At 41.2% G+C, this 144,179-nt stretch overlaps 1 long non-coding RNA gene across 2 annotated transcripts; it reads left to right on the top strand.

Annotated features, from left to right (window-relative positions):
• The first annotated feature begins 36,118 nt into the window (after positions 1–36,118).
• LOC140198876 (uncharacterized) lies at positions 36,119–142,199 on the top strand. Of its 2 annotated transcripts, none has more exons than XR_011886279.1 (3): positions 36,119–36,271; positions 39,920–40,136; positions 142,084–142,199. It is a non-coding gene; the product is annotated as an uncharacterized lncRNA (long non-coding RNA). The 2 variants fall into 2 exon arrangements; XR_011886280.1 differs by lacking the exon at positions 142,084–142,199 and adding an exon at positions 42,423–42,866.
• Positions 142,200–144,179: the final 1,980 nt, after the last annotated feature.

Below are 144,179 nucleotides of genomic sequence, written 5' to 3'. Positions count from 1 at the left end.
AACCTGAATCTGAATCAGTGCAATTTTCTAATTCCTTTTTCACCATGTGTTTGTCCTTGAGTATTGTCACACTTAATTATGAAATCTTTTCTAAAAAGTATGCAAATGCAATGATGTAGGCTGCATAAAAAAGGAATGTCTGAAAGTTGGTGAGTTTATGGTAATGTCATTTCATTTTCTTTGTGATACGTAGATCTTTATTCATAGTGAATTATGCTTTCTGAAAATAATTGAGTCATGGCTGACTGATAGCAGTTCTTCCAAACCAATGTTCACCAGTTCTGATAGAAAGTTATTGACCTGAGACACCAATCCTGACTCTCTCCCCACTGACCATCCTCGAATATTTCTTATGTTTCCAGGCTTAACTCTTGGTAAGCTACTTTGGGCAATGTGTTGGAAATGGAGTAACCGCTGAGATTTAAAGATCAATTAGGCTAGTAACATTGATTGATGGCATAGCTGGGTAGAAAAATATATTTATATGTGTTGATTGATGATGTTATAATTCCTGGTCATGATTTGTAATGAGGTTCAGTCTCAAGGAAATAGCAATTTCAAGCAATTAAAACTTTTTCTTTCAAAGCCGAAATTAAAAAAAACTCTTAATGTTTTGATTGCTTGAATATTGAATGTATTTTCGACCATTGAGAGAAAATAGCATTATAACTCAGAGATCACTGCCCACTAAACCCCCCCAACCAAAAACTCCCATAATAATACATTGCCTGACCATTTTGGAGTTTTCAACCAACTTTCCACTGGCTACAATTCTGTCTGTGCAGTCAAAACAGAAGGATTTGGAGAGGAAGTTGAAAGTGAGTTGGAAGCTATAATCATGACAATTTTGTGGAAGTTAGCTTTGATGAAAAAGAAGAACATTTCCAGGGATATGACTTATTCACACCTGGACTTATTAAGGTTTGACTACATGGCCTGAAGTTTGATAAGGAGAAAGTAAAGTCTGACAATAAAGTCTAGCAGTATTTCAGTGGAGTAAAGGAAATTACAGTGGTATGAGACAGGAATTGGCCAAAGTAAATTGGAAGGAGATGCTGGCAGGGATAACAGCAGATCAGCAGTGGCATGAGTTTCTGGAAAAAATGAGGAAGGTGCAGGATAGATGTATTCCAAAAACAAAGAAATACTCAAATGACAGAATAGTACAACTGTGGCTGACAAGCCAAGTCAAAGCTAATGTAAAAGCAAATGAGAGGGCATACCACAAAGAAAAATTAGTGGCAAGACAGGATTAGGAATCTTTTAAATCCTACAGAGAGCAACTAAAAGAATCATTAGGTGGGAAAAGATGAAATATAAAAGCAAGCTTGCAAACTGGATAGTAAAGGCTTTTTCAAGTATGTAAAAGGTAAGAGAGATGAGAGTGGATATAGGACCATTAGAAAATGAGGCCAGAGAAATAATAACAGGGGGCAAGGAAATGGCTGATGAACTAAATGAGTATTTTGCATCAGTCTTCACTGTGGAAGATACTAGCAGACTGCCAGATGCTGAAGGGTGTGAGGGAAAAGAAGTAAGTGCAGTTACTATGACAAGAGAGAAGGTGCTTAAAAAGCTGAATGACCTACCGGTACATTTGGACTTTCAGAAGGCCTTTGGCAAGATGCCACACATGAGGCTGCTTACCAAGTTAAGAGCCCATGGTATTACAGAAAAGTTACTGGCATGATCAGAGCACTGGCTGATTGGTAGGAGACAATGAATGGGAATAAAAGGATCCTTTTCTGGCTGGCTGCTAGTGACTAGTGGTGTTCTGCAGGGTCTGGTGTTGGGACTGCTTTTTATGCAGTATATCAATGATTTAGATGATGAAATAGACGGCTTTGTTGCCAAGTTTGCAGATGATATGAAGATTGGTGAAGGGGCAGGTAGTGTTGAAGAAATAGGTAGGTTGCAAAAGGACTTAGACAGATTAGGAGGATGGGCAAGAGAGGCAAATGAAATACAGTGGTGGAAAATGCATGGTCATGCACTTTGGTAATAGAAATAAATGTACAGACTATTTTCTAAATGGGGAGAAAATCTAAAAATCTGAGATTTAAAGAGGACTTAAAGAGTCCTTGTGTAGAACACCCTAAAGGTTAACTTGCAGGTAGTGAGAAAGGCAAATGTAATGTGAACATTCATTTCGAGAGCAGGGATGTGATGCCGAGGCTTTATAAGGCACTGGTGAGGCCTCAACTTCAGTATTAGGAACAGTTTTGGGCTCTTCATCTGAGAAAAGATGTGCTGGCATTGGAGAGGGTCCAGAGGAGGTTCACAATGATGATTCCGGGAATGAAAGAGTTATCATAGGAGGAACATTTGATAGCTTTGGGTCTGTACTCACTGGAATTTAGAAGGATTAGAAGGATGAAGGTGGACCTCAGTGAAACCTTTTGAATGTTGAAAGTCCTAGCCAGAGTAAGTATGGAAAGGATGTTTCCCAAGATGGGCGAGTCTAGGACAAGAGGACACCGCCTCAGGAGAGAGGGGCATCCACTTAAAACAGTTGTGGAGAAATTTCTTTAGCCGGAGGGTGGTGAATTTGTGGAATTTATTCCTACAGGCCACTGTGGAGGCCTGGATGTTGGGTGTATTTAAGGCAGAAATTGATAGGCTCTTGATTGGACATGGCATCAAAGATTACGGGGCAAAGGCAGGGGAGCGAGACTAAGGAGGGGTAAAAAAAAATCAGCTATGATTGAATCAGAATCTGGTTTATTATCACCGGCAAGTGTCGTGAAATCTGTTAACTTAGCAGCAGCAGTTCAATATAATATATAATTTAGAAGTAGAAGAAAAATAATAAAATAATAAATAAGTAAATCAATTACAGTATATGTATATTGAATAGTTTAAAATCCCACAAAAAACAGAAATAATATATATTAAAAAAGAGAGGTAGTGTTCATGGGTTCAATGTCCATTTAGGAATCAGATTTTGGGAAGGAAGAAGCTGTGCCTCCTACCTGATGGTATCAGTGAGAAAAGGGCATGCTCTGGGTGCTGGAGATCCTTAATAGTGGACGCTGCCTTTCTGAGACATGCTCCCTGAAGATGTCCTGGGTACTTTGTAGGCTAGTACCCAAGATGGAGCTGACTAAATTTACAACCTTCTGCAGCTTCTTTTGGTCCTGCTCAGTAGCCCGCTCTTCCCCCACCACCACCCCCCATACCAGGCAGTGATGCAGCCTGTCAGAATGCTCTCCATGATGCTCTCCAGAATGCTCAAAACTTCTACGGAAGTTTTTGAGTGTATTTGTTGACGTACCAAATCTCTTCAAACCCCTAATAAATTATAGCCGCTGTCTTGCCTTCTTTATAACTGCATCGACATGTTGGGACCAGGTTAGGTCCTCAGAGATCTTAACACCCAGGAAGTTGAAACTGCTCACTCTCTCCACTTCTGATCCATCTGTGAGAATTGGTATATGTTCCTTCGTCTTACCCTTCCTGAAGTCCACAATCAGCCCTTTCGTCTTACTGATGTTGGGTGCAAGGCTGTTGCTGTGACACCACTCCATTAGTTGGCATATCTTGTTCCTGTACACCCTCTCGTCTCCATCTGAGATTCTACCAACAATGGTTGTATCATCAGCAAATTTATAGATGGTATTTGAACTATGCCTAGCCACACAGTCATGGATATAGAGAGAGTAGAGCAGTGGGCTAAGCACACACCCCTGAGGTGCACTAGTGTTGATTGTCAGCGAGGAGGAGATGTTATCACCAATCCGCACAGATTGTGGTCTTCCAGTTAGGAAGTCAAGGATCCAATTGCAGAGGGAGGTACAGAGGCCCAGATTCTGCAACTTCTCAATCAGGATTGTGGGAATGGTGGTCGATGAACAGCAGCCTGACACAGGTGCTTGTATTGTCTAGGTGGTCTAACACCGCGTGAAGAGCCATTGAGATTGCATCTGCCGTTGACCTATTGTGGCAATAGGCAAACTGCAATGGGTCCAAGTCCTTGCTGACGCAGAAGTTCAGTCTAGTCATGACCAACCTCTCAAAGCATTTCATCACTGTAGTTGTGAGTGCTATTGGGTGATAGTCATAAAGACAGCTCACATTATTCTTCTTAGGCACTGGTATAATTGTTGCCTATTTGAAGCAAGTGGGAACTTCCACCTGTAGCAGTGAGAGGTTGAAAATGTCCTTGAATACTCCCGCTAGTTGGTTGGCACAGGTTTTCAGAGCCTTACCAAGTACTCCATCGGGACCTTTCGCCCTGCAAGGATTCACTCCCTTTAAAGACAGCTTAACATTGGCCTCTGAGACAGAGGTCACAGGGTTATCAGGTACAGCAGGGATCTTCACAGCTGTAGTTATATTCTCCCTTTCAAAACGGGCATAGAAGGCATTGAGTTCATCTGGTAGTGAAGCATCACTGCAATTCCTGCTATTGGGTTTCACTTTGTAAGAAGTAATATCTTGCACCCCTGCCTGCGTTGTCATACATCCGATGTCGCCTCCAGCCTCATTCGAAATTGTCTCTTTGCCCTTGAAATAGCCCTCCGCAAATCATACCTGGTAGAGCAGACTCGTTGGGCCAATTGGCCTAATTCTGCTCCTATGTTTTATGGTCTTTTTACAATCTTACAAACAGGGAAGGTTAAATCGTACAAACTTAGCTGTGTTTTTTGTGGTGACAAGGATGATTGATGATTGTGGATATTGTCCATGTGGACTTCAGCAAAGTATCCAACAAAGTCCCTCATGTTCAGTAGATCCAGAAGATTAAGGCGCATGAGATCCAAGCTGACTTGGTAGAATGGATTTAAAATTGGCTTGGAGAGATCTGTGACCGAGGGGTGTTCTGTGTAGTTCAGTGCTTTGTTGTATCTATTGTAGAGATTATTTAGATGGAAACGTAGATGGGCTGATTGGTAAGTTTGCAGATGACACAACAATCGGCAGAGTTGTGGACAGTGAGGAAGATTGGTAAAGGATACAACAAGATGTGGATAAGTTGGAAATATGGATGGGGAAATGGCATGTGGAGTTTAATCCAGACATGTGCAAGGTACTGCCCTTTGGGAGGTCCAATACAAGAGGCAAGTGTAGGGTCCTTGGTGTACAGCACTGGTGTACAGAGGGATCTTGAATGGAAGTGCTTACATCTGCAAAACATGTGGATAGGGTGGTGGACAAGGCGTATCATATCCTTGTCTTTATTAGTTGGGGCTCTGAGTATATAAGTTCGCAAAACATGCTGCAACATTATAAAATATTGATTAGGCCAAATTTGGAATACTATGTGCTGTTTTGGAGTGGGTGTCATAGAGTCATAGGAAAATACACCACAGAAACAGGTTCTTCGGCTCATCTAGTCCACGCTGAACCACTTAAACTGCCTGCGCCCAGACCGCAGTCCCTCATATCCATGCACTAATCCAAACTTTTAAACTTTGAAATTGAACTTGCATGCGCCACTTGTGCTGGCAGTTCATTCCACACTCTCACGACTCTCTGAGTGAAGAAGATCTCCCTCATGTTCCCCTTAAACTTTTCACCTTTCTCCCTTTCAGGGTGTCGAAAAGATTCACCAGGATTTTGTCTGGATTGGAAAGTATTAGCTAATTTAATAGCTGGACAAACTTGGTTTGCTTTCTCTGGAGTGCTGGAGGCTGAGGAGAGATCTGAAGTAGGATATACATGAAATTATGAGATACATAGGGTAGATAGTAAGAGATTTTTCCCTGGGCAGGAATGTCATATACTAAAAGGCAATGATTTAAGGTGAGGGGGTAAAGTTTAAAGGAGACTTGCGAGACAGTTTTTGTTGTAGCGAGTGGTGGGTATCAGGGAAGTGTTGTCAGGGATAGTAACATTTAAAATGCATTTAGATAGGCAAATGAGCAGGCAGGGAATGGAAGAATGTTGAACCTGAACAGGCAGATGGGATTAGTTTGAATGCATTGTGATCAGTGCTGGCAGTGTGGGCTGAAGAAACTTTTCCTGTTCTGTGTTAGTATCCTATTGCATGTAACTAAAGATCCTGAAAGTGAAGGAAGAGTAAACTCTGGCTGACTTATATTTCAACTTTCTAATTGCAGTAGTGTCAGAATCAGGTTTATTGTCACTGACAGAATTTGTTGTTTTGAGGCAGCAGCACAGAGCAAAGACATAAAAATCTATAAAGTACAAAAATTGGATAAAAATGGATTAATGAGAACATGTTCATAGACAATTCAGAAACCTGGTGGCAGAGGGGAAGATGCTGTTTCTGAATTGTTGAGTATGAGTCTTCAGGCTTCGTTGCCCCTGCCCAATGGTAGTAACAAGAAGATGGCATGTCCTGGAAGGTGAAGGTTCTTAATAATGGATGCCTCCCTCCTGAGTCACTGACTTGTCCTTGGCGGTAGGGAGGTTCGTGGTCCTGACAGAGTTAGCTGAGACTATAACCCTCTGAAATCTCTTGGCATCCCGTGCATTGGAGCCTCCATACCAGGTGGTGATGCAAAAAAGTCAGAACACTCTTCACCGTAGACAGAAATTTCTAAGTCTTCGGTGACGTATCAAATCTCCTCACTCCTAATGAAATATAGCCGGTGTCATGCCTTCTCCATAATCCTATCAATATGTTGGGCCCAGCATAGATCCTCTGAGATGTTGATGGCCAGGAACTTGGAGCTGCTTACCCTTTCTGTGCTGGCCCCTCGCTGAAGATGGGCGCGTGTTCTCCTGACTTCCTTGTACAGCAGGTGTAAATGTGGTCCTAATGTATGTACACTAAGAATCATTGGAAATGTTGAAAACATTTTGGAATAATATTATTCTTCCTAAAATAATTTCTTAACCTTCCCTCATTATTTATAACCAATTTCCTTTCCAAGTGTCTGGATACATGCAGAAGAGATCGACTCCAAGCCTTTTTATATATGACATGTTTGGAAAAAACTCCTGAAATGCACTGCTTGCCTGAATCCCCCACTTTACTATTTCTTCCTGTCTCTCCTTCAGTAAAATGGAAGCAGGGAATGGGATTAGCAAGTCAGAGTCATAGAATCTGCATGAAAAATAGGCCTTTCAGCCCAACTCATTCATGCTAACCAAACTGCTTGCATTTAGCCCTTATCCCAACCTTTCTTATCTATGTACCTGTCAAATGTCTTTCAAATTTTGTAATTGCACCCACCTCTATCAGTTCCTCTAGCAGTTTGTTTCATATAGTGGCATGGCCTGTAGATTGATGGTGCACGGGCCTGGAGCCATGTTTCTGCAAGAACAAGCATGCAGCAGTTCCTGATCATGCACTAGTGCAGATGCAGATGAAGGCAATCCAGCTTGTCTTCCACTGAGCGAACACCGGAGTACAGCACTGATGGAAAGGGGCAGCCCCCAACCCAGCACAGGCTCCAGCGCATCCACAGAACCTCCAACATCTCCCACACCACCTCCAACATCTCCCCTGGGCAGCTGCAAAAGGAGACGCCATGGCATGAGGGCCTGGTCCATGCAGCAATTAATGCTATGCATCTCCCCTGCTGTTGGTATCACCAAGAGCCAATAAACCAGACTTTTCAGTATCCTTCTTACCAATGTTCAACAGGGGCTTGCGATCATAACAAAAATGTACAAGCTAATCATTCGCGCCATTTATTGGACCTGGCATCACCTCCACTTACTGCCTCTGATACCTTCTTCCCTGGATGGCTGTACCAGGCAATGACAAGATATCCCACAAGTCTCAGCTCCACCGCTACCCTGCAACTCACTAGTGGGGTAGTTTTGCGACAACACACTACATGCAAAGGCCAACAAACAACGTTGGTGCAAAAGAAGACAAACTGCAAATACAAAAAAACCCAAATAATAATACAAAATTAATTAATAAGTAAATAAATAATACTGAGAACATGAATTGTAGGGTCTTTGAAAGTGAGTTTATAGATTGTGGAATCAGTACAATTTTTAAAAAAAGCTGCTTTTATTCAGAATCAGATTTATGTGTCGTGAAATTTGTTAAATTAGCAGCAGCAGTTCAATGCAATACATAATACAGAAAAAAGAAAAAATTTAGTATATGTATAATGAATAGATTAAAAATCATGCAAAGACAGAAATAATATATATTAAAAACGAGAGGTAGTGTTCACAGGGTCAATGTCCATTTAGCAATCAGATGGCCGAGGGGAAGAAGCTGTTCCTGAATCGCTGAGTGTGTGCCCTCAGGCTTCTGTACCTCCTACTTGATGGTAACAGTGAGAAAAGGGCATACTCTGCGTGCTGGGGGTCCTTGATAATGGGTGCAGCCTTTCTGAGACACCGCTCTTTGAAGATGTCCTGGGTACTTTGTAGGCTAGTACCAAAGATGGAGCCGACTAAATTTACAACCCTTTGCAGACTCTTTCAGTCTGTGTGGTAGACCGCCCCCTCCCACCATACCAGGCAGTGATGCAGCCTGTCAGAATGCTCTCCACAGTACATCTATAGAAGTTGATGTTTTGTTGACATACCAAATCTCTTCAAACGCCTAATGAAGATTTTGACACCCAGAAACTTGAAACTGCTCACTCTCTCCACTTCTGATCCCTCTATGAGGATTGGGTAAATCTACAGATTATGTAAGATATTTAATTTTTAATCCTTCCACCAATTTTACAAAGCAGTGGGATTAAATTCAGTTTCTTTGTCTTTAAAAAGAAGTATTCTGAGTTTGTTGTTAAATGACAATGCATGGAACACTTCTCACCCAATCAGTGACGCTGGAAGAAATTCCCCTGAATAATATTCTTCCTTTTACCCTGATCTTATTTTCTATGGGTATTCTTTATACGCCCAATAGACCAAATTTTGCTTCAGAAAATATTATCCAGTTTATAATTGGATCACTGTAATCAAATAGGCTTAATAAGGAAGAAAATAGACATTGATGATAAGGTTAGATCTCTTTGAAAAGGTTAGCTACATGCTATGACTGTTTGATAGCCTGAAACTGTAGCCTCTGTTGGCTGAGTTAAAAGACATATTACGTCTTTGAAACAAAACCCCATTATTTTTATTCTTTGCTACCGTCACCTGTGTCAACGTGGCTGGTAAAACAGCTAACTCCCAGAGGCAACAACAAGGTTAGATTTGTAAAATGACGAAAAGGTAGCAGATATGCATCTTAGATTACATGATATATAATAATTTGCATTCATTTGCAAATTCTTTGAAGCAGTTTAGTGCTGACTGAATAACCTTACAATATACAAATCAAGGGTGTCAGGCCATATAAATCTGTCTGGCTGCCTCATTCTTGGCATGTTGAAGAACAGCCTGGAGGAGAACCTATACTATCCATTACAGGTGCCCAGTGCCAAAGTGAATGAATGAATCTTGCCTGTCATCTTTTGAGTACTTCTGATCTTTAAGATCAAAGCAAATGAGCTAAGTTAGCACTAGATGAGAGTGAAATTAAAGTAAATGATGAAAGTGACATTAGCTTTGAGCAGTTCTATTAACTTGAAAACAGGAAAATAAGATTTACATGTGAACTCTGATGCTCAGTGAGTGGAAGCATGTGGTAATGAATAGGGGAAAGAATCTGGTTTAAGATAATTCCACCTTATATTATCAGACCATTTTTCTTCTAAATCACTGAGTTTAATGTTCCATAATGTTCCATACAATTTGGTAATAAAAATGACGAAAAGAAAAGTTTTGTTTAAAATGTCCTTTGACAAAAGCATTGAGGATGACTAGGGTGCCATCCCACACCCACACTTTGTCAAGTCTGTTCACTCGGCTGTACTTCTACTCCCTGCACACGGGCAGAGATTGAGGATCACAGCATCCACGGTGAGTGTGGACTGCAAAGGCATGGTCAAAGGAGGCGAGAAGCACTTCACATGACTGCTTGAATGGGTGGACTGGACTACAGAGATCAGATAGAATATGGCAAAGCCATCATCAACTTCATCAAAACCTGTGTGGATGAGTGTGTGCTTTAGAGAACATACCAAAACCAGAAGCCATGGATGTACTAGGAAATTAGCAATCTGCTGAGGGCCAGAACTGTGGTGTTTAAGATCAGTGATCCAAAACTCTAGAAAATGTCCAGTTATGAGATACAGACGTCTATCACGAGCAAAAAGGCAATTCTGAGTGAAGTTAGAGACACAATCAGATGCACATCAGCTGTGGCAGGGTTTGGATGCCATTACTTCATATAAAACAAATCTAGTACTCCCTAATGAGCTCAACACCTTCAATGCACACTTTAAAAGGAAAAATTAAACTGGCGACCCTGTGATATCTGTCTCAGAGTCCGACAACAACTTGCAAGGCGCCAGGCCTTGGCAGGGCACTGAAAACCTTTGGCAACTGGCTGGAGTGTTCGAAGACCTCTTCAACAACTCACTTCTGCAGTTGGAGGTTCCCACCTGCTTCAAAACGGTATCAGTCGTACCAGTGACCAAGAAGAGCAGGACGAGCTGCCTCAGTGACTATTGGCCAGTTGTACTTACATCTTCTGTGATGAAGTGCTTTGAGAGGTTGGTCATGGCTGGAATTAGTTCCTGTTTGAGCAAGAAGCTGCACCCACTGCAAGGGCTTACCACCACAAATGGTCGAAAGCAGATTCAATCTCATTGGCTCTCTACTTGGCCTTGGGCCACCTGGACAACAGCAATACCCGTGTCCGGCTGCTCTTTATTGATTACAGCTCAGGGTTCATTACCATCATCCTCACAGTACTAATCAACAAGCTTCAAAACCTGGGCCACTGTATTTCCCTTTGCCACCTGATTCTTGATTTCCTCATCAGGAGACCACTGTGAGTGCAGATCAGAGATAAAAAATCTCCTCCTCGCTGGCAGTCAGCTCTGGAACACCTCAAGAATATGCACTTATCCCATTGGTCTACCCTCTCTACATGCATGACTGCGTGGCTAGTGTATTGAGCTCTTTGGGCTTGTGAGGGAGCCGGAGAACAATGGTCTCTGCGTTTTTTAGAGCACCTGAATTGGTTAATTGTTGTTTAATGAGAGTCATTTATCGTTTGGAGTTGCCTATGTCTTTTCTGTGGAGACTTGTTCTTGTTCTGCGGTCTCGTGGTGCTTACTGTATAAACTCGTTAGGTTTATTTTGATAGGCTTGGAGATTCCATATTACTTGTATTATTTAAGCAGACACCTGATTAGCGCTAATCGCAGGGTCCTAGTTTTGAGAATGTGAAGTTTTGCAGTGTCACTCACCGAGCCACCAATGTTCTCTTGGAATTCTTATGAATAATCTTTGTTCACCCTCTCTACTTCGGAGTCTGTGTTTCCTCTGCATTTGTGTTTCGACATCGCCAGCGCACATCGTGATGGCTGGGCACCCCTCAAGTGCCACCTATGAATTTGTGACTGGCAGAATCTCAGATAGTGACAAAGAGGAGTATAGCAGTGAGATCGATTGTCTGGTTGAGTGGTGTTGCAACAATAACCTTGCACTCAACATCAGTGAGATGAAGGAATTGATTATGGGTTTCTGGAGGGGGAAGTTGGGCGGACACATACCAGTCCTGATTAGGGAGTCGGCAATAGAAAGGGTGAGCAGCTTCAAGTATCTGGGCATCTACATCTCCACATATTGAAGCAATCATGAAGAAGGCACACCAGCAGAGAAATTTCAGTAGGAGTTTGAGGGGATTGATATGTCACCAAAGACTCCAGCAAAATCTCTGCAGATGTATTGTGGAGAACATTCTAAGTGGTTGCGCCGCTGCCTGATGTAGAGACTCCAATGCAAAGGATCAAAAAAAGCTGCAGAGGCTTGTAGACTCAGCCATCTCCAACATGGGCAACAGCCTCTCCACCATCGAGGGCACCTTTCAAAGGTGTGCCTCAAGAAGAGGTATCTATCATTCAATGGTGCTCACCATCCAGATTTAGATTCTTCAGGTTCGGGGAAAATCCATTGTTCTTCTCTGTTCTGCACGCAACGTTACCTCATTCCTTTTCCAATGTGGTTGACTCTTGACCTTTTTGAATGACCTGGTCCACAGCTAGCTGTATCAACACCCTCTCAAAGTAACGAAGGATGGACTTTAAATATCAATGCTGATTATGATGTCCACATCCTGAAAAAATATTGAAAACAATTGTCAACTAAACAGTCTTAGGGTGGCACAGTAGTCATAGATCTCCAAAAGAAAAACACTTATAACACGCCTGAATTATTGTTCTTTTAATAAGATCTAACAACAGTTTTCTTCTGGTGTAAAACCAATTATTTACATTGGATTTCACAGGGTGTGTGGTGGAAAGGAGATTTGAGAATTCAGTGAAGGGATAGATGAAGAGTTACTGCGCATCTCCAGAGAGCATCCTGACTGGTTTCGTCATAACTTGGTGTGGAAATACCAATGCCCATGAATGGAAACCCCTCCAAAAAGTAGTGGATACAGCTGAGTCCATCACAGGAAAGGCCTCCCCATCACTGAGCACATCTATAAGCAGTGCTCCCACAAGAAGACAGACCAATATCAAGGGCCCGATCATCCAGGTCATGCTGTCTTTTTGTGCTGCCATCGGGGAGGAGGTACAGGAGTCTTAGATTCCACATCACCAGGTTCAGCAAAGAAACCAGAGGGCATCCTGGTAAATAACTAATTTATTCATTACTAGGACTCCTTGTGGGAGGGAAGAGAATAAATATTCACGACAGCTCTTCAAGTACCTTTCCTGCCCTAATCTTCTCTTTTTTTTTCTCATAATGATATCTGTTTAGCACAGCATAGATCTCTGATGAAGACGAATCCCCCACTCATCAAATTAGCATTCCTGGTCATTGGCTTTCTGCCTTTCCCACTTGTACTGGCAGGAAAACTAATAATAAAATAACACCAAGCCTCTTCCAGGTTCTCCAGTTTTCTGTAGCTTTGTAACAAGGTTCTTCAATTGAGTTAAAATCTCCTTTAAGGTGTGAAAAAGTAGTCTGTAACATATACATGGTATCTGAGCCAATCTACAGCACAAACACAAATATCAATTAACATTCTCAGAACTGTGTTTTGCTAAGGAAGCTCATTTCCTACCCCAGGGTCTATCATTTTGATGATAAGATCTTGAATGCAATACCATATAGCATGTTCCCAGACTCTGCTACATTGATGCTTAACAGGATATTGTGGCAGGAACTTCGGTTTGTGACCTAGAATACATGTTGTTACTTCGTGATGCAATAAGTTTAATGAGATTAAAAAATCTGTAAAAAGTTTATGACTTAACTAGATTTTATAAAGACAAATGCAGTTACGTTCGAATAACTTGGCACTTGGAAGGCCTATTCTACCAATTGTATTGCTGTATGTGGGCACATTGTTTAGGAATTCTTCTCCTTAGAGAGTAAGGCTTATATTGTTTCATAGCAGAGTAACATGGATCACTCACTCCAGTTTGAGCTATCTACAAATTCCTTGGGTGTGCTCACAACAAAGAAGAAACGCCTCATAAACAACTGACACTTCAATAAAAAGTCTTGTTGTGCCTCTTCTTTCTTTATTAATATAACAACCTGAAGCACCTTCAATAACTCCAAAAGACTGAGGTTTGGTAAAATAGTGAAAAGCTTTTATTCGCTGTACACAACCATATAACATATAACCATATAACAGTTACAGCACGGAAACAGACCATCTCGGCCCTTCTAGTCCATACCGAACTTTTAATTTTTATTGATTTAAAAGGAACATAAATACAAACAAGAGGAGAATTATCTCAAATATATATATCAATAACGATCCAAACAGAAATTGAAATAAGCATTATCAAAATCATACATATATTTAAGCTATTATACAATAAAAAAGAAAACAGCAATTCTCCTCTTATCAGTTCATGAAGAGGAAAGAAAAAACTTTGAACTTTAAATGAAGGGAAAAAACCCACTACACTATACAAAAAAAAAGGACCAGGCAGTCCATTCTGAGGATACGACCAAAAAAAAAGACTTTCTGATCAAATCTAAAACTTTGAAAAAAAAATTGGAAGAGTAACAAATCAAATTAAATGAAAGTATTGAATAGAAGGTTTGCTCAAATTTAAAGGATGTATCAAATGTCTGACTTATTTTCTCTAAACTTAAACAGGACATAATGGAGGAAAGCCAATGGAAGTCAGTATGTTTCTTCCACTTCAGTAAAATGGCTCTCCTAGCCAATAAAGTTGAAAAGGCTATCATACGTTGAGCAGAAATAGGAATATTTCCTGGTTTCGATGGGGTAATTCCAAATATTGCCGTAAGTAAATTAGGTTATAGGTCCAGATCCAGGACTTTTGATGATGTTTTAAAAACTTCTCTCCAAAAATTGCCTAGCTTTATACAAGGCCAAAACATATGAGTTAAAGTTGTTGTGCCTCTTGCGTGTTGGAGCTGCACTTAACCAGGCAGTGGAGTACTCTTATATACTCCTTGCCTGGATGATGGTGTAAATAGTTTTGGGGTGTCAGAATGTGAGTCTGTCAATGCAGAATATTTAGCCTTTGATTTGCTTTATGTGATAATTTATTTGACAGCACCTCTAAAACCTGCAACCTCTACTTTGTTGGAAGGACATGAATAATTGTAAATGAACACCACAATGAGCAATTCATATGAAGTCACATAGCAGCTTGATATGGGAATATGAATATAGATATATTGAAATATATCACGTCCTCTAGCCTTGATTCCAAGACTAAATGCCAGGTAGAGGTCAGGTACTGAATTTTAATAAGAAAATCAAATAACTTTGCCTATAATTGGACTCAATTACACGCTTTTCCATGAGCTATTTTGTGCAAAAAATTACTCTGTGAGCAACAATGATCATTTTTAGCAGGTACTCCTGATGTGTTTCCACATAGCCTGGCTGACATTTACTAACGTCAGTCACACAATTATAATGACATCATTATGTGTTCTGCACCCACTTCCTCGACTACCAAATCCAATTCATGCATTAAGGTGCAACCTATGAACTTTGTTTATTGAAGACAAAAAGTGATCAAACCCTGCAGCAGTCTGAGCCTTTAAATTTCCCTCCACTGTCCTTCCCCACCCCCCATTCTCGTATTTTCTCCCACTTATCCTCCTTAACTATGAAAAGTAATGAGAGAAAAAAACACATTAAAATGAAAGGGATTCATCCTTGGGGAAAAAGTTTTAAAAAAAAATTCTCTCCAGGCGGATGATTCTAAAACATGCTAGTAAGAGAGTGTGTGCTCATTAGCCAAGACAGGTACAGTGAATTAAAGCAATAGGCAATAAAATAGATCAATATTTTGTCAGTTATAAGAGGCAGTTCTTGGTTAATGGAGGTGTTTATGAATTATACATGAATAGAAATGTAGCAAAACATAGAAAGCCAGACTGATGAGCAATATAATACACAATGAAGATGTAAAACCAATCGGATTGATAAGTGGGGAAATATTGAAAGTTATGAAAAAAATCAAGATAATTTCTGTTTAAAAACTTGAAAGGGATGTATTGTTATGGATCCCAATCTCTTTGTGAAACAGTCCAACTTAACTAGATAACAGCATTCCTCATGTAGATATGTCTTGTATTCTTCCAATAGCAGACAAGGAAGAGGTTTATGGAATAAGGTAAATAAACTTGTAGCGCAGTTAGAGATTGGCATGTATCATGTTGTGGGCATCATTGAATCCTGGCTGAAAGAAGATTATAACTGGGAGCTTAGTCCAAGGATACACATTGTATCAAAGGGGCAGGCAGGTAGGCAGAGGGGGAGGCATGGCTCTGTTGGTAAAAAATGAAATCAAATCATTAAAAAGAGGTGACATAGTGTTGGAAGGTGTTGAATCGTTGTGGGTAGAGGTAAGGAAGTGAAAGGGTAAAAAGACCGTGATGGGAGTTACTTACGGACCCCCAAACAGTAGTAAAGATGTGGTCTTCAAATTACAACTGGAGACAGGAAATGCATGCCAAAAGGACAATGATACAATAGTCATGGTGGATTTCAATATGCCGGTGGATAGGGAAAATCAGATTGTTGCTGGATCCCAAGAGGAAAATTTCTAGATTGCCTGTGAGATGGCTTTTTAGAGTAGATCATTGCTGAGCCGACTAGGGGATCAGCTATTCTGGACTGGATGTTGTGCAATGAACCAAAATTGATTAGAGAACTTAAGGTGAAAGAATCCTTCGGGGAAAGTGATCATAATATGATAGAATTCACACTGAAATTTGGTAAGGAGAAGCTAAAGTCAGATGTAACAGTATTACAATGCAGTAAAGGGAATTACAGAAGCATGAGAAAGGAGTTGGCTAAAATTGATTGGGAAAGAACACTAGCAAGGATGATGACAGAGCAGCAATGGCTGGAATCTCCAGAAGCAATTCAGAATACACAGGATGTATACATCCCAAAGAGGAAGAATTATTCGAAAGGCAAGATGATACAACCGTGGTTGACAAGAGAAGACAAAGCCAACACAAAAGCCAAAGAGGGGGCATATAATAGAGCAAAAACTAGTGGGGAGTTTGAAGATTGGGAAGCTTTTTTTAAAAAAAAAACAACAGAGGGCAACTAGCAAGTCATTAAGAAGGAAAAGATGGAATATGAAATTAAGCTAGCTAATAATATTAACCAGGATACCAAAAAATTCTTCAGATACATAAAGTATAAGAGAGGCAAAGGTGGATATTGGACCACTGGAAAATGATGCTGGAGAGGTTTGAATGGGGACAAGGATCTGCCAGATGAACTGGTTAAGTATTTTGCATCATTCTTTACTGTCGAAGACTCTAGCAGTATGCTGGAAGTTCAAGAGTGTCACCAGTCATGAAGTTGGTGAAGTTACCATTACACGGGAGAAGGTTCTTGGGAAACTGAAAGCTCTGAAGATAGATAAGTCACCTGGACTAGATGGTGTACATCCCAGGGTTCTGAAAGAGGAGGCAGAAGGGATTGTGGAGGCATTAGTAATGATCTTTCAAGAATCATTAGATTCTGGAATGGTCCTGGAGGATTGAAAATTGTAAATGTCACTCCACTCTTCAAGAAAGGGGAGAGGCAGAAGAAAGGAAATTATAGGCCAATTAGTCTGACCTCAGTGGTTGGGAAGATGTGGGAGTTGATTATTAAGAATGAGGTCTCAGGGTATGTGGAGAAACAGGATAAAATAGGCCATGGTCAGCATAGTTTCCTCAAGGGAAAATTTTGTCTGATGAATATATTGGAATTCTTTCAAGAAACTCTGGTTAGGCCACACTTGGAGTACTGTGTCCAGTTCTGGTCGCCTCACTATAGGAAAGATGTGGAAGCATTGGAAAGGGTACAGAGGAGATTTACCAGGATGCTGCCTGGTTTAAAGAGTATGGATTATGATCAGAGATTAAGGGAGCTAGGGCTTTACTCTTTGGAGAGAAGGAGGATGAGAAGGAGACATGATAGAGGTATGCAAGATATTAAGAGGAATAGTTAGAGTGGATAGCCAGTGCCTCTTCCTTCCCCAGGGCACCACTGCTCAATACAAGAGGACATGGCTTTAAGGTAAGGGGTGGGAAGTTCAAGGGGGATATTAGAGGAAGGTTTTTTACTTAGAGAGTGGTTGGTGTGTGGAATACACTGCCTGAGTCAGTGGTGGAGGCAGATACACTTGTGAAATTTAAGAGACTACTAGACAGGTATATGGAGGAATTTAAGGTGGGGGGGTTATATGGGAGGCAGGGTTTGAGGGTTGGCACAACATTGTGAGCCAAAGGGCCTGTACTGTGCTGTACTATTCTATGTTCTATTAAATAACAAGCAGGATAGACAAGGGAGAATTGGTGGATTTTGTGTACTTGGATTTTCAGAAGGCCTTTGACAAGATGCCACACCTGATGCTGCTTAACAAGTTAAGAGCCCATGGTATTACAGGAAAGATACTAGCATGGATAAAACAGTGGCTGATTGGCAGGAGGCAAAGAGTGGGAGGAAAGGGATCCCTTTCTGGTTGGTTGCCGGTGACAAGTGGTGTTCCACAGGGGTCTGTGTTAGGACTGCTTTTTACGTTATATGTTAATGACTTGGTTGACAGAATTGATGGCTTTGTTGCAAAGTTTGCAGACAATATGAAGATAGTTGGAGGGGTGGGTAGTTTTGAGGAAGTAGAGAGGCTACAGAAGGACTTAGACAGATTAGGAGAATGGGCAAAGAAGTGGTAGATGGAATACAGTTTTGGGAAGTGTATGGTCATGGACTTTGGTCTATTTTCTAAATAGAGAAGACTATTTTCTAAATTTTGAGAGAATTCAAAAATCTGGGGTGTCAAAGGACTCGAAGGTCCTTGTGCAGGATTCCATGAATGTTAATTAGCAGGTCTGTGGTGAGGGAATCAAATACGATATTTGCATTCATTTCAAGAGGACTAGAGTATTAAAGCAAGGATATAATGTTGAGTCTTTATAAAGCCCTGGTGAGGCCTCACTTGGAGTATTGTGAGCAGTTTTATCTTATCTTATCTTAGAAAGGATGAGCTGAAACCGGACAGGGTTCAAAGGAGGTTCATGGAAATGATTCCAGGATTGAACAGTTGTCACATGAAGAGTGTTTGATGGCTCTGGGCCTGTATACACTGTAATTCAGAAGAATGAGGGGTGACCTAATTGAAATCTATTGAATATTAAAGGTCCTCGATAGAGTGGATGTGAAGAGGATGTTTACTATGGTGAGAGGATCTAGGACCAGAGGACACAACCACAGAATACAGGGGCATTCTTTTAGAATGGAGATGAGGGGGAATTTCTTTAGCCAGTGAATGGTGAACCTGAGGAATTCATTGCCATATGTGGCTGTGCAGGCCAAGTTTTTGCATACATTTAAGGCAGAGGTTGATAGATTCTTGTTTGGTTAGGGCATGAGGTAATATGGGGAGAAGGCAGAAGATTGGGGCTGAGAGGGAAATTGGATCAGCGATGATGAAATGGTGGAGCAAACTTGATGGGCCAAATGTCCTAACTCTACCCCTATATCTTATGGTCTTGTATTCCTAGAACTCTCAAACTAATCACGCTTTGATACCTTGCTAGCATCCATCATCATGGAGGGCATTTTCTAAGTCCTAAAACTCCTCTCATTGGATGTCACTACCGGTTTTGTATAATTCCAATGCTAGCTCTAAGAAACTGTGTCCATTTAGAGGGTGGTCTCATGTCTCATTAGGAAGGTAAATTGGGATTATTAGGCATGTGATGAAGGCAGAAATCTGTAGTAGCTTGATCTCAGAGGGCACTAAGGACTAGGCACAGATTTCACTGTGTTTCTGGATTTACAGATTCTTGCTTTTTCAATGCTGTCTTCCAATACCTTTATGAAGCTCCACAAGACATAGATCTTGCAACTATTTCTGGTATAATCTGTCTTGTCTCCCTTTCTCTTCACCATTTACACCTCGGACTTCAACTACTGCACAGAGCCTTGGCATCCTCAGAAGTTTTCTGATGACTCTGCCATAGTCAGATGCATCAGCAAGGGAGATGAGGTTGACTACAGGGCTACGGTAGGAAACTTGGTCATGTGGTGTGAGCAGAATTATCTGCAGCTTAATGTGAAAAAGACTAGGGAGCTGGTGGTAGACCTGAGGAGAGCTAAGGCACCGGTGACCCCTGTTTCCATCCAGGGGGTCAGTGTGGACATGGTGGAGGATTACAAATACCTGGGGATACGAATTGACAATAAACTGGACTGGTCAAAGAACACTGAGGCGGTCTACAAGAAGGGTCAGAGCCGTCTCTATTTCCTGAGGAGACTGAGGTCCTTTAACATCTGCCGGACAATGCTGAGGATGTTCTACGAGTCTGTGGTGGCCAGTGCTATCATGTTTGCTGTTGTGTGCTGGGGCAGCAGGCTGAGGGTAGCAGACACCGACAGAATCAATAAACTCATTTGTAAGGCCAGTGATGTTGTGGGGATGGAACTGGACTCTCTGATGGTGGTGTCTGAAAAGAGGTTGCTGTCCAAGTTGCATGCCGTCTTGGACAATGTCTCCCATCCACTACATAATGTACTGGTTGGGCACAGGAGTACATTCAGCCAGAGACTCATTCCACCGAGATGCAACACAGAGCCTCATAGGAAGTCATTCCTGCCTGTGGCCATCAAACTTTACAATTCCTCCCTTGGAGGGTCAGACGCCCTGAGCCAATAGGCTGGTCCTGGACTTATTTCATAATTTACTGGCATAATTTATATATTACTATTTAACTATTTATGGTTTTATTACTATTTATTATTTATGGTGCAACTCTAACGAAAACCAATTTCCCCCGGGATCAATAAAGTATGACTATGACTATAATATGTGTAACACCTTAATCCCACAAACTCTTTTATTGGTGTATCTAGTGCTTTAGGGCAATCATCTCAGGTATCTAGTATAATGGCCCACAGGCAGCATTGAACTTCGAGGAAGTTGTGAAGATTCCAAATGGTTTTAGAAAGGGGAAATATATTTTCCTGGCAATTATATGAATGCTGTTGCTTTAAGTAAGAAAATCTGCAGAGTTACAGTGTCAATCAGTCTCTCTGATCCAACAGGTCCACGCTAGTCAAGATTCCCATCTACGTTAGTCCCATTTGCCTGTATTGGGCTCATATCCCTCTAAACATTTCCTTTCCATGTACCCGTCTAAGTAACTTATATTTGTTAATGTACCTGCCTGAACTACTTCTGCTGGCAGCTTACTCCATATACTGACCACTTTCTGGGTGAAAAAGTTGGCCCTCCGTTTCCTTTGAAATATCTCTCCCTTTGCCTAAGCGCCCTCTTGTTCTCGATTCTCCAATTTTGGGAAAAAAAAAACTATGTTCATCTATGCCTCTTATGGCTTGTGAGCTTATTTCTGGATCTGCAGCAGAAAGGATCACAGATTTGTATCCTTTATTTTATATTTCACTAAAATATCTGATCTGAAATGAAATTAATCAGAGGGCGGAGCTTAGGATGATGCCTAATGACAACTCCTTTGCTTGCATCTTTGGAAACAGCGCTATTTATATCTTTAATATCTCTTTTTCCCCCTTTTTCAGAGTTCTTTTGAAGACCCTGACCTGGAGTTACACATTGACTTCAGTTCTTTGTGGAAATGGAACCTGTTCTCAGGGCTTCACAACTGGCTGCTTTTCAATATTCCAAGGATGTGGCCTGGAAGACTAGCGTGCATTCAGGGTGCCGGATTTTTGTGGCTCTGGAGGCAGGCAGATTGGAGGTCAGTGCTGCTGCGTGATGTGTTGAGGGAGTACACGGAAGATCGAAAGCAATGAGTTGGCTGCCAGCTGTGTGCCTAGAAACCCAAGTTCTTTGGGCACAGAGCTCGGAAAAAGTGATGCAACAGACTTTTAACATCATAAAGCGGTGAGTTGTTTTGTTATATCTCTGCTCTCGCTGTGAAACGGGGACACCTCCTTTTCTCTTATTAGGGGGAGAGAGAGCCTGTGGTATGTCGAACTACCAGGTCAACGAGTAGTCTTTGGGGTACTGCAAGTCTGTGTTGTTATTGATGCTTTGCTGCATGCTTGAGTGCTCGGTGGAGGGTGCAGATGTTTTTTTTGCTGGTGGGGGAGGGGGTCATTGCTTTGTGGCTGCTTATATGCTGGAGGGGAGAGCTAGGGGAGTTTTGGGATTCTAACATTTAACTGTCATTCGTTCTTTGGGAAACTCCTCTGTTCTTGTGGATGTTTGTGAAGCAAAAAATCTCAGGATGTATATTGTGTACATTTCTCTGACAGCAAATGTACCTACGGAAACCTATTGAATTTAAATTTTTCAAATGTTTTGATATTTTCCCACCTACAAATTAGATTGGGCTTGTTCTTAGTCATGTAACACTCTGGTGTCATCAGTCTGGATTCCATAAATGCAAGAGATTCTGCGGATGCTGGAAATCCAGAGCAACATATATGGAAAATGTTGAAGGAACTCAGCAGGCTGAAGAGTAAACAGTCCTGCTGAACAGTCTTGCCTGAAGCCTCAGCTCTGTTCCTTTCCATAGATGCTGCCTGACCAGCTGAGTTCCTCCAGCATTTTGTTCAAAGTTCAAAGTAAATTCACTAACAAAGTACATATATATCGCTATATACAATCCTGAAATTTATTTTCTTGCCGGCAATCACAGTAAATGCAAGAAACACAATGGAATCAATGAAAAAGCACATTCAGCAGGGTGGAAAACAACCAGTCTGCCAAAATAACTCTGTAAATGCAAACAGTGGAGGAAAAATAAATAACAAACAAACAAACAAACAAATAAATAAATAAGTGATATATAAGGAGAACATGAGAATATGGGATGAATCCTCGAAAGTGAATCCAGTTCATTCGGAACAGTTCAGTGATGAGATGAGTGAAGTTATCCTTTCTGGTTCAAGAACTTTGTAGTTGAGGGATAATGACTATTCCTAAAGCTGGTGGTGCAGGTCCTGAGTCTCCTGTACCACCTTCCTGATGGCAGCCATGAGAAGAGTGCATGGCCTGGATAGTCTGGGACCTTGATGATGAATACTGTTTTCCTGCGTCAGCGCTCCAAGTAGATGTGCTCAATGGTGGGGAGGGCTTTGTGTGTGTTACTCATCTGGATGTTTTATTACTATTCATGTACAATTCATAATTCGTCTATTAATCAAGAAAAAGCTCTCATTACTGACAAAATATTGATCTTCCATGATCGAAACTCTGAATTCATCACCAAAATCTCAGCAATAGAATCTCTGGATTTATGACCCGAACTGCAGTGATTCCAAACCCATGGCTAAAATTACAACTAATGACTATACTGCGCCAAAATAAAAGTTTCCAAGTTTACAACTGAAATCACTGAACAGTGGTGATTAGATTTTAATAAAGGGGATAGAATTTGGAAGGAAAATTCAGCCCAAAGTTGTTTCTCTATTCCTTTCTTTTTGCTCTTTCAAAGCATGTGATAATTCAAAGGGAAAATGATGAACATTCATGTCTATCTGATTATTGCAGCACATTCTCTAGCTATGATTGACGGGAAAACTACCCAATTTCTTCATCCTTCTCAAACTTGTGATTTCACCATTTGCAGACTTTACTGTATCTGTAACGAGGGTTTTAACTCTTGTAACGTAAATATACAATTGTGATGAAGTATTAGAAGTGACCTTGAAGGTTGTCAATTTTACTGTGATTGGATAAGTTCTCAAAAGTGCAAGTAAAATCTTACTTTTACCATAAGGCAATAAACCTTTTTCTGACTCATTTCTGGGATCAGTTGTCACTGACCATAACTGATAAAAATCTGCAGCATCTACTCAGTCAGAATCAGGTTTATTATCACCGACATATGTCATGAAAATCGTTGTCTTGCTGCAGCAGTACAGAGCAATACTTTAAAGATTAGATTTATTTGTGACATATACATCAAAATTTAGAATGAAATGAGTCGTTTGCGTCAAATTAAATCAGTGGAGACTGTATTGTGTATCCCCGCAAGTGTCACCACGCTTCTGCTGTCAACATGCCATGCCCAAAACTCACTAACCCCAACTATATGTCTTTGGAATGTGGGAGGAAACCAGAGCACCCAGAGGAAACCCACATGGTCACTGAGAGAATATACTGTACAAACTCCTTACAGACAGCGGTGGGAAGTAAATCCTGATTTTACAGCCAGCACTGTAGAGCTTTGTGCTAAATGCATTACCCAATAATAAATATAAGTAGATAGACAGAGAAAAAAGTGAGTAAAATAGTGAGGTAGTGTCATGGGTTTGCAGACCATTCAAAAATCTGAAAATGGAGAGGAAGAAGCTGTTCGTAAAATATTGAAAGTGCTTCTTCAGTCTCTTGAACCTCCTCTCTGATGGTGGTAATAAAATGAGTGCATGTCCTGGGTGGTTAGATACCTTGATGATGGCTGCCGCCGCCTTGATGCACTGCCTGTTGAAGATGTTCTCAATATTGAGGAGGCTAGTGCCCATGCTGGAGCTGGCTAAGTTTACGACCCTCTTCAGCTTTATTGATTCTATGCATTGGCAGCTCCCTACCAGATGGTGATGCAACTAGTCCAAATGCTCTACAGGGTACATTTGTGGAGATTTGTAACTATAAGACCATAGGACATAGGAGCAGAACTAGGCTATTTGACCCATTGAATCTACTCCACCATTTCATTATGGCTGATTCATTACCCCCTCATCTGCATTCTCTTGCCTCTTCTCCCTAACCTTTGACATCCTTACTAATCAAGAACTCTATCAACCTCTGTTTTAATTATAGCCAGTGCATTGGCCACCATGGCCATCTGGCAATGAAGTCCACAGATTCACTACACCTTACCTAAAGAAATTCCTCCTCATCTTTGTCCTAAAGGGATGTCCTTCTATTCTGAGCTTGTGCCCTCTGGTCCTAGACTCCCCCACTGTAGGAAACATTTTCTCCACATCCACTCCATCTAGGCCTTTCAATATTCGATTGGTTTGAATTAGATCCCCCTGCTCTTTCTTCAGTGAGTATATGCCCAAAGCCTTGAAATGCTCCTCATATGTTAACCCTTCCATTCTCAGGATCATTCTTGTGAACCTCCTCTGGATCCTCTTCAATGGCAGCACTTCCTTTCTTAGATCAGGGGCCCAAAACCACTCACAGTACTCTGGGCACAATCTGACCAATGACTAGTAAAGCCTTAGCATTACATTCTTGCTTTCATATTCCAGTCCTCTCAAAATGTATGTTAAAATTGCATGATTAAACTCTTCTCAGGCTTCCAGTCAGGTACAAGTATCAATTATATCCAACATTTTGATGACAAACTCTGCCATCTTCATCGGGGATGATGCCTGGGCACTTCTAGTCCAGTGGTATTTATACCCCTGTAATCTGTCCCTCCTGATTGGTTAGTCCTCATCCAATCAGGTTTCTGCTCTCCTACCTTGTTTACAGTCAAATTTAGAGCGAGACCTTTTTTTTTGTTAAAATTCTTTTCCTTGAGTTTTATTTCAATGGTTTCCTTCACCAGGTGGTCACAAAAGCCATTGGTGTGGCACAGTAATTTAGTGCCAATGAAGTCAATCCTACGGCCATTGCGAGGCCCATTTTAAAGACCAGGAAACTATATTCTATCTGCCATTTCTTTGCTCATTCTTCTAATCTGTCTAAGTCCTTGTGCAGAATCCCTGCTTTCTCAATACTAGCTGCTCCTCCACCTATCTTCATATCGTCTGCAAAACTGGTTACAAGGCCATTGATTCTACCATCTTATCATTGTCATATATTGTGAGAAAAAATTATCCTAATATCAACCCCTGTGGAACACAACTAGTTACTGGCACCAACTGTACAAGGTCCCCTTTATTCTAATTCTTTGCCTCCTGCCAGTCACCCACTCTTCTGTCTATGCCAGTACCTATGCTGTTAGTTGCTTGAAGAATTCCAACAGGTTGGACAGGCAAGATTTCCTCTTAAGGAAACCATGCTGACTTTGGTCTATTTTATCATATGCCTCCAAGTACCCTGAAACCTCACCCTTAATAATGGACTCCAACATCTTCCCAACCACTATAGTTCAGGCCAACTGGTCCATAATTTCCTTCCTTCTGCTTCCCTCGCTTCTTAAAGAGTGGAGTGACATTTGCAAATTTTCATTCCTCCAGGACCATTCAAGAATCTGGTGATTCTTGAAAGATTATTACTAATGCCTTAATACAATCTCTTCTAACACCTCTTTCAGAACCCTGGGGTGTAGTCCATCTGGTCTAGTTAATTTATCTACCCTCAGGCCTTTCAGTTTTCTGAGCATTTTCTCCTTAATAATAGCAACTACAGCCTCAAAACCCTAACCCTGACACTCCTGAATTTCTGGCATACTGTTGATATCTTCCATAGAGAAGACTGATGCAAAATACCTATTGAGTTTGTCCACCATTTCTTTGTCCATCATTAATACATTTACAGAACCATTTTCTAGCAGTTCAACATCCACTCTGGCCTCTCTTTTACCCTTTATATATCTGAAAATACTTTTGGTATTCTCTTTTACTTTGGCTAGCTTAACTTCATATTTCGCTATTTCTCTCATTGCTTTTTCTGGTTGCTTTATGTTGGCTTTTAAAAGCTTCGCAATCCTCCAGCTTCTCACTAACTTTAGTGACGTTATATCCCCTCTCTTTCTTTAAAGCTGTCTTTGATTTCACTTGTCAGCTACAGTTGCCTAATTCTTTCTTAAGAATACTTATGGGTTGTGTCTATCCTGTACCTTCTGAATTGTTCCCAGAAGCTCCAGCCACTGTTGTTCTGTTGTCATCCCTACTAATGTTCCCTTCTAGACAAATTTAGCCACTCTCAAACTGCAGGGTGAATTCTATCATATTATGATCAGCACCTCCTAAATGTTCCTTTACCTTAAGCCGCCTAATCAATTCTGGTTCAATCCGCAGCACCCAATCCAGAATCGCCTCTTCCATAGTGGGCTCAATCACAAGCTGCTCTGAAAAAACATGTATGCTACATTTACATTCATTTGCTAGAATCTTTAGTAACATACCAAATTTCCTCAAACTCTTAATGAAATATAACCACTGGCATGCCTTCTTCATGATTGCATCAATATGTGCAACATGACAAGTATTGTCATGATCTGGTCCGTGAAGTCTGCATTCCGATTCGCGGTCTGGTCCATGGACTCCGGACTCCAGGACTTCCGGCTGTCCCTTGTTTCAGTTGGGCTTAATCATAGGCACCTGATGCTCGTCTTGGGGCTGGGAATATAAGTGGCCCTGGGTTTGAGTGTGGGTGCTGGTTTGTCTTGTTAGTATCCTGTCCTTGCCTCTGTGGGGTAAGTCGGTAAATCAGGCTGTCTTTGCTGTTACCCTGCGGTTGGATCTGTCCCTTCCTGTCCTTGCCTCTGTTGGGTAAGCCAGGCGGTCTTTGCTGTTACCCTGAGGCTGGACTGTCCCCTCCCCCTCCGCCTCCCCCTCCGCCTCCCCCTCCGCCTCCCCCTCCGCCTCCCCCTCCGCCTCCCCCTCCCCCTCCCGTCTCCCCCTCCCCCTCCCGTCTCCCCCTCCTGTCTCCCAAGACTACGTCATGTCTTCGCCTAGTTCCGAAGTCCCAGCCCGACTCAAGACCCAGGTTCTGGGTCCTTGTCCAGTCTCTGGCTCAGAGTCCAATCCCAGCTTCCTAGTTCCCAGTTCCTAGTCCTGGTCCTGCTTGCCTAGCCAATGTCCTAGCCCAAGTCTGTGTTCTTGTCCCAGCTCCTAGTCTGCATCCAGTCATGTCCCTAACTCTAGTCTCTAGTCCTGTCCTGTTCCTAGTACTTCAGTGTCTGTGTCTTGCCTTTGGGTCTGCTCCCAGCACCCCACCTTATGACAAGTATAATGTGAAAAAAGAAATAGTTTCTACAATCCATGAAAATGTAAGAATTTAAGAACTGAATGAGCAATAAGGCAGATTTGCTAATCTTTTATCAATTTGGTGCAGTTATAGAGTAATGCAATTCTTCATCCTCCAAGAGGACCACAACCTTGTTGTTGGGTTTGGAGGATTACATGCCTCAATGACCCAGAGAGCTATGTTGGCTGCAGTCAGGGTTTTATGCTATGACTCTAGGTAGGGTCACTCATGCCACACAGGTCAAAGGGTGGAGGCCAGGCTAAGAGGGGTCCACTGGTCCTCCAGTTTTGGGGGTTCAGCTCAGGGCCTGAATAGTAAAACAAAACAAAATTGTTGCTGAAACAGCAATGGAGAATCCTTCTACTTCAGAGTGTGACAATGTTCTGAAGTCTCCACCTTGAGCTTCCATGACTGACAGCATTGAAAACTGAGCGGAAGCTACTGATATGATGAAGGAAGCCCTGAACTCCGCCATCGAGGGAGGACCTTTATTGCTGCCCTAAACACCTGTGGCATAATGGGCAGTTTAAAAAAAAAAGCAATTTAAAGTTTTTATTGACTCAGACTATCATACCTTGCAGTTTTTAAATGTTAGCTCATTGGCATATGGCTAGATACCATAGTGTAGCATGGATGTCATTATCTTAATATAATATTTATATAAATCAGATATTCTATGTGACCAAGGACATGTCCCTGATTATTACTGGTTTCCTCTATTACTATCTGAAGACAAAGCAAGGATTATTGCTTACTGCTTGCATAACTCCTCCAATCAATATTTATTTTTCCATAATTGAAACTCAAAATTTATGTGCAGAATGGTGAGTTTGAAACAGAAGACCATTCACTCTGCGTTCATCTTGATTAAATTAAAATCTGTGGATGTTTTACAAAATGGGAAAAAAAACTCTCTAAAGTTAAGACATGAAAGCTTTTCAAGGATGAACATCAGAACAGTTATAGGATTTCTTTGATGTGAGAACTTGAAGGCCAGAAATAATCAAACCCAACTAAAAGAAAGAAGTGATTGCACTTTGAGGTTTGATAAAATGACAAAATGAGTCTCTGACTCCATAATAGAAACTGTGGTCATTTTAGAACCAAGATGTAACAATGTTAAATTATATTTCTAAGATGGATTTGAGACCATAAGACCATAAGATATAGGAGCAGAATTAGGCCATTTGTCCCATTGAGTCTGCTCTACCATTTCATCATGGCTAATCCATTTTCCCTCTTAGCTCCAGTCTCCTGCCTTCTCTCCATATCCCTTCACTCTCTGTCAATAAAATATCAACCTCTGCCTTAAATATACTTAATGTCTTGGTCTTCACAGCCTCCCATGGCAATGAATCCTACAGATTCATCACAATTTGGCTAAAGAAATTCCTCCTCATCTTGGTTCTAAATGGACGGCTCTCTATTCTGAGGCTGTCCTCTGGTCTTAGACTCCCCCACCATAGGAAACATCCTCTCCACATCCACTTTATTGAGGCCTTTGAAAATTTGATAGTTTTCAATGAGATGCCCCTGTCATTCTTCTGAATTCCAGTGAGTAGAGGCCCAGGACCATCAAATGCTCCTCAAGCAGCTGAGAAGGAGTGAAGAAATTGGGTAGAAAAAAGTCTGTTTTTTTTTTTTTTTTAAACACTGCTTGGGGAGAAGGGTCTGCACTGCACAGGCGCGTGACGTAGCGCGCCAAGGTTTAAAAAGAGAAATTTTCAATGGTTCTTGTTTCAGTCGAAGCAAGCAGCTGAGAAGGAGTGAAGAAATAGGGTAGAAAAAAGTCTTTTTTTTTTAAACACTGCTCGGGGAGAAGGGTCTGCACTGCGCAGGCGCGTGACGTAACGCACCAAGGTTTAAAAAGAGAAATTTTCAATGGTTCTTGTTTCAGTCGAAGCAAGCAGCTGAGAAGGAGTGAAGAAATAGGGTAGAAAAAAGTCTTTTTTTTTAAACACTGCTCGGGGAGAAGGGTCTGCACTGAGCAGGCGCGTGACGTAACGCACCAAGGTTTAAAAAGCAGACCACCATATACAATGGCCATTGTTGGAGTGGACTGAGTCAGAGTGGGACGGCTTTGGCGAGAACAGGCAGAGGCCAGGGTAGGTTCCGGTAAGTTTTTTGTTCAGATTGTTTAGTGCAGTGAGAATGCCAGGCAGGATGTTGGAATGCTCCTCTTGCAGGATGTGGGAAGTCAGGGAGCCCTCCGGTGTCCCTGACAATGACACCTGCAGGAAGTGCATCCAGCTGCAGCTCCTGACAAACCGCGTTAGGGAACTGGAGCAGGAGCTGGATGACCTGCGGATCATTTGGGAGAATGAGGAGATTATAGATCGTAGCTACAGGGATGTAGTTACGCCAAAGGATCAGAGGACAGGAAATTGGGTCACTGTCAGGCGAGGGAAGAGGAAAGGGCAGGCAGAGTAGGGTTCCCCTGTGACCATTCCCCTCAACAACAAGTATACCGCATTGGATACTGTTGAGGGGGATGACTTACCTGGGACTAGCTGCAGTAGCCAGATCTCTGGCACTGAGTCTGGCTCTGCAGTGCAGAAGGGAGGGGGGAAAAAGAGGAGAGCGGTAGTGATAGGGGACTCGATAGTTAGAGGTGCAAATAGAAGGTTCTGTGGTCGTGACAGAGAATCCAGGATGGTTTGTTGCCTCCCAGGTGCCAGGGTCAAGGATGTCTCTGATCGATTGCATGACATTCTGAAGTGGGAGGGTGACCAGCCAGATGTCGTGGTGCACATCGGTACCAATGACATAGCAAGGAAGAGTGAAGAGTTCCTGAACAGTGAGTATAGAGAGCTTGGTAGGAAGTTGAAAAGCAGGACCTTGAGGGTGGTAATCTCAGGATTGCTACCTGTGCTAGGTGCCAGTGAGGGTAGGAATAGGATGCTCTGGAGGAGGAACAAGTGACTGAGGAACTGGGGTAGGGGGCAGGGTTTCAGATTTCAGGATCATTGGGACCTCTTCTGGGGCAGGTGGGACCTGTACAAGAGAGACGGGTTACACTTGAACCACAGGAGGACCAATATCCTTTCAGGGAGGTTTGTTAGTGCTATTGGGGAGGCTTTAAACTAGATTTGCAGGGGGATGGGAACCAGAGTGCCGGAGCTGACAGTGTGGCTGGGGTGAAAATAAATGATGTTGAAAGTTCAAGCAAATCCGCTGATAGAAAGGTTGTGAGTGGTGGTAAAAATCTTCTGAGGTGTATATATTTCAATGTTAGGAGTATTGCCCGGAAGGCGGATGAGTTGAGGGCGTGGATTGACACATGGAATTATGATGTTGTAGCAATTAGTGGAACTTGGCTACAGGAGGGGCAGGACTGGCAGCTTAATATTCCAGGGTTCCGATGTTTCAGATGTGATCGAGGCAGAGGAATGAAAGGTGGGGGAGTAGCATTGCTTGTTAGGGAAAATATTACAGCAGTGCTCAGGCAGGACAGATTAGAGGGCTTGTCTACTGAGTCCTTATGGGTGGAGCTGAGAAACAGGAAAGGTATGGCCACATTAGTGGGATTGTATTACAGACCACCCAATAGTCAACGAGACTTGGAAGAGCAAATCTGCAGAGAGATAGCAGGCAACTGCAGGAAACATAAAGTTGTGGTGGTAGGGGATTTTAATTTTCCATACATTGATTGGGACTCCCATACTGTTAGGGGTCTAGATAGTTTAGAGTTTGTAAAATATGTTCAGGAAAGTTTTCTAAATCAATATATAGAGGGACCAACTAGAGTGGATGCAATATTGGATCTCCTGTTAGGAAACGCATTAGGGCAAGTGACAGAAGTCTGTGTAGGGGAGCACTTTGGTTCCAGTGATCATAACACCATTAGTTTCAATTTGATCATGGACAAGGATAGATCTGGTCCTAGGGTTGAGGTTCTGAACTGGAAGAAGGCCAAATTTGAAGAAATGAGAAAGGATCTAAAAAGCGTGGATTGGGACAGGTTGTTCTCTGGCAAAGATGTGATTGGTAGGTGGGAAGCCTTCAAAGGGGAAATTTTGAGAGTGCAGAGTTTGTATGTTCCTGTCAGGATTAAAGGCAAATTGAATAGGAATAAGGAACCTTGGTTCTCAAGGGATATTGCAGCTCTGATAAAGAAGAAGAGGGAGTTGTATGAAATGTATAGGAAACAGGGAGTAAATAAGGTGCTTGAGGAGTATAAGAAGTGCAAGAAAATATTTAAGAAAGAAATCAGGAGGGCTAAAAGAAGACATGAGGTTGCCTTGGCAGTCAAAGTGAAGGATAATCCAAAGAGCTTTTACAAGTATATTAAGAGCAGAAGGATTGTAAGGGATAAAATTGGTCCTCTTGAAGATCAGAGTGGTCGGCTTTGTGCGAAACCAAAGGAAATGGGGGAGATCTTAAATAGGTTTTTTGCGTCTGTATTTACTAAGGAAGCTGGCATGAAATCTATGGAATTGAGGGAATCAAGTAGTGAGACCATGGAAACTGTACAGATTGAAAAGAAGGAGGTGCTTGCTGTCTTGAGGAAAATTAAAGTGGATAAATCCCCGGGACCTGACAGAGTGTTCCCTCGGACCTTGAAGGAGACTAGTGTTGAAATTGCGGGGGCCCTGGCAGAAATATTTAAAATGTCGCTGTCTACGGGTGAAGTGCCGGAGGATTGGAGAGTGGCTCATGTTGTTCCGATGTTTAAAAAAGGATCGAAAAGTAATCCGGGAAATTATAGGCCGGTGAGTTTAACGTCAGTAGTAGGTAAGTTATTGGAGGGAGTACTAAGAGACAGAATCTACAAGCATTTGGATAGACAGGGGCTTATTAGGGAGAGTCAACATGGCTTTGTGCGTGGTAGGTCATGTTTGACCAATCTGTTGGAGTTTTTCGAGGAGGTTACCAGGAAAGTGGATGAAGGGAAGGCAGTGGATATTGTCTACATGGACTTCAGTAAGGCCTTTGACAAGGTCCCGCATGGGAGGTTAGTTAGGAAAATTCAGTCGCTAGGTATACACGGAGAGGTGGTAAATTGGATTAGACATTGGCTCGATGGAAGAAGCCAGAGAGTGGTGGTAGAGAATTGCTTCTCTGAGTGGAGGCCTGTGACTAGTGGTGTGCCACAGGGATCAGTGCTGGGTCCATTGTTATTTGTCATCTATATCAATGATCTGGATGATAATGTGGTAAATTGGATCAGCAAGTTTGCTGATGATACAAAGATTGGAGGTGTAGTAGACAGTGAGGAAGGTTTTCAGAGCCTGCAGAGGGACTTGGACCAGCTGGAAAAATGGGCTGAAAAATGGCAGATGGAGTTTAATACTGACAAGTGTGAGGTATTGCACGTTGGAAGGACAAACCAACGTAGAACATACAGGGTTAATGGTAAGGCACTGAGGAGTGCAGTGGAACAGAGGGATCTGGGAATACAGATACAAAATTCCCTAAAAGTGGCGTCACAGGTAGATAGGGTCGTAAAGAGAGCTTTTGGTACATTGGCCTTTATTAATCGAAGTATTGAGTATAAGAGCTGGAATGTTATGATGAGGTTGTATAAAGCATTGGTGAGGCTGAATCTGGAGTATTGTGTTCAGTTTTGGTCACCAAATTACAGGAAGGATATGAATAAGGTTGAAAGAGTGCAGAGAAGGTTTCCAAGGATGTTGCCGGGACTTGAGAAACTCAGTTACAGAGAAAGGTTGAATAGGTTAGGACTTTATTCCCTGGAGTGTAGAAGAATGAGGGGAGATTTGATAGAGGTATATAAAATTATGATGGGTATAGATAGAGTGAATGCAAGCAGGCTTTTTCCACTGAGGCAAGGGGAGAAAAAAAACCAGAGGACATGGGTTAAGGGTGGGGGGCGGGGTGTTTAAAGGGAACATTAGGGGGGGCTTCTTCACACAGAGAGTGGTGGGAGTATGGAATGAGCTGCCAGACGAGGTGGTAAATGCGGGTTCTTTTGTAACATTTAAGAATAAATTGGACAGATACATGGATAGGAGGTGTATGGAGGGATATGGTCCGTGTGCAGGTCAGTGGGACTAGGCAGAAAATGGTTCGGCACAGCCAAGAAGGGCCAAAGGGCCTGTTTCTGTGCTGTAGTTTCTATGGTTTCTATGACAAACATTTCAATCTGGGAACCATTTCCAGAATTTGAGATGGCAGATTTGATACAATGCCATCATATTTTGCAACTCGAAGCATGTCGCTTGTTTGTTTGTTATATTTGTTATGTACCATGACGTATGACATGGGCAATCATGATCTTGCCATGACCATGATTGTTCTTGGCAAATTTTTCTACAGAAGTAGTTTGTCATTGCCGCCTTCTGGACAGTGTCTTTACAAGACAGGTGACCCCAGCCATTATCAATACTCTTCAGAGATTGGCATCAGTGGTTGCATATCCAGGATTTGAGAATTGCACCGGTTGCTCATATGAACACCACCACCACCTGCTCCCATGGCTTCACACGACCCCAATCAGGGATCTAAGCAGGTCTACACCTTGTCCAAGGGATGGAAGGAGCACCTTTTACCTCCTTTGGTAGAGACAGATCTCCATCCTACCACCCATAAACATATCGTAGTTTATAATAAGAATGATTGTGGTTTGTGAAGACATCAACATGTATATAGGTGCTGTCCTGAAAGATTTGACCTACTTATCCTATGATTCATTTAGTTAATTGACCTTCAGAGTGGATAATTAGCAAACTAGTTACATATAGGGAAAGTAACTTCTGTAATTTGTCATATTCATGATTTAAATGGCTAATAAATAGTACAATTATTAAATACCTGAAAAATCTACAATGATTAGTGTTTAACACCATTTCTTCAGTCCTGATTGATAAGCTACGGAACCTGGGCCTCTGTACCTCTCTCTGCAATTGGATCCTTGACTTCCTAGCCAGAAGACAACAATCTGTGCGGATTGGTATTAATATCTACTCCTTGCTGATGATCAACATTGGCACACCTCACAGATGTGTTTTTAACCCACTCCTCTACTCTCACTACACCCATGAATGTGTGGCTAGGAATAGATCAAACGACATCTCTAAATTTGCTGATGATACAACCATTCTTGGCAGAATCTCAGATAGAGGCATGAGGCTATACTGCAGTGAGGTATACCAGCTAGTTGAGTGCTGTCACAGCAACAACCTTGCACTCAACATCAGTAAGATCAAAGAGCTGATATGGACTTCAGAAAGGGAAAGAATGAAGGAACACATACCCATCCTCATAGAAGGATCAGAAGTGGAGAAAGTGAGCAATTTCAAGTTCCTGGGTGTCAAGATCTCTGAGGATCTAACCTGGTCCCAATATATCTCTGCATCTATAAAGAAGGGAAGACAGTAGCTATATTTCATTGGGAATTTGAGATTTGGTTTGTCACCTAAGACACTCAGAAACTTTCATAGATGTACAGTGGAGAGCATTCTGACAGGCTGCATTACTATCTAATATGGGGGGGGGCAGATGCTACTGCACAAGATGAAAAGAAGCTACAGAAAGTTGTAAAATTAGTCCTCCCTATCATGAGTACTAGCCTCCATAGTATCCAAGACATCTTGAAGGAGTGGTGCCTGAGAAAGGAGTCGTCTATCATTAAAGACCCCCATCACCCAGGATATGCCTTCTTCTCATTGTTACTGTCAGGAAGGAGGTACAGAAGTCTGAAGGCACACACTCAGTGATTCAAGAGCAGTTTCTTCCCATCTGGCACACGATTCTTAAATGGACATTGAACCCATGAACACTACCTCACTTTTATTTTTTCTGTTTTTGCACTATTTTTAATTTATTTAATATATATACTTACTGTAATTGATTGGTTGATTTATTTATTTTCTATATTATCATGTATTGCATTGTACTGCTGCCACTAAATTAACAGATTTCATGACGTATGCCGATGATATTAAACCCGATTCTGATTTCAGACTAGCAGTAAAGAATATCTACATTCATAAAACTTTTATCTTATCCCCTAATGCTATATTAAATTTCATAAATAGTGTTCAGTTCCCACATAAATAACTTTTACCACATAAACCATGCCCCCATTTCATTAGTAATGGTCATATTGTTGGAAAATAGTACATCTTCCAATCTATTGTTTAAAATATCTTGCAAGAGCTGTTGGGTCTTTGAGTTGAAACATGGAGAGAATGAAAGAGAATCTGTTGAATTCGATCCACAGCATGGGGCCTAATGTTTAGATCTGAGCCTTGTGATAGGATAGACAAAAATAAGCCCCACCCACCAATCTGGTCAACAGACCTTTGACAGATGGCAAACTGCCCACCGAAGGTGTGTAAGCTTGTCAGTTCCTCTTGTGCATTCTTGACACTCAAAGAAGAACTTACAAAAAATCATTACATTTCAAAGTATTAAAATTTAAAAAATACTCAGAATACACTTTCAATAATTCAGGTTTACCTTAAGCAGGATTCTACTGCAGTTTACTCAGCATATATCTTGGGAATTCTGCTAAATTCCTGATTGACTTTTGGATTTTTTTTGCAAAATCTACTGGTATAGTGCAGCTGGAAAATCATTAGAAAATCCTATCAGCAGAATCAGAATCAGGTTTAATATCACCTGCATTTGTCCTGAAATTTGTTAATGTAGTAGCAGCAGTACAATGCAATGTGTGTTAATATATAAAAAAAAAGTAAATTAATTACAGTAAGTATATATGTATATTAAATAGTTAAATTAAATATAGTGCATAAACAGAGATAATAAAAACAAAGTGAAGCAATGTTCATGGGTTCAATGTCCGATTAGGAATTGGGTGGCAGAAGGGAAGAAGCTTAAACAGGAGGAATTCTGCAGATGCTGGAAATTCAAGCAACACACATCCAATTTGCCGGTGAACGCAGCAGGCCAGGCAGCATCCCTAGGAAGAGGTACAGTCGACTTTTCGGGCCGAGACCCTTCGACAGGACTAACTGAAGGAAGAGCAAGTAAGAGATTTGAGAGGGGGAGGGAGGAGATCCGAAATGGAGCCAAAAGAAGCTGTTCCTTTTCTGAGTTTGGCTTTTCAGAGTTAGCAGGAAAATCCTGAAATTAATACAGTTATTGAGAGGAAGTATGGACTTGTAGCCAGTAATTTAGAAATGTCTTGGAAAGACACCACTGGGACACATTGTATGAACAAGAGGACCCAGCAAGATGGATGTTTATCGGAATGTGAGGATCAGGGTGATATAGGATTATGATCCATGCTGCTGGAAAACTTTCAACACAAAATAGGGAACTGAGTTCATTACTTGGTGCTGAAAATGTTTTATATTACTTAATGACTTTTGGTCAAAAAACTGTTATAAAAATGACCATATTTCTTTCTAGTTTGTATTACTTTACAGAATATATAGAATTATAGAAATGTCATTGCAGATGGAGTTTATTCTGCCTATTGAATGTATGCCAGTTCTTTGTAACAAGTTCTGACATTTTCTCCCACTCTTTTCCCGTGACCCTTCAAATTATTTTTCCTCAAGTCCTTACTCAATTCCCATGTGAAAGATCAACTTACTGTTTACTTTACACTACCCAGTCGGCTCCAGCGCATACTATTCTTCACATTCCCTCTGTATCTTTTGCCCATTAACTCCTGTCCTTGAACAATATTCCACTGGGAACATCTTCTATTTCCCCTGGATGAACTCATTCAAATCTTGCAAACTTTATCAAAGCTCCTCAGACAAGACAACCCCAGTTTAACCATTCAGCTGAAATCCCTTTACACTGCAAACATCCTGCCCATATGCCATGAAGCTTAGAGGCAGTGAATATGCAGAGCTTATTAGCCTTACAAAGTTTTTCTTCCTGATGGCTTACTATTCCAAACTTCTGTTGTTCATGAGTTCCAAAACTTTGTGCACAGTGAACTTTTCTCGCAGAGGCCTTTTCTTTCATAGTGGAAGAGGACAGGTGATCTCTGAGTCTAGGACACTGAACAAGGGTGGGTATCAGAAAGAGAGGCGTAGGGTTAGATAGCATGAGGGGATCAGTTGAAGGGACAGGGGCTAGCGCTTGTGGCTTGAGCATTAGTTTGAAGCATCGGTGGATTGCGATGAGCTGCTAGTAATTAAGGGCATCCATGAAATTGTGTCCAGTTGAGAATGGTGGATGGTGTGTGTTTTGGGATGGTGAGAAACTACCTCAGCAAGTGATAACTTTTCTTCCTCAAAAGCAACTGCTGACAAAACTTTCCTTGGCACCAAATTCCATGGGAGTTGAGGGAAGTCCCCTTTACAGATTCATAGAGCCAGACAGTACAGAAACAGATTCTTGGCCTATTATTTCCATTAGTTACCCATCACCAAAGTAGCTCTCACATTCGCTGGAAAGTCTTGCTTCTCCTTGTTGTGTGGGGTGTTGGCTTAATTGTCGATCGAAAGCCGCTTCCATGCTTAAAAGTTGCAGCCTATCTTTCCATTTGGTAGGCTTGTGCACCATGGCATGTATTTCTGGTTTTGGGTGCCTTGGAGGTATAGGGATAGCACCTGTAGAAGGTTCACCCTCTTTCTTGCCATCCCCCGGGACCTGCTTAGGGCTGAAGCCACAACCAGTGTTGAAGGACCATTGAGAAAGAGCGTTGTAGACATAGATGGCCCCCAACCTGCATTTGTTTAGTTAAGTATCCATTCATAGCATGTCTACTTCATTGGTTTTATAACTTGGGGAGATTTAACTGAGTACCAATTCAATTAAAGGGTAACTGAATGTCCAGTATTGTGGTTTTGGGTAGTTTAGATGAACACTTGTTTAGCTAAATGCTTGGTTTTCTGTTTTGCTGTTCACCTTTAAATAAACGGTTAATGTACCCATTTTGTTTCACTCATTAGATCCTTAGAACCTGACCCTCCTCTCCCCCTCCTCCACATTACACTCCTTGAGTGAGCGATAGCACCCCCAACAATGGCAATGCACACAATGCACATAAACAATGAAACTTTAGGTCCATCTCTTCCAACTTACTCTTATTCTACTTTTTACTTTTTGCTTCCTCCAAACTTTATTCCATTTTTACTCTATACCATCAGCCATTTAGAGATACAGGATGATGTTGAGCATACTTTGTCCCAAAGCGTCTTTTTAAAAAAAAACAAACTAGATGGGATAGGAAACACGAGAAAATTTGCAGACGCTGGAAATCAAAGCAACACACACACAATGCTGGAGGAACTCAGCAGGCCAGGCAGCATCTATCGACATTTCTGGCTGAAACCTTTCATCAGGACTGGAGGAAAAAGATGAGAAGTCATAGTTAGAAGGTTGGGGGGAGTGGAGGAAGTAGTACAGGTAGATGGTGATAGGTGAAGCTGGGAGAGGGGAAGGGGTGAAGTAAGGAGCTGGGATGTTGACTGGTGAAAAAGATAAAGGGCTGGAGATGGTGGAATGTACTAAGAGAGGACAGAAGAGCATGGAAGAAAGGGAAAGGGAAGGAGCAACAGAGGGAGGTGGACAGATAAGGAGATAAGGTGAGAGTGGTGAATGGGGAATGGTGAAGGGGGGGTAGTTACCAGAAGTTGGAGAAATCGATTTTCCCCCCTCATTGTCTTCCATGGCCTTCTGTCCTCTCACACTAGACTCCCCCTTCTCCAGGCCTTTAACTCTTTCACCAATCGACTTCCCAGCTCTTTACTCACACTTCCGCCTCTCCCGGTTTCACCTACCACCTACAACCTTGTACTTCTTCCTCCCCTCTCCCCACCTTCATCTCCTGCTTGATTTCTCATCTTTTTTCACCAGTCCTGATGAAGGGTTTTGGCCTGAAATGTTGACAGTTTACTCTTCTCCTTGGGAGATACTTGGCTTGCTGAGTTCCTCCAGCAGTTTGCATGTGTTAAATGGAATAGGAAATGGGTAGATGATTGAGCAGTTGCATTTTTTCTGGGTATAATGGAAATCCACCGTTTTTCATTATTAATGGCTCCATCTATAAGGCAGAAGAGGCATCACCCACTCAATGAGTGGGCTGGTTTCCTTCACTAGTTATCTGACATGGATAAATGTATTTTAAAAACACTGAGCTTTGGAACAGTTAGCACTTTCAGGATATCTGGAGAACAGATCTTTCTTGATGCTCTAATTATTTCTATTTCTATCTCATTGTTTCACTGTGCACTTGTGGTTTTGAGCCACATGCAGGAAAATATCCATGAGATTGATGTGCCAAAGGGGCTTGGTGATAGGGCTGACTTTGAAGACAAAGCCTTGGGTTGGTGTAGTATGATTATAGTATGCACCACAGATCAAAAAATGCAAAAAAAAAAAAGAGGAAGGCTAATTTTGACCTCACATAGAATTCATGTCGTAGGGTTACCTAATTGGGGAATTATGAATCATCTGAAAAACAATCAATTTTTTCTTACATTATAATGTTTTCAATCTAGTGCTCGCATACTCTGATTATGAACCATGGAAGCTACTAAACATGGATGTTTTCAGGACTTTAACAGATGAGCAGTACCAGTTTCTTTAAAGAAAGTCATCAGAATCAGATCAGAGGGTGGTTTATCATCGCTGACACAAGTCAAGAAATCTTTGTTTTGAGGCATAGAAATACATAAAAAAATTACTATCAATTACATTTTATGATTTAGTGAACAGAGCGGCGGACACCCCGACTGAAATCTGGAGGAAAACACACAGAGGATGCAGAGGGGGATCGAAAAGACGAGGAAAGAGGACCGAGTTGAGACAACAGACTTATGGAGAAGAGGAGTTCTCCACTTGGACTGCATGTGGACATACCTGACCAAAACTTTTCCATGGAGGGCTTCCAGACCGTTTGGGCTGACTGGAAGTGCACTGAGAGTGGTAAGTGTAAAGGAATTGGGGGCTTGCTGTTCTGGTTAACAACGGATAGTGCAATCCTGGTCATATTACGATCGAGGAACGTGTTTGTAGACCGGATATTGAACTTTTTGCTGTTGGACTCCAGCCATATTCCACTGAGATATAACACTGGGTATCATGGGAGGTTGTTCCTGCCTGTGGCCATCGAACTTTGCAGCTCCTACTGTGGAGGGCCAGACACCCTGAGCCAATTGGCTGGTGCTGGACTTATTTCCGTCTGGCATAGTTTGCATATTGTTGTTTGTTTGTGGTTTTTTGCATTTCTATATTTATGCTCTATTCTTGATTGGTACAGCTGTACGAAACTCAATTTCCCTCGGGATCAATAAAGTATGTCTATGTCTATTAAGAAATATTATAATAAATAGTGCAAAAAAAGAGCAAAAATAGTGAGATAGCATTCATAGGTTCATGGACTGTTCAGAAATCTGAAGGCTGGGGAGAAGAAGCTATTCCTAAATCACTGGGAGTGTGTCTTCAGGCTCCTGTACAGTACTTCCTTCCTGATGATAGTAATGAGGAGATGTGTCCCGAGTGGTGGGGTCTTTAATGATGGATGCTGCCCTCCTGTGGCATCACCTTTTGAAGATGTCTTGGACAGTGGGTAGGCTAGTGCCCATGATGGAGCTGGCTGAGCTTACATTCCTCTGCATCATTGCTGCTTCCTCTGGCGGACAGAGCATAGGTGTTCAGCGAAGCGGTCTCCCAGCCTGCGTCGGGTCTCACCAATATATAGAAGGCCACACCAGGAGCACTGGACGCAGTATATCAGACCAGCAGACCCATAGGTGAAGTGTTGCCCCACTTGGAAGGACTGTCTGGGGCCCTGAATGGTGGTGAGGGAGGAAGTGTAAGGGCAGGTATAGCACTTGTTCCACTTACAAGGAGAAGTGCCAGGAGGAAGTTTGGTGGGAAGAGATTGGGGGGACGAATGGACAAGGGAGTCACTTCGCTGAACACCTACGCTCTGTTCACCAGAGGAAGCAGGATCTCCCAGTGGCCACACCTTATAATTCCACATCCCATTCCCATTCCAATATGTCAATCCATGGCCTCCTCTACTGTCGAGATGAAGCCACACTCAGGTTGGAGGAACAACACCTTATATTCTGTCTGGGTAGCCTCCAACCTGATGGCATGAACATTGATTTCTCTAAGTTACGTTAATGCCCCTCCTCCACTTCTTACCCCATCCTTTATTTATTTATTCCCCCCCCCCACCCTTCCCTCTCATAATAACTCTTTGCCTGTTCTCCACCTTCCTCTGGTGCTCCCCTCCCCCTTTCTTTCTTCCAAGGCCTTCCGTCCCATGATACTCCTCCTTCTTCAGCCTTGTATCCCTTTTGCCAATCAACCTTCCAGCTCTTAGCTTCATCCCTCCCCCTCCTGTCTTCTCCTAACATTTCAGGTCTCCCCCCCCCCCCCCGCCCTTTCAAATCTCTTACTATCTCTTCTTTCAGTTAGTCCTAATGAAGGGTCTCGACCTGAAACGTCGACTGTCATTCTTCCTATAGATGATGCCTGTCCTGCTGCATTCACCAGCATTTTGTGTGTGTTGCTTTAATTTCCAGCATCTGCAGATTTCCTCGTGTTTGCATATCTAATAGCGACAGTCAGTTGGAAATACTGTAGCAGGCTTAAGAGCCTGTATGGCCTGGCCCTGTCTATTCAAAAAGTAATAATAATCACCCTGATTATTTTAGTTGAATGACAATTATGAGACCCAGCCTTTAAAGAAAAGATTGCTTGTACAAATACTGCAATTTATGGAGGTGAATGCTGCACTATGATGCAACTCAATATTTGTGTAATTGATATTTTGTCAATTATTTGCAAGGAATCCAAGCTGTTCCACATGAAGGTGATAGTCATTATTTTAGAGGGTAGGGGATTAGTTTCAGAGGTTTAGTTTCAAATTTTAGTGTCTTTTATAAGCATTACTAGAAGAATTTGAAACCATTGCTCATTGAGTCATAGAGCACTACAGTACAGAAACAGGACCTTCAGCCATCTTTTCTGTGCAAGCTGTCATCATGGCTGTACAGCTATTTTTCCTCTAGTGATACAACTAAAACATAAATGTAGACTGTATCTAAATACTCATAGCCTTTAGTCAGTCCAGCACTTGCTCTTTTGTCCAGGTGCAAGATATCTCACTGTGTTGTATTGATTATTTCTTTGAGATTCAGCGCGTAAAAGGCCTTTCTAGCTCAAAGACCCACCTATTTAACCCTATATTAATCACAGGAAAATTTACAATGACCAATGAAGCTACTAACCGGTACATCACAGGGAAATTTACAATGACCAACGAAGCTACTAACCAGTACATCGCTGGAATTTGTGAGGACACTGGAGCAACCAGAGGAAGCCCACGCACTCACAGGGAGGATGTACAAACTTCTTACAGACAGCATCAGAACTGAATTCCAACATTTAATGCCCTGAGATGCGATAATGTCGTGCTAACAGTTACACTGTCGTGGTGTCCTAGAATCAAGGGCCTTTCCATTGCCAAATGCTAGTTAAAAGTAGACCTCAAAAGGGCTTGTTAGGAATTCACTCATATTGCCCAGGGCATGCCCTCATCACCCCCATCACCCAGGACACGCCCTATTTACTATTTATTGTTATGTTATGATTGCACTGCCCCTGAGAAACGCTGTCTCATTCTGCCCTGCAGAGCTGATGTATGGTTAGAATGACAATAAAGTTTTCAGAATCTTGAATCTTCTCATTGTAATCATTAGGAAGGAGGTACAGAAGACTGAAGACATACACTCAACAATTCAGGAACAGCTGCTTCCCCTCTATCATCTGATTTCTAAATAAACATTGAACCCATAAACGCTATCTCACTACTTTTTATATATACCATTTCTGTTTTTGCACTATTTTTAATTATACAAAATACACACACACATATACTGTAATTTATTTATGTATCTTTCTATATTATCAGGTATTGCATTGACCTGCTGCTGCTAAGTTAACAAATTTCACGACACATGCCTGCGATAATAAACCTGATTCTGATTCTGAAATGGGAAGCAACATTACATTTGAAATATCTGAATCCTTTTCAATAATTATTTGGTTGTTTTGCTCTATCATGTTGGACAAGGCACTGTTATCCAAACAACAACAATAGCGTTTTCCAGGAAATGTCCCAAAAAAATATTCAAATGAGCTTCCACTCAAAATAATCATATTGGTGTCATCACTCAGAATTCATTCCCCTCCCGTTGGAGGGAGTTTTAGGTTTCAGTCAGATGGAACTCATTGTGTAAGTGGAGAGCTATTACAGAGAGGGTGGAAGCTTTTAGGCTCAGATTTAATCTTTTGAAAATCTCGACGAACATTGCATGCTTGCCCATTTTATCTTGTTCTTGAAACTGGCAACAAAGAAATTTTAATGAAGCAATGGTCATCAATTTACTTGCGACAACGGCATTCATCTGACACTTTTGCAGCCATTTCATAGGTTTGAAAACAGTTCTTTATCAATAACTTTATGTACCATAGTTTTACCATTGTGGAGTAGAACCATCAGGAAACAATATAGAAACATAATAAAATCTTAAGAACTTTTATATTAAAAAAGTTATGGATGAAGTAATTAAATTTATTATCACCAAGACAATATACTTGATTAGTTGCAGATTGTCTTTTAAAAGAACTACATACCAATGAAATCTGATATGTTTACTTGCGTTTTTAAAGTTTTAGAATCTCCTTTCAATCTAATGAAACTCAGGCAGAAGACAACTATAAAAAGTTGGGCTTTTGTTTTGGAATGAAAGCCGGGTTTAAATGCTTCATAAAAGAATGCTCACATACAAAGAAGGCACCACAGATACAAACACAATGGATCTCTCTTAACCTTTTCACTATCTTAAAATGGAGGAATTGGCAAGTGATGCTCAGCTTGTTCAGGCAGGTCTGCTGTTTAAATTCTCCATCAAAGAGTGATGCGACAACAAAAGCAATGTCATTGATAGACTGTTTTAATGTGTGGAATGTCCTGAAGACACTCCCAAGAAGAGGGTAACGTACACAAGATGCTGGATGATCTCACAAAGTCAGGCATCACCTACGGCGAGGAATATACAGCAGTTGCTTTTTGGCCAAGACTATTCATCAGGTCCTGATGAAGGGTTTCAGCCAGAAAGGTCAACTCTTATCCCTCTCCATAGTTGCTGCCTGACCTGCTGAGTTCCCCTGGATTTCCAGCATCTGCAGAATCTGTTGAGTTCTCAAGAGTGTGAGACCAGGAGCGGAGAGTGTGGTAGAGTGAATGAAATGAATAAGGACAAAAAAAACCCATAGATATTGAAATATAGGGGCAGATCTTCTGGAGACTGATGAGCAGCATCAGGTTCCTGGTTGTGCATGGTTGGCAGCATGCCATTTTCTCCAGTCGTCTTGTCCAGTTGGAGAAATCTCTTTCTAATTTTGCACCTTCCAACTTGTAAGTGACTGGCCACTGAATGGTTTTGACAGTCAGTGTGTTCTTGTCCCAGGGATCACTAGCCAAATGAGGTTTTCATGTTCTATGCCACAGGATACCCATTTCTCAGTGATGCTGTGATTCCCTGAAATGCCAAGGTCACTTCCTAGTTCCCTATAAATATCAACACTCTAACTGCAATCAGTTTCATTTGTGGATGCCTGGAAGGTCAGTCTTGTATAAATATTAAATAAATCTTGCAATTTATAACTTTGTATTGGGTATTAGTATGGTGTTAGGTTTTAAGAAAGCCCTTGGCATTGCCTGGGCAATCTCCCCCTCCTGGGTCATAGCAGCAATATTACATGCAAACCTATGTATTAGCAACAGGAAGAGACAACCTGTTCATTTAATAACATCATGACTGATTTGATTGTGACCTCAATTCCACATTCCTGTCTGCTCCTGGTAGCCTTTCATGAGGGTGTCATAGACTCACAACCCATTAAAAGAAATCCCTGTCTTAGATGGACAATCATTTTTAGGTATTTACACCTAGGTTTAGATCCTTGCATGAGGAAAAATCTTAGCAGCATCCATCCGCCGAAGACGTTAGGAATCTTCAGCCTCTGCTCACTTTTGTGGACTGCAGTGGATACTTGCCTAACCAGACCAATGTTTTCTTACAAGATAACCTGCTCATTCCAGATATCAGTGCCAAATGCTAATACAGGAAGAAAGATAGAACTAAATATTGGAAAACAATAAGACTGTTTGCTGCATCTGAGGAAGAGTTTTGGGTTCTGGGAAGGGAGTGTGGAGTAGTAGGAATTACCTGCTGGATAGTTTCAATAGTTCTGTTGCACTGATAGAACAATGAACTGTCTGGATTGCCTATTTTGGGGCCATCCATTGAGGTAAAACCCAGAGTGTAGTGATTCATTCAATTTAAATTGTAACAGTGGCACCGCCCCCTTTGAAAACTGAACTTAATCTTGAATATTTTATCTTAAGTAAAATATCTTGGATATTTTACTTAATATAAAATATCCTCTTATACTTATATCTTCTAAGTCTTCATAATAAAATTCCAAATTTATAATCTCTCAAATTTCTGACAGTTATTTTACTCACAGGGAGACCACGGTCTGTGTGGATTGGAAATAACATCTCCTCCTCGCTGACAATCAACACTGGCACACCTCAAGGATGCGTGTTTAGCCCACTGCTCTACTCTTTCTACATCCATGATTGTGTGGCTAGGCGCAGCTCAAATGCCAACTATAAGTTTGCTGACAGCACAACTATTGTTGGCAGAATTTTAGATGGTGATGAGGAGGTGTACAGGAGTGAGACAGATCAGCTGGTTGAGTGGTGTTGCTGCATTCAGTGTCAGTAAGACCAGGGAGTTGATTGTGGACTTTAGAAGGGGAGGTCAAGGGAACACATGCTAGTCCTCGATGAGGGATCAGAAATGGAAAGAGTGAGCAGTTTCAAGTTCCTAGGTGTCAACATCTCTAAAGGTCTATCCCAGGCCTAACATATTGATGCAATTACAGAGAAGGCCCAACAGTGGGTATATTTCTTTAGGAGGTTGAGGAGAATTTTTATGTCATCAAATGCACTCACAAATTTCTACTGATGTACTGTGGAGAGCGTTATAACTGGTTTTATCATCGTCTGGGGGGGGGGGTGCTGAAGAAAGTTGCAAACTCAGCCAGTTCCATCATGGTCTCTAGCCTCCCCAGCATGAAGAAAACCCTCAAAAAGCAATGGCTCAAAAAGGAGCGTCCGTCATTAAAGACCCCCATCATCCAGGCATGCCCTCATTTCACTGCTACCATCAAGGAGGAGGTACAGAAGCCTTAAACCACACACTCAGTGTTTCAGGAGCAGCTTCTTTTAGATTAGATTAAATTATGAGGACATTCAGTCCTCATTTATTACATTTAGAAATGCATGCATTAAAAAATGATACAATGTTTCTCCAGAATGATATCACAAGCTTCCTTCCCTCCACTGTGAGATTTCTGAGTAAACAATTAATCTATGAACACTACTTAAGTATTTTTTCTTTGGCTTTTGGACTACTTATTCAATTTATTTTTCTTTTTGTATGCCATATACACTTACTGTAATTTACAGTTTTTGGTATTATATATTGTGATGTCCTGTTGCCGCAAAACAACAAATTTCACGACATGTACCACTGATACTAAAACCGATTCAGATTTTGATTCTGATTACATCCAGCTCAATCCTTACTAGAGCATAAGACCATAAGATATAGGAGCAGAATTAGGCTGTTTAGCCCATTGACTTTGCTCCACTATTTCTTCATGGCTGATCCATTTTCCCTCTCAGTCCCAATCTCCTGCCTTCTCCCTGCATTCTTTCATGCCCTGACCAATCAACAATCTATCAGCCTCTGCCTTAAATATACATAAAGACCTGGCCTCCACAGTCATCTGCCATGATTGTCCATCTGCTGCCGATCCACGTGACCCATCTTTATTCCTAAACTTACTGCAAATAAGTGGATCTAATAAAGAATGAAGGTATAAACATATTTGCATGAGGCAAGTCTTACTTTGGCCTTTCGTATTTTTAAATAGTTTTGTTTTCAAATTTTTACTGCACTCACTGGCCATCAGTCGGTGATTATTATTGATAACTAACAGTAGAATAATGCTGCATGCAAAATTGGAGCTAATGTGTGATCATTCGGATAGAAATAAGAACAAGGTCATTATAAACAAATCTTTAAACTAAGAAAAGATATATTACAGTTCCTCATTTGCGAAGATTTTTGCCCTTTGCTGGAGGAAAAATTAGATGTAGGGATTGACAGGAAAGTTTTGAGGGAGGGGTGCATGAAATCAGAACAAATTATAGGACTGTCTCAGCCTTCAGGGTCTCATTCACAGCAATTTCAGCCTTGCTGCTCTGTGGAAAGCTGAATGGCTGTGTGGAAATCTTTCCAGGAGGAAGTACACTTAGTGGCTGCTTTATTAGGTGCAGGAGAGTGGCCACTGAGTATATTTCTGTATGTTCGTGGACTTCTGCTGCTATAGCTCATCTACTTCAAGGTTCAACTGTTGTGCATTTGGAGGTGCTCTTCTGCACACCATCATTGTAATGCATGGTTATTTGAGTGACAGTCACCTCCCTGTCAGCTTGAACTAGTCTCACCATTCTCCCCGATTCTTTCATTAACACGGTGTTTTTGCCCCCGAACAGCTGCTCACTGGATCTTTCTGTTCTTCACTCCATTCTCTGTAAATCCTAGAGACTGTTGTGCAGGAAAATCCCAGGAGATCAGCAGTTTCTGAGATACTCAAACCTCCCCATCTCGCACCAACAATCATTCCATGGTCAAAGTCAATCAGAACACATTTCTTCCCCATTCTGATTTTTGGTCCGAACAACAACTGAACCTCTTGACCATGTCTGCAAGCTTTTATGCATTGTGTTGCTGCCATACGACTGGCTGATTTGATATTTGCATTAACAAGCAGGTGTACAGCATAAAGCGTCCACTGAGTGTAGTTTCATGGTCAGACAAGGGGAGTTGGATAGATGGTTTCAGGATTGTGAGTTAGAGATGTCAGGAAGTGATAAAGAAGACAGAGGTAGTAAATAGGAAGTGGTGTTGTGTGATAGGAGTTGTATGGATGAAGGTGAATGACAGGTTTCTGGGGAATGGGAATATAAGCAGTGACTGAGGGTTGTAGTGGCCTATCGTCTTGTGATGAAAGCAGTAGGCGGGATTTAAATAAAAAAAAAAGGAAGGAGAAGTTTAAGGTATTGCTGAGTTTTGAGTGTGGACCAATTTCTCATATCAATCCAGTTAGATTAACAAATGTCTTGAAATTATGAGATATTGTGGGCACAAGACCTTTAAGAGATGGGGTGTTCTTGGTGTTTTGTAAAGATTGAGATTTACAATGTTGGAAAGTTTGGGGTTAAAAGCCATGAAAGGAAGGAAAGAAACACCAAGGAATTATATTGAATGACTGTGGCTTTGGGGAGTAATCACAGGAGGGCCCTACGTGTATTTATGCATGAAGTTAAAAATAATTTAGTTGGAGGAGAAGTTTGAGACACTAAACATTTAAAAGGGTTTCCTGGTGGTGTAGCTTATCAGTGTTGATTAAATTTGATGGAAAAATGTTGCTGGATAGTGTTAATTTAGGCTATATGAGTTACATGATTCGAGTCTATGTGCCACACCTTCCGAGATATTTTCAGAGCCAGAAGTTTGGTCATGTAGCAGTTGTGTGTAAGGGTAAAAAGTGATGTTGTAGATGTGGTGGGGAACATGATTGTGGTTATTGTGGAGAAGGCATTTGGCCAAAATGTAGTAATTGTGGAGAGCAACGTAGCTCTTTTTAAGCGGGGTGTCCTGTGTCCTGTATATAAGAAAACAGGAGAAGTGCAGCATGTTCAGCAGAACTAGGCACTTCATATGCAGAGGCTGCACAGAAAGCACGTGATAGTGCCAATGGGACCTATTAATATCCAGAATGCAGATTGATAGAAGTTAGTGTGTAAAATGCATGATTTTATAATAAAGGATTTGTTGACTGTTGATAAACTTAGTGTTGTTACTTTCATGGCAGATGTGGTAATAGTACAGTGCAAACTAAAAGTAAGACAGAAAAAAATATTGTATTAAAAGCTGCAGAGATACACCTAGAGATTTAAGACTTGACTCTAGAAGTTTTTAATGGTACTTTACATGGAGGGATAAATAATATTCAGATTTCAAAGAAGGGTTGTTAATGCTTTTTTTCTTCTTTTCTTTTTCATCCTTATCTTTTCTTTAATCCTTCAATAAAATGCTTGAAGTTTGTTAGCTAATGGTCAGGAGATTTCAATGCTCATAGCGCTGTGTGAGGTTGTGGTGATACAAATGTGAAAGGGATGGTGGAGGAAGACTTTCTGAAAGAAAGGTATTTGATGAGCTTGAATGATGCTCAGTAGCTGGTAGTAGTGCACCCTACATTGGTCTGCCAACTGCCGTTAAACATTATTTGAAGAAGAAGTGCAGATTCACTGCACCAGGCATGCCATGCCAATTTCAACTCAACTACTCGACTTGGTGATTTCAGCCACAGACAAGTGTTACTCGGGACATGTTGAAGGAGACTAGTGTTGAAATTGCGGGGGCCCTGGCAGAAATATTTAAAATGTCGCTCTCTATGGGTGAGGTGCCGGAGGATTGGAGAGTGGCTCATGTTGTTCCGTTGTTTAAAAAAAGGATCGAAAAGTAATCCGGGAAATTATAGGCCGGTGAGTTTAACGTCGGTAGTGGGTAAGTTATTGGAGGGAGTACTAAGAGACAGAATCTACAAGCATTTGGATAGACAGGGACTTATTAGGGAGAGTCAACACGGCTTTGTGCGTGGTAGGTCATGTTTGACCAATCTATTGGAGTTTTTCGAGGAGGTCACCAGGAAAGTGGATGAAGGGGAAGGCAGTGGATATTGTCTACATGGACTTCAGTAAGGCCTTTGACAAGGTCCCGCATGGGAGGTTAGTTAGGAAAATTCAGTCGCTAGGTACACATGGAGAGGTGGTAAATTGGATTAGACATTGGCTCAATGGAAGAAGCCAAAGAGTGGTAGTAGAGAATTGCTTCTCTGAGTGGAGGCCTGTGACTAGTGGTGTGCCACAGGGATCAGTGCTGGGTCCATTGTTATTTGTCATCTATATCAATGATCTGGATGATAATGTGGTAAATTGGATCAGCAAATTTGCTGATGATACAAAGATTGGAGGTGTAGTAGACAGTGAGGAAGGTTTTCAGAGCCTGCAGAGAGACTTGGACCAGCTGGAAAAATGGACTGAAAAATGGCAGATGGAGTTTAATAGTGACAAGTGTGAGGTATTGCACGTTGGAAGGACAAACCAAGGTAGAACATACAGGGTTAATGCTAAGGCACTGAGGAGTGCAGTAGAACAGAGGGATCTGGGAATACAGATACAAAATTCCCTAAAAGTGGCGTCATAAGTAGATAGGGTCGTAAAGAGAGTTTTTGGTACATTGGCCTTTATTAATCAAAGTATTGAGTATAAGAGCTGGAATGTTATGATGAGGTTGTATAAGGCATTGGTGAGGCCGAATCTGGAGTATTGTGTTCAGTTTTGGTCACCAAATTACAGGAAGGATATAAATAAGGTTGAAAGAGTGCAGAGAAGGTTTACAAGGATGTTGCCGGGACTTGAGAAACTCAGTTACAGAGAAAGGTTGAGTAGATTAGGACTTTATTCCCTGGAGCGTAGAAGAATGAGGGGAGATTTGACAGAGGTATATAAAATTATGATGGGTATAGATAGAATGAATGCAAGCAGGCTTTTTCCACTGAGGCAAGGGGAGAAAAAAACCAGAGGACATGGGTTAAGGGTGAGGGGGGAAAAGTTTAAAGAGAACATTAGTGGGGGCTTCTTCACACAGAGAGTGGTGGGAGTATGGAATGAGCTGCTAGATGCGGTGGTAAATGTGGGTTCTTTTGTAACATTTAAGAATAAATTGGACAGATACATAGATGGGAGGTGTATGGAGGGATATGGCCCGTGTGCAGGTCAGTGGGACTAGGCAGAAAATGGTTCGGCACAGCCAAGAAGGGCCAAAAGGCCTGTTTCTGTGCTGTAGTTTCTATGGTTTCTATGGTTTATGTTAGTTTACTTGGTCCTGATTGAGGTTCAGAAACCTTTGCTGGTAACATAAGGAAAAGTGAAGGGAAATAAATCTTCGAGATAACATATTCACAGAAAATCAGGCAAGATCAAACACACTAGCTTTGGAAAAATCTTAGGAGATACAGATCAGCTGTGTTAGCTCCTGGGTACTCAGAGGCTCTATCTTGCTCTCACCCCAACCATCCCCTCTCCACTGACACCCCCAGCCTCCCCCCTCCGCCCCCTGATCCGAGCTCTCAAGATTCCAGCCTTGAACTCCAGGCCGGGTCTTTCTTTATGTGCTGCTATTGTGACTCCCGTCTCCCCTTCCCCGACCAATACTGTGCAATCCCATCTCCTTCAGATCCCATCGTCAGCTCCTGGGTCCTCAGAGGCTCCATCTTCCTCTCACCCCAACCCTCCCCTCTCCATTGACACCCCCAGCCTCCCTTCTCCCCCCTCTGATCCCAGCTCTTATCTGTGCCAGGTCTTTACCATTCCCTCCGACCTTCAACTGTCGGAGGCAGAACGCTCTGTCCTCAGTAAGGGCCTCACCTTTGTCCCCCTTCGCCCACACCTCAGCGACTTCCACATTCGCCATGATGCGGAACTCTTCTTCCGCCGTCTCTGTCTCCGAGCCTACTTCTTCGGCAAGGACTCTTCCGCCCCCACCGATGACCCCTTCTCCTGTCTTCAACCCTCCTCTTCTTCATGGATACCCCGCTCTGGTCTTCTGCCTGCTCTGGATCTCTTTATCACTAACTCAACCGTCTCGACTTCACTGCACCTTGTCCCCATTCCGACCTCACTCCTTCGGAACCCTCTGCTCTTCACTCCTTCCGCACTAATCCTAATCTTATTATTAAACCCGCCGATAAGGGGGGTGCTGTTGTAGTCTGGCGTACTGACCTCTACCTTGCCGAGGCACAGCGACAACTCGCGGATACCTCCTCTTATTTATCCCTCGATCGTGACCCCACTAAGGAGCACCAGGCCATTGTCTCCCACACCATCACCGACTTTATCCGTTCAGGGGATCTCCCATCCACTGCTACCAACCTTATAGTTCCCACACCTCGCACTTCCCGTTTCTACCTCCTACCCAAGATCCACAAACCTTCCTGTCCTGGCAGACCTATTGTCTCAGCTTGCTCCTGCCCCACCGAACTCGCTTCTGCATACCTCGACACGGTTTTATCCCCCCTTGTTCAATCCCTTCCTACCTATGTTTGTGACACTTCTCACACTCTTAAACTTTTCGAAGATTTTGAGTTCCCTGGCCCCCACCGCTTTATTTTCACCATGGATGTCCAGTCCTTATATAGTTCCATCCCCCATCAGGAAGGTCTCAAAGCTCTACGCTTCTTTTTGGATTCCAGACCTAATCAGTTCCCCTCTACCACCACTCTGCTCCGTCTAGCGGGATTAGTCCTTACTCCTAATAATTTCTCCTTTGGCTCCTCCCACTTCCTCCAAACTAAAGATGTAGTTATGGGCACTCGTATGGGTCCTAGCTATGCCTGCCTTTTTGTTGGCTTTGTGGAACAGTCTATGTTCCGTGCCTATTCTGGTATCTGTCCCCCACTTTTCCTTTGCTACATCGACGACTGCATTGGCGCTGCTTCCTGCACGCATGCAGAGCTCGTTGACTTTATTAACTTTGCCTCCAGCTTTCACCCTGCCCTCAAGTTTACCTGGTCTATTTCCGACACCTCCCTCCCCTTTCTAGATCTTTCTGTCTCTGTCTCTGGAGACAGCTTATCCACTGATGTCTACTATAAGCCTACTGACTCTCACAGCTATCTGGACTATTCCTCTTCTCACCCTGTCTCTTGCAAAAACGCCATCCCCTTCTCGCAATTCCTCCGTCTCCGCCCCATCTGCTCTCAGGATGAGGCTTTTCATTCTAGGACGAGGGAGATGTCCTCCTTTTTTAAAGAAAGGGGCTTCCCTTCCTCCACTATCAACTCTGCTCTTAAACACACCTCCCCCATTTCACAAACATCTGCTCTCACTCCATCCTCCCACCACCCCACTAGGAATAGGGTTCCCCTGGTCCTCACCTACCACTCCACCAGCCTCCGGGTCCAACATATTATTCTCCGTAACTTCCGCCACCTCCAACGGGATTCCACCACTAAGCCCATCTTTCCCTCCACCCCCCCCTGCATTCCGCAGGGATCGCTCCCTACGCAACTCCCTTGTCCATTCGTCCCCCCCATCCCTCCCCACTGATCTCCCTCCTGGCACTTATCCGTGTAAGCGGAACAAGTGCTACACATGCCCTTACACTTCCTCCCTTACCACCATTCAAGGCCCCAAACAGTCCTTCCAGGTGAGGCAACAGTTCACCTGTGAGTCGGCTGGGGTGATATACTGCGTCCGGTGCTCCCGATGTGGCCTTTTATATATTGGCGAGACCCGACGCAGACTGGGAGACTGCTTTGCTGAACACCTACGCTCTGTCCGCCAGAGAAAGCAGGATCTCCCAGTGGCCACACATTTTAATTCCACATCCCACTCCCATTCTGACATGTCTATCCATGGCCTCCTCTACTGTAAAGATGAAGCCACACTCAGGTTGGAGGAACGACACCTTATATTCCGTCTGGGTAGCCTCCAACCTGATGGCGTGAACATCGACTTCTCTAACTTCCGCTAATGCCCCACCTCCCCCTCGTACCCCATCTGTTACTTATTTTTATACACACATTCTTTCTCTCACTCTCCTTTTTCTTCCTCTGTCCCTCTCCCTCTGAATATACCCCTTGCCCATCCTCTGGGTCTCCCCCCCCCCCGCCTTGTCTTTCTTCCCGGACCTCCTGTCCCATGATCCTCTCGTATCCCCTTTTGCCAATCACCTGTCCAGCTCTTGGCTCCATCCCTCCCCCTCCTGTCTTCTCCTATCATTTTGGATCTCCCCCTCCCCCTCCAACTTTCAAATCCCTTACTCACTCTTCCTTCAGTTAGTCCTGACGAAGGGTCTTGGCCTGAAACGTCGACTGTACCTCTTCCTACAGATGCTGCCTGGCCTGCTGCGTTCACCAGCAACTTTGATGTGTGTTGCTCAGCTATGTTAAAGTTGGATTCACATTTGATCAACTCAAGTTCAGCAAATCCCTTTTTTTGTTTTATTTCAATTTCCTCATTTGCAGGTTTTCAGCCTGAAAAATCATACTCAAAGTCATACAAAAATTTAAAAATAAATGTTATGTTCTTTTCAGTTTATCAGCAGAAAGGGTGAACTTGGATTGATCTGCGTTTCTGTTTAATTTCAGATTTAGAAACATAGAAAACCTGCAGAAAATACAGGCCCTTCAGCCCACAAAGTTGTGCTGAACATGGTCCTACCTCAGAAATTTCTAGGGTTACCCATAGCCCTCTATTTTTCTAAGCTCCATGTACCTATCCAAAATTCTCTTAAAAGACCCTATCGTATCTGTCTTCATCACCGTTGCCGGCAGCCCATTCCACGCACTCACCACTGCATAAAAAAACTTAGCCCTGACGTCTCCTCTGTATCTACTCCCAAGCACCTTAAACCTGTGCCCTCTGGTGTTAGCCATTTCAGCCCTGGGGAAAAGCCTCTGACTATCCACACGATCAATGCCTCTCATCATCTTATACACCTCTGTCAGGTCACCTCTCATCCCCTGTTGCTCCGAGGAGAAAAGGCCAAGTTCACTCAACCTGTCTCCATAAGACATGCTCCCCAATCCAGGCAACATCCTTGTAGATCTCCTCTGCACCCTTTCTATGGTTTCCACATTCTTCCTGTAGTGTGGTGACCAGAACTGAGCACAGTACTCCAAGTGGGGTCTGACCAGGGTCCTATATAGCTGCAACATTACCTCTCAGCTCCTAAATTCAATTCCACGATTGATGAAGGCGAATACACCGTATGCCTTATTAACCACAGAGTCAACCTGCGCAGCTGCTTTTAGCGTCCTATGGACTCGGACCCCAAGATCCCTCTGATCCTCTACACTGCCAAGAGTCTTACCATTAATGCTATATTCTGCAATCATTTTTGACCTACCAAAATGAACCACCTCACACTTATCTGGGTTGAATGCCATCTGCCACTTCTCAGCCCAGTTTTGCATCCTATCAATGTCCCGCTGTAACTTTACTACAACCAAAACACCCCCAACCTTTCTGTCATCAGCAATCTTACTAACCCATCCCTCCACTTCCTCATCTAGGTCATTTATAAAAATCACGAACAGTAAGGATCCCAGAACAGATCCCTGAGGCACACCACTGGTCACTGACCTCCATGCAGAATATGACCTGTCTACAACTACACTTTGCCTTCTTTGGGCAAGCCAGTTCTGGATCCACAAACCAATGTCCCCTTGGATCCCAAGCCTTCTTACCATCTCAATAAACCTTGTGTGGGGTACCTTATCAAACGCCTTGCTGAAATCCATATACACCACATCTACTGGTCTACCTTCATCAATGTGTTTAGTCACATCCTCAAAAAATTCAATCAGGCTTGTAAGGCATGACCTGCCCTTGACAAAGCCGTGCTGACTATTCCTAATCATATTATACCTCACTAAATGTTCATAAATCCTGCCACTCAGGATCTTCTCCATCAACTTACCAACCACTGAAGTAAGACTCACTGGTCTATAATTTCCTGGGCTATCTCTACTCCCTTTCTTGAATAAGGGAACAACATCTGCAATCCTCCAGAACCTCTCCCGTCCCCATTGATGATGCAAAGATCATTGCCAGAGGCTCAGCAATCTCCTCCCTTGCCTCCCACAGTAGCCTGGAGAACATCTCATCCAGTCCTGGTGACTTATCCAACTTGATGCTTTCCAATGCTCCAGCACATCCTTTTTCTTAATATCTACATGCTCAAGATTTTCAGTCTGCTGCAAGTCATCACTACGATCACCAAGATCCTTTTCCATAGTGAATGCTGAAGTAAAGTATTCATTAAGTATCTCTGCTATTAGACTATAAGATCATAAGACACAGGAGCAGAAGTTGGCCATTCAGCCCATCGAGTCTGCTCCGCCATTTTATCATGAGCTGATCCATTTTCCCATTTAGTCCCACTCCCCTGCCTTCTCACCATGACCTTTGATGCCCTGGATACTCAGATACCTATCCATCTCTGCCTTAAATACAACCAATGACTTGGCCTCCATTGCCGCCCGTGGCAACAAATTCCATAGATTCACCACCCTCTGGCTAAAAAATTTCTTCGCATCTCTGTTCTGAATGGGTGCCTTTCAATCCTTAAGTCATGCCCTCTCGTACTAGAATCCCCCATCATGGGAAACAACTTTGCCACATCCACTCTGTCCATGCCTTTCAACATTTGAAATGTTTCTATGAGTTCCCTCCTCATTCTTCTAAACTCCAAGGAATACAGTCCAAGAGCAGACAAACGTTCTTCATATGTTAACCTTCTCATTCCCGGAATCATTCTAGTGAATCTTCTCTGTACCCTCTCCAACATCAGTACATCCTTTCTTAAATAAGGAGCCCAAAACTGCCCACAGTACTCCAAGTGAGGTCTCACCAGCGCCTTATAGAGCTTCAACATCACATCCCTGCTCCTATACTCTATTCCTCTAGGAATGAATGCCAACATTGCATTCGCTTGCTTCACCACCGACTCAACCTGGAGGTTAACCTTAAGGGAATCCTGTATGAGGACTCCCAAGTCCCGTTGCATCTCAGAACTTTGAATTCTCTCCCAATTTAAATAATAATCTGCCCATTTATTTCTTCTGCCAAAGTGCATAACCATACACTTTCCAACATTGTATTTCATTTGCCACTTCTTTGCCCATTCTTCCAATCTATCCAAGTCTCTCTGCTGACTCTCTGTTTCCTCAGCACTACCGGCCCCTCCACCTATCTTCGTATCATCAGCAAACTTAGCCACAAAGCCATCTATTCCATAATCCAAATCGTTGATATACAACGTAAAAAGAAGCAGCCCCAACATGGACCCCTGTGGAACACCACTGGTAACCGGCAGCCAACCAGAATAGGATCCCTTTATTCCCACTCTCTGTTTCCTGCCAATCAGCCAACACTCTATCCACGTATGTAACTTTCCCGTAATTCCATGGGCTCTTATCTTGTTAAGTAGCCTCATGTGTGGCACCTTGTCAAAGGCCTTCTGAAAATCCAAATATACAACTTCCACTGCATCTCCCTTGTCTAGCCTACTGGTAATTTCCTCAAAAATTGTAATAGGTTTGTCAGGCAGGATTTTCCTTTAAGGAATCCATGCTGAGTTCTGCCTATCTTGTCATATGCCTCCAGGTACTCCATAACCTCATCCTTGACAATCGACTCCAACAACTTCCCAACCACCGATGTCAAGCTAACAGGTCTATAATTTCCTTTTTGCTTCCTTGCCCCCTTCTTAAATAGCTGAGTGACATTTGCAATCTTCCAGTCCTCCGGAACCATGCCAGAATCTATCGACTTTTGAAAGATCATCACTAATGCCTCTGCAATCTCCACAGTTACTTCCTTCAGAACATGAGGGTACATTCCATCTGATCCGGGAGATTTATCTACCTTTAGACTATTCAGCTTCCTGAGTACTTTCTCTGTCATAATTGTGACTGCGCACACTTCTCTTCCCTGCCACCCTTGAGTGTCCGGTATACTGCTGATGTCTTCCTCAGTGAAGACTGATGGAAAGTACTCGTTCAGGTCCTCCGCCATCTCCTTATCTCCCATTACAATTTCTCCAGCATCATTTTCTATCAGTCCTATATCTAATCTCACCTGTCTTTTACTCTTATATACTTGAAAAAGCTTTTAGTATCCTATTTGATATTATTTGCTAGCTTCCTTTCATAGTTCATCTTTTCCCTCTTAATGATCTTCTTAGTTTCCTTTTGTAAGCTTTTAAAAACTTCCCAATCCTCTGTCTTCCCACTAATTTTTTCTTCCTTGTATGCCCTCTCCTTTGCTTTAACTTTGGCTTTGACTTCTCTTGTCAGCCACGGTTGCATCCTTTTTCCATTCAAAAATTTCTTCTTTTTTGGAATATACCTGTCTTACACCTTCCTCACTTCTCGCATAAACTCCAGCCACTGCTGCTCTGCCATCCTTCCCGCCAGTGTCCCTTTCCAGTCAACTTTGGCCAGTTCCTCCCTCGTGCCACTGTACTTTCCTTTACTCCACTGAAATACTGACACACTGGATTTCGGCTTCTCTTTTTCAAATTTCACAGTGAACTCAATCATGTTATGATCACAGCCTCCTAAGGGTTCCTTCACCTCAATCTCTCTAATCACCTCCGGTTCATTACACAATACCCAATCTAGTACAGCCGATCCCCTAGTGAGCTCAACAACAAGCCGTTCTAAAAAGCCATCTCGCAGACGTTCTTCAAATTCTCTCTCTTGGGATCCAGTGCCGACCTGATTTTCCCAATCCACTCGCATGTTAAAATCCCCCACAATTATCATAACACTGCCCTTCTGACAAGCCTTTTCTATTTCCTCTTGTAATTTGTAGTCCACATCACTGCAGCTGTTTGGAGGCCTGTATATAACTGCCATCAGGGTCCTTTTACCCCGCGATTTCTTAGCTCAACCCATAAAGATTCTGCACCTTTCGATCCTATGTCACCTCTTTCTAATGATTTAATATCATTTCTTACCAATAAAGCCACGCCACCCCCTGATAAAGCCAAGCAACCCCCTCCGGTTCCAAACACACTTTCCCACTGTCACACTTGATAGGTCCTATTCTTTCCCGTCTTATCCTCTTGCTCTTCACTTTCTTGTAGAATGCCTTGGGGTTTTCCTTAATCCTGTCCGCCAAGACCTTCTCATGGGCCCTTCTGGCTCTCCTAATTTCCTCCTTAAGCTCCTTCCTGTTAGCCTTATAATCTTCTAGATCTCTAACATTACCTAACTCTCTGAACCTTTCGTAAGCTTTTCTTTCTTCTTGACTAGGTTTACTACAGCCTTTGTACACCACGGTTCCTGTACCCTACCATAAATTCTTTGTCTCCTTGGAACGTACCTATGCAGAACTCCACACAAATAGTCCCTAATTAGGATAAAGAAGCATCTTGCTACACAGCTGTTTGGAAACTTTTTTATTAATACTTCATATTTTGTTGCATCTCATTATTTTTTACCCCAGCAATTACATTTGATAGGGTGATCTGTGGATTTGTTCTTGTTTCTTCAAGATGAATGGATTGAGTAGCTGCAAATTGTGAGTTGTTCACAAAATTGTAAATCAGGCTGGCCTAGATCCAGTGTAAACATTAACCAGCAGCCAATGAGTTGATGTCTGAACAGTTTTCAGGAAGCTGCTTCACCTGCAAAGACCCTCATATGCTGATAACAATCACGGGGAGTGCAATTAATTGGAGGCTGCACTCCAAGTGGAAGCTTATAGGCAGAGTAGTGATGGACTGTAACACCAGAATATTTTTTTTATTTGTGGTTTGGCAGATCCCTGAGGAATGGAGTGCTTTTGTGCCATGTTCTAAAAATAATTCAAGCTTGAGGTTTCCTTTTTATTTTGTCAAACTAAACTATAAATGGATACAGGCCTCATTTATTAGAAAGAACATAGAAAACATAGAAAAACCTACAGCACAATACAGGCCCTTCGGCCCACAAAGCTGTGCTGAACATGTCCTTATCTTAGAAATTACCTAGGGTTACCATAGCCCTCTATTTTTCTAAGCTCCATGTACCTATCCAGGAGTCTCTTAAAAGACCCTATCATATACGCCTGCACCACTGTCGCCGGCAGCCTATTCTACGCACTCACCACTCTCTGCGTAAAAAGACTTACCCCGGCACCTCCTCTGTACCTACTTCCAAGCACCTTAAAACTGTGCCCTCTCGTGCCCATTTCAGCCCTGGGGAAAAAGCCTCTGACTAGCCACACGATCAATACCTCTCATCATCTTATACACCTCTATCAGGTCACCTCTTATCCTCCGTCGCTCCAAGGAAAAAAGGCTCAGTTCACTCAACCTATTCTCATAAGGCATGCTCCCCAATCCAGGCAACATCCTTGTAAATCTCCTCTGCACCCTTTGTATGGTTTCCACATCTTTCCTGTAGGAGGTGACCAGAACTGAGCACAGTACTCCAAGTGGGGTCCGACCAGGGTCCTATATAGCTGCAACATTACCTTTTGGCTTCTAAACTCAATCCCACGATTGATGAAGGCCCATGCACTGTATGCCGCCTTAACCACAGAGTCAACCTGTGCAGCAGCTTTGAGGGTCCTATGGACTCGGACCCCAAGATGCCTCTGATCCTCCACACTGCCAAGTGTCTTACCATTAATATTATATTCTGCCATCATATTTGACCCACCAAAATGAACAACCTCATACTTATCTGGGTTGAACCCCATATGGCACTCCTCAGACCAGTTTTGCATTCTATCAATGTTCCACTGTAACCTCTGACAGCCCTCTACACTAGCCACAACACCCCCAATATTTGTGTCATCAGCAAATTTACTAACCCATCCCTTCATTTCCTCATCCAGGTCATCTATAAAAATCGTGAAAAGTAGGGGTGTCAGAACAGATCGCTGAGGCACACCACTGGTCACCGACCTCCATGCTGAATATAGCCTGTCTACAACCACTCTTTGCCTTCTGTGTGCAAGCCAGTTCTTGATCCAAAATCTCCTCCCTTGCCTCCCACTGTAGCCTGGGATATATCTCATCCGGTCCCGGTGACTTATGCAACTTGATGCTTTCCAAAAGCTCCAGCACATCCTCTTTCTTAATATCTACATGCTCAATCTTTTAGGTCCTCTGTAAGTTATTCCTACAATCGCCAAGATCCTTTTGCATAGTGAATACTGAAGCAAAGTACTCATTAAGTACCTCTCCCATCTCCGGTTCCATACACAGTTTTCCACTGTCACAATTGGTTGGTCCTATTCTTTCACGTCTTATCCTCTTGCTCTTCATATACTTGTAGAATGCCTTGGGGTTTTCCCTAATCCTGTCCGCCAAGGCCTTCTCGTGGCCCATTCTGGCTCTCCTAATTTCTTTCTTAAGCTCCTTCCTGCTAGCCTTATAATTTTCTAGATCTCTATCATTACCTACTTTTTTGAACCTTTCGTAAGCTCTTCTTTTCTTCACTAGATTTACAACAGTCTTTGTACACCACAGTTGCTGTACCCTACCATTCTTTCCATGTCTCATTGGAACTTACCTTTGCAGAATCCCACACAAATATCCCCTGAACATTTGTCACATTTCTTCCGTACATTTCCCTGAGAACATCGGTTCCCAATTTATGCTTCCAAGTTCCTGTCTGATAGCCTCATATTTCCCCTTACTCCAATTAAACGCTTTCCTAACTTGTCTGTTCCTATTTCTCTCCAATTTTATGGTAAAGGAGATAGCATTGTGACCACTATCTCCAAAATGTTCTCCCAGTGAGAGATCTGACACCTGACCCGGTTCATTTCCTAATATCAGATCAAGTATAGCCTCTCCTCTTGTAGGCTTATCTACATATTGTGTCAAGAAACTTTCCTGTACACATCTAACAAACTCTACCCCATCTGAACCCCTTGCTCTAGGGAAATACCAATCGATATTTGGGAAATTAAAATCTGCCATCACAACAACCCTGTTATTATTACACCTTTCCAGAATCTGTCTCCCTATCTGCTTCTCGCTGTCCCTGTTACTATTGTGTTGTCAATAAAAAAACACTCAGTAGAATTATTTACCCCTTACTGTTCCTAACTTCCACCCACAGAGACAATTCCTCTATGTCCTCCTCCTTTTCTGCAGCCGTGACACTATCTGTGATCAACAGTACCACGCCCCACCTCTTTTGCCTCCGTCCCTGTTCTATCTGAAAGATCTAAAGCCTGACACTCAAAGTAATCATTCCTGCCCCTGAGTCATCCAAGTTTCTGTAATGGCCACAACATCATAGCTCCAAGTACTGTACTGATCCATGCTCTAAGCTCATCTATTTCGTTCATAATATTCCTTGCATTAAAATAGACACATCTCAAACTATTGGTCTGAGCACATCCCTTCTCTATCACCTGCCTATCCTCATTCTTGCACTGTCTCGAAGCTTTCTCTATTTGTGAGCCAACTGCCTCTTTCCCTGTCTCTTCAGTTCGGTCCCACCCCCTGGCAATGCTAGTTTAAACTCTCCCCAGTAGCCTTAGCAAACCTCCCCACCAGGATATTGGTCCCCCTAGGATTCAAGTGCAACCTGTCCTTATTCTACACTTTGATTTTGCCGTAGTCTGCACCTAGGTGAAAGTCAAGTAGGTAAGTACAACATATGATGGGCAAGACATCCTGAGTGTTGGAGCTAGATGACCATCTCACAAACTGAGAACAACTGTGGCCTTTCTAGATGAATCTTAAGCCATTGGGACCAAAGTAATGTTCAAAGGGTGGAATTTTAACACCACCACATTTTAAATAAATTTATTTTATTAATTGAGATACAGCACGGGCTAGTCCCTTCCAGTCCTCCGAGACACGTTGCCTAGCAGCACCCGATTTAACCCTAGTCTAAGTATGGGACAATTTATAATAGCATATCAAGCCGTACGTCTTGATTCTGGGAGGAAAAGGGAGCACATGGAGGAAACCCACACGGTCATAAGGAGAACATACAAACTCTTAAAGACAGTGGCAGGAATTGGACCTGTGTCACTAGTACTGTAAAGCATTGTTCTAATCACTATGCTACCATGCCATCTTTTTGTTCAGAAATTGCACCAGTTTGGGCTTGTTAGGGGTTATTCTGGAGTTAGGGTATATAGAAAATATTAAGTTCGTCAGCAACCAATCTTCAGACATGATCGTGCATTGTAGATTGAATTTAAAAAGCAGTCCTGAACAATAGTTTTCCTGGAGCTGTGGACTGGAGTTGATTGAAAACCAGACTATGCTGATTAACATTAATTTTGGTGTCCGGAGCGTGGGTGTAAAGAAGGAGGTGTGTGAAAACTACATGTAAATCAAAGGAAGCATTGTAGGTGCATTGTAACTATAGAATTATCCTGCTGTTTCCTTTGATCTTTAGCATATAAAAATGCCATGTAATATTGTGTCAGGAGGCCACTTCCTTCAAGAGTGTCTCAATATGATGCTTGTTGCTCGTTTTTGTTGAATTAAACACTTCTGTATCCTTTAGCTTCAGTATCTCTCCGGTAACTTTGTTCACATTACAACAGGGCCAATCATCATTTACATAGAAACATTGAAAACCTACAGCACAATACAGGCCATTCAGCCCACAATGCTGTGCCAAACATGTACTTACTTTAGAAATTACATAGGGTTACCCATTACCCTCTATTTTTCTGAGCTCCATGTACCTACCCAAGTCTCTTAAAATATGCTATTGTATCTACTCCACCACCGTCATTGGCAGCCCATTCACGCACTCACCACTCTCTGCATAAAAAGTTTACCCCTAACATCTCTTCTGTACCTACTTCCAAGCACATTAAAACGGTGCCCTCTTGTGTTAGCCATTTCAGCCCTGGGAAAAAGCCTCCGACTATCCACACAATCAATGCCTCTCATCATCTTATACACCTCTATCAGGTCACCTGCCATCCTCCGTCACTCCAAGGGGAAAAGGCCAAGTTCACTCAATCTATTCTCATAAGGCATGCTTGCCAATAGAGGCAACATCCTTGTAAATCTCCTCTGCACCCTTTCTATAGTTTCCACATCCTTCCTGTAATGAGGTGACCAGAACTGAGCACAGTACTCCAAGTGGGGCCTGACCAGGGTCTTATATAGTTGTAACATTACATCTTGGCTCTTGAACTCAATCCCACGGTTGATGAAGGCCAATACACCGTATGCCTTCTTAACCACACAGTCAATGTGCGCAGCAGCTTTGAGTGACCAATGAACTCGGAACACAAGATGCCTCTGATCCTCCACACTGTCAAGAGTCTTACCATTAATGCTACATTCTGCCATCATATTTGACCTACCAAGATGAACCACCACACACTTATCTGTGTTGAACTCCATCTGCCACATCTCAGCCCAGTTTTGCATCCTATTGATGTCCCGCTGTAATCTCTGACTGCCCTCCACACTATCCGCAACACTCCCAACCTTTGTGTCATCAGCAAATTTACTAACCCATCCCTCCACTTCCTCATCCAGGTCATTTCTAAAAATCACGAAGAGTAGGGGTCCCAGAGGCACACCACTGGTCACTGACCTCCATGCAGAATATCACCCGTCTACAGCCACTCTTTGCCTTCTGCGGGCAAACCAGTTCTGGATCCACAAAGTAAGGTCCCCTTGGATCCCATGCCACCTTACTTTCTCAATAAGCCTTAGATGGGGTACCTTATCAAATGCCTTGCTAAAATCCATATACACTCCATCTACTGCTCTACCTTCATCAATGTGTTCAGTCACATTCTCAGAAAATTCAATCAGGCTCGTAAGGTACGACCTGCCTTTGACAAAGCCATGCTGACTATTCCTAATCATATTATACCTCACTAAATGTTCATAAATCCTGCCTCTCAGGATCTTCTCCATCAACTTACCAACCACTGAAGTAAGACTCACTGATCTATAATTTCCTGGGCCATCTCTACTCCCTTTCTTGAATAACAGAACAACATCAGCAACCCTCCAATCCTTCGAAATCTCTCCCGTCCCCATTGATGATGCAAGTATCATAGCCAGAGGCTCAGCAATCTCCCCCCTCGCCTCCCACAGTAGCCTGGGGTATACCTCATAAGGTCCCAGCGACTTATCCAATTTGATGCTTTCCAAAAGCTACAGCACATACTCTTTATTAATGTCTATATGCTCAAGCTTTTCAGTCTGCTGTACGTCATCTCTACAATTGCCAAGATCCTTTTCCATAGTGAATACTGAAGTAAAGTATTCATTAAGTACCTCTGCTGCCTCCTCTGGTTCCATACATACTTTTCCACTGTCACACTTGATTGGTCCTATTCTCTCACATCTTATCCTCTTGTTCTGCACATACTTGTAGAATGCCTTGGTGTTTTCCTTAATCCTGCTCCCCAAGGCCTTCTCATGGCCCCTTCTGGCTCTCCTAATTTCATTCTTAAGCTCCTTCCTGCTAACGTGTCTCAAAGAGCTGGAAGGGCCCAGTCCATGCTGTACGTCAATTAATAAAATAAATTAACATCTGCTCCCAATTTATGCTTCCAAGTTCCTGCCTGATAGCTTCATAATTCCCCTTACTCGCATTAAACATTTTCCTAACTTATCTGCTCCTATCCCTCGCCAATGCTATGGTAAAGAAGATAGAATTGTGATCACTATCTCCAAAATGCTCTCCCACTGAGATTTCTGACACCTGACCAGGTTCATTTCCCAATACCAGATCAAATACAGTCTCTCCTCTTCTGGGCTTATCTACATATTGTGTCAAGAAACCTTCCTGAACACACCTAACAAACTCCACTCCATCTAAACCCTTTGCTCTAGGGAGATGCCAATCAACATTGGGGAAATTAAAATCACCCATTATGACAACCCTGTTATTATTACACCTTTCCAGAATCTGTCTCCCTATCTGCTCCTCGATGTCCCTGTTACTGTTGGGTGGTCTATAAAAAAACACCCAGTAGGGTTATCGACCCCTTTCTGTTTCTGATTTCCACTCACAGAGACTCCGTAGACAATCCCTCCATGACCTCCTCCTTTTCTGCAGCCGTGACACTATCTCTGATCATCAGTGCCTCACCCCCCCTCTTTTGCCGCCCTCCCTGTCCTTACTGAAACATCTAAAGACTGGCACTATAAGTAGCCATTCCTGCCCCTGAGCCATCCAAGTCTCTGTAATGGCCACAACATCCTAGCTCCAAATACTGATCCATGCTTTAGTTCAATAACTAAATGGGGGTGGTATACAGAGGTGTCGTGTCAAGAGTATTTTAATTGAAAAGGGAGCAGTGGCGTGGTTAAGGTACAGATCACCAGAGCATTAGGAAGTGCAACACATATCTCTAGGCTTCAGCAGTGATGGTTGTGTGGATGGGCTTAGTGTGTGTGTGCAAGGTTAGACTCAGAGTATTTAGTGGTCTGCAAAAGATGTAGGTCAGATGACTGTAAGTGAATTCAAAAAGCATCTGAAGACCTGGACAGGTCTTACTCATTAACAGGGCCTCAATAAGTGTATGAATAAGCTCTTTCCTGGATACAATGTGCTATTCAGTAGGATCCGGGGAATGACAGGAAGGTCAGGAATTAGGAATCAGTGGGTGGTCTTAGATAACTTGGGCATGAGATGCATGATGTGTAGAACATTGGGGCACAGAATTAAAGGATCGGTGTATGGAAATGGGGGTAGAACTGTGTTGAAGGATTGTGTTACTGGCAAAATCTGACAGTGATGGTAGATAGAGAGTTCTCATTGTTGGGCTAGCTATTAAACCCTAACTATCTGGGAATGCACTATGAACGTTGCTCAGAAGCAGGTGGATTTTTACTGGCGTACAATGTCATTGCCTACGCAGGATGTTTGTCATCTATGTTATTGAGATTCAGGACTAGATATGCCTGACTGATATTTCATAGGCAAACAGAAATTCTTTCTTCTTCAGTGAAAAAAATAAATTTTCTTGCATGCAATGCTGAAGAGAAAGGCTTTACAACAGCTGTGACCCTTAATGATGCAGAGATGAGAGCAGAGGAGATGTACATACTTGTTCCCAAGTATTTGGCCAGTCTGTAATGCTGTGTTTATGTGACTAGGTTAACAATTGAATAGGTGCTTGGCCTAGTACTTCAAACACTCTCCTTTTGTTTTGATTATACTTATAATGCATCTTCAAATTAATATAAAAACAGAAAACGATGAAAACACTCAGCAGGTCAGGCAGCATCTGTGAAAAGAGAAATAGTTAAACTGACACTTCTGAGACAATTCATCAGAATGAGACAGATTTTAAACATTATATGGTATTATATTCCCATCAGTCATTTTATACTTTAACGTTTTTCTCAGTGGATTGTCACCTTGTCATGGTGGAGAAGCTTGTGTGGTCCTGAGATCCCGATAGCAATGCCGTCTGGAGCTATGCTCCTGGTAGGGTCACCCATGGTGGTAAGGTTGAGGGTGAGATCCCTGACAAAGAACAATCCAACCAAGACCTCAACGGTGGACCAGGCAGATGAAGTTACTTCGAACTCAACATCTGTGAAGGCGGATGAAGGCTGCAACAAATCCATCAGTTCCAATCATCGTGGTTTCCATGCCATTGGAATCAGTTGGTTGATTTGTGAAGTATCGCATGCTTCTTGGAATGCAACATCAAATACACATTAAACAAATACACGCACAGGCATCTTCACTCTGTGGGCCACTTCTTCAGAACGAAGACCATCATCCTCGACCCCGAGGGATAGCTACGACGATGACGACGACTTTAACATTAGATAATAGATTGATTTTAATTGACCTGAGTACATGGAAATGAGTGCAACTGAAAGCTATCACCCTCGTACACATGCAGCATCATAGTCAAGTTGTTCCCGCATTACTTTCCTGTAATGCTTCCATTGCATAGTATGATTCATCAGGAGAGATTGTTGAGATCACAACTTTTGTGATAGAGGGTGAAGTCACAGCTCTGTCAAGTGCTGGTCATAAGATATTGCTTGCATTGTCCACTGATATGCTTCAGATTTGACCCTAAGTTGTCATTGTAGCTGCAGCTAATGGCCTGGGAGGTCACAACAATGGGAAACAACCAGGAAGAGAGTGAAAAATCTGTTAAAAGTGAAGAATCAAATGATGAGGAAGATGAATAAATGCATCAGGATAATGCGAGACAAACCTGTGTGGAATAAGAGGAGAATTAAATTTTTAAGAGTTGTGAAGATTGTACTGGTGTATGTTCCTCATGTAACAATATCTGGGGTTGTCCGTTGTGTCCGACGATGACAAGAAACCTGTACAGGAGAATTTTTAAAGTGGAGAAGCCATTGTGCTGGAGCAATTCTACTCTTGTGACCTCAGAAGTCTGGGTCCAGTGGTAATAACAAGCGTCACAAACTGGAGTCTTCCTTGGTTGCAGTGGATGACCATGACATCTTCTGTGCTGTGTCATGCCCTTCGCTCTCTATGGAACATTGCAGTACTGACTTTCTGGCTGTTTGATCTTCCTGGGGAGTATGAGGAGTCTAGGAAGAGACCTCTGATGAAATGGCTCGCTGTGTCTATTCCAGGGCTGCTCACACACCTTTGGTCCCCACCAGACACTCATCTCTCACACCTGCAGCTCCAAGTAGCAGCTTGCATGCGACAGTGGCCACACCCGGTACACTGCTTTGACAGACGGGCTAAACCAGGTGAGGGTAGTTGGTGGCCTCATACCCTAGTGAGATAGAGAGAGGCATGGCTGTCCTAGCATATGAAGTCAGCTCATGTAACAATACATGTCGAATAAGAGGAGAATTACATTTTTAAGAGTTGAGAAGATTGAAGTATTAGGAAGATTGTCATATACTTCATGTAACAATATATATAATTGAATGTAATGTAGTTAATAGTCTCTTTTAAGTCACCAGTTATGTTGCTTTTTGGCAGCTTATTTTGTTACATTGTTTTGACCTTTGGCTGATGCTGTTTTGAATGCTCTTTGTCTTTGTGGACATGTACTTGATGGAAATAGAAATCTCTTAAAGGACAAAACTAGCCTCGACGTTTTGTTAATATGTTAAGATTGAAGGAGGGAAAAGCAAGGTGAGTTGCCAAGAGAGTGGAAGGGAAAGATTAGTTCAGGTATTTGGTAACTAAGGCCAAACAGGCTTTGAAGAGGATATGTTGTAACCACCCATGAACCAGATCTGATTCAGCAATGTAAGATTCTCGCTGAATGAGATAGTTAGTGTGTTCATCCATCGTCGACGTCAATGAGGACCTCAACACCATTATGATGGTGTCGAGACTAGCGCGTGGTTTGGATTTAAGTGAGGGAGAGTTGTGCAGCGTCAGCCTCACTTTCTCTTCCCAATTCCCATCTGGATCCAGTGGCAAGACAGAGTCGAGATGGCTGGAGGTGGGACTAGGCGCAGTGGATGACCAGGGCGTCTTCTGTGTCTTGTCCTGCTCTACACATTTCATGACGCTTGCAGAGACAGTCTTCTTGACCGTTGGACCTTCCATTGGTCTCGTCCGCTCAATCCACTGGGGTCTGTCTTCACGTGCTGGGATAGACAACTCCCTAGCTCACCGAGGGTTTGAGAACCGTCGGCTACCCTCACCTGGTTTAGCTGGCTTGTCGAAGCCGTTGCCCGGGGTGGGGCCACTGTTGCATGCAAACAGCTACGGGGAGCCACAAGTGAGAGCTGAGTGCCAGGTGGGGACCAAAGGTGGACTAACCACCTTGAAAAGGACACAACATGTTCCCCCACCAGAGGTGCTACCCCTCCCTGACACCCCATACACCCATGAGATAGTTAAAACTATTATGAATGACAGGATGGGAAAAAGTCAGATTGTCTGAGAACCAACAACTACATGGGAAGGGAAAACTAAATCTTTGGTTTTGAATTCCCAGGATTTATTGTTTTTATTTGAAATACGAGAAGAATGGTATATTTAAACAAAGAACTTCTGCTCTGTGTGTGGTATAAGTGATTGACCTATTTCTTCAGCTATCCAGATAGCACATTTTTGTATTATTTTATTAAGCATAGTTTTGATTGCCCACATCAACTAATAAACTCATAAATCTGCTTCATAAGCTGATGTTGTGCATAAAATAATGTTCTTAGAGTGTAAATAGTATTTCAAAAGCCCAACTGGAGCACATAATGAAGTAAGATATTTGTATGAGAAACTGAATGACAAGTCTGTCATATAGTGCCAACCACAGGCGTAGTTAAATTCCACAGAGCTATGTTAAAAGCAATGAAGGTTCATGGTCAAATACGTGTTCGGGAAGTTTCTACTTCAAATTGATTCTTTACCAACTTTCGTACACCCATTGATGGTGCTTCATATTACAAACCTTTCACGAGGCAGCTTATACTGAAAGTAAAATACTGATTATGGTGAAACTTTGCAATAGCCGACACCATTCTCCCTTCCATTGCAGTTAATTTGGAGAGGCCTAATGAAGTGACAGAAGCCTGGGCTGCTTTATCCAAGAAATAACCAATGAATTTGTCGGGCGAAGAATTTCAGATAGGCTGGAAAAAATTGGAGTTGTTGTTCTCCTATTCCAGCTTTCTTTCTTCTCTTATTTTCCTTTTTCCTTTGTGTAATTTGATATATACTCAGTGGACACTTTGTTAGTACTCTCTATACCTAATAAAGTGGCTACTGGGTATATGCTCACAGTCTTCTTCAAGTTTTGGTGTGTGCACATTCAGAGGTGCTCTTCTGCACACCACTGTTGTAACACGTGGCTATTTGAATTACTGTTGATTTCCTTTCAGCTTCAACCAGTCAGGATATTCTCTGACCTCTCTCATTAACAAAGCATAATTTTTGCCTACAGAACGGCCATTCACTGGATGTTTTTTGATCTTTGCACTATTCTCTGCAAATCCTAGAGACTGTTGTGCATGGAAGTCCCGGGGGACAGCAGTTTCTGATATAGTCATACCACCCTGTCTGGCACCAACAATCATTCCGTGGTCAAGGTCACTTTGGTCACATTTCTTCCGCATTCTGATGTTTGGTGTGAACAACAATTGAACCTCTTGACCATGTCTGCATGCTTTTATGCATTAAGTTGCTGCCACATGATTGGCTGATTAGATATTGGCATTAATGCGCAGGTGTACAGTTGTCCCTAATAAAGTGGCCACTGAGTGTATATGTTCAGAATGATGATTTTAAAACCATTAACACTATTTGGCATCCATGAATGTCATGAGTTACCTGACAGCAAGGGAGCTTGTATGGTGGCTTTGACTGACATATCTTCTGAACGTGTCCTGTCCTGGAAGTGAAGAGCTGTCCCATTTCCTTCCCCTTAGAATACTGTTGAAATTCTGTTATTCCATGTCTGGGACACACTTTAGAATATCAGTGTAGTCATGGAGACAGAGGGCATGGATAAGGTACTAAATGAGTACCTTACTTCAGTTTTCACTAAGGAAAGAGATATCAATTTCAGAAAAGGAAGATGGAGAGGAGATTGTGGATGAGCTAAAAATTGATTTAGAACAGGTACCAGAAAAGCTGATTGCACTTAATTGGGCAAATAATTTAGTCCACATACCAGGCATTGCAGGATGCTGAGGAAAGGGAGAGGGGAACCTGCAGGGCCCTGGTTAAAATCTTCCAAATATCTGTAGATTCAGGGCTGAAGACTGACAACCAGAAAAATACAAAGATTACTATCATATTCAAAAATACGTGTAGGGATGCACCCAATAATTAACAGGAAGTCAGTTTACGTTTAGTCCTGGAAAAAATTCTGGAAATAATCACTGTCGGAATTAGCAGGGCATTGAAAACAAACATGGATTTGTGAAAGGCAACTCATGTCTATGCAGTGAACATCAATTAGGAAAGTGTGGTTGAAATTATAGGAATGGACTCCCAAAAGGATTTGATGTGCAGGCAATGGAATTAGATGGGGCCTTAGCAACATGGATGTGAAATCAGCAAACTAATAGCAAACAGACCATAGCAGTGAAACATTATTTGGATTGGAGGGGAGTGCTTAATCAGTTCCCCAAGAAAGAGGACTGGTGCTCTTCATAATACACATTAATAACTTAGACTTGGGTGTGCAAGACACAATTTCAAAATGTACAGAAGAGTGTTGACTAACCATGAGGAGGATACTAGCAGATTTTAACAAGATATGTTTTAACAGGCAGATAGATGGCATTTGAAACTTAATATTAGGAAGTGCTATATCTTACTAGGAAAATTGAGAAGAAGCACTATAATTTGGAAGGAACAATTCTAAAATGGGTAAAAGAACAAGGAGGTCTGGAAGTATGTTCACTGAAACCCAAACAGGGGTTATAAATTGCGACACTGAGTACAAGAGAACTTAAGTCATGATGAACTTGTCTGAACACAATTGGGGTATTGTGCCCAGTTCAATATGCCACTCCTTAGGGAAGATATAAATCTTTAAAGTATCTGCAAAAGAGATTTACAAAAAAATGATTTGAATGACGACAGCCTTTAATTGTGTGTGTAAACCAGAAAAACTGGTATTAATCTCCTTGGATTACAAGGAGATCTGATTGATGAATTTCAAATCTTAAAGGGTATAGACAAAATAGTAAGAAAGAAACCAAATGAGTGATCAACTGGGGGACCTAATATGAAGGTGATTAGGCAAAAGAGCCAAAAGTGACTTGAGAAAACATTTTTTAATCCTGAGTGGCTAGGGTCTGGAACACACTGCAAGGAAAGATTCAATTAGTGTCCAAAAGGAAGATGAATAAATATCAAAAAGAAAGACTATTGCAAGGCTAAGGTAGAGTGCAGGTGTGTGAGTCTAACTGGATTGCTCCTACATGGATCACTATGGACAGAAAGCTCCAAATAGTTTTATTCTCTGCTGTAACCATCCTCTGATATGGTGCTAAAAGTACTGCTGCACATTTATAAATGAGGCATTTATCTAATCTCAAATTCCTCAATACACCAACAACATTTTATAAATTTGTAAATTAGTTTATTATTGTCATATGCACCAAGGTGCAGTCAAAAATGTGTCTTACATACAGATCTATTCATTACACAATGCATTGAGGTAGTACAAGGTAAAGCAATAACAGAGCACAGATAAAGTGCAAAACAGATAGACAGTAAGGTGCAAGATCATAATGAAGTTAAGAGTCTATCTTATCATAATATGGAACCTTTCAATAGTCTTATTACAGCAGGATAAAAGCTGTTCTCGAACCCTGTGTAAGTGGTTTCAGACTTTAATATCTTCTGCCTGATGGGGAGAACAGAAAACGTCTGGGGTGGGTGGACTTCAGTTATACTGAATTCTAACTGAGGCAGCCTTATGGAGCACCAGTGTTGAGAATAATCATCGTTGAGGTATTGCTGCCTATCTGCCTGTCCTTACTGACAACAGTCTTTTGATTAGGAAGTCTAGTCACTAGTTGCAAAGTGAGATGTTGAGTCGCAGATCTAACAGTTTGGAATGAGTTTGCTTGGAATTATAGTAGGTGGTGCTATAGTCAATTTTTGTGATAGTCTAACGTTGGTGTCTTTACTGTCTATATATATATAATATATATATATATATAATATATACTGTCCATATATAGTGTAAGGCCTGGGAGATGGCGTCTCTCATAGACATGAAGTGGGTTGATGTTGCATTGGAGGCTGAAAGTAATGCATGCCATGACCAGCCTCTCAAAGCCCTTCAAAATGGTGTATGTCACGTTCAGAAGCAGTAAACGTTGTTTTTCTTAGGTGTCAAGATGATAGTGGTCTTCTTAAAGCAAGTGGGAAACTCAGATTGAAGCAGGGACATGCTATAATGCTATAAAAATGTCACAAAGAGCTATTAAGTAGTTAAGGGATATATTTTTGTAAAAATGTACATAAAAAGACACAAAGACAGTGCAATTTGCTGAGAATGTATTTCAGATAAAAGAAAGTAAGCTTGTGGAAGTGTTGGCTGCACTGAAACTAATTCTGCAGAAATAATTCTAGTCAATAAAAAAACTTCACAATTCCATTTTCTACAGCAGTTTGCTTGAGGTTAAGTAATGGAATCTGCTGAATGGAGTAAAGGAAGTGATTGCACAATAAATGTCTGCTTGTGCAATACTGTGACTAAAAGTCTAGATTCAACCATGCCAAGATCAAGGACACATAGTGATGTCCACATGACGATGACTAATGATTACGACTCCCACTTTGTTCCCAGTACATCATTTCTTGGCTTTGGAAAAGGACATTGATCAACTTCAGGGAATGATATTCACAATCTTATACAATAGTTTAAGAGTCCACTGTCTTACGTCATAGAATGCCCTCTGATCCTTAAGTATATTTAAAATACCCTTTCAGAACATTTATCCATCAATTGGTAATATTCTTTGAAGTAAATGCAATAGCAGAATCAATTTTTAGAATGTAAATACCTAATGATGTTGGAACTTCTGACAGTCATCTACTCGTCATTGGGCCATGGGTTGTATTTTGAAGGTCTGTGTGAATCTGGCAACTGTACAGCTGTGTGCTTAAAGGCACAGAAAAATAACTATCCATAAAGTCATGGATTATAGGATAGAGGAAATTCCTGGACCACAAAGACTCTTGGGTCTATTTAGTCTGAAACCTAAAAAAAATACTTTCAGTTACTCATTCCTTCAAATATCTGTCCAAATTTGCTTAATTTTTCCCCTTGCTTCTCAGAGAATGAATATTCTCTTCATCTTTTGTCTTTCTAGTCAAACTCAAATCTAGCAGTCTGAACTTTCATTATTTTCAGAGTGTGATACAATCTTAAACTATTCCTTGCAATTGAAATAGAACTGAAATAGAATTCTGCAGAAGTAATTCTAGTCAATAAAAAAAATCTTCACAATTCCATTTTCTGCAGCAGTTTGCTTGAGGATAATTAATGGAATCTGCTGAATGGAGTAAAGGAAGTGGTTGCACAATAAATGTCTGCTTGTGCTATTGCTATTCTATTTCAGGAGAAGTAAATAGAGAGCTGGCTCCTAAGATGGCGTGGTTCCTGAATGATAAATGCTGCTTTCTTGAGCTACAGCCCCTTAAAGGTATCCTTGTTGGTGGGGAGTGTTGTGCCTGGGGTGGAGCTGGCTGAATCTATAACTCTCTGCAGCCTCTTGCAATCTTGTGCATTGGTGCCCCTGTACCAGGCTGTGATATAACCAATCAGAATGCTTTCCATCTATAGAAATTTGTAAGACTTTGATGACATACCAGTTTTCTGCAAACTCCTAATGAAGAATAGCCATTGGTATGCCTTCTTAGTGCTTGTAGCAATATGCTGGATCCAGGATAGATCCTCTGAGATGTTGACACCCAGGAACTTGAAGCAGTTCGCCTCTTCCACCACTGAACCCTTCCATGAAGACAGTTACATGTTCTCTGACTTCTTCCTGAAGTCCACAGTCAATTCCTTGGTCTTACTGACACTGAGTGAGAGGTTGCTGTGGAAACACCACTCACCCGTGTAATCTATCTCACTCTCGCATGCTTCCTTCTTGCCATCTGACATTTTACCAACAACGCTGGTGTTTATAGATGTACAGAAATTATAGATGGTGTTTGAGCTGTGCTTACCCTTACAGTAATGAAAGTAGAGAGACTAGAGCATTATGCACTAAGGTGCACCCGTGTTGATTGTCAGTGAGGAGGAGATGTTATTGTCAATCTGAACTGACTGTGCTCTCCTAATGGGGAAGTTGAATATGGTTTAATATCAATGGTATATGTATTGGAATATGTTGTTATATGGCAGCAGTACATTGCAACACATAATATTAAAAACTGTGAATTACACAGAACCTAGAACACAGAACATAGACATCTACAACACACTACAGGCCCTTCCGCCCACAACGATGTTCTGATCGTGCAATCTATTCTAGAAACTACCTAGACTTTCCCTACCGCATAGCCCTCTATTTTTCTAAACTCCATGTATCTAAGAGTCTCTTAAAAGACCTTATTGTCCACACCGTCGCACAGTGCATTTCACGCACCCACCACTCTCTGTGTGGAAATATTTACCCCTGACATCTCCTCTACACTTACTTCCAAGCACCTTAAAACTATGCCCCCTTGTGTTAGCCATTTCAACCCTGGGAAAGAGCCTCTGGTTATCCATGTGATCAATGCTTCTCATCAACTTATACACCTCTATCAAGACACCTCTCATTCTCTGTCTCTTCAAGGAGAAAAGGCCAAGTTCACTCAACCTATATTCATAAGACATGCTCTCCAATTCAGGTAACATCCTTGTAAATCTCCTCTACTCTCTTTCTATAGTACAGTATCCACAAATCCTTCCTGTAATGAGGTGACCAGAACTGAACACAATACTCCAAGTGGGGTCTAACCAAGGTCCTATATATCTGTAAATTTACCTCATGGCTCTTGAAACCAATCCCATGGTTGATGAATGCCAATATACCACATGCCTTCTTAACAAAACTCAACCTGCGCAGCAGCTTTGAGTGTCCTATGGATATGGACCCCAAGATCTTGGTGATCCTCCACACTGCCAAGAGTCTTACTATTAATATTAATGAATTGTGCACCCTTTTTTCTCCAAACATACCTTTTCTCATTGCGGCCAAAAAGTTCTATTTTAACTTCATCAGTCCGCAGGACTTGTTTCCAAAATGCATCAGACTTGTTTAGATGTTCCTTTGCAAACTTCTGACGCTGAATTTTGTGGTGAGGACGCAGGAAAGGTTTTCTTCAGATGACTCTTCTGTGAAGGTCATATTTGTGCAGGTGTCGCTGCACAGTAGGACAGTGCACCACCACTCCAGTGTCTGCTAAATCTTCCTGACGGTCTTTGGCAGTCGAACGGGGGTTTTGAATTGCCTTTCTAGCAATCCCATGAGCAGTTCTTTTGGAAAGTTTTCTTGGTCTTCAAGACCTCAACTTGACCTCCACCGTTCCTGTTAACTGCCATTTCTTAATTATATTACGAACTGAGGAAACTGCTACCTGAAATAGCTTTGCTATCTTCTTATATCCTTCTCCCGCTTTGTGGGCATCATTTATTTTAATTTTCAGAGTACCAGGCAGCTACTTAGAGGAGCCCATGGCTGCTGATTTTTGGGACAAGGTTTGAGGAGTCAGGGTATTTATAAAGCTTTGAAATTTGCAACACCTGGCCATTCCTAACGATGACTGTGAACAAGCCATAGCCCTAACAAGCTAATTAAGGTCTGAGCAAAAGTTGGCAAAAGTTATCTGAGAGCTGAAATCTCCTGGGGTGCCCAAACATTTGCATGGTTCTTCTTTCCCTTTTTTCACTCTAATATTATACAAAACAAAAATAATAAATGTTGAAAAGAATATTTCATCTTTAATCTTATGACTTTTGGAGATCAGTTCATCTTCTACTCACTTAACTATTCACAGTAACCAAAATTTTGACCGGGGTGCCCATACCTTTGCATACCACTGTATATTGAGTATGTGATTTCAGGCTCCTGTACCTCACCTGTGATGGTAGCAATGAAAGGAGAACATGTCCTGGGTGATAGGGGTCCTTAGTAGTGGATGCTTCCTTTTTGAGCCTTTGCTCTTTGAAGATAGCGGATGACCTAATTGAAATCTATGGAATGGTGAAAGGCCTTGAGAGAGTGGATGTTTCCTATGTTGGGAGAGTGTAGGACCAGAGGACACAGCTTCAGAATAGAGGGGTGTCCTTTAGAATGGAAGTGAGGAGGAATATCTTTAGCCAGAAAGTGTTGAATCTGTGGAATTCTTTGCCATAGGCAGCTGTGGAGGCCAAGTCTTTATTTATATTTAAGGCAGAGGTTGATAGATCCTTGACTGGTCAGGGCATGAAAGGTTACAGGGAGAAGGCTGGAGATTGGGGCTGAGAGGGAAATTGAATCAGCCATGATGAAATGGCGGAGCAGACTCTTTAGGTCTAATGGCCGAATTCTGCTCCTACTTCTTATGGTCTTAAGGTGTCCTGGATGCTAGTGAGCCTCATGTCCATGATGGAGCTGAGTCAGTTCACAATTCTCTGCAGCTTATTTCGATCCTGTGCGGTAGCACCCCCACACCAAACAGTGATGCAACCTGTTAGAATGCTCTCCATGGCATATCTGTAAAAACTTGTGAGTGTCTTTGGTGACATACCAAATCTCCTCAAACTACAAATGAAATATAGCCACTGTCATACCTTCTTTGTAGCTACATTGATATGTTGAGCCCAGGATAGATACTCAGAGATGTTGAGCCCCAGAAACTTGAAACTGCTGGCACTTTCCCTTCTGATGCCTCCATAAGGACTAGTGTGTGTTTCCTTGTCTTACCCTTTCTGAAGTCCACAAATAGTTTTTTTACTTACTGCCACTGAGCGCAAGGTTGTTGCCGTGACGGCACTCAATTAGCTGATACTGTATACCTTGCTCCTGTATGCCCTCTCATCACCATCTGAAATTCTGCCAACAATGGTTGTGTTGTCAACAACTTTATAGATGGCATTTGAGTCACACAGTCATGGCTGTAGAGAGAGTAGAGCAGAGGGCTAAGCACATATCCTTGTGTTGACTATCAGTGAGCTGGTGAGTTGTAGAGGAAGATACAGGTCTAGGTTTAGAAGCTTAGTGATTAATATTGAGGGGACAATGGTATTGAATACCAAGGTCTTGTTGATAACAGAAGCTTGAGGTGCGCTTTGCTGTTGATGAGCTGCTGCTAAGTAGTGAGGCTGTGCCCACTGTAGACCTGTTCGGAGCAGTAGGCGAGTGGCAGTGGGTCCAGGTCCTTTCTCAGGTGGGAGTTAATTCTTGCCTTAACCAACCTCTTGAGGCACCCTCACAGTAGACATGAGTGTTACCAGTTGGAGGTCATTCAAGTGGTTCATTTTGGGCACTGATACAATTGCTGCCCCCTTTAAAACTGGTGGGCATGTCAGACTGCAGCAGTGAAGGTTGAAGATACCCTTGAACACTCCAGACAGTTGGCTGGCACAGGTTTTCTATCGGGGCCTGACACCTTGTGAGGTTTCAACTTGCTCTGGCATTGGCCTGCAAGACAGACATCACAAGGTTGCCGGATGCTATGAAGGTTCACACATGTGCAGTGTTATTCTCCCTTTAAAAGGTGTTGTGCACTTTAAGGAGTGAAGGATCACTGCTAGTTATACTATTATGTTTTACCTTATAGGGAGTAATGACATGCAGACCCTGCCACAGACCTGTGGATCTAATTGTGACTCTAATTTCACAGAGGATTGCCTATTTCCTCTCACAATGGCCCTTCTACAGGTTATAGGTCATGCCTGGGCATCTTCTAGGATTCTGGATTAACAGTCTTGAATGCCACAGATCTAGCCCTCAGTACACTGTGATTCACCTGGTTTATCCAGGGCTCCTGGTTTGGGAAAACTCTGTGTGTTCTTAAGGGCACAGACTCTTGATGCAGATCTTGATGAAGTTGGTGTTGGCTGTGGAATATTCAGATCTGAAGATGAATCCCAGTCAACTGATTCAAAGCAGTCCTCTGCCCTCAGTGATTACGGTGGGTCTTGGTTCATTGGGGCATGTTGGGACCAGTACATTTTGGCCCAATTAAGCAGATGCCCCAATTAACTGGTTTCATGGAAATAGTTAAAAAGGTATTAAAAAAAGACAAACTACCATTTAATTGAGTAACAAATTACCTATTTAAAGTAAGTACAGAAAAATTAGAACACTGCCAATATTACTACAGTACTATATAATTGTGTTTAAAATTTAGTTCCAAATAGTTCTTGACGGAGAAGTCATCCAAAGTATTCATGTTTACATCTGTGTTTTTGATTGACTGTAAATAAACGAAGTCAGCGCAGGCACTCAGTGAGGATAATGGACTGCCTTCACACAATGCTTTTTAATCATTGCATCCTCCAAATCTTTGTTTTCATTGAAACATTCAAGATGATTGTTGATATCTTCAAATTCTTTGTCGTTCCTAACTTGTGGAAGTAGTGAAATTCTATAATTTCAACTCTTGGCTGTTTCTGACATCTCCAAGCTTTTGAATGTCTAAAACCACAGTGAACAAAACAGGTACAGAGGAGATGTCAGGGGTAAGTTTTTTACGCAGAGAGTGGTGAGTGCATAGAATGGGCTGCCAGCAACAATATATATAAAAGGTAAAATAAACATAATCAAGATAATTCATAGTATTAATCTAATAGTTTATAATAAAAAATAAGATAATCAATTCTCCTCTTATCATTTCATAAAGAGAAAAAAAGATAAAGAAACTTTTATTATTTATTTATATATATAACCCCCACTATTCTCTGTAAACAAAAACAAAAAATAAGAAAAGAAAGAAAAAGAAAAAAAAGGGGACTGGGCAGCCCATACTGAGAGTAAAAGCAAGAAAAAAGAGAAACTTTCAGATCAAATCCAAAGTTTCAAGAAAGTAACTGGAAGAGCAATAAATCAAACCACATGAAAATATTGAATAAAAGGTCGCCAGGTTTCTTCAAATTTAAAGGATGTATCAAATGTCTGACTTCTTATTTTCTCTAAACTTAGGACTTAATGGAGGAAAGCCAATAAAAAGCAGTAGGTGGATTAGAGTCCTTCCATTTAAGCAAAATGGCTCTCCTAGCCAATAAATTCGTAAAAGCTATTATCCGTTGAGCGGAAACAGGAATATATCCTGCTTCCGGTGGAATGATCCCAAAAATTGCTGTAAATAAATTCGGTTGTAGGTCCAAATTCAAGACTTTTGATAACGTTTTAAAGACATCTTTCCAAAAATTATCTATCTTGATACAAGACCAAAACATATGAGTTAAAGTAGCCACCTCAATATTACATCTGTCACAAATAGGATTGATATTGGGAAAAATATGGGCTAATTTATCCTTTGACATATGTGCCCGATGTACTACCTTGGACTGTATCAAGGAATGGTGGGCACAAATAGATGAGGTATTTACCAAATGAAAAATTTTATCCCATTGATTATCTGAAAGTGACTCTCGAAATCCCAGTTCCCACGCACCTTTAATTATATTGTTAGATACCTTTCGCAAATTCAATAACCATTTATAAATTATAGCTATCAGTCCTTTTTGAAATGGTTTAACCTGAAAAAGAGTATCTATCATATTGGGTGGATAGGCAGAGGGAAAATTTGGAAGTAAACTATGTAAAAAATTCCTAATTTGTAAATATCTAAAAAAGTGCGCATTAGATAAGTCATATTTGTCCACTAACTGAGTGAAAGACATTAAACAATCCCTCATAAACGAATCTAAAAAAGTTATTATTCCTTTGGTTTTCCAAATTAAAAAGGTCTGATCGGAAATTGATGGTTTAAAAAATAATTAAGATGGATTTTACTAGAAGGAACTAAGTTATTAAACTCAAACAATCTATGAAACTGAAACCAAATTCTTAATGTATGTTTAATAATGGGATTGAGGTCTTGACTACCAATCTTAGAAAGCAAAAAAGGAAGGGCAACTCCCAGTAAAGAGGCCAAAGAATACCACTTCACTGAGTTTTTCTCCAAATTCACCCATAAAGGACAGTCATGTATGTCCGAATAATGAACCCAAAACGAAATATATCGAATATTAATTGCCCAGTAATACATTCTAAAATCTGGCAAAGCCACACCACCATGTTTTTTTAATTTCTGCAATAGAGTTTTACTCAATCTAACATTTTTATTATTCCAAATATAAGATAAAATTTTAGAGTCTATTCTATCAAAAAATGATTTAGGAACAAAGGAAGGGATTGCTTGAAATACATATAAGAACTTTGGTAGCACTATCATTTTAATAGCATTAATTTGACCAATTAATGATAATGTCAAAGGAGACCATTTAGAAAGTATTTGTTGCATATATTCAATTAATGGAAGAAAGTTATATTTATACAGTTCCTTAAAATTTTTGGTAATTTTAATACCAAGATAAGTGAAGTTATTTTTAGCAATGCTAAAAGGAATTTGATCATATTGATCCAAGTGGTTATTAATAGGAAATAACTCACTTCTGTGCAAATTTAATTTATATCCAGAAAAGCTACTAAATTCAGAAAAATATAGATAACATAGAAGGAATAGATTTCTTAGGATCTGAAATATAAACTATCAAGTCATCTGCATACAAAGAAACCTTATGCACTTTATCTCCTCTCTTAATACCTTGAACATTGTTGGAGTCCTGAAGGGCAATAGCAAGAGGTTCTTAAGCCAGGTTGAATAACAGCGGATTAGAAGGACAACCCTGCCGGGTACCTCTGTATAGCCTAAAATAAGGAGATTTTTGATTGTTAGTTATAACTGCCACCATAGGAGCTTCAGAGATCAGCTTAATCCAGGAAATAAAACCTGGACCAAAATTAAATCTTTTTAAAACCTCGAATAAATAAGACCACTCTACCCTATCAAAGGCTTTCTCTGCAACAAGGGAAACAACACATTCGGATTCTTTAGGTGGAGAGGAATGAATAATGTTCAATAATCTCCGAATATTAAAATATGAATATCTATTCTTAATAAATCCAGTTTGATCCTTAGAAATAACCATAGGCAAAATATTCTCGAGCCTGTTATCCAAAATCTTAGAACGAATTTTAGAATCCACATTTAATAAGGAAATTGGTCTGTAAGAGGCACATTCAGATAATTTTTTTTCTTTTTTGGAAATTAATGAAATTGATGCCTCATAGAAAGTTTTCAGAAGGGTCCCAGAGGATATAGAATCAGTGAAAATTTGGCATAAATAAGGTGTAAGTAATTCAGTAAAAGTCTTAAAAAATTCTACTGTAAATCCATCCGGTTCCAGAGCATTATCTGATTGAAAAGAGGATATAGCCCTTGCTATTTCCTCTTGTTTAATAGGTGTATTTAATGTATTCATATCTTGAATAGACATTTTGTGTATATTCAATCTTTGCAAGAATCTAGTCATAAAAGTAGTATTGTCTGGAAAATCAGATTTATAAAGGTTAGAGTAAAAATCCAGAAATACCTTATTGATTTCATGACAATCTGACGTTTCAGTTCTATCAGTTCTTCATATTTTCAAAATCTGCCTTCTAGCCATAGTTGCTTTAAGTTGACCAGCCAACAGTTAACTTGACTTATCCCAATGTATATAAAATTGACTTTTAGATTTCAAAAGTTGCTGCTCAATGAGAAAAGTCAAAAGCAGATCATGCTGTGTTTGAAGTTCCACCCTTTCCTTATATAGATCTTCACTAGGTGTTACTGAATAAACTTCATCTATTTCTTTAATCACTAAAAGTTCCGCTTTAGGGTTCTTTCTTAAAGCTACTGAATATGAGATTATCTGTCCCTTAAGAAAAGATTACATCACATCCCAAATAAGCAAATTTGGCATACATTCAGTTGTATTTAAATCAAAAAATAGAGAAATTTGCTCTTTAATAAAACTTACAAATGCTGAATCGTGCAGCAGTGTAGCATTAAATCTCCACTGAGATGCATTCCATATATTATCAGGGAACTTCAGTATTAGTTTCGTGGGCGTATGAACCGACAACGCAACAGCGTCATATGCACAGTCAGCAACAAAAGGCACCAATCGCGTATCCAACTGAAAATAATCAATTCTTGAATATTTATGATGTACATGTGGAAAAAAAAAAAGAAAAATCCTTATCTTTAGGATGGAGAAATCTCCAAATATTGACCAAACCATATTCTAGTAAAAAAGAATTAATACAGGTTGCAGCCTTGTTAGGAAGCCACGGTTTTGGTTGATGACTTATCAACCGAAGGATTGAGACAACAGTTAAAGTCACCGCCCATGATAAGCTTATATTCATTTAAATTTGGCCATACAGGAAATAACTTCTTAAAAATTCAGAGCTGTCTACATTAGGTGCATACACACACACCAAAGCCATCTCTTGACCACATAACAAACTAGTAACAATTAAATATCTTCCAATTGAATCAGTGACAGTATTAAAATGTACAAAAGGGATTTTAAAATTAATGAAAATCGATACAGTAATTTTAGTTGCTGATGAAGAGTGAAACTGAGAGCCCCTCCAAAATTAAAAAAAAAACGGTTTTCATCCTCCCTACGGACATGAGTCTCTTGCGCAAAAATGATATCAGCTTGGAGTGTTTTTAATTTCTTAAAGATCTTTCTATGCTTTATAGGTTGGTTCAAGCCACTCAGGTTCCAAGTGATTATATTAATTTTATTAACATCCATAATAAGGCTTTAATTTTGAATTTTATAAAGTAAGTTAGTGCGCTGGGACAGATCACACCCGCAGGGAAGAACAAATTATGAATTCGATCAGAGAGGAAAAAAAATAACATGATTGACAGGAAAACCTCTCAGGACCGCCCAGTGGAGAAAACCTAAACTAATAGCCCCACCTCCCTCCCCCAAAGCCCGAAAACCATCCAATAGGTAGACAGCATGCTAAACTATAACCCCTAAACCCCTGTCTCCAACAGGCAGACTCTTCTTGAAAAGTTATTCACTAACTCCGCTGACTAAAGACACAACAACACATACATGAAGAAATAAACAAATTCCAAATATTTTGATATTATGTCTAACAGAGGTTAAAATGTAGTTAACAGCGGCCATTTTAAATTTATTTAATAAAAATTGATCATATATTCAAAAAAGATAGTTCCAACCAAGTAATATGTTACAACTAGTGTTAAACTGTTACAAATCCTAAAGGGAAAAATAAAACAGCCAAAACGATGTCTGGGCAGACATAAAACGCAGATTAAACTTTCAACAATCCAGCTACAAACGACTCCCAGCCAAGGATTAAGTGTTTAAGTTGCTTGCAAGACAGACTTAAACTCCTTTATAAATTTCCAAGCCTCTTCTGGGGAGTCAAATCATTTTGGGTGAGCATTAGGCAGGGAAATTCTCAAACGAGGGGTGGATCGATCATGCTTTGGGCTTGTGATGCAGCCAGTGGCACGGGGAACATTTCACTGGTAGAGGGAAGAATGAATTTAATTAAATACCAGCAAATTTTGGAAGCAAACATCACACCGTCTGTAAAAAAGCTGAAGATGAAAAGAAGATGGCTTCTACAGCAGGATAATGAATCTAAACACACCACAAAATCCACAATGGACTACCTCAAGAGGCGCAAGCTGAAGGTTTTGCCATGGCCCTCACAGTCCCCCGATCTAAACATTATCGAAAATCTGTAGATAGACCTCAAAAGAGCAGTGCATACAAGACGGCCCAAAAAATCTCACAGAACTAGAAGCCTTTTACAGGGAAGAATGGGTGAAAATCCCCCAAACAAGAACTGAAAGACTTTTAGCTAGCTACAGAAAGCGTTTACAAGCTGTGGTTTTTGCCAAAGGGGGTGTTACTAACCATGCAGGGTGCCCAAACTTTTGCTTCAGGCCCTTTTCCTTTTTTGTTGTTTTGAAACTGTAAAAGATGGAAATAAAAAAGTAATCTTGCTTAAAATATTAAAGAAATGTGTCATCTTTAACTTTGTGCCTTTTGGAAATCAGGTAATCTTTTACTCGCTTAACTATTCACAGTAAAGCCACTGTATGCTATTGATTTATCGTTTGAAATGTGGGAATGAACTTTGAACATGGTTGAAAATAATTATTATTGTAACTTAGCATGTCATGGTAGCAAGGTTTCTACAAAAAGGAAACAAAATCTCTCACCAGGGAGCTGTCTATTCTCCACTGCCAAGTATATTCAAGACCAAATTCTTTGTACACTAAATATCTGAAGGGATTTTGGAACGGAGCTAGAAAGTGATCCCTCTGGGTATGATACCAGATGGTAGAACAGCTTCAAGGGGTAGTACCATTTTCTGTTTTTTTATTTTCTCAACATATTCTCAGCTTTGCAGTAGTGAATTCAAGCTTATTATCATGTGCACAAGTTCAAAGTTCAAAGTAAATTAATTTTCATACTATGTATATGTCACAATGTACAACCCTGAGATTAATTTTCTTGTGGGCATTCAAAGTAGATGCAAAGAAATACAGACGAGTCCGTGAAAAACTGCACACAAAGACTGACAAGCAACCAATGTGCAAAAGAAGGCAAACTGTGCAAGCACAGAAAAAACTAATGATAAATAAATAAGTAATAAAGAAAAAAAAGAAAGAAAGAATACTGAGAACATGAGTTGCCGAGTCCTTGAAATCAAACCTATAGGTTGTGTTCAGTGATCAGTTCAGTGTTGAAGTGAGTGAAGTTATCCTCGCTGGTTCCGGAGCCCGATGGGTGAAGGGTAATAATTGTTCCTGATCCTGATGGTGTGGGATGTAATGCTCCCATATCTTCTTCCTGGTGACAGTAGTGAGGAGAGAGCATGACCTTGATGGTCGGTGTTCTTGATAATGGATGCTGCTTTCTTGTGGCAGCACTCTTTGTCAATGTGTTCAATGGTGGGGACGGCTTTTCCTGTGGTGGACTGTGGCGCATCCACAGTGTGGGGCAATGCAGTGAAAGCTTGCTCACAGCAGCATCACAGGCACATAGCCGAGTTAGCTTAATTCCACACCTTCAACTTATTCACCTTTCTTCCAGAGCATCGAAAGCTAGAAATGGAAGATGTTTAAGGCCATTTGGTTCTTTGTACTTTTCCAGTCAGTCAATAAGATCATCTCTAATCTTTTTAGCTCAGTGCCACTTTCCTGCACCAACTCTACATTCCATGATTCCCTCAATATCCAAAAGCCTTTTGATCTCTCTCTTGAATATACTGAATGAGCCACCACAATACTTATAAAAAAATGAATTCTAAAGATATACTGCCCTTTAGGATAAAGAAATTTCTTTCCACTTCTGTCCTGAAAGGCCGATACCTTTTTCTGAATCTGACCTTTAGTGATAGGCACCAGCTCGTATCTACCCTTTCAAGCCCTTTTATAATTTTGTATGTTATCAATGAGATCACTTCTATTACTTACAAACTCTGAAGAGTACAGACCCATCCTGAAGTATTGTGTACAGTTTTGGTCTCCAAATTTGAGGAAGGACATTCTAGCTATTGAGGGAGTGTAGCGGAGGTTCAAGAGGTTAATTCCCGGGATGGCGGGACTGTCATATGTTGAAAGATTGGAGCAACTGGGCTTGTATACACCGGAATTTAGAAGGATGAGAGGGGATCTGATTGAAACGTATAAGATTATTAAAGGATTGGACACGCAAGAGGCAGGAATCATGTTCCCGATGTTGGGGGAGTCCAGAACCAGAGGCCACAATTTGAGAATAAGGGGTAGGCCATTTAGAACAGAGTTGAGGAAAAACATTTTCACCCAGAGAGTTGTGGATCTGTGGAATGCTCTGCCTCAGAAGACAATGGAGGCCAATTCTCTGGATGCTTTCAAGAAAGAGTTAGATAGAGCTGTTAATGATAGCGGAGTCAAGGGATATGGGGAGAAGGCAGGAACGGGGTACTAAATGTGGATGATCAGCCATGATCATAGTGAATGGCAGTGCTGGTTCGAAGGGCCGAATGGCCTACTCCTGCACCTATTGTCTATTGTCACCCAGCTTCATCTCTCCTGTACAACAAAATGTGAACTGCCTCAACAACTATTGCCCAATTGCATTTATGTGCACAGTGATGAAGTGTTTGAGAGGCTGGTGATGAAACATATCAGCTCCACTTTACCCCGCAGAGCAACAGATCCACAGCACATGCCACTTCATTGGCTCTTCATACACAACCCTGGAACATCTGGACAGCAAAGCTACACACATCAGGATGCTCCTTATCGATTACAGCCCAACATTTAATACCATCATCCCCACAAAACTAGTCAGTAAACTCCAAGACCTGGGGCTCAATGCCTCCTTGTGTGATTGGATTCTGGATTTCCTCACTTACAGACCCTAGACAGTTCGGATTGGCAGAAACATCTCCTCTATGGTCTCCATCAGCACAGGTGCACCACAGAGCTGAGTGCTTAGCCCCCTGCTCTACTCTCTCTACAACTATGACTGTGCAGCTAAGCACACCTCCAACACTGTATTCAAGTTTACTGATGACACCATTGTCCTTGACCATATCAAAGCAGGAGAGAGATTGAAAATTTGGCTGAGTGGTGTCATATCAAAAACCTCTCCACTCAATGTCAGCAAGACCAAGGATCTGATTGTTAACTTCAGGAGAGGGAAATTAGCGGCCCATGAAGCTGTTGTCATTGGAGGGTTAGAGGTGGAAAGAGTTAGTAACTTTAAATTCCTGGGTGTTACTATCTCAGAGGTCCTGTCCTGGACCCATCATATAAATGTAATTGCAAAGAAAGCACAACAGTGCTTCTAATTCCTTAGAAATCTTTAGAGAATCAGCATGTCATCAAAAACTCTAATAGACCAAATTGTGTATTGACTGCATCATGACCTGCTATGACCTACCAATGCCTTCGAATGGAAAATCCTACAAAAGGAGATGGATTTGGCACAGTACATCACAGGTAAACCCCTCACAACAATCGAGCATATCGACATGAAACACTGCCATAGGAAAGCAGCATCCATCATCAGAGATTCTCACCACCCAGACCATGCTCTTTACTTGCTGCTACCATCAGGTAGAAAGTACAAGAGCCTCAGGCCTTGCACCACCATGCTCAGGAACAATTACTACCCTTCAGAACAAAAGGGAATAACTACACTCATCTATTGAGATATTCCCACAAGCAATCATCTCACTTTCAGAATTATTTATCTTGTTATTTCATGTTTTCATCATTTATTGCTATTTATTTATACAGGTCGACCTTCACTAATCCGGCACCATTGGGACCTGAGGAGTGCCAGATTAATGAAAATGCTGAATTACAGAAGGATCACATTAAGCATTATCAATGCCGGATTATCAAAAGAACCAGATTACAGGTAGTCAGATTAGTGAAGGTCGACTGTATTTGCATTTGCACAGTCTGCTCTCTTCTATGCTCTATGCTTTCATCTTCCTCCGCTAAATTTTGAAATGTTGATAGCTTACCAGCAAGGTTATCGGCATTTTCTTCAGAGATAATATTATCTTCAAATTGCCTTGATAGCCATGGTTGGACCTCTTTCCATGTAGCTTCCACCCCCCCCCCCCCCCCAAAAGGATACATGTCACTTTTATACTATATTAATTCTGATGTATTGCAATACCTTTCCCCATAACCAGTTCTTACCTCATGCTCCTCCAACGTTGCCTTATTTTGATTTACAGCCATTAGTTTCAGCTTAAACTAAAATACGTCCTATCTTTATATTAAAGTTGTAAATTGGTTTATTGTTATCACATGTACTGAGGTGCAGTAAGAAAGTATTTATTTGTTTATTGAGATACAGCATAGAACAGCCCTCTCGGCCCTTTGAGCTGCATTGCCCAGCAAATCCTGATTTAACCCTAGCCTAATCACAGGACAATTTACAATGACCAATTGACGTACTAACCGGTATGTCTTTGGACTGTGGGAGGAAACCGGAGCACCCGGAGGAAACCCACGTGGTCACAGGGAGAATGTACAAATTCCTTACAGGCAGCAGTGGGAATTATGTTTTACATCAACACGAGACAATCTGCAGATGTTGTAAATCCAAAACAATACACACAAAATGCTGGAGGAATTCCAGAGACCAGGCAGCATCTATGGAAATGAGTAAACAGTCGATGTTTCAGGCTAAGACACTTCTTCAGGACTTGTCCAGCCTGAAACATCAACTGTTTTTTCATTTTCATAGCTGCTGCCTGACCTGCTGAGTTCTTTGTGTGTGTTCCTTCATGTTTTACAAGTCATCCATACAGATCATTTCATCACATCAGTGCACTGAGGTTGGTCAAGGGAAAACAATAACAGAATACAGGATAAAGTGTTACCGTTATAGAGATTAAAACTTTATTTAAAAAATTATCCTTGGGGAACTAGAACTTCCTTATTCATCCTGTCTGTGCCTCTCCTGCTTTAGATCAAACCCACTCTCAGCATTCTGAAACCATGCTGGAATAACAAATCTCCTTTAATGATTCTCCACTCTTCACAACCTCTGTAATACCACTGCATTCTACCCGAACTGTGGTGAGCAGAACTATATGTTGTTCTTTGGCTGTGGCTAAATGGTATTTTGCACTGTTCAAAGATGACTGCTATTATATTCTAATCTCAGCTAATAACCCCTGAGTCATGGGGGCAAGGATCCCATATGTCTTCCTAATCACCTTATCTGCTGCCCCGCTACCTTCTGGGATCTGTAAGCATGCTCTGCAAGATCTATCAGTATTTATTCACTTATCAGTAGCTGACTATTTATTCCCTTGGACTGTTTGTATTTCAAAATTCACTACCCCACACTTTTGCTTGAATTCCATTGGCTACCCCTACTCCCCCATCATCTCACCAGACCGTTGATATTTCCCTCTCTACATGTTCTATCCCACTATCAATCACCTGGCCTGACTTAGTGCCCTTACCAGCACAGTTATATTCTTAATCACAACAGTTATATTTACCAAGATCCTTTCAGAATCCTTACTGAAGCCTTCTGGTCTCTATTACTTCCATGGAACATTACTCTAATACCTGCCAGACAGTTTCCTTCATGGTCCCTCTTGATTGATTGATATTAATGGGAACAATATAATTGCAATGGTCTATGTGACCTTTGGGTGCTAAACATTGTCTGAAATAATGGAGCCACTTTAGTCAGCATGATTATAGAATAAAGGATGATAGATTGGACAATATTAGAAGAGTGGAATTGGAGAAGGCCATTTGCTCAGTTGTAGCATGTTTTACCTCTTTAATTCCACTTTGCAGCATGCACATCCCCTAATACAATCAACAAGGCATCCTCTTTCTATTTCAAGTCAAGTCAAGTTTATTGTCATTTAACTATATACATGTAAATAATGTATATGGGTGTATAATGTGTAGAGAAATAAAACAATGTTTCTCCAAACCTGGGTGTAAAGCGCAGTAGTACATATAACACAAAATAACTTCTGAAGGTACTGTATATACCTTAATTAATTCTTCACCTACAACTTTAGAAGTAGTGCCTTATGTGAGGAAGTCCAAGCTCTTTCTGGATTTGCTTTCAATCATTTACTTCTAATTTAAATTTATATCCCATTGTTCAGGATTAATTGAAATGCAAAATATATGGAGCAGATCTTGTTAGTGTTTGTTTATTGGCTATTTTATGAACCAAAAATAATATTTTAGGTATTCACATAGTGGAATGTAAGTGACCCATTAGTACTTTATGGAAACTGTCCATTTATTGTTGATTTGTAAACACAATCGATTCTGCAGATGTTGGAAATCCAGAGGAACACACACATACACAAAACACCGGAGGCACTTTGCAGGCCAGGCAGCATCTATGGAGTGGAACAAACGGACGACATTTCAGACGTTAACGTAACCTGAATCAAAAATGATTTCAACCTGAATGGAAAAGTTTGCATCTAATTTTACTTTTTGATCTCTCGGGGAAGAAGCAAAATTATAACAACAAATTGCTGAAGATGTAAGTCTACAGGCTGTCAAAGAGCTTAGTCACAAATTACTTTGCTTTGTCAGCTAGATATACTGACAAGCTAGAACTTTGTCAATGGCATAGCCAAGCACACACAGTATTCAAATGGACACAGTTCTGTGAGACATTTTCCTGCTTTCTGATCCTTTATCTCTGTAAGGGATCACACTGAATCCAAAGGATCTTTTGAATATCCCTAATGCATCACTACCACTATCTCTGGCAGTGCATTCCAAGCACTTACCACTTTCTGTAAAAAAGCTTACTTCTGACATCCCCTCTATACGTTCCTCCAATCTCCTTAAAATTATGACTGCTATTTCTGCCCAGGGAAAAAGGCACTGACCAACACTCTATCTATGCCTCTTATCATCTTATACACCTCCATGAAGTTACCTTTCATCCTTGTTCACTTCAAGAGAAAAACTCTAACTCACTCAACCTTTCTTCATAGGACATGTTCTCTAATCCAGGCAGCATCCTGGTTCATCTCCTCTGCACCCTCTCCAAAGTTTCCATATCTTTTCTACAATGAGGCGACCAGAACTGACCACAATAGTCCAAGTGTGGTCTAACTAGAGTTTTATGGAGCTGTAACGTTACCTTAGCCAGCCGGTGGGATAGTGGCATCGGCACTGGACTTTGAGGTGAGTAGTCCCAGGTTCGAATCCGGCCGGCTCCTTGCTCGCTTTCCATCCATGCTGGGTTGAGCGTTGAGCTAGCAACTTAGCCTTGTGAAAAACGGACAAATAGTAAAGAAATAACAAAATTGCTGCCCGATGTGCGACAAGGCGCAGAAAGGAACAACATTACCTTGTGGCTCTTGTATTCAATCCCTCTCGGCAAATAAATAATATTATATTTTTACCACTGTTCTTGTGCTCAGCAATGGCTAAGTCGATGGGAATGCCATGTTAGTTCAGTCAGGTGCCATTTTGAAGTAAGAACTGGGACAACATTAATAATTTGAAGGTATCCCTCCTAGTTCATTATAGAATCATAGAGTCAGGGAATGATGCAACATGAAAACAGGCCACTTGGCCCAACTCATCCATGTCAACCAGTGAGCCCCCAAGAACCAGCCACAGGAGAGAGCATGTAGGGAGAGGTAACCAGGTGAGGGGGATGGATGAGTCAGGAGATGGTGATTAATAGGATAGAGCCAGATGAGGAGGGGTGATGGACAGATAGAGCCAGGCGGGAGAGGAATGGATGGAGATAGTGGCAGAGGCTGGGAGGTGACAGTGGAGATAATAAAGGGCTGCAGGTTATGGAAACTGATCCCAAAGATAAGGGAGAGGTGGGTGAAGTGGAGAGGATAGGGAACTGAATGGGTGGAGTGTGAGGGTGATAGGCAGATCAGAACACGGAGAGGAAGGGAAATGTCAAACTGAGAGCTTGTGGGGGTGTGTGGAAAGTATAGTGTGTGTTAGAGGGCCTGAGTGAATCAGGAGGAGAAGGAAAGGAGAGGGCCTGTCAGTTACTTAAATTGTAGGCTTCCGTATTAATGATGTTGGGTTGTAGACTAGCCAGGTAGAATATGAGCTGCCGTTCTCCCCTCTTGCTTTGACCTCACTCTGGAGTAAGCTGAGGACAGACAAATTGCTGTGGGAATGTCTTGTAACTGGGAGCTTAAAAGATAGTTATTGCATTCAGAGTGCAGGTGCTCAGTAAAGTAGTCCTCCAGTCTGTGCTTAGTCTTGTTGATGTAGAGCACTGTGAGAGCACTGAATACAATAAGCAAGGTTGGAGGAAGTGTGTGTCAATCCTAGTGAATTCCCTTGCATTCTCTCCAGTGTTTCGGACCTTACTTATACTTTTATGGCCAGTACTCCAGCTGAGATCTGATCAAGGTTTTATAAATTTAGAACATAACCCCAGTTCAGTATTTAATGCCCCAATTAATGGAGGGCAGAATCACATATGCCTTTCTAAAAATGCTATCTACCTGTGATGCCACATTCAAGGATCTATGCACTTGCACTGTAAGGCCCCCCGTTCCTTAATACTGTACTCCCTAAATCCATACCGTTCATAGTGTGTGTCCTAGACACATTATTATTCCCAAACGACATCACCTCACATTTGCCTGGATTAAATTCCATCTGCGATTTTTCATCCCAATTCACCAACATGTCGATATCACCCTGCAGCCTATCTTCCACAATATCAACAAATCCACCAATCTTCAAGTGTACAGATGTTCAAAAATTAGTGATAATATTTTGCCAATTATAACTGAAATGACACTCAAAATAAGATGGATATGATTTCATCTTTTAAACATACATTGATTGGGTTGAAGTAGAACATATCTGATGACACAAGCAAAATTGTAAAGTTTAGTAATCATGAATAAATGTATATATTATCATTAATTCTGGAAGTTTTATTAAGTTTAAGCCTTTGTGAAAAATATTTACATTTATTCATTTTTGAGGGCATCTGGGTGATTTTGATGAGGCTGGTATTGACTAACCATTCCCTGAAAAGACATGGTTCCATCAACTGTGACAGATGTTATGACAAAGCTCTCCCACAATGTCGTTGAGGAGTAAGTTCAGGGAATTAGACTCATGATCTGTTTATAAATCAGATTAGTATGTGACTTGGAGCATGATATTGCAGGAGGCAGTGTCCCCATGTACTTGAAGCCCTTCTTGGTGGTAGAAGTTGCGGGTTTGTGATGTATTATTACAGGATCCAAAATGAGTAACTTGTTCATTTAATAGATGCACTCTTTCAATCTTATTGATATCTTTCCTGCAGATAGGTGACCAGAACTGCACACGATACTCCAATTGCAGTCTCACTGACATCTTAAGCAACTTCAATAAAACATTCCAACTCCTGAAATCTCCAATATCTACTCCTCATCTTTTTTTCTCCAATCCTGCCGAAGTGTCTTGGCCTGAAACATCAACTAAACTTTTTTCCATAGTACAGCATTTTCCTCCAGCATTTTGTGTGGGTTGCTTGGATTTCCAGCATCTGCAGATTTTCTCTTGTTTCTAACTCCTGTACTCAGTGCTCTGACTTATGAAGGCCAATGTGTCAAAAGCTTTCTTGATCAACCCATATACCTGTGACAACATTTTTGAGGATTCATGGATCCGGCTTCCCAGTTCACTATGTTTTACTGCACACCTCAGTGCACTACTGTTCACCATGTAAGTCCTATCCTAGTATGTCCTGCCAAAGTGCAACACCTCACACTTGTCTGCACGAAATTCCATCTGCCATTTTTCCTACTGGTCCAAATCACACTGCTAGCTTTGATGGCTTCCTCGCTGTCCACTATTCACTCAATCTCATAAGGTTATAAAGCTTTGTTCAAAACCTTCTTTAGGAAATGGGGTTCTAGAGTTGGATTCATCAATACATTGATTTATTTGGAATGGAAACTAGTCCTGTATTAGGGAGGCAACATATCAAAACCATGCATGAGAAAGGTTGAAATAAAATATAATGCTGTGAAATCTAAACCTGAATTGCTTGCATTTATTGTGGACACATGCTTCTTTGAGCAGTGAACTGTTCAGAGATTATGTTCATGGTATTTTGCATAGAGAAGGCAGGAAGGTTATGCACTGGGACAGGCAGAACCCTGAAGTGTTTGAAGCCAAGAGTCAAAGGCATAGGGTGAGAAGGAGGTAGCTGACCTACTGATTTCGTAGATGAAGAAATCTGTGAATCCTTTCCTTTGGAACTGGCGATTTGGATATAGGGACATGCCTTGGATTGCCCTTGCTTTCTGGGATGGTCGTACTAAGACTATTGGAAGAATTTATTGTGTAGGCAAGAGATGAAATGTTACTCGGAAGAGCAAACCAAATCTGCTATGGATGACTAAATCAAGTGCCCTGTGCTGTTAGGTCAGGGGAAAAATAGCTGGCAGGTTGAATATTAAAGAGGGACCAAGGATAAAGACAACTCCCCCATGGGTGGTCCCAAGCCTGGCTGTGAAATGAAGAAACAAAGAGACCTATAAAAACCTGGAGCTAAAGAAATGCCAATAGAAGTTCCAAAGACCATTCCTGGGAAAGGAAGGACCTTTGCATAGAAGACGAGAAGACAGGCTACTTCTGGGCAAAACTTGAAAGACTGGCCCAGGATAGAGGAGTGTGGTGAGCTGCTCTTGGCACCTGTTGTCAGTTGGGGTGATCAACTTAAGTAAGTAGGAAGAAGAAGAAAGGAGGTTAAGATAGGAACTATCTTTGCCATGGTGGACATGGAGAAGTCAAAATGGTACAAGAATACCCTGAGTAATTATTCAGGATCAGATATAAAATTGAAAACTAAAGAAATTGTCATGATGGGTAGAACCTACGGGGAAGCTGTGCCTTGAAAGTTTTGTTTTAGCAAAAAGTGAGAGAGCTCCATGGATAAGTTCACTGAGGAAAATGGTGGGCGGAATATTTTAAATTTGGGGATCTCAATGTTAGTGCTCATGTGAATGGATGATGTAGTGCAGCGTGGGCAGATCAAGGTTAACACAGGATTAAACACTAGATACAATGTAAACAAAAGCAATGAAGGTATTAGTTGATATCCGTGAGCATGAGGATTTATCTGAAAGGAATGTAATGAGAGGTCTATCTAAGTCTTAAAACCAGAAAGTTGCTCAGCAGGGACAGCGTATAGCATTGCGGTTACAGAGCAGTGACCCAGATTCAGTTTTCCTGCTGTCTCTAAGGAGTTTGTACTTTCTCCCTGTGACAGTGTAGGTTTCCTCCAGGTGCCCCAGCTTTCTCTCGCATTCCAAAGACGTACAAGTCGATAGGTCCATTGGTCACATGGGTGTAACTGGGCAGTGCCGGCCCATTCGCCCTGAGTGGCCTGTTACTGTGCTGTACCTCTAAATTTAAAAGTAAGTAAGCTGCCGAGAAACCTGGGGAAGTAGGAAGGATGCACTAAAAGGTGCAGAGGCTAGTAAAGTGGCAGATCACAAGAAGTACCAGACGAGTGAGGAAATTGGAAGCAGATTATGAAAGAACTTGAGAAAGTCATCATAGTTTTTGCATCCTGCAGACAGGTATTAAGCAGATATTGAAAAAGATGGAACAGGTTTCAGTCGGGCCCAGGATGTCTCTAGATTTCTGGAAGATAGCAGTTTTAATGGGAATTCTTACCATGCTGTGCAACATTCTGCAGTAATTTGTGATTGATGGTTGCAGTTTTATAAGTAGATTGAACTTGGAGGATGAAGAGGTTGATCCAGAAAATTGTCCCAGGAATAGCGGTGTTTCTTATTTTGAAGACCCATTGATGGGTGACTTGACAGAACCAAAATGTGAATATGCTCAAGAATGACTTCTGTCTGAAATATCAGCAGGACAAGGAGCTAATTCTGACACATCTGTATTGTGGCAGAATATTTAGCTTAGTCCAGGTCAATATTGATTTACTGCATAGCCGTCATCCATTGTGTATTCCTGTAATTCTATCAGATTAACTTTCTGTCCCTCTGTCTTCATGTGTTGATCTAGCTTTCCTTTAAATGTGTAACATGAATTTTATTCAGGAAGTAGATTTGAATGGAGTGCAAAATTATACTTTATAATTTATTGTCGCCAAACAATTGGTACTAGAATGTACAATCATCACAGCGATATTTGATTCTGTGCTTCACACTCCCTGGATTACAAGTATTGAATATTAAAGATATTAAAAATTAGTTAAATTAGTAAATATTAAAACATTAATATTAATCATAAATAGAAAATAGAAAAATGGGAAGTAAGGTAATGCAAAAAAACCAAGAGGCAGGTCCGGATATTTGGAGGGTACGGCCCAGATCCGGGTCAGGATCCGTTCAGCAGTCCTATCACAGTTGGAAAGAAGCTGTTCCCAAATCTGGCCGTACAAGTCTTTAAGCTCCTGAGCCTTCTCCCAGAGGGAAGAGGGACGAAAAGTGTGTTGGCTGAGTGGGTCGTGTCCTTGATTATCCTGGCAGCACTGGTCCGACAGCATGCAGTGTAAAGTGAGTCCAAGGATGGAAGATTGGTTTGTGTGATGTGCTGGGCTGTGTTCACGATCTTCTGCAGCTTCTTTCGGTCTTGGACAGGACAACTTCCATACCAGGTTGCATGGAAGATATGGAAGAAATTATGCGAAGATATTTGGTGGAGGATGTTAAAAGAAAGCGAGAGAATGAGGATGGATAAAAGAGGCAAGAAGAGAGAAGGGCGGGAGGAGGCAGTGGAGCTTGGACAGTGTCTAGCATAAGGCTAGATGAATGGCAGCCAGTGCTGTGTATGCAAGTAAACACAGTGGGGAAAAAAAGTATTGAATTGCATGAAGGTAGAAGATCTGGATGTCAGTCTGCAAACCTTAATCACAGGTTTCGAACAAACAGGCCCTGCTCCTCCACAGGGTCATTAAACAAAAAGAAGCAGAACCCCAAATATAGCCATAAACACAAGAAATTCTGCAGATGCAGGAAATCCAGAGCAACACATACAAAATGCTGGAGGAGCTCAGCAGGTAAGGCAACATCTATGGAAAGGAATACACAGTTGACATTTCAGGCTGAGATCCTTCGTCAGTCCTGATGAATTATCTTGGCCCAAATTTTTATGCCTCACCGTAGAAGCTGAGTTCCTACAGCATTTTGTGTGTTGCTCCAAATATAGGCTTGTAGCCAAAGATATTGCATCAAGTCAAAAAGCAGTAAATTCAAGTTCTATGACATGGATCTATGAATATTAAGTATAATGCTGATAAAGGTTCTCAGCTGGAAACATTGACTTTTATTCCTTTCCATGGATGCTGCTTCCATGGATGCGAGTTTCTCCAGTATTTTGCATGTGTTACTCCAGATTTCCAGTGTCTGTAGAATCTCTGTGTTTATCATTTAAAGATATTTGTTACTTGTAGTTTTGATTGTTAAAAGAGACCAGTAATGACTCCTGGAAATGGCACATTTCTTGCTATCCTTGTGATTTGATGCACCACAAAGTAGAGAGAAGACCTTTATGTTTTCGTGTAGTGGTATATTCATTGTTAAAGTGTATTTGCTCAGGCATAGGCATTGGTATGGTGTAATGGGTGTGTGGGGGTTGGGGGGAGCATTTTATCTTGAGATGCAGGCTCTGGCTGATCTTCCAACCAGAGGCCTAGCTGTGTGTTACAGAAACAGAATTTGACTCTTGGTGATCCAGTTTATACCCAGGAAAATCAGAATATCTTGTATCTGTGGCATACAATGGAAAATCAGCAGGATTTGGTGTCTTGGGAACTAGTCACAATATTGGGCTGACATTCCCTTTGGAAAGGGAGAGTGAAGTTCCGAACCGGGCAGGGATCCAGTGCAATAGTTTGATTTGTGGTGGTGTTGGTGTCCAATCTGTAATGTTATCAATATTTAAAACATTGCGGCAGAAAGTATTTATTTCGCCTGATGCCTTCCAGTGATTCCAGTGTATAATAATGTGGCAACGAGTTAAAATCTTTCAGCAGCTGCAGAATTAATTAAATAAATCTGGAATATTAACTTAGTTTCTGTAATGACAGACCAAATTATAAGATTGCCATAGACAATAATTTATTTTATAAATTCATTGAGGGATCTCAAAGGGGAAGCAGACAAGAAAGTAGCCAGATAAGCTGGCTAAAAAGGTACAAGAGACATTTGCATGGCTAAGGTGCACATCAAAATAACTGCATAGCTTGGCCACAACCAACAGACTGTATAATTCTACTTATGCTATTGAAGGATGCATGTGCGATTACAGTAGCAAGTACAGAAAAGATTTGAATGATTATTGCCAAGGCTGAAGAAGCTTCATTGTAAGGAACAATTGTCTAGCTGAAGTAGTTTTTATATATATATAAAAATATATGTGTGTCTGTACATAAATGCATAAGTATTAAATAAATAAATATAAATTTTCTTTGATCTTTGAAACTTGAGCTTTCAATTTATAGAACAGATAAGGCTGTAGGGGATGATAATTTGAAGGTTGGTTCTGTATATTAATAAGGTGGATGGGTATGGTTGACTCCCAAATCATTGGTTCTATTGCCATTGCTGCTTTTAAAAGGCATTTCACAAATGGAAACAAGAGGAGACATGATGGAAATTGCACATTTTCCTAGTATCTGGAAGATGAAAGTAACACTCCCACCAAAAAGATGCATTGAATGTCACTGAAGAGATAAGCACTGTGCCCAGGTACTAGGTACAACATAAAGAGATTTCAAGATCTAATTAGGTTAGGAGAAATGCATTGAATTCTTAATTCACCTGTCAAACAAATTAAAATTTAGAGATATATGTGGCAAGAGGATAAACGTCTATCTCTCAAATTAAATCTGGTAATTTATGTGTTATTTATTAATTTATGTGGCCTGGTTAGTATTCAAGGACTCGGCAGCTAGCCTCGATGAGTATGCCTCAGCTATCTCGGACTTTATTCGGAAATGCACGGTAATGAGTTTGAGTACAGAGAGGAAATTAAGAACCTGGTGGCATGGTGTGAAGACAATAACCCATCCCTCAATGTCAGCAAGACGAAGGAATTGGTTGTTGACTTCAGAAGGAGTAGTGGACCACACAACCCAATTTACATTGGTGGTGTGCGAGTGGAACAGGTCAAAAGCTTTAAGTTCCTTGGGATCAATATCACAAATGACCTGACTTGGTCCAACCAAGCAGAGTTCACTGCCAAGAAGGCACCCCAGCGCCTTTACTTCCTGAGAAAACTAAAGAAATTTGGCCTGTTCCCTAAAACCCTCACTAATTTTTATAGATGCACCGTAGAAAGCATTCTTCTAGGGTGCATCACAACCTGGTATGGAAGTTGTCCTGTCCAAGACCAAAAGAAGCTGCAGAAGATCGTGAACACGGCGCAGCACATCACACAAACCAATCTTCCGTCCGTGGACTCACTTTACACCGCAGGCTGTCAGAGAAGCGCTGCCAGAATAATTAAGGACGCGAACCACCCAGCCAACAGACTTTTTGTCCCTCTTCCCTCCGGGAGAAGGTTCAGGAGCTTGAAGACTTGTACAGCCAGATTTGGGAACAGCTTCTTTCCAACTGTGATAAGACTGCTGAACGGATCCTGGCCCGGATCTGGGCCGTACCCTCCAAATATCTGGACCAGCCTCTCAGTTTTTTTGCACTACCTTACTTCCCATTTTTCTATTTTCTATTTATGATTTATAATTTAAATTTTTAATATTTACTAATTTTAACTATTTTTAATATTTTTAATATTTAATATTTGTAATCCAGAGAGTGTGAAGCGCAGATTCAAATATCGCTGTGATGATTGTACATACTAGTACTAATTGTTTGGCGACAATAAAGAGTAAAGTAAAGTTTTCAACAAGAGGAGTAATCACGACAGTACTGTAAATAGCCCAAACCTGACTTGGAGACACAAAAGACTGCAGGTGCTGAGATCTGGAGCAACAAAATTGTTCATGATACAAATTGTACCTTTTCCTAGCAGCTAGAAGAAGAAGACAATTGCTCCCACCAAAATGATACACTGAGGTGGGTGAGGAGGTAAGCACTGTCCCAGGTGTTGGATCCAATGCTTCAAGTGTGCAAAAAAAATAGTTTCCATCATGAGCAGAATGCTTTCGTTTGCAGTATAAAGACAGGAAATTGTCTTTACTGTTTCTAAATTACAAAACAAAACAGTGTAAAAGAAAGAAAACAATGAGGTCATGTTCAGAGGTTCATGGAATGTTCAGAAATCTAAAAGCATAGGGGAAGAAGCTGTTTCTGTATCACTGAGTGTGTGTCTTCAGGCTCTTGTTCCTCCTTCCCGATGGTAGTAACGAGAAGAGGGCATGTCCCAGATAGTGACAGATACAGCCTTTCTGAGGCATCACTTCTCGAAGATGTCCTTGGTGGTGGTGTAAATAGAATCAGGATCAGGTGTAATATCACTGGCATAAGTCATGAAATCCATTGTGCGGCAGCAATACATTGCAATATATAATAATAAAATCATATAAATTATAGTAAGAAGTATATATTAAATTAAATAAGTAGTGCAACAAGTGCAAAAAATATAGTGGGGTAGTGCTCATGGGTTCAACATCCATTCAGAAATTTGATGGCAGAGGGGAAGAAGCTGTTCCTGAATCACCGAGTGTGTGCCTTCAGGTTCCTGTACCTCCTTCCTGATGGTAGCAATGAGAAGAGGATATGGTCTGAGTAATGGGCATCCTTAATGATGGTGGTTGCAAAGAGGAAAAAAATACATAAATGTGCTTAGCAATCCCAATGCATCAACTTTGCAAAGTCCTTGCGTTGAACAAAGGATATTTATATAATAGTTGGCGTTAATGCCATGTTAACTAGTAAAGTAAATGCCCATGTTATTAATAACAAAATCACCTTCATCAGTCAGTTGCTAATTCTTCCATTCCTTTCCAGAGTTATATCTCAGAAAATGTTAAATCACATAAGATGAGAAACTTGATTGATCTAAGATGTCAAAAATTAAACTGGTCCTCTTTAGTGAAGCACAGAAAGAGATGAGTACAAAGGGACTGAATTGTGTTCCATAATGCAATTATTTCAACTAGGTGAACTGGGAATCAGAGCTTTTGTTTACAAGTTATGTGAAGATGAAATGAGATTGGCATCTAGGTGATTCTGGATTTCACAGAGAATAATCTGTGTGACTCTCAAACTATTGTTGATTTGTGTGGTGAATGCTGATTCTTTTTACACCCTCAAACAACACCTGAACTATTTCCTGCATCATTTATATACTCAGTGGCCACTTTATTGGATACGCCTGTACACCTGTTCGTTAATGCAAATATCTAATCAGAAAAATCACGTAGCAGCAACTCAATGCATAAAAGCATGCAGACATGGTCAAGAGGTTCTGTTGTTGTTCAGACCAAGTATTAGAATAGGGGAAAGAAATGTGATCTAAGTGCCTTTGGCTGTGGCATGTTTGTTGGTGCCAGATGGGGTGGTTTGGGTATCTTATAAACTGATGATTTCCTGGGATTTTCATGAACAACAGTCTCTAGAGCTTACAGAGAATGGTGCAAAAAAAGAACACCCAGTGAGCATCAGTTCTGTGGATGAAAATGCCTCATTAATGAGAGAGGTAAGAGGAGAATGGCCAGACTAGTTCAAACTGTCAGGTAGGTGATAGTAACTCAATTAGCCTTGCGTTACAGCAGTGGCATACAGAAGAGCATCTCTGAATACACATGCCAAACTTTGAAGTGGATGGGATATAACAGAAGAAGACCATAAGATCATAAGACATAGGAGCAGAATTAGGCCACTTGACCCTTCAAGTCTGCTCTGCCATTCCAAAATGGCTCATGTATTATCCCTACCATTCTCCCGCTTTCTCCCTGTGACCTTTGATGTTCTGGTTAATCAAGAAGCTATAAAATATACCCAATGACTTTGCCGGCACAGCCATCTGTGGCAATGAATTCCACAGATTCACCACCTTCTTGTTGAAGGAATTCCTCCTCATCTCTGTTCTAAAAGAATATCTTTCTATTCAGCAGCTGTGCCCTCTGGTCCTAGACTCCCTTACTATAGGAAACATCCTTTCCATATCTAGGCCTTTCAAAATTTGACAGGTATCATTGAGATAACCTCTCTAAACTCCAGCGAATACAGGCCCAGAGCCATCAAATGCGCCTCAACATTAATACATTCATTCGCAAAATCATTCTCATAAACCTCCTCTACACCTTCTCCAATGCCAGCACATCCTTTCTTAGATGACGTGCTCAAAACTTCTCACAATACTCCAGGTATGGCTTGACCAATGCCTTATAAAGCCTCAGCATTACATCCTTGCTTTTATGTTCTAGTCCTCTCAAAATGAATGATAACATTGCATTTGCCTTCTTTACCATTGACTCAACCTGCAAGTTAATCTTCAAGGAACTTGCACCAGAATTCCCAAGTCCCTTTGCAGCTCTAATTTTAGAATTTTCTCCCAGTTTAGAAAATAATCCACACCTTTATTCTTTCTAATAAAGTGCTTGACCATGGACTTCCCTACACTATATTCCATCTGCCGCTTTGTCCATACTCACATTCTATTTAAACCCTTCTGCAGACTCCCTGATCTCTTGTCAAAATATCCCAAATGATTTCATCTCCCAAATGATTGAGAGATAATGTGAAACCAACCCCTGCGAAACACCACTAGGCACTGGCAGCCAATGAGAAAAGGCCCCCTTTATTTCCACTCTTTGCCTCCAGCCAGTCAGTCAATTTTCTATCCATGCTAAAATCTTTCCTGCAATACAATGTGCTCTTAACTTGTTAAGCAGCCTCATGTGTGGCATCTTGTCAAAGGCCTTCTGAAAATCCAAGTACCCAACATCCACCAATTCTCCCTTGTTTATCCTGTTTGTTATTTTCCTCAAAGAATTCCAATACATATGTCAGGCAAGGTTTCCCCTTAAAGAAACCATGCTGATTTTGGCTTACTTTAATATGTGCATCCAAGTACCCTGAAACTTCATCCTTAATAATGATCTCCAACATCTTTTCAACTACTGAGGTCAGGATAACTGGCCTATAACTTCCTGCCTTTTGCCTCCCTTCCTTCTTAAAGAATGGAGTGACATTCGGGATTTTTTTCAGTGCTCCAGGACTATTCCAGAATTTAATGATTCCTGGAAGATCATTATTAATACCTCCACAATCTCTCTGCTGTCTCTTTCAGAACCCTGTGGTGTAGTCCAAGTGACTTATCCAACTTCAGACCTTTCAGCTTCCCAAGCACCTTCTCCTTAGTAATAGCCATTATACTTCTGCTCCTGACACTCTTGAAATTCTGGCTTACTGCAAGTGTCTTCCACAGTGAAAACTAACACAAAATACTTAAGTCCCCCATTTCTTTCTCCCCTATTACTACCTCTCCAGCATCATTTTCCAGTGGTCTGATACCCACTCTTGACTCCCTTTTATTTTTTTATATATCTGAACAATCCTTTGGTATCCTTTTTGATATTATTAGCTAGCATAACTTCATATATCATCTCTTCTCTCCTTATGTCTTTTTTAGTTGCTTTCTGTTGTTTTTTAAAAGCTTCCAAATCTCTAACTTCTGACTAATTTTTGCTATATGTCCTCTCTTTTGCTTTTATGCTGTCTTTGACTTGCCTCTTCAGACATGGCTGCAACATCTTCCCTATAGAATAATTCTTCATCTTTGGGGCACTTTTATCTTGCACCTTCTGAACTGCTTCCAGAATGTCCATCCATTGCTGTTCTGTCATCATCCCTGCTAGTGTTCCCTTCCAATCAACTTCGGCCATCTCCTCTCTCATGCCTCTGTAATACCCTTTATTCAACTGGAATACTGATACCTCTGACTTTAGCTTCTGCCTTTTAAACTCCTGGGTGAATTCTATCATATTATGATCACTGTCTCCTAAGGATTCCTTTACCTTAAGCTCCCTAATCAAATCAGGTCCATTACACAACACCCAATTACTTTTCCCCTAGTGGGATCAACCACAAGCATTCTATAAAGTCCCTCTCTTGGGATCCAGCAGGACCACAAACACACACTCAATGGCCACTTTATTAGGCTCCTTAGTATGTAATAAAGTGGCCACTGAGTATAAGTTTATCAATAGGCAAAGGAGTTCTTTTTGAAATAAGTCAATAATCCTTTATATCACTGGTTAATATTTACCACAAGATGGTGACCTCAGAACCTTTTTGCGAGCCTCTATTCTAGACAGATACTAAATGATAAGAGGGGAGACTTTCACATTTATCCCTGAAGCCTCCAGTTGGAACAGTATAGAATGAGGAAAGACACACTAAAGTGTTGTGGATATATTTAAATTCTTTAAATATAGCTGAGAACACTATTCATTTATGGGTGTGGACAATGTTGCTAGCGAGGCATCCAATCATTAAATCATGTTGATCCCCAGCTTCTTTGCTTAATTGCATGAATAATAATAATAATAATAAAGTAATGACTGTGAGCTGCTGTTCATTATAAATTAATCATAGCAATTTCAAAGTTCAAAGGTCAAAGTAAATTTATTATGGAAATACATATATATCACCATATACTACCTTTAGATTTATTTGTTTGTGGGAATTCACAGTAAATACAAAGAAACACAATAAAATCGATGAAAAACCACACACAACAAAGACGTACAAATGGCCAATCTACAAAAGACAACAAACTGTTCAAATGCAAAAAAGAAAAAAATAAGGAATAAGTAAGCAATAAATATCGAGGACGTAAGTTGACGAGTCCTTGAAAGTAACAATTTGAATCATTGTAACATAATTTGCTGCGGCAAGCTGTGATTTTTTCTTACTTTTGTACGACCACTTTTAGCTGAACAAAGATTCATTTCTAATTCTACATATGAACGTTAATTGTAGAGGAAGCAGAGTGGTCTGTTGATTTATTTAAGTGGCTACAAACTGGAAACCGTGTTCCTTGCTCTTCTAAAATGCGAGCCCTCGCAAACCACAACAAGAGGGAACAGTGGAAAAGGTCAGACCTGGGATGCGCTATTTGTTTTCACTGTAACCGTATCCCTCACTTACCACCAGCCCAACTAGCAGGCAGATCAATTAGTACTTGTCAGCTGGAAACTTGACCTGGGAAATGAAAGAAGGGCATGACCTCGGGGGACTGGCAAATCTGTGAATGAGCCGAAGCTAAGGGTTAATGGTCCAAGCCTGCTCTCTCTCTCCCTTCCCTCTCTCTCTTTGCTATTTTAAGGATTGATGCTAATTCTACATCCCCACTATTCCTTTCATCAGACATAAACTAGTAATTTGTGAGGTTTAGTTGCCAATTAGGTTGGATTACACTCCCATTTTGACACTGTAGATTAGGTTGGATTACTCACCTTGACATTGAACTCATTCCATAACCTATTTCAAGCACTCTACAGCTCATGTTCTCAATATTATTTATTACTTATTTTTTGTATTTGCAGTTTGACGACTTTTGCATATTTGCCTGTCTTTGTGTGTAGTTTTTCCTCGATTCTGTTGTGTTTCTTTGTATCTACTGTGAATGCCCTCAAGAAAACGAATCTGACAATATGTACTTTGATAATAAATTGACTTTGAACTTTCGAACTTTGAACTTCAGTAATTGTAGATGGGTCTTGATCCGTTTCTGATTCTGCTGACTTTACCTCTTTAAGGCTGTCTTATTGCCATTTGTCTCTGAAACTGCATCCATCCTGTCAGCACCTCACATTGGTCACCCACCAAAATTCCCATCAGGTTTTCAAAGAACAGCCAATGTCAAAGTTTCTGAGCAGCACCGACTGACCAATGGATCAGACTACACAGCAAACACAGGGACCCTAAACTTCACTGGACATGGGGGTGGGGGGTGGGGAGAAAGCCTTGAAACAAGATAGATAGCACCCAAACAGCTGCCACAAAATGAAATGCGTAGCCGACTCATTATGACTCTGCATCACCAGACTAGGAATAACAGCACTCACTTGTTAGAGTAAATGAATAGCACTGATTAGAATACGAGTGATCCCAGCATAGGAGGCAAATGCATGACAGCAGATCTTGCAGCTTAGAACAATTATTAGAATCTTGTGCTTTTTCGTATTTGGCTTTCTCTGATTCCTGTGACCACAGCGCTCTGTAGATGGATGACAGCTGGCTTGCAATCAGAGTAACGTTCTGAAGATAACAAGAGACTAATCCAAAGAAAACATGAGCAATTTTTCTAGGACTTTGAAGAAATTATTTTATTCCTACTGATAAATATTGAACGTTCAAAATATAAAGTAATTAGGGTTGAAATGTCTAATAGCAGAGGGCATGCATTTAAGGGGAGAGGAGGTAATTTCACAGGAGATGAAAGAGGCAGGTATTTTGCACAGAGCATGGTGAGTGTCTGAAATGGTGGTGGCAGAGGCATATATATTAGGGACTTCTAAGAGATGGTTAGATAGGCACATGAATGTGAGGAAAGTGGAAGGATATGGACATTGTATTGCCAAGAAGGTTTAGTTTATTTGGCCATTTGATTACTAATTTATTTCAGCACAACATTGTGGGCTGAAGTGCCTATTCTTGTGCTGTACTGTTCTACATTCTATGTTCTAATCATAAACCAAGCAGAGCCTCTTTAAGGGTTTCAGTATGAAATCTCTTCAATATTTCTCTCGTAATAAGGTGCTAAATTCTAGGGGTGCAAAACAACAATGGCAATTCTGAGGGGCTTGCCAGATTCACAGAAGTAGGAAGATTATACAATTTGACATGTTGCTAAGGAGATGGTGCAGGAGGGAGGGCTTCAGATTTTTGGATCATTGGCCTCTCTTCCAGGAAACGTGGGACCTGAACAGAAGAGATAGTTTGCACCTGAACTGGATGGGGACTGATATTCTCACAGAAAGATGTGCTAGTGCTGCATGGAGTGGGGAGGGGGGGTGGGGGTGATGTTTAAAAAAGAGTTGCAGGGAGTTGGGATCCAAAGCACAAGAACAGATAGTGGAGTGGAGAAAGATGTTGCTAATCCTACAGAGAAAGTCAGGAATCAAAAGGTTGAGTATGGTGGGACTAATGTTCTTAGCTGTGTATATTTCAATGCAAGAAGTATTGTGGAAAGCCAAATGAGCTTAGGGCATGGATCAGCACGTGGAATTGTGACATAATAGCCATTAGTGATACCTGGTTGCAGGAGGGTCAGGACTGGCACCTCATTTTTCTGGTGTTTTAGATGTGACAGAGCAGGAGGGATGAAAGGGGGAGTGGTGCATGACTAGTTAGGGAAAATGTCACTGCAGTGCTCAGTCAAGATAGACTGGAGAGCTTGTCTACTGAGGTTTTATGGGTAGAACTGAGGAATAAGAAAGGCATGACTACATAAGTGGGATTGTATTATAGACCACCCAACAGTGTGTGGGATTTAGGGGATCAAGTTTGTAGAGAGATTGTAGACTGTTGCAAAAAACATATGTTTGTGATAGTAAGTGATATTAACTTTCCACATATTGGCTGGGACTCAGTATGGGCAGGATGGTAAAGAGTTTGTTAAATGTGTCCAGGAAAGTTTCCTTATTCAGTACACAGAAGTCCCAATAAGGGAGAGTGTTATACTGGATCTTCTATTAGGCAATGAGGCAGGGCAGGTGAAAATAATACCATTAGTTTCAAGGTAATTTTGGAAAAGGATAAGGGTGAGATTCTAAATTGGAGAAAGGCCAATTTTGATGGTAGCAGAAATGATTTGGCAAAAGTGTGCATGGTAACTGGGAGGCATTCAAAAATAAAATTTTGAGAGTACAGGGTTACTATGTTCCTGTCAGAATAAAAGGCAAGGATTTTAGCAGTAGAACAGAGGAATTTGGGAATACAGATTCATAATTCCTTGAAAATGGCATCACGGATAGATAGGATCATAAAGAAAGCTTTTAGCACATTAGCCTTTAGAAATCAATTTACTGAGTACAGGAGTTAGGGCGATATGTTGAAATTGTGTAAGACATTGGTGAAGCCTAGTTTGGAATATTGTGTGCAGTTTTGGTCACTTACCTACAGGAAAGATGCAAATAAGATTGAAAGAGTGCAGTGTCAGAGGTAAGTTCTTTACACAGAGAGAGGTGGGTGCATAGGTGGTGGTAGAGGTGGATACATTACTATACATTAAGGGCATTTAAGAAACTCTTAGATAGGGACAAGGATGACAGAAAAATAGAAGGCTATGCAGGAGGGAAAGGTTAGATTGATTATAGAGTAGGCTAAAAGGTTGGCATAACATTTTGGTCTGTACTGTTCAATGTCCAATGTTCTATCTCATTGTGATGCTATAACAGTAGTGAACAGCCAGTCAAAAAATACAAAATGCTGGGGGAACTCAGCAGGCCAGGCAGCATTTATGAAAAAGAGTAAACAGTCAGCTTTTTCAGCTGAGACCCTTCATCAGGACTGGAACAGCCAGTGTTGACCTTCATGCTTCCTAATATTTGGATGGCTTCCTGAGGAAACTGGAAAAGCAACTCTAATGTTCTCAACTGAGAATGACAGAAAATACCTTCAGATGAGGATTATTTTTAACAGAGGGGCCAATTGGGGTTAATATCCATATTCACCAATTAGTTGGACCTTATCATCAGGAAGAATTGATCCATGCAATAAATAGGGTAAAAACAGAAGGATTTCTGAAATGAACAGGTGGCTTACTCCATTTTGTTGCCACTCAAATGCTAAAGGTTGAGATTCCACAACCCCTTTCTTTGCAAATCACTTGAGATCGCAGATGTGTATAAATTTGCCATCGGTACTGTGTGAGTCAGTACAATACTACATGACACATTCAAATTTACAGTCATGAGAGTGTAACACAAGAATTGATAGTGTTGTAATTATTGGTATATATTTTAAAGTAGAGCATTAGATAATATTGAACTGATTGAATTGATGGGATGAAAACTGATGGTTTGGATCTGAAGTGCAGATCATCAAAGGCAGTGAGCTCCAGCCTGGTTCTGGCAAGGAAAGGCCGTGACTGTATAACTGCGATAGGATAACATTGTCATTTGGTCCAGCAAAATCAATAGTATTAATAAGATATGAATTGGAGATGCAGTCTATTCATTCAAATGTAGGCATTCCATTATATCCATTGCGTCATAACATTGCAATCTCGAGTGTCTTCTGACCACAAAATTCAATAAGCTCCTATCAGGTTTTGGAGGGGTCATTATGAATTCAAATTCAAAATGAACTAGGGAATGATCAACTTCCCACAGTCAATTTCAGGTATCCATATACTCCTGCCCTCTGCTTATTTGAGGTGTGCAGTGTATCACAAAATGAGTATTCATGAAAATTTTTTCCAACATACACAAAATGCTGGAGGAACTCAGCAGGGCAGGCAGAAACAGATTTGTTTGTGTTCGTGATATTTTTGTAAAATATTTTTATTTTTAATGTTTCTAATTTTTTTTTCTCTTTCAATATCACATAAGTTGTGTAATATTTCTTTTAATTATAAAACAAAGTAGCTTTCTTTAAAATTAGATTTTTCTAACTTCCCATAGTCTGCACATTCCTGATACATCTAATAAAATGGATGTCTATTAACAAGAAGTGACTGTTATCCTAAATTAATAATTCTTTATTTAATTGAATAACAGGAAAAATATGTTACATTTAAGAAATCCCAGAGGCTAATTTCCCTTATGGGTTTTAGACAACATAGTTATTGATTACCTGATAGTACTGTGACATCCTCAGAGATAAAGATGTCTTTTAAACCAGCAAATGCATGTAGATACAACTCCTGTATGACTTGAGAAATAAATTCACAGTGTCAGAGTTCTGAGAATATAATTCTGTAATAGAAAATCATCTTGAAATTATGTTTGGTCTATTTATCTTCTAACACCACATACCTTCTGCAGGAAGTGACATCAATTCTGTATGACAAGGAGATAGGCTTTAATTGCATCTATTATTTAGTACTTTATCTTCTCTATCCCTGATGCAAGAGGGATATTTTTCTTTAAGGAAATTGAGAAAGACAGAACAACCGATTGGTTACTATTATCAGACACTAATGGGTGTCACATCGATAAGACAGTAACAGGATATCACATTTTAGTGCTAACTACTGCACTCTCTTTATGTGATCCATCATTATCACACTCAGGCTAGATTCTCTCCTGTTTGTAAATTTTTAATCAGACAAAAGAAGGGGGAAAAATTACCTTGGAATGCTTCACACTGGGGCTCTGATTCTGTCCTTGAAATGAAGACGAGTTTGTTGGAAGGCATTTGACAAGAGAGATGGAGGTATCTCGAATCCTTCATATTTCATAAAAATATCCAGTCGTTGGGCTTCCCTGGGATTTCCCATTTTAACCAGCTCAGGGCTGGCAAATATTGATGAGAACTTTTGAAGGGGTGTCACTAAATTGTTACCAGCAGAGCAAACAAATTAGGTTACTCATAGCAATGAGGTGTGTTGCTATTCTATGAACAAAATTTGATATTACACTGGTTGAGAAGATCTCTTTTACTGAAACATTGACAGGTTTTTAGCTTTTAGCTTTTATCCTATATGACCTCTTGCAGCAACTATGATGTATGACGACATGCCAGAATATAGAAACTCATTTTTGCGTCCCTATTAAATATTTATAATAAATTGTGAGATCAAAAAATAATCATGGTTTCATCTGAGTAAGTGAATAGCTTTCACAAGTATATCATTGGATCAGTAATTAGCAGGAATTAACTTTATGTAGTCAAGTAACCATTGCAATGATCTTGGAACATATCACGAGCAGAATAAAATAATGAATTTGGTGGTTGTATTAAAGATGATTTGATTGTACCAGTTTTTTCTTAGATTTGCTTCATGCTGAGGAACTTATCGTACCCCTGAACAGAATAAGAATCAGAATCAGAATCGGATTTAATATCACTGACGTATATTGTGAAATTTGTTGATTTGCAACAGTGCTATAGTGCAATATATAAATATAGATCACAATAAGAAATATTTCAAAAACATAAATTAAATAAGTAATGCAAAAAGAGAGGAAACATAGTGAGCAATGCACACAAAATGCTGGAGGAACTCAGCAGGTCAGGCAGCATGAATGGAAACGAGTAAGCAGCCGATGCTTTGGGGCCGAGACCTATCTTCAGGACTGTAAGGCAGAGTTCATAGAAACATAGAAAATAGGTGCAGGAGTAGGCCATTTGGCCCTTCGAGCCTGCACCGCCATTTATTATGATCATGGCTGATCATCCAACTCAGAACCCCGCCCCAGCCTTCCCTCCATACCCCCTGACCCCCGTAGCCACAAGGGCCATATCTAACTCATGGGTTCATGGGTTGGTACATTGTCCATTCCAAAATCTGATGGCAGAAGGGTAGGGGTTGTTCCAAAAACATTGAGTGTGTGTTTTCAGGCTCCTGCATCTCCTTCCTGATGATAGTAATGAGAAGAGAACATGTCCTTGGTAATGGGGTCCTTGATCATGAATGCCACCTATTGAGGCATTGCTTTTAGCAGATGTGGATGAACAGAGTGTGAAAGACTTTTTAATTGGGGGTCAATGAGTAGCAATCTTTTATTTTTGTGAAGTTATTTCTGTAAGAGTTAAAAGGTTCCAGTGAAAAAATATGCTGGAAATACTCGGCAGGTCAGGCAGCATCTGTGAAGATTTTCAGATTCAGATTAGTTTATAGTTATATACTCCAGAGTGCAATAAAGCACCTTGCTCACATGACACTCACAGTGAACAATATATATGAATATAACATTCATAAATATGATAATAAAAGCAGTGGTGAGTACAAAACAGTCGAATGGTGCAAAAATTGTGATGCAACCTGAACTAGAGCAAAAAGAAATGTGAGAGTGATGATAACTAAAAACTCAGACATTTCAAGTCAGAGATGCCTTGTTTTCACTCAGCTTCACTCGCCCCATCACTGGACTGATCCCACAACCAATGGACTCACTTTCAAGGCTCTTCGTCTTATGTTCTCAATTTTTATTGCTTATTTGTTTATTATTGTTGTGTTTTCTTTTTGTACTTGCACAGTTTGGTGTCTTCTGCGCTCTGGTTGAATGCCCTAGTTGGGCAGTCTTTCTTTGATTCTGTTATGGTTGTTAAATCTGTATTGAGTATGTATGCCCACAAGAAAATAAATCTCAGGGTTATATATACTGATATGTATGCACTTTGCTGATAAATTAACTTTGAACTTCAATATTATGGTGATCATCATCATTATTCTGAGAGGTTACAATATTGGGGAATTAACAGTATTTACATTGTGAAAGTTAGAGGATGTCTAGCCAAACAGAAGGTAAACACTAAGGCAGTAAGGGGGGGGGATATCACTAAGGCAGAAACAGAATCAGAATAGGTTCATTATCACTTACATATATTTGTTTTTTTCTTATGGAAGCATTACAATGCAAGACATAAAATTAATATAAGTTACAGAAAGAAATGAATGGTTCAAAGATAGGTCCCAGGGAGTTTAAGTGGTTTGGCACAGAATAGATAGGGCAAAGGGCCTGTTTCTGTGCTGTACTTTTCAATGGCTCTAAGACAATTAATGAGGTAGTATTCATGGGTTTATGGACCATTCAAAAATCTGATGTTCTTAAAATGTTGAGTGTGGGTCTTCAGCTCCTGTATCTCTTCCCAATTGTAAAAATGGGCACGTCCCCATTGGTGAGGGTTTTTAGTTAAGGATGCAGTGTTCTGGAGACACCACCTCTAGGAGATGTCCTCGATGGTGGAAAGGGTTGTATCTGTGATGGATCTTGCTGAGTGTACAACTCTCTTCAGCTTCTTTGCATTGGAATGTCCACACCAGCCCGTGATACAAGCAGTCAGAGTGTTCTCCACAGTACATCTCATGAAAATTTGCAAGAGTCTTTTGTGACATATCAAATCTAACCAATGTTTGGAGTGGACTTGGTTGCAGAGCTATGAGGAATAACAGAGAAATGGTATTAACTGTATAGCTCCTACAAAGAGCCAAAACACAGATAATGGGCTAACTGTCCTCCTGTGATATCACACTATGATTATGATTCCATAATGAAAACCTATCAAAGCTCAGCAATATGGCTGCTGTATCCCAAGATGTGAAAACATGGTCTTGATTTCATTCTTGCACAGGACAGGATTATTATTGATGAGGTGGACTCAGACATACGTATGCCCTTTTCATATTTCTTTGCTGAGACTCACTTAGCCCCGTGGGCGCTCTGAGTTTGTTCAACTTACAAGTCTCATTCTTCATTGTTGGCCATTTATACAGTAGCTTTGGTCGTTCACCTACCTTTGGTAGCATGGACAGCTCTTTAAAACTGATAAAGGTAATTACTACTGTGTAGAAGTTCCAAGGTGGGCTCTCGGGAAAGTTGCACAAAGAACTGAGCTGAACTGATGCATACCTACCTTTAGGAGGTGGTATTGTGCTATTTGTTTAAATTAGATAGATTCTTGTCAAGATTACTTGGCCAGGATGTACCCAGTGGGCTCATGCTATTGCAGATATAGTGTACAAAATATACTCAGTGGCCACTTTATTAGCTACATCTGTACACCTGCCCGCTAATGCAAATATCTAATCAGCCAATCATGTGACAATAACTTAAAGCATGTGGACATGGACAAGAGGTTCAGTTGTTTGGATCAAACATCAGAATGCGGAAGAAATGACTTTGACCATGGAATGATTGTTGGTGTCAGGCAGGATGGTTTGAATGTCTCAGGGACTGGGATTTTCATGCATAACAGTCTCTAGAGTTTAGAGAGAATGGAGCAAAAATAAAAAAAACATCCAGTACATGGCTGTTCTGTGGGGTAAAAATGCCTTATTAATGAGAGAGGTCAGAGCAGAATGGGCGGTTGATAGGAAGGTGACAGTAACTCAAATAACCACACATAAGAACATAAGAAATAGGAGCAGGAGTAGGCCATCTGGCCCGTCAAGCTTGCTCCGCCATTCAATAGAAACATAGAAACATAGAAAATAGGTTCAGTAGGTCATTCGGCCCTTCAAGCCTGCACTGCCATTCAGTGCGATCATGGCTGATCATCCAACTCAGAACCCTGTACCTGCCTTCTCTCCATACCCCCTGATCCCTTTAGCCACAAGGGCCATATCTAACTCCCTCTTAAATATAGCCAATGAACTGGCCTCAGCTGTTTCCTGTGGCAGAGAATTCCACAGATCATGGCTGAACAGGCCATGGATGCATCTCCAACTACCTGCCTTTTTTCCATAACCCTTAATTCCCCTAGTTTGTAAAAATCTATCCAACCTTGTCTTAAATATATTTACTGAAGTAGCCTCCATTGCTTCAGTGGGCAGAAAATTCCACAGATTCACCACCCTCTGGGGAAAGCAGTTCCTCCTCATCTCTGTTCTAAATCTATTCCTCTGAATCTTGAGGCTATGTCCCCTAGTTCTAGTCTCACCTACCAGTGGAAACAACTTTCCTGCCTCTATCTTATCTATCCCTTTCATAATTTTATATGTTTCTATAAGATCTCCTCTCATACTTCTGAATTCCAGCGAGTACAGTCCCAGGTGACTCAATCTCTCTTTATAGTCTAACCCCCTCACTTCTGGAATCAAACTGGAGAACCAAAGCCAGTATATCCTTCCTCAAGTAAGGAGACCAGAACTGCATCAGTACTCCAAGTGTGGCCTTACTAGTACCCTGTACAGTTGCAGCATAATATCCCTGCTCTTAAATCCAATCCCGTTATGACAGTGATGTGGAGAGGGCACTTCTAAACACATAACATGTTGAATCTTGAAGTGTATAGGCTACAGCAGCAGAAGACCATGAACATACACTTAGTTGCCAATTTATTAGGTACAGGAGGTACCTAATATAATGGCCACTGAGTGTAGTGTACAAAATAACAAAAAAATGTGTCAGTAAATAAGTTGAACAGCGGGTTTTCCATTTTGTCAACGGGTAAGGTTAAATCAAACCATGATAGACTCCATTGGCATTTGGTGAAATGAGAGAGACAGAACTGGTAAACTCGAATCAACCCCTCTTGACACAGTCAAAACTACTCAATACTACTCTGCACAGTCTGTGTCAGAAGCCTTCATAGCAAATTGGAGCTGACAGCCTGAAACTGCTCACATAGATTTCCTGTTTCGCATCTCAACTATGGTGTATTAAATCACACCAAAAGGGCTGACATCTTAAAATCCTTTCTCTGTCAGTAATTTGAAAATCTACCTGTTTTGCTGGAGGTCATTTTCAGAAGCAAGGTCACCATTATCAATATAATCTAACCAACAAATTATACCCCACTCTAATTTTAAAGAAACATTTTTTATGACGGTCTTTCATTTGATTCATATATTAAAATAGAATCCACTGCATGAAAACATCTGTTACTTACTACAGCTTAAACATTATGAATCCCATGGACTTTAAAAGATGTTCCATTTAGGGAACATATATGGGTATAGATTTCATACACATCAAGTCATGATGTCTTCTGTTCTGAAACTCAAGTAATATTTTGCTTTTAATCTCTAAATAGTGGCACAAATATCGAACTTTATTAAAAGGAAAATTCAATTAAAGGCCTAACTTTCAGTGGTTTAGGTAATAAACTGCTCAGCTGACAACTTCGGTTAAAATCTTTCAGGACGAAAGTATCTCACTTACACAGATACTCAACAGTCTGTGTTGGTTATGGCCCAGGCAGGTTTGAAATCCACTTGGCCTTACTGCTGTAATAAATATCCACAGTGAAAGAAAATCCAGCACAAATGGACTGTCATTTCGATTTCTGTAATATGTCTGCTTGAATTCTGTTGAAAACAACTTTATTTTGTTCAATACTGTGCCATGTATAGATAGCACAAGGAAGAACACAATAGTAATTCCAGAAGTATATCCAGTAGCCACTTTATTAGGTATACTTCTGCACCTACTGGTTAATGCAAATATCTAATAGGCCAGTCATGCAGCAGCATCTCAATGCGTAAAAGCATGCAGACATGGTCAAGAGGTTCAGTTGTTCTTCAGACCAAATATCAGAATAGGGAAGAAACGTGATTTCAGTGACTTTGACTGTGGAATGATTGATGGTGCTGGATGGGATGGTTTGAGTATCTCAGAAACTGCTGATCTCCTGGGAGGATTTTCATGCACAACAGTTTCTACAGTTTACAGAGAATGGTGCAAGAAACAAAAAAAAACATCCAGTGAGCGGCAGTTCTGTGGGCGAAAATACTTGTTAATGAAAGAGGATGGAATGGCCAGACTGGTTCAAGCTGACAGGAAGATGACAGCAACTCATATGACCATGCTTTAGAATAGTCTTGTGTAGAACTGCATCTCTGAATGCAGGATACTTTATACCCTGAAGTAGATAGGCTGCAGCAGCAGGAGACCACAAACATATACTCAGTGGCTAGTTTATTAGGTATAGGAGGTACCTAATAAAGTGTCCACTGAGTGTACATGCAGGCACTGTTAAAGTGAAATGCAGGGTCAGTGTACAAATCACATATTAACAGGGAAGGTCATCGTGGGTAATGCACTTTGAACATTGTAATCAGTAAAAGCAGCAAATCATCTTAATTAATCAAATTATGCACAATGAGCCATTCTGTCCTGCCAGTGTTCAAAGATGAGTCTGACTTTACTTTTAGAAATTAAACTTGATTTGACTGTTAGACATTCTTAATGCAATGTGAGGGTAGTCTTCAATAATGAATCTACCAGGTTAACTCCAGTCCTCCCAGTCAATGCAATTTTAGAGAGATGCGGTGTGGTACAGTAAATGCTTAAAGAAAAGAGCTTTCCATTGGAAATATCCTAAATCATCTCTAAAATAGAGTGCATCCAAATGTGTTTATTTTTTTAAGATAGCATCATAGAATTATACACTAGAGGCCATTCAGTCCAGCAACAGATGCTGGCTGTTATCAAATTGGCCTTGCTTCTCTGCTCTTAAGCCAATGACCAGTACTTTTTCTATTCAAATGCATTTGGATTTAATCCTCTTTTGAGAACTACAATTTAATATTCTTTCACTACCCTTTCCAGCAAAATATTTTTAGTTTCCCTTAGCTGTTAGCAATGACTTACTGCCCATTTCGCAGCTACTGCTTAAGGCAGCAATGAAGGTCTTTCATCTCTGTCTGTTCATAGCATCATACACAGATATAGAAAGATTCTTCATTGCTGTTTCTGTACCAATTTTTATTTTGACCTGTCACGGTTGGTAGCAGTGAGCTGAACCCCCAAACCTGGAGGACCGGTGGACCACTCACAGTCTGGCCACTACCTTTGACCCGTTTGGCAGGGGTGACCCTACCAAGAACCAAAGCACAAGGCCAACATATCTCTCTGGGTCAACCAGGCATGTAAACCTCCAAACCCAGACCAGGTTGTGGGCCACTTGGAAGTACTAACAATGAGCTAAATATAGAATTAAATTGTAGATCTGCAGACTCGAATAATTCTTTTAAATGAGTGTTGCCCACCATATCCTGATACATTGGCACTGCAATACTTTGCCTGTCTACTTGAATCTGCATTGGTCTTGATTCAAATCCATTAAATTTATTGTTACAGTCAGCAGGAATATTGCCTAAATTCCTAATATGTACTGTGTTCATAGTGTATGGTTCTGTAATGGGGAGGGGTTGGGGTGGGCTACATGAATTTGTAAATGACCCCAACATTGCCAATATAAAAAGATAAATAAGTAAATGGCCAATAGAAAACAAAGTTTGGAACCATGGGCTAAGTGACTTTTCTAGATTGGTTCTAATGTTTTCTACACCATTGCTTCATTTTCATTAATTATATTTTCACTTGAATTCATGCTGTTAACTCAGAGTGTGCTAATGTATCCCCTGAAATTCCTCGCTCTTCTATCCTGGTGTAATCTTTAATAGATTTATAACACGCTGTAAGGTTTCATTGCTAATGCAATGGCTTCTTGGTAACGTTCCACTGCTGAGGTAATGGTTTCTCTGTAGCAGCAATGTTTGGGTTATGACTAGAGATAACGGGGTATGTTAGCCAATGAGTTGGATGTTGTTCTTTCTTGTGTGTCTGGGAGCCAGGAATTTGCGGTCTATGCCGGAGAGAGATGAGGAGAGAAGACGTGAATGGAGAGAGTTGGTAGAATTTGGACGGAGTGGACTTGGAGCGAGGGTCTGAAGGTCAGCGACGATCGGAGAAGGTTGATGGTGGACGACGGCCTTATCAGTGAGCTCCAACGTTTGCGCATTAGACTGTTTCATGAGAATGGGCCCTTTTCTTTTTTTTTGTTTCTTTACTAACCCTATAGTCAAATTAAGAATTATAAAGCTCAATCGTTTAATCGCATACTGTGTACTGTTTGTTATTTCGTGGTTCTGATTTGTAACAGGGGACACATCATGCAGCATCCACCCTAATGAGATTTCTTAAGTTTGGCCGGGCTGGGGAGGGGGTGCTATCATCCCCTATATTAAGCCGCTAGCCGAAGTGAGAGTTACATATTTAAAATAAACAGTTACTGCCTCGGCCAAAATTGAAGAAAATCATTTCAGACACGAATGGAAAAATTGAGCAACTAGGAACCAGAAGAGGCCAATTGACACTTTGGGCATGCTCTGCTAGTTACTCAGTTCATTGCTGATCCAGTCTTGACCTCAACACCATCTTCCTGCTCAGTTTATCTTGACTCTGTTGCTGTTTAAATGCTTGTTACTATTTACTTTTTCTTCATTTGGTTACTCTTAAACCAATTTGGCAAGTTGCTGTAAATTCAAAGGTTCAAAGGTCCAATTTAACGTCAGAGAAATGTATACAATATACATCCTGAAATGCTTTTTCTTCGCAAACATCCATGAAACCAGAGGACTGCCCCAAAGACTGAATGAACGTTAAACATAAGAAAATGTAAATTAGACTTTGAATGATATAGATAAAGATAAATATGAGCTTATTTGTCACATGTGCATCAAAACACTGTGAAATGTGTCATTTGCATCACATCAAATCAGTGAGGATTGTGCTGGGCCAGTCCTTCTAGCGCCAGCATAGCCTGCCCACAACTTTACTAACCCTAACCTTGTCTTTGGAATGTGGGAGGAATCCAGAACACCCAGAGGAAACCCACACATTCATGGGGAGAATGTACAAACTCCTCACAGACTGTGGTGAAATCAAACATTGGCCATAAGAGCTGCTATGACACCATGCCGGGTAGATAGATAAGACAAGTTGATGGGCATAGAATGGCTTACTGGGATGTAAGTGGAGCAATGAGATAGAATGAAAATGTCAGAGTGCAGTCATGGACACTCAGTGGGCTCAACAGCCTCCTTCAATGTCATGAGGAAATACGAGAAAGCAAAGCCTGACAGAATCAGACTACTACATAGGAACGTACTACTTGAAGAGTTTACACAAGTATGCTTTTGTCTGAAAATGGCAGACAACACTTTTCCAATTACCTCTGAAAGCTACATGAACAGAGCTCGAAAAGAGTGAAGGCTGATTGAGAATTAACAGATGTGGTGGTGACATAACCTTCTTCGGTAAACCCTGTAATTCATATTAAGTCAGATGCCCTGAATAATGAAATTGAGATGAACCTGTTTATTGAAAGCCATGTACTTTCATTAATCCATCCCCTAATTGGGAACAGAAATACATTGAGACATAGTAAAAAGATTCGAAGATACTGACTACTACGGAAGGCCGCCGAATATTTTTCCACATGGTTTTACATTGGCCCAGCTTTAATTCACCTATTCTAATGAGGCTCATTGGACTCTGTTCTATCTGTTTTCCGGGAAATAAAATAGATGGGGTGTAAAATCTGTGGGATTCTGAGTCAGCTCCAAGGATCCCAAACAGATTGCTAATCCCAAAAGGGTCATTTCATTTCTCATCTCTCACTGGCAGCTGTAATGTATAAACAGGCATAATGCCCATTTTAGAGTCTTTTTTGGAAATTCATCTGCACCGAATGCTGTTTAACAAACTGTGATTGATTTAAAAAAAGTCTCCTGTTTCCTTGTTAAGTGAGCAAGCATGCACAAATAACTTCAACATTGTGTCAACCATATTAATTGTCATTGTTTAGCTCTGAACACGTCAGCTATACTGATGACTTACGTATCTGATCTTTCACTTAACTTCTCCCCATCAGTATGACATACGCTGAAATTTTATCTTTTTTTCCTCAGGCTGTTCATTCAATATCCTTACATATTGGAAAATAAATTACTGAGGGAACTCAGCAATGAAAACACTAAATGTTGTGTATTATTGGTTTTGGGTACAGAATTGCTCTTTCTCAATTTCAAGGTCATGTCATCTCCTTAACTTCTATTGGCAGCTTTAATACAATTCAACAGCAAATTAAAAGAAATGGTTAAAAAAGGACACACAAAAGGCAGGCAATTATTTAACCAATTTGTTGAGGTTAAATGGTTGATAAGATGGCTTGACCTTGCAGTCCTCTCCTTATCTGAGAGTTAAGTGCAGTTCTGAATTATAGCATGGATTAATCCATCTAGAAACACAGTAGACACAATTTTTTTTCTGCACTACTCCAAAAATCTCAGCTATGGATGATCCCAAGCCTGGCTGTGAAAGGAGGCAGCTTGGGCACGGGGCTAACAACCCAATTCCATAAAAACCCAGTGCTACAGAAATGCCGACAGAAGCTCCAAAGACCTCATCCCTGAGAGAGGAAGGATACACCAAGAAGGTGGGCCGCATCTGGAAAAACTTGAAAGACTGGCCCCGGACAGAGGAGTATGGTGAGCTGCTGTTGACAGTTTATGCCCCAGTAGGGGTGATGGGCCTAAGAAGAAGTCTACTCCAAAAAAGCACACACATAAATGGGCACTTTTAACCTCACTAAAAGCCTTCAAATCCAAAATTAGGGAAGATCTGTCCCCAACAAGCAAGATTTCCTGGTGGACAACATTTTAATTCAAATCCCCTTCCCATTCCAACATGTCTGTCCACGGCCTCTTCTACTGCAACGATAACACCATTCTCAGGTTGGAGGAGAAATACCTCCAACTTGACAGCATGAACCATCAATTTCTCTAACTTCTGGTAATCTTTCCCTTCCTCCTTCCAGCTCCCTTCTTACCCCTTCTCTTCTCCTCACCTGCCAATCAACTCCTTCTGGTGCCCCTTCTCCTTCTCTTTCTCCCATGGTCCACTCTCTTCACCTATCATATTCCTTCTTCAGCACTTTGGGTGGGTTTGCAAGTTTGCAGACGACACAAAGGTTGGTGGTGTTGTAGATAGTGTAGAGGATTGTCAAAGATTGCAGAAAGACATTGATTGGATGCAGAAGTGGGCTGAGAAGTGGCAGATGGAGTTCAACCCGGAGAAGTGTGAGGTGGTACACTTTGGAAGGACAAACTCCAAGGCAGAGTACAAAGTAAATGGCAGGATACTTGGTAGTGTGGAGGAGCAGAGGGATCTGGGAGAACATGTCCACAGAGCCCAGAAAGTTGCCTCACAGATAGATAGGGTAGTTAAGAAAGCTTATGGGGTGTTAGCTTTCATAAGTCGAGGGATAGAGTTTAAGAGTCGCGATGTAATGATACAGCTCTATAAAACTCTGGTTAGGCCACAATTGGAGTACTGTGTCCAGTTCTGGTCACCTCACTATAGGAAGGATGTGGAAGCATTGGAAAGGGTACAGAGAAGATTTACCAGGATGCTGCCAGGTTTAGAAAGTATGCATTATGATCAGATATTAAGGGAGCTAGGGCTTTAGTCTTTGGAGAGAAGGAGGATGAGAGGAGACATGATAGAGGTGTACAAGATAATAAGAGGAATAGATAGAGTGGATAGCCAGCACCTCTTCCCCAGGGCACCACTGCTCAATACAAGAGGACATGGCTTTAAGGTAAGGGGTGGGAAGTTCAAGGGGGATATTAGAGGAAATTTTTTTACTCAGAGAGTGGTTGGTGCATGGAATGCACTGCCTGAGTTAGTGGTGGAGGCAGATACACTCGTGAAGTTTAAGAGACTACTAGACAGGTATATGGAGGAACTTAAGGTGGGGGGGTTATATGGGGGGCAGGGTTTGAGGGTTGGCACAACATTGTGGGCTGAAGGGCCTGTAATATCCTGTACTATTCTATGTTCTATGTCCTATGTTTATCTTTTCCACCTGTCACCTCCCAGCTTCACACTTTGATCCTCCCCCACCCACCCACCTTCTCCCCTCAGCTGGCTGCACCTACCACCTTCCAGCTTGTACTCATTCCCCTTCCTTCATCTTCTTTTCCAGTTCTGATGAAGGATCTTGGCCTTCTTTATTCCTTTCCATAGATGCTTCCTGACCTTCCGAGTTCCTTCAGCATTTTGTGTGTGCTAATCTGGATTTCCAGCATCAGCAGAATCTTTTGTGTCTGTGGGATATCTTCCTCAAATTCAGCTGCTCACAGAAATCTGCCCTTGTTCTATATTTGCACCATATTTTATTCAAGTCATGATACTAACCAATGAGTTCACAGTGCAGCCCTTCTCAATGAAGATAGTGTTAAGCAGGGCTGCACTACTGCTCTGACACTTTTCTCAGTCTTGTTTACTTGAAGTTGTAAACAGATCTGTTTGAAGTTGCAAACAGATTTCCCTTGGGTGGAGCTAACCCTCAGGACAAATCAACCCACATTGAGACTGCATTCCAGAACCAACCTTGCTGAAATCTTGGTTACTGTGCTGCAATATGCAGAGGATGCTTGTGTTTTCCTATGCTCCTTGGCTGAGCTCTAGACCAGGGTTCCCAACCTTTTTTATGCCATGGACTAATAGCATTAAGCATGGGGTCCATGGACCTCAAGTTGGGAATCCCTGTGTTAAGCTATTGGCGATTTGTTCACTGAAGCGTCAGAGAAGATGGCTTTTACACTCAACATCCATGAGTCAAAGGCCCCCACCAGCCTGCTGTCTCTGCATCATTAATCACAACCCTGGTGAGACTCTGGGAAATGTGGATCACAAACCATATCATGTTCTGGCAAAGGTTGATAGCAATGAAGAAATTGATCAGCACCTTCAATGGAGCATCATGACTTTTGGTGATTGGGGAACAGGGTGTCTGAAGATCAAGGCCTCAGACCTGACACAAAATTCATGATTTGCAAACAGAAGTGATCCATGCCTTCTTGTATGTTTCTACTTGGGGAAGGTACGATGAAACACTGATACATTACTGCCAATGCTCGCTTTGAAAAATGCTCCAAATTCTCTGGAAGAATAAGTGAAATATAGTCAGGGTCCTCTCCCAGGTGAACATCCCCAACAGAAAGGACCTACTCATATGAGGCAGGCCATATAATTTGCCTACCCAACACGCAACTCTCTAAACAGCTACTCTGTTTCAAGAGTGTCCTGAAGAATCCTGATTTAGGGTCTTGGCCTGAAGCATCAACTGCTTACTCCTCTCCACAGGTTGCCGCCCAATCCATTGAGTTCCTCCAGCATTTTGTGTGGGTTACTCTGTTTCAAGCTCTGCTGTGGGAGGAGACTACCAGTAGGACAGAAGAACAAACTCAAGGATATTTCATGTATTTCTGATTCTCAGGTGTTTGGCCAAGAAACACGATGTCCATCCAAGATAAAAATCTACTAGTAGCCCCCCTCATAACCCGAGAGGGGAAACTGCTTGTAGTTATCAGAGATCACTCGCTCCAGCCTCAGGAAACTAATGGGCACAATTCTAAACTCAACTATCTTCAGCTGATTTACCTATGATCTGAATATTCAATATTTAATTTTAAGACCTCAGTAAAGGAAGCAGCCAATGAAGCAATACCTTGACAACATTCAGGACTGATAAGTAGTCATGGTTGTGCTCACAAGTGTCAGGGAAATAATTATTTTCAACAAGAAATAATCTATTTACCTACTTGGCATTGTTATAAATGAGTTCCTCGTCTTCAATGTCTCAGAGGAGCAAGAGGTCACCGTTAAGTAGAAACTCAACTAGACATGACACATAAAATACTGAGTACCCAGAAGCTTGTGATTTCAAAATGTTCCATTATCTATAAGTCATTGATAGGGCTAGCAACTTACCTTGTGACATCCTGTAGGTCTTCACCATCAACAGGGCACAACTTAGGAGTGTAATGAATATTCTTAACTTACCTGGATGTGTGCAGCTCAAGCAAGAGCTCAACTCCATCAGAACAAAGTAGATCACCAATCATCCAAAAATAGTCACTCCCTCCTCTCTGGCATATAGTCAGTGCAGTTTGCATCCTATATAAAGAATACTGCAAATACTTGCTCACACTTCTCCAACAGCATCTCTCAAATTTGAAACTCCAAGGAGGACAAGGACCGCAGGTGCACAGGGATGCCACCATCTCCTGTTCCTTTATAAATCATTCACAATCCTGACTTGGAAATATATTGTCAGTCCTTCATCACCAATAGGTCTAAATCCTGTAGATCTGTAGCCTACAGCACTGATGAGAGTACCTTCACCAAAAGGACAGCGCCAAATCAGGAAGGTAGCTCACACTATCTTCTTAAGAGCAATTCCTGAGAGGCAGTACATGTTGATCTTGAAGGCTTGATGCCAAGCAAATAATCTCTTCCTCAATGTCAACAAGACAAAGGAGATGGTTATCGACTTCAGGAGAACTCACACCACTCACACCCCCCTTTGCATATGAAAGCAGTGGAAACTGAGGACAGTTTCAAACTCCTGGGAGTGCACACCAAGCACATCCTGTTATGGTCCCAGAACACATCCTATACCATCCTTTACATTCTGAGGAGGCTGGAAAGATTTGGACTATGCAGAAGGACTCATGTCCTTCTACAGATGTGTGGTGAGAGTGTTCTAACATGCTACATCACTATACGGTATGAAAATGGCACTGCAATGGACAAGTAGGCTCTGCAATTGGCAGCCAAAACTGCCCAACTCATCACCGCCTCAACCTTACTACCATCAAAGGCATATTGTATATAGAGAAAGGTGCCGGTAAAAGGCCAGTAACATTATAAAAGAAATGACCTGCCCTGTTCACCCATTCCCTTCAGGGAGGACACTACATAGCACCTGTGCCAAGATCACCAGACTCAAAAACTGTTACTTTCCTCAAGCAGTTACTTTCCAGAGATTTGCATCTAAGAACTCAATTTGGTTTGGAATGCTATTGTTGCTCACTTCGATTGTTTGCATGACTGGTTTTTTTCCTCTCTTTATCTGTGCGAATTGGGGGTTGGTCTTTATTTTTTAAAAATTGGGTTCTTTTGGGTTCTCTGCTTTGCAACTACCCGTAAGCAAGCAAATCTCAAGATTGTATAATTTATACATTCTTTGATAATACTTTGAATACAATCTTGAATCAGCACTAGGTCTCAAAATCATTTTAATGAGGCATTGAACCAGCTGCAGTACTATTTTTTTGTGTGTGTGGCGGAGCAGATTTCTTCAGCTCACTGTGTGGAATAGATGCATAACTTTTTCATTAAACTATACGTATTATTACAGTGCAGAGAGTAGAAAATAATAGCAAGTTATGGTGAAACTTTATGCAAAAATGTCAAGATTGGTATTTCATGAAAAACTAAATAAACAAAAACTCTGTAATCAAGCAACACACATAAAAATTGCTGGTGAACGCAGCAGGCCAGGCAGCATCTCTAGGAAGAGGTAGAGTTGACGTTTCGGGCTGAGACCTTTCGTCAGGATTAACTGAAAGAAGGGCTAGTAAGAGATTTGAAAACTCTGTAATGTTGAATTCACTTCTTTTCAAGCTAAAAATGTGTGATGTTTCACTGTGAAAGGTACTGAGCAGAGGAACTATCACCATCCTGTAGTCACTAATGTCTCGATTCTACCAGTTACATAAATATTGTGCCTGTAAGAGTAGGTGCATATCCTGGGAGCAAGTTACTCACTTCCTGTCACATTTCTACAAACTACAAGATATGAGTCAGGATCGTGATAGAGCATTTTTCTCTCTCTACCTCAATTGATTGCTACAGATGGCTGTGGAGACTAAGTCATTGGGATAACTTAAAGCGGATGATGATGGATTCTCGATTACTAAGGCATCAAAGGTTATGGGGGAATGCAGGAGAATGGGTTTGAGGGGGATAATAAATCAGTCACGATGGAATGGCAGAGTAGACTCACTGGTCCTTTGTCTTATGATATCATGGCCCTATTCCTATGCAAGACTCCGAACACCCAAAGTGGTTCACAAGAATAATTACAGGAATGAAAGGGTTAAAGTATGAGGAACATTTTGATGGTTTTGGGCCCGTACTTGCCGGAGTTTAGAAGAACAAGGGATGATCTCATGGAAACTTATCAAATATTGAAAAGCCTAGTTAGAGTGGATGTAGAGAGGGTGGTAGGAGGGAACAGACCCCCACTGGGGGTTCTGTGGGCTAGCTACCATCTGGGCCCCCAAATGGGTGAAAGGCATTTAGGGGGTGAGCCCGGGACACCGGGATTCACTGCTGAACCCTCTGGAGGTGTCGTGGGCTTATCAGTGAAAGACTGAGGAAAGAGGGCACTCACTTGATAACCCAGAAGATGCCACCACTCCCTTGGCCACCCCATAGAGTCTAGGGAGCGTGTCTCAGGAGTGCAAATAAGGGATATTAACATCTAGTCCTACATAACATACGTGGGGGAGCCTAGAACCAGACGGCACAGCCTCAGAATACAAGGATTCCTCTAGAACAGTGTTGAGGAGGAATTTCTTTAGCCACAGGGTGGTGAATCTGTGGAATTCATTGTCACAGATGGCTCTGGACACTGATAGGTTCTTAGACGAGATATGTTTTTAGATGAAAAAATCTGCAGATGCTGGAAATCCAAGCAACACTCACAAAATGCTGGAGGAAATCAGCAGGTCAGGCAGCATCAATGGAAGAGAGTAAACTGTTGACCTTTCTGGCTGAGACCCTGCATCAGGTCACCTGCTAGTTTCTTGATTATAAAGACGCTAAAGGTAATGCGGGAAGGTAGGACAATGGGGTTGACAGAAATAATAAATCAGCCTTGATGAAATTGCAGAGTAGACTTGATGGACCGAATCATAATTAGACTCCTATGTCTTATGAGTTCAGTAGCTCTCCGGGGCTTAGTACCTTCCAGAATAAAATGTAATTGGCAAGTCATCAGCAACCCTCCGTAATGTTCAAGGATGCGGCATGTTACTATGTTTCCAGTGCCAATTAAGAATGGGCAATAAATGCTAGTTTCATTGGATAATTATTGTTTTTTTTATTTAGGCATTTTGGAGACAAGGTAAAAGTGGATAGGTTCCAACAGGCCATAAAATCCATAAATATCACATCTTCTATAAAGCACTGAAATACTGTCCGCAACTTTGCCGATCTTTTTATGGAGTATGCTCATGGTCTTGGGTCTTCAACATCAGGAAATACTGCAGTTAACAGTCCAAAGAATCAGTCAACATGACCAAGTTCTGGTGACAGAAACACCTACACTTCCACTCCATGCCACCAAACTCAACCAGTTTCCTCTATCCTCTCAACCTCCCAGTTACTTGGAGACATCTGTCAGAGTCGGTCTTTGGACTGGACTATCTTTCAATAAGTCAGTGAAGTACTGCTGAGAATGCAGCAAATTTCTGTGAAGATGGTTGCTTTCTTGATCTTGAACATATTATTTTGGTCACTTCATCAGTTTGTCACTGGATATCACTTGAAGAAGCAGCTCCCACATTCTGATACTTTGCCGTGAGATACATGATTGAGTTTTCCGACTTTAAATGCGAATAGAAATAGTGTGCCATGGTAGGTTAGTGGTTAGTGCTCAGGGTTCAGAATTCAATTCTGGAGCCTTCTGTAAGGAGTTTGTATGTTCTCCTCATGACCTTTGGGCTTCCTTCGGGTGCTCTGGTTTCCTCTCATGGGCCAAAGACGTACTGGTTAGTAGGTTAATTGGACATGTAAACTGTCCTGAGTCTAGGCCAATGTTAAATAGGTGGCTTGCTGGATGCTGCAGCTCTATGTGCTGGAAGGACCCTTTTCATGCTGTATCTCTACATAAATAAATAAAATTTAAAAAATAAACAGTTGGGTTGGAACGTGAAATCTTGACGTTTCCTTATGACTGTGGAAAACATTCTAGCTGGCTACGTCACTGTCTGGTGTGGGAGACTACTGTACAGGATTGAAGTGAACTGCATAGAGCTCAGTCAGCTCTAGCATGGGCACTAGCCTCCATAATATCCAGGATATCTTCAAGAAGCAATGCATCCGAAGGGTGGGGTCACCATCGTTGAGGATCCCCGTCCTCCAGGTCACGCCTTGTTCTCATTGCTACCATCAGGAAGGACGTACAGAAACCTGAAGGCACACACTCAACAATTTAGGAACAGCTTCTTCCCACTGCCATCCAATTTCTGAATGGACATTGAACCCATGAACACTACCTCACTACTTTTTAATTTCTATTTTTGCACCAGTTATTTAATTTAAATATTTTATATAGATAAACTTACTGTAATTCACTGTTTTTTTTCCATTGTTATGTATTGCATTGTACTCAAAGTTAATGAATTTCATAACATATGCCGGTGATATTAAACTTGAAGGTCAACATAATATAGTATAATGGATAACAGTTATCTCAAAAATATAAGACCATAAGACACAGGAGCAGATTTAGGCCATTCAGCCTATCGAGTCTGCTCCACCATTCTAGCATGGTTGATTTATTATATCTCTCAACCCCTATTCTCCTATATTTTCCCTGTAAACATTGATGCCCTGATTAATCAGGAGCCTATCAACATCAGCTTTAAATATAACCAAATAAGATTGTATTAAGTATTCTAGAAGAGATCTACAAGAATACTCATCGATTGTCAAGAAGTTGTTCAAATGTATTTTCTTCCTGTTTTGGAAATTCAAATTGAATGCAACTCTTTCTTATACAACTTGTTTGAAATAGCATGTTGCTCTTTTATGCAATTTCGACAATGAGACTCTGTTGGATCTGGGAACAGTCCTTTGATATGCCCAAATTACCTTAAATACTTGCTGATCAGTTATTGCTGTGAAATGATGTAGTAGAGGCTGGAGTGCTTTATTCAAGCAGACCCTGTTAAGATACTCCAAAATTTTAACTATCTGCATTGATTAACAGACCACAAGAATAAGTTTTGCTATAAAAAGCACTAGACTATGAGCAATGTTGGCTATGATATGTACCCACATGGTGAATATTATAGCACAATCTTTTTCCAGCTTGATAACTCTTTGCAGAATATGTCCTTGTTAGTGATATTTTCTCTACTTTTGCATGCCATCTTCCTTGAAGTTGTTGCCCCATGCATTTATATTGGTTCTTTCACATATTCAGGACAGCAGAAGTATTTTATAATCAGTACAATAGTATTGGACAACCACACAATCATAGCAGCCAATCAGTAAACAAGTCCAGCAGTCTTTGTGCTAAGAGAAATGGAGTTAATATCTAAGGTCAAAACCCTGATTATCTGGGCATTATCTACAGCTCTGCTTTTTTTGCAGCATGTCCCTTTGTGTAGGTTCTCTCTTACTTATTGACCTTGTTAACCTATCAAACAAATGGCTCTATCAATAGCTCATCACCATGAGCCTAGCCTCATCTTGTCAGGCCATTTTTCCTTGACCAATCCTCCCCCATTCTCTCTGCGACTGATAACTAACTTATTTTCTCTTTTTCCCAGTCCTGAAAATTTTTGATCTGACATGCCAAGCCTGCTGAGTGTTTCTGTTAGTTTCTTTTCTTATTTCAGATTTCTGGAATCTGAGGATTAAAAAAAAATGTTCATTTATGTTATGAGATAGAGTACTATGTAAAAGAGAAGGAAATCTCTGATCTTAGACCTCCGCTGCCTTGTGGCTGTACACATTCATGGGGAAGGCTTCGGGAGTAAACCCCGGGAGTAAATGTCAGGAGCTGGCAGTCCTACATTGAGCTCAATGTTGACTGACAACTTCTGCGATGCTTCTGGTACCAAACTCTGTCGATCTCTGCTGTTCCTTTGGGTTCATCAGATGCATGGGAAGGGAGAGCTTGCTACATGGGCAACAGCTTGCCCTCCATATTGTACTGCCCAGGCTTGCGTATCTAAACAGCTAGGACACAATATCCATGGTCAACTCTGACAGATATTTTGGGCCGAGACCCTTCATCAGGACTGGAAAAGAAGATGAGAAGTTAGAGCAAGAAGGTGGGGGGAGGGTAAGGAGAAGTAGAAGGTGGCTAGGCATAGCTCAAATACCATTTATAAGTTTGCTGATAATACAACCATTGTTGGTAGAATCTCAGATGGAGACAAGAGGGCGTACAGGGATATGTTAACTAGTGGAGTGGTGATGCAGCAACAACCTTGCACTCAATGTCAGTAAGACGAAAGAGCTGATTGTGGACTTCAGGAAGGGTAAGATAAAGGAACGCATACCAATCCTCATAGAGGGATCAGAAGTGGAGAGAGTGAGCAGTTTCAAGTTCCTGGGTGTCAAGATCTCTGAGGACCTGAACTGGTCCCAACTGATTCAGCTATAAAGAAGGCAAGACAGCGATAATACTTTATTAGGAGTTTGAAGAGATTTGGTATGTCAATAAAAACACTCAAAAACTTCTATAGATATACCGTGGAGAGCATTCTGACAGGCTGCATCATTGTCTGGTATGGGGGCGGGGTCTATTGCACAGGACCGAAAGAAGCTGCAGTGGGTTGTACATTTAGTCAGCTCCATCTTGGGTACTTTGGAAAAGAAGACGAGAAGTTAGAACAAGAAGGTGGGGGGAGAAGTAGAAGGTGGCTAGGCATAGCTCAAATGTTACAAGGTACCCAGGACATCTTCAAGGAGCAGTGTCTCAGAAAGGCAACATCCTTTATTAAGGACCTCCAGCACCCAGGGCATGCCCTTTTCTTACCATCAGGAAGGAGGTGCAGAAGCCTGACGGCAGACACTCAGTGATTCAGGAACAGCTTCTTCCCCTCTGCCATCCGATTCCTAAATGGACATTGAACCCGTGAACACTAACTCACTTTTTAAATATATATTATTTCTGCTTTGACACTATTTTTAATCTATTCAGGATATGAATACCGTAATTGATTGATTTATTTATTATTATTTTTTTCTTCTTCTATATTAATTATTGCATTGAACTGCTGCTGCTAAGTTAATAAATTCCACAGCACATGCCGGTGATAATAAACCTGTTTCTGATTCTGATAGACAATAGACAGTAGGTGCAGGAGCAGGCCATTTGGCCCTTCGAGCCAACAGCGCCATTCACTGTGATCATGGCTGATCATCCACAATCAGTATCCAGTTCCTGCCTTATCCCCATAACCTTTGATTCCGCTATCCTTAAGAGCTCTATCCATCCCTTCCTTGAAAGCATCCAGAGACGTGGCCTCCACAGCCTTCTGGGGCAGAGCATTCCATATATCCACCACTCTCTGGATGAAAAAGTTTTTCCTCAACGCTGTTCTAAATGGCCTACCCCTTATTCTTAAACTGTGGCCTCTGATTCTGGACTCACCCATCAGCGGTAACGTGCTTCCTGCCTCCAGCGGGTCCAATCCCTTAATAATCTTATATGTTTCAATAAGATCCCCTCTCAGCCTTCTAAATTCCATAGTATACAAGCCCATTCGCTCCAATCTTTCAACATATGACAGTCCCACCATCCTGGGAATTAACCTTGTGAACCTATGCTTCACTCCCTCGGTAGCAAGAATGTCCTTCCTCAAATTTGGAGACCAAAACTGCACACAGTACTCCAGGTGTGGTCTCATCAGGGCCCTGTACAGCTGCAGAAGGACCTCTTTGCTTTTATACACAATTCCCCTTGCTATGAAGGCCAGCATGCCATTAGCTTTCTTCACTGCCTGCTGTACTTGCATGCTAGCTTTCAGTGACTGATGTACAAGAACACCTAGATCTCATTGTGCTTCCCCTTTTCCTAACTTGACTCCATTTAGATAATAATCTGCCTTCCCGTTCTTACCACCAAAGTGGATAACGTCACATTTATCCACATTAAACTGCATCTGCCATGCATCTGCCCACTCACCCAGCCTGTCCAAGTCACCCTGTGTTCTCATAACATCCTCCTCACATTTCACACTGCCACCCAGCTTTGTGTCATCGGCAAATTTGCTAATGTTACTTTTAATTCCCTCATCTAAATCATTAATATATAATTGGTAATATATAGGTAAAACCATGAGAGGGAGTGGGGTGAAGTGAAGAACTGGGAAGCTGATAGATGAAAGAGAAAAAGGGCTGGAGAAGGGGGAATCTGATAGAAGAGGGCAGAGGACCATGGAAGAAAGAGGAGTTGATGGGCAGGTAAGGAGATGAATTGAGAGAGGGAGACGGGAATGGGAATGGTGAAGGGGGGGGGCCCAATTACCAGAAGTTCGAGAAATCAATGACTAATCAGGTTGGAGATTACCCATACGGAATGTAAAGTGTTGCTCCTCTAACCTGAGCGTGGCCTCAATGTGGCTGTAGATGTTGGAATGGGGATGGGAAGTAGAATTGAATTGGGTGGCCATCAGGAGATTATGCTTTCTCTGGTGGATCGAGCGTAGCTGTTCGATGAAGCGGTCTCCCAGTCTACGTTGTGTCTCACTGATATACAGGAGGCCACACCAGGAGCCCCAGGTACTGTAGATGGCCGTAAGAGACTCAGGTGAATTGTTGCCTCACCTGGAAAGACTGTTTGGGGCCCTGAATAGCAGCGAGTGAGGAGGTGTGGGGACAGGTATGACACTTGTTCTGCTTGCAAGGATAAGTGCCAGGAGGGAGATCAGAGGGGAGGGGTGAGTGGACAAGGGAGTGGCATAGAGAGTGAACTCTGTGGAAAGCAGAAGGTGGGGGTGGGGGGAGGGAAAGATGTGCTTGGTGGTGGGATCCCACTGGAGATAGCAGAAGTTATGGAGAATTATGCGCTGGACACGAAGGCTACTGGGGTGATAGGTGAGGACAAATGAAACCCTTTCCCTGGTGGGGTGGCGGGAGGGTAGGGTGTGGGGAGTCACGCATGAAATGGAAGAGATGTGGGTGAGGATGGAGGAAGAAAAGCCTCTTTCTTTGAAGAAGTAGGACATCTCATTAGTTCCGGAATGAAAAGTCTCACCCTGAGAGCAGATAAGGTGTAGACAGAGGAACTGAAAGAATGACATGGCCTTTTGACAAGTGCCAGGGTGGGAGAGGTATAGTCCAGGTAGTTTTGAGAATCTGTTATGTATTCAGAAGGAGTGAGGTTGGAATTGGAAAGAGGAGTGGTAAAAGGTATCAGATAAACTGTCTACCAAGATAGGAGATCAAGAAAGGGGAGGGAGGTGTCGGAAATGGACCAGGTAAATTTGAGGGCAGGGTGGATGTTGGAGGCAAAGTTAATGAAGTCAACGAGCTCAGTATGCGTGCAGGAAGCAGCACCAATGCAGTCGTCGATGTAGCGTAGGAAAAGTTGGGGAGAGATACCGCTGTGGGCTTGGAACATAGACTGTTTCATGTAGGCAACAAAAAGGCACCTTTTGTTTGGAAGAAATGGGAGGAGCCAGAGGAGAAATTTTTGAAAGTGAGGACCAGTTCTGTCAGACGGAGGGTAGTGGTGGTGGAGTGGAACAGGTTGGGTCTGTTATCTAGAAAGAAGTGGTGAGCCTTAAAGCCCTCCTGATGGGGATCAAGGTGCATGGGGACTGGACAACCATTATGAAAATGAGACGATTGGGCCAGGGAACCTGAAATCGTTGAAAAGATCCAAAGCATGTGAAGTGTCACGGATGTAGGGAGGAAGGGACTGAACCAGGGGGGATAAAGCTGAGTCATGGTTGCAAGAATGAGTTCAGTGGGGCAGAAACAAGGAGAAGCAACAGGTCTACGTGGACAGGCAGATTTATGGATCTCGGGTAGGAGGTAGAAACGGGAAGTGCTGGGTAAGGGAACTATGAGGTTACTGGCAGTGGATGGGAGATCCCCAGAGTTAATAAGGTCAGTGATGTGTGGGTGACACATCACACATGGCTCCTTAGCGGGCTCCCATTCAAGAGGTAAGTAAGAGGAGATGTCTGAGAGTTGTTGCCTGGCCTCAGCGAGGTAGAGGTCAGTCTGCCAGACTACTACCGCACCCTCCTTGTCTGTGGGCTTGGTGATGAGGTTAGAATTACTGTGGAAGGAGTGGAGAGCAGTGCATTCAGAAGGAGAGAGGTTGGAATTGGATAGAGGGATGTTAAAGTCAAGATGGTTGATGTCTCATCAGCAGTTGGCAATGAAAGGATCCAGAGCAGGCAGGAGACTAGAGCCAGGCATCCAGGATGAGGAAGAGAGTTGAAGATGTAAGGGGTCATTGGTGCAGACTGGAGAGTCCTTGTCAATGAAGTAGGCATGAAAATGGAGGCAATGAAAGAAGAACTTAGCGTCATGATGGGTGCAGAACTCACTGATGTGTAGTATATATGTGTCGCTAGAGTGCCCAAAACATTTTGCGCAGTACTGCAGTAATTCTGTGTATTGCACAGTACTGTTGCCGCAAAAAAAAATCATGACATAAGTGAGTGATGATAAACTTGATTTTGATATGGGTTTCGATTGTGAACTGAGAGTAGGAAGGGGGCAGGGAGAGAGGAGGGAGCGGGAAGCAGCAAAGAGACATTCTGTAATGATCAATAAACCAATTGATTGGAATTAAAAGACCTTTTCTGGTGCCTCAGGGCTGGGTGTGCCTGCACCTGTGCCACCCCACCCCCTGCCCCTGGTACTACTTCTCTGCCTCCTGACCCACACACCTCCTGACCCACTCCACCTTCGCCACTCCCAACATCCTTTGCTCCTGTCAGATTTACAAACTCGCTTTCTGCTCCACATTGACAAAACTCTAGCTATGTATATATGTGGCTAAGACTTTTGCACTGTACTGTATATGGCTAAATAAACATAAAATAGAGCTTACTGGAAATAATCAGTCTTTCAGGCGGCATTTGTGGAGAACAAAGTAACAGAATTACCATTTTAGGTTAATGACCTTTCTCAATCAGAACTGAGAAAAGTTTATATTTGCCCTGAAGGGCAAGGAGTGCTGAGAATAAAGGGGATGTCGGTGATAGGATAGAGACTAAGAATAAATGAATGAAACAGATAAAGTTGGTGCTGGTTAAGAGATAGTGTTGAAGGTTTGTAAGTTATCTCGATAAAGTAACCTGAACATGAAGTCTACTTCTTTCTTCATAGATACTGCCTGGCATGGTGAGTATATGTAAACTTTTTTGCTTTTATCTCAGGTCTTCAGTATCTGCAGTATTATTTTACAGTCAATTAACTAGTGATGTTGGTTGAGTAATAGATATTGGCTAGAACATCTTCTTAAACTAGTGTCAAGGAATCTTTTACTGGAAAAGGTGAGCGTGCCTCAGTTTAATGGCACACCTAGCTCTCAATACTCTCCCTAAACTGGAATGTGCATTAGAAGTTTAAGTCCCTAGATTAGGATCAAAACCTTTACTTTGTGAATATGAGGCAAAAGTGCCACAAGTAATGTCAACTTCAATCGGCAAGTCATAGGGTCATTGTGGTAATGATGCCATTTATCCACGTGAGGAGGAAGAGGAGAAGATGGCAGTGCGACGCAGTGCGCACGGCCACTCTGGTGAATGACATCTGTTATATGTCAAGTAGGGTACTGTGCATAATTCTGATTTGATGGAGACAGACATGAGAGTATGGAGGAACATCTAGAGAAACCTCTGAAATGCCTGCTTCGCTGCTGCTGCTGCTACTGTGTGGTCCAGAATCTCCAGAGCAGAAGGCCCTGAATCCTTGGCTTTGCTTGTTTTGGCAGCTGGGGCGAGGTCGAAAGTGTTCGGCAGAGGATGGCACTCAGGAGGCTGTATCGGAGGGGCTGGTCGGAGGCTCGAAGTTTTCGGACGGACGGACTCAGTGTCGGCTGGGGTCGGGTGCTTCCCATGCATCAGCAGTTGTCGGTGCCTGGAGGTTTATGGCAGGGAGTTTCTCCCTTTTGCCGCCTGCTATCAGGGACTATTGGGAGTTGATCAGGACTTTGAGACTTTTTTTTACTGTGCCCATGGTCTGCTCTTTATCAAGTTATGGTATTGCTTTGCACTGCTGTAACTATATGACATAAGTATGCAGTTCTGTCAGTGTTAGTCTTTGGTTTGTCCTGTTTTTCTGTGATATCACTCTGCAGGAACATTGTATCATTTCTTAATGCATGCATGCATTTCTAAATGACAATAAACGAGGACTGAGTGTCCTCATAATCTAATCTAATCTGATCTAATGTGAGCTCTCTGTAGAAAATTCAAGTTGGCCTTCCTCTCCTCCACCACCACTATCCTCATTGGAAATCAGAAAATGTGTAGCTCAGGTGGTTGATGGTTGTACTGAATTATTTTCTGATCTTGGTAATTTACTTTCAAATATTTTGTCACCATACATATGGTGACGAAACGTTTGCAAGTGAATTGCCAAGACAGGAGAACGACTCAACCCAACTATCCCCATTGTCCAGGAGTTGTACTTTATGGAAGCTCCTGTCATTTAGTAGATCATTAGCTTATTGGTGTAATAATAAGACAGATAAATCACAAAATAATTTGCAAATCGGTCTTATTGATCCTGGGAAGAATATTATCAAGTATTTATTTTCCAAAAAATAAAGATTAGAAGTACTGTAGGAGTTAAATAGCATAAATCAGGTGTGGAAAATTGCAGCAAATGGAGAGTGGAGGCAGCTTCATTTTTGATTAGGATGCTGCCCTGCCAATCATACCTGCAATTGGGTTGCTTGATTTATGAGACAAGCAATTTCAGAGGTGAAATCCCAAGGCCTCTTAAAACTGACACATTCTCTTTAAGAGAGTGTGTGTTGTTTGTTTGGATTCTTTCATTAAACCTGAGAAGTCCTGGTCAAACCAATTAGTTGCAGGGTTGCCTGCATTTAAACAGTTTGGCAGATAGAATTCTGGAATCTCAGGGATAATGTCCAACCCACAGTGAGCTAATGGAACTCAAAGCCCAGCTCTCGTGATCGTGAGTAATGAGGTTGAAGGTGGGAACTTTCATTGGATAACATTGGTCTTGAGATAGGAATATTAGGAGATATTGGGGAGGATTCCACTTCTGACAGAATTCTCATTAACTCTATTGGGAATTAATTTCATACATGATAGATCAATAAATGTATCCTGTTGTGGTCAAATAGTATCTGGAGAGTCTTTTGGGTCTTCTAATCAGGGCGAGCTGCAAGTCTTCCAATATTGGCAGAACTCTTACGCAGAATAGCCTGAATCTGCAATTGTTAGAAACACTGCTGAACAATTTATATTGTAACAAGATAGTGATTTATTTTCTGAAAAATTTGATAGTGTTACTATTGGGCTTCAATGAAAATCATATTCAATGGATCACCTCTAAAATTCGCACTTAAGGGATTCCAGTAACAAACACACACAACTTGGCACAAATTGAATATTTCCATAATGATACAAAATGGACACGAAAATACTTTAACCTGTGTAAACTTAGTGGCTTAGTAAGGTGAGCCAAACTAGCGATTTTCCAGCATCAATCCTGCCCATTGCCTATTTTAGATTTTTTTTGTGGTAGGTAGATGGAAAACCCCTCCAAGTTTATAGGAGCTACTGTTGACCCAGTTTGGGCTCTGTGGTTTATGTTTGGCTGCTTATCGTCAATAAAGAGACATCACTTACAGTACAAGTTCTCAACAAGATGAATGCAATGATTTGAGTGTTGTTTATGATTTTAGCAACAAGGGGACTCAGTTGGAGGAAATATATGGGTGACCTTGCTGTGCTTTTAACTCACTTTCCTGTCAGTAGAGGTGGCTGTTCTCTAAGTTATTTAGCCCATCGAGGGAAAACGCCAGGGCCTCGTGTATTTACCAGGGATTGTAAAAGACAATATTAAAGTGTAATCAGAGTTATTTTCAAAGTAAATATATGTCACTATGTACTACACTGAGATCCATTTTCTTGAGGGCATTCATAATAGATACAATGACCCCCAGCTCATGGCTACCCTGCTGATAGACTGTTTGTCTCACTTCCGTCAGGGATGAGGCTACGTCGCATCCAGGCCAAGACCACCAGACTCAAAAACAATTACTTCCCCAAAGCAGCAAGACTGATCAACCCCTCCATCTGCTAACCCATCCCTCCACACCTCCAACCAGCATTACTTTATCATTTCCTGTCAGTCACCTTATGCACAGGCGCTCCTGTGCAGAGCGTCTCTTTATAGATATACAGTCCATTTATGTATACAAGCTATCTTATGTACTTACATTTATTGTGTTTTTATTAGTGTTCTTTATCTTATTGGGTTTTTTTGTGCTGCTTTAGATCCAGAGTAACAATTGTTTTGTTTTCCTTTACACTTGTGTACTGGAAGTGACATCTTGAATTTTGAATCTTAAAGAAATACAGTAGAATCAATGAAAAATTATGGAAAAAACAACCAAGGTTCAAACAAAGAAAAACTATGCAAGTACGAAAAAACTTTTTTTTATACTTTATTGTTGCCAAACAATTGGTACTAGAACATACAATCAGCACAGCGATATTTGATTCTGTGCTTCACACTCCCTGGATTACAAATGTTGAATATTAAAAATATTAAAAATAGTTATGATTAGTAAATATTAAAAATTTAAATTATAAATCATAAATAGAAAATAGAAAATAGAAAACAGTAAATAATATTAAAACATGAGTTGTAGAGTTCTTGAAAGTGAGTCCATAGATTCTGGAATCAGTTTAGCAATAAGGTGAGTGAAGTTATCCCTGAAGCCCGATGGCTGAAGGTTAATAACTGTCCCTGAACCTGGTGGTGTGGGACCTGAGGCTCCTGTACCTCCTTTCCGATGGCAGCAGTGAGAAAAGAACATGGCCTGGGTGGTGGGGGTCCTTGATGAAGGTAATCTGCTATCCTTCCCAGCTCGACCTATATGTCATTTCATTATCACTGATATGATTGACTCATGGGCTTGGTAGAGATGGACAACTCCTAGCCTTATTGGTGATGTCCCATGAATGAAGAAATGAAAGAAAATCAGAGGATTTCTGAGCTCATGTGCTAGCCCAATCCTTTCTGTACCTACCCAGGAAACTCCCAAATTTTCCACATGCAAATCAGGCCAGGAAATAGCAAGTTCTTAAATAAAACTTCTGACTTAAATTGTTTGCCTCTAATAAGGGTCTACAAACTATAAATTGGTGGTTTCCCAAAATTAAGCTCTGTGTTTGGACCTGAAGTTTATATGATCCTCCAACACTAAGTAAATCAATGAAAGATTCTTTTGTTGCCAAAATATATTTTCCAAATTGAGCTGAGGGGCTAAACCTTATGGCTTAGAATGATGCTAAGAATAAAAGAGATGAGTTGAGCATAAAGAAATGATTTATTGGTGACTAAAAGAGTGAAATAAGGTGGACGAAAAAAGCAACAAAATAAACCCCGGTGAGGTAACCAACTCAAATTCTGACAGGGCCATTGTAAAGCTCAGTAGGAACCAGTACCTTTTGGTGTGATATTGTCGTGTAAATTTTAGATCTGCCAAAAACACAGGATGACTGACAATGTCAAGAAATATTAATATATTTGAAAAAAATTACAATGACCAACAAACATACTTCAATAGACACATACATTAGAAAAAAATTCAAAGGAAAACAAACAATCTTGTTTAGTTTTAAGAATGATATAATGTATTCAATCCACAATTCAGAAATATGGCAGTATAATTTGTTTCTGGGAAACCAATGAAAAACATAAGCTCGAGTTTTGGCTGCCTCTTGCGTTCATTTCTACACATTCTGGTTCTTTCAAGCCAATGAAATTTCCTCCTCTAAACTTTATCATTGATTTTTAAGAATTCTGTTATTGAATATCTTTGATCCAACATTTTTTTCTTGTGCTACAGTAATCTGTTATCCATACCTAATTATCTTTAAGGTGAAAGGTCAGTGGACAGTGTCTGGTCAATGATGGTCAGATGGAAATTTATAACTACTTTCAGTATGTCTGCTGTCTTTCCAGATCAATTATGCAGCTAATGACAACCAATACTTTCATCTGTGATTAAACAGCAGCTCTATCTTATAATAACTCGAGACTCTTTGGAAACCTCTGTATTGATCTTTTTAATAGAAGAAAGGAAAAAATAAAATTATTGTGGTTGCCTGTGGCAAAACTATGACAAATGGGTATCTGGAGTGTTGTGGAAGGTCTGTGGGAGGGTTGTCCTTTCTGTGTCAGAGTGTATACAAAATGCTTGTGCTTTAATGTGATTCACCGTGAGTCAATCTTCCTCTGCACTTTACACATGTGAAATTATCTTACACTTTTTCCTTGTGATGTGCTTTTCCAGTAGCTACGCTCTTTCATCCTGCGGTGATAGTGATCAAATGACTGTACAAGGCCAAACTATGTGAAAGCAAACTTCTCCTTCTTTGCCAATCTTATACTGTAACACAGGCTATAAAAGAATATGCAGATATCAGAATCAGGTGTAATATCACCAGCATATGTCATGAAATCTGTTGTTTTGCAGCAGCAGTACAGTACAATACATAGTGAAAAAAACTATAGTAATAAAGAATAGCTTCTACCCCTCTGCCAGCTGATTCCGAAATGGACATTGAATCTTTGGATACTATCTCACTTTTAAAAAATATACAGTATTTCTGTTTTTGCATGTTTTAAAACAATCTATTCAACATACGTAATTGATTTACTTGCTTATTATTATTATTTTTATTTTATTTTTTATTATTATTTTTTTCTCTCTGTTAGATTATGTATTGCATTGAACTGCTGCTGCTAAGTTAACAAATTTCACGTCACGTGCCGGTGATAATAAACCTGATTCTGATTCGGATTCTAAATTACAATAAAAAGTATATAGAAAACTAAATTAAATAAGCTGTGCAAAAAGAGAGGGAAAATACTGAGGTAATGTTCATAGATCTCAGTGTCTATTCAGAAATCTGATGACAGAGGGAAGAAGCTGTTCCTGAAAAGTTGTCTGTGTGTTTTCAGGTTCCTGTATCTCCTCTTTGATGGTATGAAGGAGAAGAGGGCATGTCCTGGGCGATGGGGGACCTTGATGATGGATGCTGGCTTTTTCAGGCATTGCCTTTTGAAAGTGTCCTGGATGCTGGGGAGGTTAGTGCTCATGATGGAACTGGCTGAGTATACAACTTTCTGCAGCTTTTTCGATCCCGTGCAGTGGCCTGTCCATACCAGGCTGTGATGCAACCAGTTAGAGTCCTCTCCACGGTATATCTGTAGAAATTTGCGAGTGTCTTTGCTGACATACTAATTCTCCTCAAATTCCTAATCAAATATAGCCACTGTCATGGCTTCTTTGTAACTGCATCAGTATGCTGGGCCCAGGGTAGATGATAGGAAATGTTAATGCCCAGGAATTTGAAACGGCTCACCCTATCCACTACTAATCCCTTGATGAGGACAGGGGTGTCATCTTACCCTTTCTTAAGTCCAGAATCAACTCCTTACTGACATTGAGTACAGGGTTGTTGCTGTGACACCACTCACCAGCTGATCCATCTCACTTCTGTATGCTTCCTTTATGACCATCTAAAATTCTGCAAACACTAGTTGTGTTGTTGGCAGATTTATAGGCTGTGATTGAGCTGTGCCGAGTCCACACAGTCATAGGTGTAGACAGAGTAGAGTAGTGGACTAAGCACGCATCCTTGAGGCGAACCAATGTTGATTGTCAGCGAGGAGGAGATGTTATTTCCAATCTGCACTGACTGTGATCTTCCGGTAAGAAAGTTAAAGATCCTTTTGTAGAGGGGGGGTATAGAGGTCCAGATTTTGGAGCTTGTTGATTAGAATGGAGGGTGTGATTGCGCTGAATGCTGAGCTGTAGACAATAAACTGCAGCCTGACATAAATATCATTATTGTCCAGGTGATCCATAGCTGAGTGGAGAGCCAGTGAGATGCATCTGCTGGAGACATATTGTGGTGATAGGCAAATTGCAGCAGTATATGTTTCAAAATTGTATGTCAAAGTGATATGTCTCAAGATCATCCGATTGGCCTAGGTGTCCATAATTAGATTTCATTGAGGACTTCCCCTGTCTTCCCCTCATTGAGTTCAATCAGCATGCTCCTCAGCTCTCAACTCCCTCATGGGCTTGTATGGCCTCATCTTCAATGACTATCTGTTTGCTTCAACCACACTCAGTGAGAGTGAGTTCTCCATTATCACCACCCTCTAGGTAAAGGATTGCCCGCAGAATATTTTGGGGGTGCTGTTTTATTGATGGCCACTAACTATGTGCTTTCCCACAAGGGGAAATCTTCTTTCTGTCAAAGTCTGTCACAAATTTAAAGACCTCTATCATGTCTCCAGCCTACAGCCTTCCTTTTGTACAGGAAAATGGCCGAGACTGTTCATTCCTTATCCTTGTACTATAATCTGGGAACCTTAGGGAGGAAATCAATGTGTGTGGTATACACAGCGGAGAAGAGTTACCATTGCTCAATGTCATCAATCATATAAGGCCTGACTAACTTATATTTGTAAGGTACTGATGCATAAAATTGAATCCTTTTAATTGATTGTAATTGGTTGTATAAAATAGATATCTTACAGTACTTTTTATGCTGCAAAGTCACACACTTTTGATCAGTCTGGCACTGATGAATGTAGCCATCTCCCAGTGAATGTACGTATATATAGTGAGTCTTTTGATTACTACTGGAACAGAACATCTTTGTTATGCTTCGTAACTCTAAAACATTAAACTAATTGAAAGCATAAGATGGAGATGGGAATGCGTGTCTTAGTTTTGTTTTAACTTTAGCGAGACGCGAATGTATGACGTGGTGGCAGGATGACGTATGCCATTCATGATCTTTTACATAAAACCCATAAAGGATTATTTAAATGTTTAACCAAACAATACATTTACAATATTTTTCAAACATTACTGAAATATTAAATACACAACACTCCTCCCTGTTTAGCTATAAACTCCAACTCAATATAGAAAGCAACTCAACTATATACGCAGAATATGATCTAATACAATTACTATATGGACTTCTACAGAACAGTAAATTTTAAATTGTTCATTCTGACCTGAAGGTTTAATCACT

This window comes from Mobula birostris, chromosome 6 (assembly GCF_030028105.1).
Source record: "Mobula birostris isolate sMobBir1 chromosome 6, sMobBir1.hap1, whole genome shotgun sequence".
NCBI lineage: Eukaryota > Metazoa > Chordata > Chondrichthyes > Myliobatiformes > Myliobatidae > Mobula > Mobula birostris.
Note: the sequence above shows the minus strand (reverse complement) of the source record. Positions and strands in the feature narration are given on the sequence as shown.